The 142427-nt window shown below is 42.9% G+C and overlaps 6 protein-coding genes across 10 annotated transcripts; 4 read left to right on the forward strand and 2 right to left on the reverse strand.

Annotated features, from left to right (window-relative positions):
• Nucleotides 1-2361: 2361 nt before the first annotated feature.
• Nucleotides 2362-9688, forward strand: PCNP (PEST proteolytic signal containing nuclear protein). Its single transcript, XM_033146661.1, has 5 exons — nucleotides 2362-2525; nucleotides 5397-5617; nucleotides 7083-7157; nucleotides 8282-8337; nucleotides 9310-9688. The coding sequence occupies exons 1-5, from the start codon at nucleotides 2471-2473 to the stop codon at nucleotides 9434-9436; spliced, it is 534 nt and encodes a 177-aa protein (XP_033002552.1). The 5' UTR covers nucleotides 2362-2470; the 3' UTR covers nucleotides 9437-9688.
• An 8472-nt stretch (nucleotides 9689-18160) lies between these two features.
• ZBTB11 (zinc finger and BTB domain containing 11) lies at nucleotides 18161-33429 on the reverse strand. Of its 2 annotated transcripts, none has more exons than XM_033146662.1 (11): nucleotides 33065-33429; nucleotides 30698-30933; nucleotides 30317-30548; nucleotides 28000-28868; nucleotides 26372-26551; nucleotides 24928-25161; nucleotides 23531-23675; nucleotides 22144-22261; nucleotides 20533-20691; nucleotides 19774-19949; nucleotides 18161-18930 (listed from the first exon to the last, which is right to left on the reverse strand). In XM_033146662.1, exons 1-11 carry the CDS (start codon nucleotides 33372-33374, stop codon nucleotides 18422-18424), a joined length of 3168 nt encoding a protein of 1055 aa, XP_033002553.1. In that variant the 5' UTR covers nucleotides 33375-33429; the 3' UTR covers nucleotides 18161-18421. The 2 variants fall into 2 exon arrangements, with proteins under 2 accessions (XP_033002553.1, XP_033002554.1); XM_033146663.1 differs by lacking the exon at nucleotides 33065-33429 and adding an exon at nucleotides 32005-32079.
• Nucleotides 33430-35779: 2350 nt separating this feature from the next.
• Nucleotides 35780-42036, reverse strand: RPL24 (ribosomal protein L24). Its single transcript, XM_033146666.1, has 6 exons — nucleotides 41911-42036; nucleotides 41705-41780; nucleotides 40404-40514; nucleotides 39447-39583; nucleotides 36822-36885; nucleotides 35780-35911 (listed from the first exon to the last, which is right to left on the reverse strand). The coding sequence occupies exons 1-6, from the start codon at nucleotides 41913-41915 to the stop codon at nucleotides 35831-35833; spliced, it is 474 nt and encodes a 157-aa protein (XP_033002557.1). The 5' UTR covers nucleotides 41916-42036; the 3' UTR covers nucleotides 35780-35830.
• A 123-nt stretch (nucleotides 42037-42159) lies between these two features.
• On the forward strand, nucleotides 42160-54282 carry CEP97 (centrosomal protein 97). 2 transcript variants are annotated; one of them, XM_033146664.1, is made up of 11 exons: nucleotides 42160-42303; nucleotides 43949-44091; nucleotides 44802-44960; nucleotides 45941-46042; nucleotides 46589-46702; nucleotides 48163-48329; nucleotides 49473-49637; nucleotides 50151-50284; nucleotides 51325-52102; nucleotides 52560-52635; nucleotides 53190-54282. In XM_033146664.1, exons 1-11 carry the CDS (start codon nucleotides 42237-42239, stop codon nucleotides 53904-53906), a joined length of 2622 nt encoding a protein of 873 aa, XP_033002555.1. In that variant the 5' UTR covers nucleotides 42160-42236; the 3' UTR covers nucleotides 53907-54282. The 2 variants fall into 2 exon arrangements, with proteins under 2 accessions (XP_033002555.1, XP_033002556.1); XM_033146665.1 differs by lacking the exon at nucleotides 43949-44091.
• A 4436-nt stretch (nucleotides 54283-58718) lies between these two features.
• NXPE3 (neurexophilin and PC-esterase domain family member 3) lies at nucleotides 58719-74756 on the forward strand. Of its 2 annotated transcripts, XM_033146667.1 has the most exons (8): nucleotides 58719-58880; nucleotides 62996-63182; nucleotides 63586-63703; nucleotides 64805-65027; nucleotides 66874-67625; nucleotides 68812-68885; nucleotides 71845-72051; nucleotides 74042-74756. In XM_033146667.1, exons 4-8 carry the CDS (start codon nucleotides 64935-64937, stop codon nucleotides 74641-74643), a joined length of 1728 nt encoding a protein of 575 aa, XP_033002558.1. In that variant the 5' UTR covers nucleotides 58719-58880; nucleotides 62996-63182; nucleotides 63586-63703; nucleotides 64805-64934; the 3' UTR covers nucleotides 74644-74756. The 2 variants fall into 2 exon arrangements, with proteins under 2 accessions (XP_033002558.1, XP_033002559.1); XM_033146668.1 differs by lacking the exons at nucleotides 62996-63182; nucleotides 63586-63703.
• A 15230-nt stretch (nucleotides 74757-89986) lies between these two features.
• Nucleotides 89987-127942, forward strand: NFKBIZ (NFKB inhibitor zeta). Of its 2 annotated transcripts, none has more exons than XM_033146670.1 (12): nucleotides 89987-90119; nucleotides 117728-117867; nucleotides 119459-119495; nucleotides 119613-119716; nucleotides 119805-120556; nucleotides 120880-120985; nucleotides 121234-121380; nucleotides 122361-122424; nucleotides 123216-123385; nucleotides 124142-124252; nucleotides 124392-124559; nucleotides 126165-127942. In XM_033146670.1, the coding sequence occupies exons 2-12, from the start codon at nucleotides 117739-117741 to the stop codon at nucleotides 126216-126218; spliced, it is 1842 nt and encodes a 613-aa protein (XP_033002561.1). In that variant the 5' UTR covers nucleotides 89987-90119; nucleotides 117728-117738; the 3' UTR covers nucleotides 126219-127942. The 2 variants fall into 2 exon arrangements, with proteins under 2 accessions (XP_033002561.1, XP_033002560.1); XM_033146669.1 differs by lacking the exon at nucleotides 89987-90119 and adding an exon at nucleotides 114144-114438.
• Nucleotides 127943-142427: the final 14485 nt, after the last annotated feature.

Consider the following 142427-nt stretch of genomic DNA (forward strand, 5'->3'; position numbering starts at 1 on the left):
TAAATACATCAATACCAAGCCATACATAAAGAATAATATAAAGAAAAAGAAAAAATGCAAAGAAAAGTAGTAAAAGAATAAAGAAAAGTATATTTCAATACCATATTTACTATTTGTAAAATAGTGTTTATTGCATTAATAGCCTTATTCTCCATGAACTCCATCCAAATTGGTGGCCATTAATATATTGTTTGATGGCAAATTCCAGTTTATGTGCTGTATGAAGAAGTACTTTGTTTTGTTTTGCTGAATCTTCCCATATTCAGTTTCATCAGATTACTCCAGGTATTTTGACAGAGGGACAAAACCTTTCTGAAACTTGGATAATTTATACATCTTTTCAGTTTCTTTCCTAATGACCTTAATACAGAATTCACATTTTTTCACAGCTGCTATGCATGAATCAACATTTTCATTATGCTGTCCCCAAACCTTTTCTTACCAATTCACTCTTATGAGCAAGGATTTTTTTGTCCTGATGTGCATCACTTTAGCCTTGCATACATTGAATTGTTTTTCTTGATACCCATTCACCCAATTTGGAGAGATCATTTTTGGAACTCAAAATCCCGTTTTTGCTTTTATCATCCCGAACCATTTGATGTCACCAGCAGATGTGACTACAGTGGTACCTCTGGTTAAGAACTTAATTCGTTCCAGAGGTCCATTCTTAACCTGAAGCACCACTTTAGCTAATGGGGCCTCCTGTTGCCACTGCATGATTTCTGTTCTCATCCTGAAGCAAAGTTCTTAACCCGAGGTACTATTTCTGGGTTAGCGGAGTCTGTAACCTGAAACGTCTGTAACCCGAGGTACTACTGTACTTCACTTCTCACCCTGAATTCCAGATCATTATGAACCAGTTAAAAAGCATCAGTCACTTATAGATGCTTGAGGGGGCCATTTTTTTTTATTTGCTGCTTCTTAAACAATTACTGATCCAGAAGAACACATGGCCCATTATCCCATGACTGCTAAGCTTACTTGGGACTCTGGTGTAGGAGGATAAGTGAAGTTAACTCTTTACTCAGGGAAACAGTCGAGTCAGGAGGCCAGGCCTAGTGAGCACAGTAACTCCTGCTGGTATATCTTGCCCCTGTGATAAGTTTACCAGATATTTTTCAATGAATCTGGGAACACTTTAACTTCAAGGGATTTTGTATGGGGACTGATGTGTTAATCTGGGGGGATGTCTGGTAACGTTACCCTATGAGGCAGCTGTGGGGACTGAAAGTCTACAGCTGTCTAAATCTCCTGAGTCTGAGACTTCTTGCTGTGCCTGTCTTGGCTCCACCCTCTTCATACCTTTTCTGGTTCTGGGAGGGGAGTTGGTCACAGGAGTGGGAGATGCCCTGGCTTCTTCACCAGCTTGACTCATTACTGATCCTTGCCCACCCCCTCCTCTCCTCTCCCACTGCTAGACTTAATAAGCTAGGAGGGACAGGGTTTGAGGGGGCACATGGTTGGACACATTGCCACCAGCACCTGTTCCACATCTGATTGCATAAGGTGAAACTGATTCCACAAAACATCCTTGATGGGTACTTCAATCGGAGTTGCAACAAGTGCCGTATCAAGACCACTGAATTTGAGCAACTATCCTCAGTGTGTGTGGCCAGGTTCCCCCCCCCCAATGAAAATCTGGTTTCGAAAACAAGTTTCTAGAAATTCTACCTCTGTTGTAACTAGAACATGCATTTCTCTAGACCACAACCCGACAGCACACTCTTGCCTCCTAAGGTCCACTTAGTCCAGCAACTTGAGATAGGATGCCAGCAGGAAGGCAAGCAGCCCTCCCGGGGTTTTTATTCTGTCCTCCACCACACCCTCTCAGTTGTGAAGAGCCCCCCTTTAAAGCCACCTTCAGCTGACGGACATAACCATATTTTGGCAGCTCCTTCCCACGTATCACTAGTGCGCGGGCGAGTACTTTTATCCCTCCGGAATGCGCTGCCAATTTCACCCGATGGCCTCAAGCTCTTGAGTCAAGAAGACTCCCTCGCCCTGATTCAGCTCAGTCGGTTGAGCATGAGACTCTTTAACCTCAGGGCTTGAGCCCCGCAGCGGGCAAAAAAAGATTCCTGCATTGCAGGGGGTTGGACTAGATGACCCTCGTGATCCTTTGCAACGACGATTCTCCGAAAATGACAGCGGTCCTCAGACCTGAACGATCGAGGGTGTCTGGGTGCGGGGGGGGGGGAGAGCGAAGCGCGAGGGACGACGTCACGACCAATCAACAGGCGTTCGAGGAACACCAATCCCCTTGCGTCGACTGCTAGAAGAAGCGGCCGCTCCAAGCCGGAAGTTGCACCCACTTCCGCCCGGAAGCGGAGCGAGTCGAGAGAACGCTGGAGCTTCTCTAGCCGCCGCTTCTCTGCTCCCCCTGACGGCGCGAGGCGTGGGCGGGCTTGAGCGGCGCCGCTGCGCATAGTCTGTGGACGCATCCGCGGGGAGGAGGAGGTGGGGCAAAATGGCGGACGGCAAAGGAGGCGACGTGAAGCTGAAGCGGCCGCTTCTTGACGGAGGTAAACACGCTGCGTTGCTATGCGAAGCTTTGGTCGGGAGTGTGTGGGGGGGGGCGCTTGGGGCTGCGTTTGGGCGGGAGAGGGTCGAGGGCTGGTTTCGGAGGGGGGGGGGGCGGCGGCGGGCTCCAGGTACCACCAGGAGCCCTTGAGAGATTTGGCTGCTTACCGGCGGCGAGTTCGCTGCCTCAGACGGGAGCCAAGTCGCAGCCTCGTCTCCCGCGCGGCTTCTGACGCCCCGTGGCTTCCGTGGGTGAAGGTCGTTCTGCAAACTCACCAAAATCCCCTCCCCCCCCCCACCCGGGCTGCTGAATGCTGCATTTCCCGGTGCCTCGGCTTTCTAATCTGTATCTTTAACAATTCCGCTTCTTCCCCGTCCGTGTGGCTGGGCGGGAGGGAGAACCCCTCGTGGAAGACGTCGTAGTGCCTAATATATAAAGTATCTTGGCCTGAAACGTCGTAGTGCCTAATATATGCAGTATCTTGGCCTGAAACATTGCGCTGCTGAAGTGCAGCTGTTTCGTAAAGCAGATGGGCGCCCGTGTAAATAATCCCAGTCCCTTCAAAACTTCACGTAACATTGCCCCAAGGCTGCAATCCTCTGTAGACGTCATACTGGACTCCAGGGGCTTTCGTGTAGCTGGACATGTGCAGGGTTTGACTACAAACATACACTATTCCTTTACAGGGATAATGCTACAGTAGTTGCTTTCTTCTGAAACTTAGTCGTGGCAATTTTTAGGAATAAAAGCTAGTTTCCAACTAAACATGTTCAACCATATACCCATATTCTCAATTTGGCATTAGTTTTCTATACTTTTCTAGTAATAGGAGTGTATGTGTCCATTATATTTGAAAGGATGAATTCTGCTTACTACTGGTAGTTTGATAACTTAACAAATCGCTTGGATGCAACCTTTCTGTATTTTTAAGGATGTTTATTGACTTTCATATTTTTTTAAAAAATGTCAGAGCAGTGTACCATAAAATAAAAATGAAACCAGCAAAATTACACTATGAACAGAGGCATGTGTGCATACAGCTGATATCAATGTTATGAAAAATGCCTGGGGAGACAGAACAATGTTAAGCAGGTGTTAGAAACCATCTTCTCTATGTACCTACAACTTTTAATGTCTTAAACACATAAGAGCCCTGCTGGATCAGTCCAAAGGCCTATCTAGTCCAGTATCCTAGTCTCTCAATGACTATCCAGATGCTTATGAGAAGACTTTAAGCAGGACCTGAATGCAACACTGCTCTGACCACCTGCAATTCCCAGCAACTGATAGCCAGAGGAATATTGCTTCCAAGTGTTGTGAAAGAACATAGCCATTGTGACTAGTAGCCATTCATAACCTTCCATGAATTTGTTTAATCCTTTTATAAGAACGTAGGAAGGTGCCCTATTAATCTATAATCTATATAAAGTCAGCCAGTGCACATGAAGATTCAGTATTGGGGCTACCCACCTGCAGTATTACACAATTCCCACTGTAGACAAAGCCAGGTAACATTTTGGAATTAACTAAGTATAATGAATGAATTGAATTATAAGAGATGGACAGGCTTCCCTTTTTTGCTGGTTAAAACACCTTAACACAGTAGTATTCAAATATAATGCATGGTCAAAACCGTTAATTGAGTACAGGCAACTCCCGATTTGTGCAGGGGCTCAATTCCTGGATATTGCATGTGTTGGTGGAGTGCGCATAAGCCCGTTATGCCATCTTCCGGGTCTGAAAACTGCCCACACGTGTTTTAAAAGGTACAGGGCTGTTTGTACCTTTTGTTTTTTCTTTAAAAATTAGCTGTATGAGGCAGAACAGTGTCAGAGACACTGGTTGTAAAGTCAGCTCTGCTTTTTATCCTAAACAATTCTCTAATTTGAGTAACAATCCCTGTAATTTGAGTACAGTTGCACACTGATTGTGAATTTGTCAAGGACTGCAGCCATTTTCTCTTCTTTTTCTCTGCCCTCAGCATCAAAACTAAGTCATGTGTCAGTTTAGACTTTTTATGGTGGTCACATATTTTTAATCACGATTTCCTTCTTTGAACCCACAAAGTGCTGTATAAATACAAGTGCTATATTCTTAAAAGATGTCAAGCTTTTTTTCACTGAACTTCTTAAAGTCAAAGGATGGAATTCAGTTAGTGCCTTTGTACTTGCAGAAGGGCTTTTGTTCTAGCAGATGCCTATGCAAATTAAAGGAGGGGAGACATTTCTTGCTGATTTCCACCTGTACCACCTTCCTTGCTTTTCAGCAGGACTCCCAATTTTCTGTGTCCAGTTTTTCTGGGCACTGTTGTAGGGAGAAAAAAAGACAAATATCACCTCTGTTGTTCCTTAGCAGAGGCATCTATGATCTGCTAGATCAAAAACCGTTACATGAGTACAAATGCACCAATTGGATTCCACCTTAAGAACTTTATTGCGATGTAAGCATTTGTGGTTTAAAAATCAATGTTACAACTACAGTCTAAGATGGATACAGTAATCAGTATAAATTGGGGTTGTTCAAAGCAAGACCTCTAAAATTATTCAATCAAGATGTGTGCTTTAATAACTTGCTCTATCTTGATCTAAATTGCCCTTGGCAGTAGTAATAGTGGTGCCTTCCGGCTTTAAAGACTTGTTTTGATTTCTTTTTGTGTAACTGAAGAATCTTGTTCTGCGTTAGTCACGTGATTGGAGCTCCCTTCACTATATGTCTATGTTCTTACAGTGTGCTCTGTATAAACAGTTGTGGAGGTGCTGACACTGTAAGTGCAAAAGTCTCCTCTGCATAACAGTGCTTTATGAGGTTGCTGCTCCCATCAGTCCACTCAGTAAAAATAGCTCATCTTGGTAAGTTGTTTCGACTTCACCAGGACCTGAAGAAGAGGCAGAAAAACCTGTGAAAACTAAGACTGTTTCTTCCAGTAATGGAGGGGAAAGTTCGAGTCACAGTGTGGAGAAGCCAGCAACTGATGAAGAAACTGACGACCCCGACACAAAGCCTGCTCCTGCCAAAATGTCCAAGTTTGGGTTTGCCATTGGCACACAGGTTGCAAAGAAACCGCCTGCAATATCCATCAAGCTTGGAGCAAATGTAAGTTATTGGAATGTTTTATTGTGAATTATAAAGTTGTGGTGTCTTTTTTGAGGTAGCATGCTTGTTAAGTAGTAAAAACAAACAAACTTAAAGCTTTTTCTTTCAATATTCATTGATCCATAAATATTTAAAATATTGTAACTGTTAACAAACTATGTATCTGAACACACATGCGTTTCCAGCATGCACGTGTATTCACACACACACTGCCAAGAGTTTTAGGATCTTCTGCTAGAGTTATGTACGTCTGTTATGACTATGTGTTTACACTTAATCTTATGCCCAAAGGAAGTTCTTACACAAAAAGATTAAAGAAAGCTTGGCTTATTATATGAAATGAAGGTGTCAGAATAGATAAACAGGCAACAAATCCTACAATACCTACACACTTTAAAGAGTGAAAGAATCACTAACTAGTCTCAAAAATCTACAAAAAGTGAGCGTGGCAATTTTGCCACAGAACCCACATTACTGGCAGGTCAATAAATAGAAGCGGTGTAGATTATGCCTGTCCAGGTATACACAGTTGGAGCATGTGTTGGCTCTTTAAGAACGCCGAGTAAGTTCTTGTTTGGGGCTTCAAAAGCTAACTAACAATTGAAAATCTATGGATTTTGTATTAATTTTAGGCAATTAATTCTAATGGAGGAGAAAAGTGGGCTTTGAGATAAGCAATTCCTTTAATTCCAATCATTCTAATGTGCTAATAATTCATCCTAGTTTCCTGTCTATTTCCCATTTTGCTTATTTGCTTAATAATATTTTCATTAGATTTACATATGATGATCTTTACAAAAGGAATGAGGAGCTCAGGATGTCTCCTGATGCCTTCCAGGTCACATTTGAGATGAGGTTATGTTAACCTTCTTACGCATGCCATGCGCAACAGTAATAAACCATAGAAAAAGTTCAGATTGACATACACCTATTCACAATTTCTTGTGAATTATAAATTTGTAGTGTGCTTTTTGGGGTAGGATGCTAGTTAAGCATTAAAAAATAAAGCTAAAGCTATTTATTTCAATATTAATTTATCCATAAACATTTATAATAATGCACTGCTGCAAGGGGATTAAATTCTGGAACTATTGGTGGGTGTGGTGTTTGCTTGAAAAAAATCTTTTGAAGTTGCTGACTTTTGTTCTGACTTAGGTGTTATGCAGCACTGAGTACATAGCAAAATACTGCTGGGTTAGCTACACTGGTAAAAGATAGCTACACTAGTTAATATTTTATCAATAAATATACTCACAATACATGAGCCTTGGTTAAAGGTACAAATATCAATTGATAAGCATATAAAGAACTTAAGGGGCTTATTGTTGTTTTCTAAAATATTCCACCTTTCAGTGGCTAATGGGCATTTCCAGGTAGATTTGGGGAGAACCACAAATACGTATAACAAAACAAAAAACCTCACAACATAGGACAAAAAACAAATGCTGTCTTTGTTCTCTTTCAGAAACCTAAAGAGCCTACTCCAACCCTAGCTCCAAAAACACTTTCTGTAGCAGCAATCTTCAATGAAGATGAAGATGTAAGTAAATATATTTTCTTAGAATGGAGAAGTATACTGTGGTGCCCCGCTAGACGAAAATAATTCGTTCTACGAATTTTTTCGTCTAGCGGTTTTTTCGTCTTGCGAAGAAGCCCCATTGACTTTTTCGTCTAGCGGGGCAGCTTCCGCTAGACGAATGCCGTTCGTCTAGCGAGTTTTTCGTCTAGTGAGGCATTCGTCTAGCGGGGCACCACTGTAGTGTTCTCTGACCAGGACAAGTATGGGTGCAGGAAAGAGAAAATATCATATGCTACTAGTCCAATACAACAAACTGCCATGGGATTATGCTAAAATCTGAAATGTGTAAATGTCCTTTGAAATTTGAATTTCAAATAATTTAAACACTGGCATGAGGTCCAATATTGTGTCAGTGATTTCCCCTCCCCCTTCTTCCTGCAGCCCTTGCTCTGGAGGGGACACATTTTGGGACACAGCAGGGGGCTTGCAGAGAAGAGAAGAAGGGGTAGGCCCATTTGTGAGAGCAGAAAGCAGCTGTGCCAGCAGGCACCATAGTTAGGTATCAATCTTCGTTGCCAAGCTGTCCTTAAAATTTGACACTTTCCCTGTTTCTGATAATACTGTACAAATCTAAAGCCTTCGCCTTTTTTCAAACTTGGAGTGGTTTTTTTATTTATGTGTTTTACAAACACGTTACTACTGCCCCCTGGTGTGTGAAACCAATCGTCCCTCTGACTTGAATTTGAGTCTGTTATCTTTGCTTCTTAATAGAGCTGGCAGTAGGCAGATGAGAGAAATGTAAATGTTATTTGTTATTTGGGTGGGGAACTTGGATCTGTTTTGGTTTTTGTCTTTGGCAGTATTGGTGATAGAACCTTGAATTTTAATTTGAGAATTAAAAAAAGGCTCATGGAAGGGGGCATGTGTCAGAAAAACACGCATACTTCTCCCTGGCTCAGATCTCATCCCTCTAGATATACAGCTGCAACTGCCTGCTTTGTTCTGAATGTAAATATAAAGTTATTAAGTCTAAACATGAATTTAGAAGGCTTGTAACATGTTCATTATTTCATATGCCACAATTTTACTCCTACTGATTAGAATTTGTAAGTATTTTCTTATGTTCATGTTCTGTTTGAAAATAGAGTGAACCTGAAGAGATGCCACCAGAAGCTAAAATGCGCATGAAGAACATTGGAAGGTAGCGTTGCACTTGCTTGTTATTTTAGGAAAAGGTGGGGTGGCAGAAAGATGTTCTATATAGTAGCTTTTGTAGTTTTGCTTTCTGCAACATCATTTCAAAACCTTTCATGGTTTTTCTAGTTATGGCCAAAACTATATGGCAGGGGTGGCCAACTCCCAAGAGACTGCAATCTACTCAGAGTTAAAAACTGGCAGTGATCTATTCCCTTGGGAGGAGGTAAAATGTTGAGCTTTTTTAGGGGAGCCACAGTTGTTCAGCTTCTTTGGGGGGGAGCCAATGATGTACCAGTGATCTACCGCAGACGTCCAGTGATCTACCAGTAGATCACGATCTACCTGATGGACGTGCCTGCTATATGGGATCGTCTCATCCCATCCTGTCTTGTCTCTTCTGTCTCATACCAACTTTTCACCCCGCTCAGGTTATGTCTTTCAGTACAGTATTTTTAAAAGTTATGTAATATCTCTGGATCATAATGACCCAAAGCCTGAGAGTTTATAGAAGCTAATCTGGAAAAAGCATCTTAGCACACTGAACAGTCTGTGACTGTTCAATATGCAGATACAACTTTTATTATATACTGACTCTAAGGGTCATGGTCCATCTAGTTCTAGACTCACAAGCAATATTAATATATTGGGGTTTTAATATTCAACATATTCAAAGTGTGTGTGTGTGTGTGTCTACTGCATAGTATTCCCAGGTTCAACTGCTGCTTTGTAGCTGCATAGAAGACATTTCTGCACTACATTTCCTCCCATTGTGTGGGAGTAGTTCTAGAGAGGCATCTTTTGAATTTGTCTGTATGGTTTCCTCACAATGAAAGATATGGTGGTGTTAACTTTTCTGCACAGCAAACTTAAGAAGGTTCCTACTGCATGTTAACAGGTTAGCATGTGCACCTGGACTTCTAAACTATTAATATGAAACTTAAAAGTTGGCTACTTGCTTTTTGTTCTGTTGTCACAGGGATACTCCAACTTCAGCAGGACCAAATTCTTTCAACAAAGGAAAGCATGGGTTTTCTGACAACCAGAAGTTATGGGAACGGAACATGAAATCTCACCTTGGAAATGTCCGTGAACATGATGACTAGTTGTGTATTGAGAGCTGAGTGTTGGGAGAAATGGGAGGGTATGATATTAAAGGAACAGTTTCCTTTTTTAGAGTGGTGTATGGCTATTTTGGGTGCCACTTTTAAAAGTTTCTAAGTGGTGCACAAGAAAACTGAGTTTAAAAGTAGAGGTAATTTATGTTTTGTATACAGATTTCAAAGCATTTGCTAATTTTGTAGCTTCGTGCAATTAATTTCACAAGGTTATGGAAAATAAAGACATTGGAAGTGGTACCTTTTTAAGAATTTTCTTTTACAACTATTCTTATATGAAGACAGAAGAAAGGTTACTGTCTCTTTAATCCATTTAAATTAAATGCTGCTGTGCTCAAGACTTCCAGCTCCTACTTTGTCTCCTTAAGGCTACTTTTATAGAAGGGGAGTAACTTGCTATACATTGATATACTCTGGCTTTCTATTCAGCATAGAACCTGAAAAGACTACTGCAAAAAGTCATTTAGTATTTTAAACATCCATAAAGTCAGACTTCTGGCTGTGGTAGTTTAGCTCTATAGTCCTGTTTTGAAACTTTGTGTAATTTCCCTGTGGCCTGTTCCACTCCTAGACATTGGTCTTACATGTGTATAAATATTAGGAAAAAGGTAAATCAATATTTTGATTGTTGTCTTAATCATGAGTCTTGACCAGTGCTTGTTAATGTTTCTTTGTCAATTTGAGACCGATAAAGAATATCAGCAGAAAAAGGCATTACCAAAATGATGATTGTACTTTTATCCTGCTTTAGTTTTGGTTTCAATATTTCCCATAATCCCTTAAAAGGAAAAGAAAGCCACACACAAACCAACCAGTAGAAGCATGTATCCATATTTTGGTTTAAAGCTTTACTTTAAATGCTAGAAGATCTTCATGTTGTATTTTTAAGTAAGGGTCACTCTTAGATTTTAAGACAGCATTTTAATCCACTTTAGTTTTGTCATTAAAGCAATCTGTAGAACATAACTTTACACTTTTATCCCCAGCTGTTTTACATTCAGTATTGCTGGAACACTGTTGAGAGTTAATTTCTTTTAGCAATAGAATTTCCTGTCAGTTCTTATTTCCCTAATCTACCTGGACACATACCTAAAACACTTGAGGACTTTTCAGCAGGATTTAAGTTGTGTAAGTAGACTGGGGTTAGGTAATATCAGCAGTCACAACTGACCGGCATAGCTGAAATAGATACAACACTTCAGAAGCAGTATATGGGTCTAAATTACTAGTTTTCATATGTACTGGTAGTTTGAATATCATCATCATATTATAGATCACCTACTGTATGTTAGTCACTCTCACTTCAGCACAACGAGATTATCTGGTGGGGGAAATATGCATCCAAGTTTTTTTGTTTTTGTTTTTACAATTTAGAAGAGCTTTAACCCTGTAGACATCTGTGTGTAAGGTCTAAGCAGTTGTATTTGTATGTGAATTTTTGTTTGCAGTTAAAAATCTGTAACATATTTTCTTTAAAAGCTTTGTTATAAACATAAGAGATGTAAACAAGTTATTTCTCTAGAGCTGCAGTTGTTCAATTACTTGTGAAAGTTCAAAGATGACTTATTTTGGCTCCTTATTATTGAAGCCAATGGCACAATTAGCCCTTAACTAACCATTAATCAGGGACAAGGAAAGATGGCACTTTTAACCATTTATGTACCTAAACTCATCTCACACGCACGCACACACACACACACCTACACCTCCAATTTATTAATTCATTTATAGCCTTTAGATGACCAATGCCCTGGTCAGCTTTAGCCCCATTCTATATAATAATCTTAATGTGTGCTTGTTTTCAGTACCTTCCCCACCATCAGAGCAATGAAAAAGTAGACAAATCCTTTACCTTGGGCCTATGATATACTAACCTCTTGAAGTTTCACAAGAACTCTTTGAAGGTGGAAGGAAAAGTTTGGAGTATTTGTCATGATTTATTTCCAAGTTGGGGAAGAATTGTGGGAACCAAAAGCTGTAACTTATTCTTCTTTGAGCTTTGCTTATGCTGATGCTGTATAATCTTTAGCCATGGACTCTAGCTGCTGAGGCTAGTGTTTTTAAGTATAAAAACTTGTCAAGTAAAACAAAATTCCATGTCAATTTCATGTATTATAAACAAAGGAAGTGGTATATATGCTTAAATTTACCAAGGCAAGTGTGAACACAACTTTTTTTTTTTTTTTTTTTTTTACAAAACCCTTGGCTAACGTCACTGTCTTATTTGTGTGTACACCATTTTTCTTCCTGCTATATCTGCCTAGCCAAACTTCTCGAGAAGTGAAGAATTTAATTAAGATAAATAATATTTCCAGATTAAAGGAGCTTCTCAAGGCCACCATGAATTTCAACATATTTTGAATCTGATTTGGAAACTATTTTGAAGAGAGCAAGATACAGTATAAGATGTGCTCCAGTTAATAATTTGCCATCATTTAATGAAGCATCTGTAAGTAGTATGTTTAGCTTAAGCTATCAGCCTTTCATTTTTCTGATTTGGAATACTGACCACTGAAGTGACTGCATTACTTCTACAAAAGGCAGGAGTTGCTTTTTCAATTTGTTTTCTTATCACAGATTTCTTTTGGTGTAGAAAAGTATTTTTCAAAGTGAGTTCTAAGGATTCCTAGGATTTCCCAGTGAGATCAGTAATGACAAATGTACTTCGAAAAACTGCATGTTTTCTGTTGCTGATCTGGGGGCACTTTCATTTCTGGTGATGATGCCCAACAGGCATGGCTACTACCCTCCATAAACTCGGTGCAAACCTTTTCCAGTCTCCCTCTGCTGCGGGTTCCATGATGAGTCTGGACAGGGCTTTGTGAAGATATGAAAGCCACTACTTTAGAGGATTTGGTATGTTTGCATGCTAACCTCTCTTCAAGCAAAATATTTGTCATTACTTGTTGGTCAAATAGAGGTCAGGAATGGGTGTATAGAGCATTAACCCTGTTTTTCAGGATGCTTTTTTTTTAAAGCAGCTTACTGTCAACTGCCTTTTTCAGTTACAGGTAGGTAGCCGTGTTGGTCTGCCATAGTAAAAAAAAAAAAAAAATCCTTCCAGTAGCACCTTAGAGACCAACTAAGTTTGTTCTTGGTATGAGCTTTCGTGTGCATGCACACTTCTTCAGATACCAATTTTTATTTTGTTTTGCCTTTTTCAGGAATTTGTGTGTGCTATTCCTGCTCCTTTGCTTGATCTGCTTATCTCCAGATCTGAAATGAGGTACATGCTGCCAGCTCAGCAGCCCTCACCTTGATTTATTGTTAGCAGGCTGAATTTGGCAAAATTTCAAGTTATGGTAATAAAGCTGCACTCATGGAGGTTTCTGAATCTGCCCTAATAGTGAAATGGTATCTAGACAGAATTAATAATTGGAGAGAAGAATATGGAATATTTGTTTTAACAGCTAACAAGTTGCTATAAACATGCTGTTCAATTCCAGCAGTTGGAACTAAATTAAAACTGTTGTGTTGCCAAAATGTTGGTCTGCTTATAGCCAGGCATAGGCAAATTCTGGCCCTCCTGTTGTTGGGGACTACAGTTCCCATCACTCCTAGCTAACAGGACCAGTGGTCAGGGATGATGGGAATTGTAGTCCGAAACATCTGGAGGGCCGGAGTTTGCCTATGGCTGGCTAATACAGAAGTGAAATGTGAAATAAACAGCACAGGACCAGGGCCAGGCTGTTTCTCTATAAATCTAGCACTATCATACTGCAGTTGGTATTATACAGTAAGGCTGGTATTGCCCCCAAAGTCAATTATCAAAGTGAGGCAAGAACACAAATCTAACCAGCCTCTTTTTGCTGAACTAAATAGTAGCGAGTACTTCATCTTGGTGGTTTGCTGTTTTATTGCTTGTGCTACATTAACAAGAGTATTAAAATTGTACTTTTAAATGGGGGACAAGAGGTTACCAAGCTGAGAGGACTCCTGTATACCTGAAGGAGCGTCTCCACCCCCATCATTCAGCCCGGACACAGAGATCCAGCGCCGAGGACCTTCTGTCGGTTCCCTCACTGCGAGAAGCAAAACTACAGGGAACCAGGCAGAGGGCCTTCTCGGTAGTGGCGCCCGCCCTGTGGAACGCCCTCCCATCACAGGTCAGGGAAATAAACAACTACCTGACATTCAGAAAAAACCTGAAGGCAGCCCTTTTTAGGGAAGTTTTTAATGTTTGATATTTTTGTATTTGATTTCTGTTGGAAGCCGCCCAGAGTGGCTGGGGAAATCCAGCCAGATGGGCGGGGTACAAATAATAAATATTATTATTATTATTAAGAGCTGCTCAGAAATGATTTCACCCAAAGCTATCATTTCATGTACATGCAGTTGCAGTGACTAGAAATGCTATGCAGATGAAAATTTTGGTTTGAATGAACTTTAAAGGGATAGGAACATCGCTAAGAGCTGGACCTACCATCCCTACCAACAAAAAGAAAACACAGTTTTATGCTACCCATCCCATTTCTAGTTGTTTCATGAGATCACTTACAGTATTTAACTTAGCTCCACTGAAATTGAAGTACAAAACACAAATTCCTCACTACACGCAAATTGTGAGCATGTTCTACAATAGCCCCATCTCCTGGCACAATATTTTGATCTGGCTCAAGATATGTAAAATTCCTAAGTGCCAGCTGCTGGTTTCCAGGCATCAGAGCAGTTCCAGTTCATGCACCTGTCAAGCCAGTTAGAGGTACTTCAATTCTGTTGATTTTAATTAAAATGTGTCAACACAGGTGTAACAATTGGAGCTTAGCAACATATTTATTACACTATTTAATCAAATTACAGGTGGTAGTTCAAAATCAGGAACAAGCTTAAGTTCCCTAGAACACAAACTATCATACTTTTGTCACCTTTGCTTAATAGCTGGCTTGCAAGAGTTCTGGGAAACTCAAAAGCTTGGATACTATTTTGTGCCAGTACTATTGAGTCCTTAAAAAGGCTTTAAAATTGTTCAATCTTGTATACACATCTCAAGCTGTCAAAATGAATCAAATCAACTGCAGGCGCTGACTTCTAAGACATACCAGTGCATCTTTACTATTGTGGAGCTCCTTTTTCAGAGGACCCACATTGTGCTTTGGGGAAGAATGAAAATATATATTATATCATGGAATCTGTTGCTGTTTTAAGTTTTGTTGTGTTACGGTCATTTGTATATTTATGTGCCCCTAAGCTGGTTTGAGGCCTTTTGTTAGAATAGCAGTAAACCTATTTTAATGAATTACAGAAAAACATGAAACATGCAGCAATAAGTAAACCATTTTGAAAAGATAATGTAAAACAGGTACTAGGAAATTTGGAGTGCAGGGAAGGATATTTGGTTCAAGAGAATGTCTTGTAATTGGGTATTCCAGGGTGATGAGGTTTGCTTACAGAGTGGATTGTAAGGCATTGTATATTTTTCAGAGCTGCTAGGACTATGGGTAACAGATCCTAGTTTCTTGCCCCACCACTACCACGGGGTGCCAGTATTGGTGTCTGGGATGAGGTTTTTAACTCAGCAGAGGAAGACTACTGGCTGTAAGATTTCCGCTCTAGTTGAAACTCCCTATTAGCTTCTGTAGCTGTCAAAGCCTATGATGAACCTGGGTTTGTCCAGTGGAAGATACGGTAGCTGTCAGGCATGACACTGTTAGTGGTATAGTTAAGAGGGAGTACAGCTTTGGGACTATTAGAGCAATGGTGATGTCATCTGTAGCACCAGGGTAATGGATGGTTCCTCTTTGCTATGAGGAGTTAATATTTTGACAATACAGTGGTGCCCCGCTAGACGAAAATAATTCGTTCTACGAGTTTTTTCGTAGAGCGAATTTTTCGTCTAGCGAAGCGGCAATGGAGCACGGAGGTTTTCGCGCTAAAAAAATTAAAAATTTTTGTCTTGCGAAGCAGCCGCATTGACTTTTTCGTCTTGCGGGGCAACTTCCGCTAGACGAATGCCCTTCGTCTAGCAAGGCATTCGTCTAGTGGGGCACCACTGTACCTTAGCCTCCAATACTACACCGCAGCCTTCCCCAACCCTTCAGATGTTCTGGACTGCAGCTCTCATTATGGCCAATGCTTAGAGATTATGGGAGCTGTAGTCCAAAAATCTGAAGAGTACCTGCATGCAAGAAGTTGCATATTCTAGCCTATTTAGCCTTCCATTTCTCTCCCCTTCCACGTCGTTGGCATCTGTCTCGAGACAATGGAATACACCTCCAGGGGTGAAGTCAAATCACTGCTTTAGCAAAATTGAAGTGACCTCCTCGGGGCTCAAGTCTGGGCATGCTTATGGAGGTTCTGAGCTGCCTAGACATTACAAGACCCCTTGCTGATGTGGTTCAAAGGAAAGCCGAGCTTGGCTGCAGGAGTTGCTGGAAGGAGGCATACAGGGTGCCATACAACCATCTTAGGGACTCCACTCTGAGGGTTTACTTCTTAGCCTTTTCTTCTCCCACAGATATCCTACAGGGCAGCAGAAGTTTAGAATCAGTTTTCCTTCTCCTAGATAGCCTACCTTCCCAGGTTGATGAGCTCCATCTGCCCCTCACTTCTGTCTACAGCATGTGCAGAAACCACCTCCTTGACCATTGGACCCACTATTGGTCTTGTCCACTAAATCTGCCAGAGCCTGTATTCACATGCAGGGGAAGTCCCTACCTTACTGAGGGTTTGAGACCCATCACCAACCCTCACCTGGTTTAGCTGGCCAGTTGAAGCCATTTCCCAGGGTCTGGTCACTGTTTCAGGCTGACAGCTTTTAGCAGCCACTTGTGAGAGCTGAGTGCAGGGTGGGGACCAAAGGTGGACAAATTACTCCAGAAAGAGCATAATGCGCTCCCACCAGAGGTCCTACCCCTACCTACAATGTAACCACTTTGTGAAAGAACAGCCTCTCCTATCCTATGAACAGAGAAATTACACTCCAGCAGGTCTTGTGTCTTTTTCTAGCTTGCAAGTCCCTTGCTGTAGATACCTTCTTTGTATGGCACCATGTACATGCATACTAAATATGTACAGGGATGCTTTTCCAGTTTTAAACAAGCTCTGCTTTGTTTCTAATAAAATCTGTGTTTAGATTTAAGACTAAAATACCTGTACTGTACATTGATAGAAACCTGAGAATTTAAATTTCTGCTACAGCAGGGCTTCTTGCCGTCACTGGAGGAAGCAGTGTTTCAAATATATCACAATTGAACAACAAACAACTTCACATCTTTTCTCACACCAACTAGCAACATAACACAACAGTATTATTTAACTGGCTATCCTTTGTTTAATGAAGACAAAGTGAGACAGATGAAAGCTTGGACCCCTGTAAGTTAACTACTGTACTGTTGGCAGGTATCAGAATTTCAGCTGGAATTTCATGGTTCTTTTAAGATAGGTGAAAGCCTGAACTTGTTATGTGTACAGTAAACAATTTAGAATGTTTAGAAGCAGACATCACCACTGACACTATAATTAATATTTTAAACAACTTTTGAGATGAAGCCACGTTGCCACTGACACAGACTTTACCATATTGGATCCACATGGTTGTGCTTATACCCATTCAATCTCTGGCTTTACTGTATTTTTAAAGTAAGGGAGGGGGAGAACTAGAACCTGTAGCCAAGTCTGCTCCCATTACATGTCCCTTGCCCTCATGTTTCACATGTTTCACATGGTTACATTTTGTTTTTTAACAAGCATACTGAGTTCTATAGTCATTTTGAATAGTTTTCTTGAATATATGACTAATCAACGTATAAATAATTTACAGACACTAAACAATTTTGCTTTCTGCTTCAGTAAACTCTTACTGGAAGCTTTACAAGAGACAATCACCACTTACAATCCGCAGAAAACAAAGACTCAATAACCCCATAATGGGACATGCTGTTCTTCATATAAGGCATTGGTTCTGTTGGTCTGTTTTTACAGGTAACAGCTTAGCTCCTAATTGATTCAGAAATTAATTTCTTTACAAATACAAACTGCAAGCCTCTATAATACATAGTAATTGGCTTGATTAGAGTTTACCAACAATAGCTCAATATCGTTGCTATGGATATAGATTTCATCTGTTATGGTTTGATAAACAACTCAGTTGCTACCCTATGGTGCTCTTTTGCATCTTGCTCTAATAGGTCAAGTTTTTCTTTTTATAATTACTAATTTTGGCAACTATGTTTTAATTCCTTACCTCTCAAAACTGCATATACAAAAGTTTGGTTTCATGGAAGTTGAAATGTATGACAAAATAAAATAACCACTCTTGACTTTCATATACACAACACATTCCTTAGTTTTTCTTTGTTTACAGTGCTCTTAATGAAGCATAATTGCACCAGCGTATATATATATATAAAGTATACAAATATGTTTGGTAGTTGTAGGACATGCAATCATAAAAGTACTTTTACAGGTTATGCAAGAGACAAAACTGAAAAAGTGCAGGAATGTACAATGCAGCAGAGATTTGCCCCAACATACACATTGGAGTACAACTCACCGCCTCAGTCCTTCCCATGATCAGAGTATTCATCTATATCGATAACAGGTTCATAGGTAAACTTGCAGATCAAACTCCTATCCTGGTTTTCAGTGAACTTCAAATGTAGCTGAGTTTTTAAGTGACTGGCACAACTCTGTAGCATACCAAGCTGCCCAACAAAGCCAAAACAGCAGTATAAAAGCAAACTGCAGAGGGGAAAACAAAAACTACAACATACCTACCACGACCACACCAATGACTTTATTTTTGAGATTTTACTAAGTGATTACAACTGATCAGTAGTCTTAGTACATGTCCATGGCTTATACGGAAAGTCTTTGATTTTGCATTTTATTACAGAGGTTGGTATTACACATTCAAGAAACTGAGCAATGTTCTGGAGCTATTACTGTAAAAATCCAACCAGTACGACGGTTAATACTTTGATAACTGCATGCCGCTTCACCCAGGTCACCTTCCTTATTCGTGAACTTTTGTATTCAGTCTGGATCAGAAACATGTTCTACCTCCACTTCTACAGTTTGAATGGCTTCTGTGACCTCAGTCATTTTTTGTCCTTGTTGTGCCAACACATAATTGACGACCTGCATGATACTTTGGTCAGAAAGTGTGGAAACTGTTGTACAGTCTTCAGCAGTTGATGCTGTTTCCAGCGTTTCTTCAGTCACTACTACTGTTTCAATCTCTTCACTGCAAACCTCTGTTTCTTGTTCCGGCACATCAGATGTTAGAATGCTGATGGCATGTTCTACTTGGGTTCCCTGATTATGAAACTGAAGTGTGTCCTTTTCCAGCATAATTTTACAAGGTACATAATCCCGGTGGAACTTGGTCATGTGCTTCCTTAAGGTACGGGCATCTATGTAGGCTTCATTGCATACGGGACAAACATAAGGCCTCTCTCCAGTGTGTGACCGTACGTGGCGCTTTAAAGAACGTGCATCAGCCCAAGCCACTCCACAGGTCAGACATTCAAATGGTTTAACACCTATTTAACAAAATAAGAAAGAAAGGAGGTAACAACGTTTGAAAGGCTAAGCAAAACCTGGTTACCAAAAGGGTAATTAAGAAATACTCCTTTATCAATTAGTTCAGACCCCCAAATTACAATAGAGTACTCTTTTTTCATCTATCCATGTTACAATAGATTGCTACCAGTCACTTGGAGCGTTTTCTGCATTTGAACCTTTGTTGAAATGTGTTTTTTATTAACATTACAATACTTTCCTTAACGATTTACTGCATGGGTGGGTGATTGGATCTGGCCAGTGGGTCAAATGGTTACCCTCCCGTGTTGTGGGCAAACTTTGGCACATGACACCCAGTCACCTTTTGCCCGCATGTGTCTTCAGGAGCCCCTTTCAAAGTGCTCTTGCACAATGCTTTGAAAGGTGCTTCTGAAGAGTCAACAATCAGCTGACACCTTGCTCAGTGCTTTGCTTAAGGCTTTCCATGCAACACTGATCAGCTGCTTGATGGTGTCTGCAAATGCCCTTACAGCTGAGCCAGGTTTCTTCCTGCCCCACATCTGAAGACATTGGGCATGTCCAAAATGGCATTGCAGGCCCAATGGGGAGCCCTGGTGGGTCTAATCAGGTCCAGTCCGCTGCAAAGATGTAGAAAAATTATACAGTCTGGCTACTGCATGATAGTCTCATTTGTTCATTAATTTTTCGTCATTTCATAGATGTACCACTTATTTATACCCAGTCCATTATTTTTAGCTCATCTCAAAGCAGTGCAGACTGGAACCATTTCCCCCTTAAATTTAATGTTTTCCAAGTTTATTGAAACATGGCACTATTCTAAAAATTAAACTTGTCAGATTTACCCTCATGGTTGTTCATGTGTCTTCTGTACTCCCGAAGCTGGGTGAATTTTCTCCCACAGTGCTCACAAATACGTTCCAAATTTTGCTTTGCTCTCCCTTTTTTGCCATGAGTTGCTTTCTTGACATGCCTTCTGTACAAAGCTTTCTCATAGAATTCTTTGCCACACACATTGCACCTAAAAAAACAACAGGAGAAGACCATTAGGGCAGGATAGAAAAGTCCTAAAGGTATTTATAACTCTTACAATAATAAGTATTTGGGCTGGGAAGTTAGATTACTTGGTGAGTACAAAGTCCCTGCGTGACATGAGTTGCAAGTGCACTGTACTCTTTATTCCTCATGCTACAATTGCATTATACATCTTTTTCTGGAACCACAATAGGACACACACTGTAAAATGGATAACCACAGGCTAAATTCTATATGGGCTAATTGTTAAAACAACTTTTGAAAACCACCACCACCACCACCCTGTGTTGTGAAGGAGGCTGGAGTACCTCCAGGTCACAACAAATGTAGCAAGCTGCCTTTTAACATATTCAGAAACTTTAAGGAGCTGTAGGAAGTCTAGTGGCTAAGTTGAGGCGATAATCAAAATACTTTATATTAATCATTCCTGATGGCCATGACACAGAATTTTAAAATATGCATCCAAAAGGCATTCCATTATGCACAAGCAGAATTACAAAGTACACACTGACTTGGCTACAGGTCTTAATCATCTGAGTATTTATTCAAAGCTTAGACTAGTTATTTACCTGTAAGGCTCAGTAACAGAATGGGACTTCACATGAGAATACCAATCTTTTTTCCAACTATAGCACTTTCCACAAGATTGGCACTGGAATGGTTTCACCCCAAGATGCTTGTTCATGTGCTGTCGGAGATCTCTGGGTTCATAGAAACTTTTCTCACATCTGAAACAGAACACATTTGGTTAAAGGAAACAACTGGAAAAGGTATTTGAGGTACAGCTATAAGCTGCATGGCCAACAAGACTTATTTCATGTTAATGTAACTATGGGCTGGATCTAGAGAGTTGCTTCTTTTTATTTCTTTATTAGGTTTCTGTCCTGCTTTTCCTCCCAAAGGAGCCCAGGGTGGCAGTTTAGAATAGATACACTGAAATTAATGTTAGTCAAAAAATTTAAAACCTATAAAAATAATCCCCGTTAACAGGCGTCTAATACTTCACAAAAGTATGGCCCAATTTGCTATGCCACAAAAATGTGATGACTGGCTAATCCTCTACCCTTACAGAAAACAGCTTGATTTTTTTCCTCTTTTTTTCCTCCCTTTTTATTCACTTGCTTTTTTTCTTGACAAGCAAGCTTGTTTGATTTATAGTGGTCTTAGCTACAAAGTGTAATATAACATAAAACTTTTTATTAAAAAAGAGTGATTTTGAAGCCCAATTTTTCCACTGGAAAATTGTTCCCATGCCTTTTAAAGACAAATCAACTCTCCTTCCCTAAGAAACCCACAGCCACTCACTCACCCCTATGCTATCACAAGTTACATTGTACAAGCCATAAGAAATGAAGTGTGATAAGAGCAAAACTCTGTTTTCACATTAAAACCACATATAAGCTATACCAGGGGTGGGGAACAGTTTTGGCCTGGTGGGCCAGGTCTTCATCTCCCAACCACCACTATAGCCCACCTTTGACAGATGGGCAGGACCAACCACATGTCTGAAATCAAAGTGACTTTGAGCAACTGACACCTGTTAAAGCTGGTCCATGGGGGAGAAGCAGTTTGAAGCGCTTGCTCAGCCTTGTGTGCCACCCTTCCCAAACACCTGACAACCAGCTAATTGTCAGATGTTTGGAAAGAGCTGCCAGCGCACAGCGAGCAAGCTTTGGAAGCCCGGTGCTCAGTGCTTGGGAAGCGCCAAGCACAAGGTTTGCAAAGCACTCTGTGCAGCGCTTCCCAAATGCCTCACAATGAGCTGGTTGTTGGGCACTTGAGAAGTGATGTGCAGAAAGCACTTGCGAAGTGCTTTGTATGGCACTTCCGAAGCACCCAACAGCCAAGCTGGTTGCCATAGAATTGTTGAGTTGGAAAGGGACCACAAGGATTATATAGTCCAAACCCTCCTGCAATGCAGGACCCACAACCCTGAGATTAAGAGTCTCATGCTCTACCAACTGACATATCTCAATGTCAGGTGTCTGGGAAGCAGGGAACCAAGCCTCACCCTTATCTACCCCACACATGACATCATATATTGTGAAGCGGGCATGGCTTGCCTGAAACAGCCTGGCAGATTTCTGTAAAAGTAAAATGGGAATTCATTTCGATATCCAATGAAATTGGCAAAAATATACTTAAAACGTTTAAAGGCTTCCAATTCTATCCATACTTACTGAGTACACTGATATCCACGAATTTCAGGTTTTGGCTGGTGTTTCTTTAGATGCTTGCTAAGTCCTGAAGCTCTATGGAAAGACTTTCCACAGTGTGAACAAAAGTATTTTGATTCTCCTGACAAAATAATAGGGGCAATGGCTTTAATAGATGCTATTGTATTCAAGGCAAAAAAATAATAAATTATTTTTAACATTAAAAATGCTTTTGGAATGCATTTCCTTGCATGGTTTTGGCTAAAATATGAGAGAAGATAATGCGAGCAAATACAGCAAGAAGGAGGTTAGTTGAGGAAAATGGATACTTTGCTCTCAGAAGTAGCAGCAGCTAGAGACCATCAGTGGAAGAGGTGAGCTGTTCATCTGGCCCTCCTCTTGAGGAAGCCAGCCTTTTTTGCATCTTTGGTCCTCAAAAGGAATCCTTTCCCACTCCAGTGTCTGCTGACTGACTGAGAGCCCAACTAGGCTCCATCTACCGGTACCAGGGAGTGTAGGCTATAACAAGACCGGAGTTTTGGAGCACATTGTCAGCAAAATGCTATGTTTTTTTATTATGTATTTTTTGTTCTCGTTTTGTATTTTTACGTTGTGCACCACACTGTGATCTTCAGGTGAAAGGCAGTATGCAAGTTTAAAGAACAAGAAAAAGAATATTCACTGGGAAAGGGGTTAGAGGCAGCAAATGGGATGAAAGGAAGGTGACAGTAGGTAGATATGTTGTTGACAATTACGGCACGGGGACAGCTAAGGCATGTTGCACCACACTCCACTGTTATTACACATGTAGGAAAAATATTTAGGCATTGAATAATTGACTAATAATTCAACTGACCAATAATTCAAACATTCTTTAGAAGAGGCCAGCTAAGGCAGAAGAAAAGAATGAGTACAAGAAGGCATCAGAATTATGGAGAAATTTGTAGAGATATGGTTCTATGGAAATGGAAGAAGCTCACAGCAGATGACGAATAGTTAGGCAGTGGCTACAGAAAAGACTGCGGGAACAGGGACTACAAAGAAGACAGAGGGAAAAGCCTCACCCTGTACTACAGACAAATGGGAGATAGGTTGTGGTAAGGGATGCGGAGAAAATAATTTCATTCCCCTTTTTTAGCTGATTCAACTGCAAACACCATGAATCAGAAACAATATTCATAAAATAAGCAATTAATATAAAACAAAACTGAATTTAATATACTGATTCAAAGCTGCCAGTTGAAAATTGAAACAGAGCTCTAGTCTCTCAGCTCCCTCATCACATATGGCTGGAATAATGAATTTCACTGAACTGAAACCACTAACTATTTGTGCATTCAGTTTATACACCCATGAAAGTATAGTGCGGGTGTTACTTTTTCATTAATAAGAAAGGGTCTCTCTCATTTACCTGTGTGAATGCTTATATGCTCCTGAAGACTTCTTTTCGTGACAAAAGACTTATCACACAATTCACATTTAAACTGCTTCTGTGCCTCATGGAGCGCTAGGTGCATCTTTAAACCGTGTTTGTAAGTAAACGACTTTCCACAAATCTGCAAGAGACCAAATTGTCAGCAAATGTTACCATCCTTCCAGATAGACAGCAACTACCTATGATAAAGGAAGCATTAGATGGTAAAGTAAGACCTCCTCTTCCCAATACGAGTAGTTTTATGGGAAAACTAGGAGACAAGGAGGCAAAGGGATTTAGTATCCAACTAAACAGGTCCATTAGTGCAACTACCTTTGGCTGCTGAAGGGACTTCACCTCCCTCTCCTCACCTCTTCCTGTGCCCCCTTAAATCCGTTCTGGGGGGCTTCCCAACCCTCTAGAGCAGATTTGGGGAGTGGGCAAGTGGGAGAACAGAGGGTGACTAACTTCCCCTGTGAAAGCAGAAATCCTTGTGCTAGCAGATCTACTTAGTTGGATACAGCCCACAATTTGTACCTGCATAATTAGTATAGCATTTCAGTGATGAAGAAAATTGGAAATTGCAAAACAGAAAATAAATGTAGCAAGTCTACCTACTAAACTCACAACACCTATGGTACACCTGCAAATGTAATTAGATGTTTTTATAATCAATGAATTCAATCGCTACTGTTCTGCTTGCATAATAGCTTTTGATCCAGTGGAGGCATCAGCTAACTTAAGAAAAGACGATTTTCTCCCATGTCCATTCCCTCTGCAGCCCTCACAACCCTCCAGTGGGTTGTTGGGAGGTCTTGAAGAACAGGTCGCTCAGACTATTTCAGGAGTGCGCAGACACCACTGCTGGATCAAAAGCCGTTCTGCCAGTGGAATGGCAGCATTGGATTTCACCCAATACATATAAAAGCCAAACTGGCTGGGTGATATCAACATGAGTCGCACAGCAGACACAATGAAATCAATAGGCTTCAACTCTACTCTGTAGATGTCTACTCTGAGTATGACTTGGCTAAATATTATTTAGGTATCATTGGAACCAATGCGAGTTTAAACTGAAATCTAGGCCTTTGGGATTAAGTAAATGAAACGTGGTGGCCACAGCATCCATCTTTTTGAAGTAATGCAGAATCAAGATTTTAACTATGGTTTATAATTAATGAAAGGCTTCACAGTCCAATACTGAAGTTTTTCTAGGCTACCTTAAAACTTAACACAAAGTTCCCACCTACTTTCCCTTCATTTCAACAGTATTCATTGTTATAAATTGTGTTACTTTCAGATAGCGATTGCTCTTCATATAAGCTTTAAGCCACATGGCTAAAATATCGCAAGAAATACATAAAAAATGTGAGACCATAAAGCATTACTTTTACCTTACATGCATGTGGCTTTACACCTGTATGTTTCAACATATGGATTCTCAGAGAGTAGAGTTTAGGCAAACTTCTTCCACATATATCACAGATAAACTCCCGTTTAGTTCTGCCCTTCATAGCTGCACCACTCTCCTCTATACTGGCAGTTGCAACAGTCACTTCATTTTTTCGGGTATGGCGAACAAGATGAGCTCGCAGCGAGGCACCATACTGAAACTCTTTTTTGCACAGCTGAGAAACATAAAATTGTTTTGATATGTCATTTGAAATCTTAGCACTAAGAATCAGAGATCAACATTCATGTAACAGTTTTGTAGCTGGAAGAGTTCTGTCTGTCTACTAGATAAGGGACTTACTTCTAGGTTTTCATACCTTACAGATAAAAGTAATGTATAAATAGATAAATAGATCTGACTAAGAGATCTGTGACAACTCAAATTCTAAAAGTCTGTTCCACTTTATGCATATTACAAATTGCAGACAGGAATGGCGACAACATTTGCCTTGTAACACTCCAAGATCTAGAGACTATGAATCTAAGCTATCTGACTGGAGAGCTGAAACATATTTAAGAGCAGTGATGAGAGTTTAAGTTGGAATTGTTATCTTTTGAGAAACCACGCTGGGAGATTGTTGCAATGTTAAATGCCATTTGGATTATCGAAGGGAAGTGGTAGGCTGTACACAACTCAATTAATCTAGCATTTAAAGAATAGAGAGATGTTGGACATGAAACAGGAACTGATGAATGGAAATGATTATTCCCTAGCCAGGCTAGTTTCAGCAGATTTAAAGGCAAATTTTAAAATCTAATAGCAATGGAATTTAACAACATACACATTAAACTTGGTTTAAAGAAAAGGACAGGACAATTGCTGGAGCTATGGGATGACACAGGAAATTCCCAATATATGTGCAAAAAAAATATATCTGCCTATCTTTCAGAACTTTTGTAATATAATTAGTTACAAAAACACTAGGGTACCCTAACCCTTGGTATCCTAAAATACTACTGCGGTTATCTAAAAAACATAGTTCCAGATGTCAATCTGCTAGAAGCAACCAAACAATTTTAGCAAAAAACAACAGGGGAAAACAATGCTCCTCTAACAATATATTGGTTTGAGAAAATATGGTTTACTGTGGGACTGTTTAAATTAATATATTCTAGGAGAACACAGATTAACAAAACCAAAAGATTTATCGAAAGATTGTTTATATTTCTTACGTTATAGAATGACTAATCTTAGGTAACATTCAATTGCATAATGCTTTTAATTTATTGTTAACATTTACATAACATCTGAGCTGTTTTTAAGCTCTGTATTAAATGGTAATTTGTACAATTTAAAAAAAATAAAAAATAAAGTTAAGTAATAAATACATGAACAAGCATTGCTACAGAAGTGCCAGTTTAGAGTAATTTTAAGGGGAAACTTACTGGACATTTAAAATTCTTTGTCCTTTCATGCTTCAGTGTGTGCATTATAAGAGCATAACGCCTCTGAAAAACCATTCCACATTCACCACATTTGTGCTGAGTTTCTGTCTCACTGTGCTCTGTAGTGTCTCTCTTGGGCTGCTTCATCTTCTTGCCCCTTTGTACTAGCTTCATGGCAACCTAATTGAAAATGTTTGGTTACAATTAACATTACATGGGGGAGAAGGGACTGTAAAATCAACAACCCAAGTGGAATAGCAAAGGAAGTTTCCTTTTAAAATATCTCAGCTATTTTAGCAAAGGGACATGAAAAAGATTTATGTGATATTCCCCATAAAACCCACACGCTTGTATTAGCACAGAATTCCACAACACGTGAGCCCTCTTCAGACATTATAATGTCCATGTTGCTCTCCACAGGAACAGAAGCATGCCAGGTTATTCCAGCACCTGTTTTCTGTCTGTACAGCACCAATGTATGTTAACACCAAAGCGTTTGTGTGTACAGCTGGAATTCTACGTGATTGGGGTCCCAGGTCACACTGAAATCTTCACATGTACAGCTTGACATATCCTTTGCTACAGGTGCTCATGCTGTACATGCAGACTCCAAGGAGCAACACTATTTAGTGCATGTTCACCTCTATATAGAGCAACATAGGAGCTGCAATGACCAAAGCGGGCAATAATGGAGCACAAATCTAGTTTTGAATTAAGAAGTTTGTCATGGTGAAGCTGTGATTACAGTTTTCTGCTCACACATTACCAAACCACTCTACAAGTAGTTTACATATAGGCTGTGCTTACTCAAGACTTCTACACATTAATTCATAGGTTCTCAAATGTTGCAATAAGCCTCCTGAAAGGAAGAAACAAGTTAGGGCATATTCACAGTGCAATTATCATCATCATCATCACCATCAACATTTATTAAATTTGTCCGTCGCTTTATCTTGCCCAGGGCAAAGCAACTTACAACCAAACAAATAGACAATAAACCCCACACAGACGTATTTCAATGAAGAGGAAACAGACATATTAAAAACATCCCAACTACTTCTAAAAGGCCATAGAGAGCTGAAGGCAAATTCCTGGTTGTAAAGGAAAGGTTTTGTTTGCTTGGTACCTAAAGATATATAATGGCAACAAGTGAGCCTCTCTGGGGGGAGCATTCTATAAACAGGGAATCACCAGAAAAAAGCCTGTACTCAGGTTGCCACCCTTTGGACCTTAATATGGGGAAAGGCGGTCCTTGAATATCTCCTGCATATCTTTCTAGTGAATTCACATCCTCTGGCAAGGCCCTATTATGTCCGCCCTTGATGTTAGGGGTACAGCAAGAAGCAGTGAGATCTCAAACCGAAAGTGGAACTGGAATTGTTTTCTTGTACTGTTGAATTTACTTTTGTTGACTGTTTTAATCATTACATCTGATCATGTTACGATTTTGCATACATTACATCTTTAAAATTTATTTTTTATTGTAAACCACCTTGGAAGCCTTGCTGGGATTGAAATGCAAGAAAGGGAAGCAAAGATATATCCTTATTACTACAAACAAACAAACAAACAGCTCAGTGGACACAAATAAAGCTTTTTAACTTTGGACGGTACGATTTTGAGCATACCTGCTGAATGGCTGATTTGGCTGCCGGCTTTCTATTTTGTAGTTTTTTCTCAATGCCCTTGTGCAACTTGATATAGCCACCTTCACTCACAGAACGCTGACGTAGCTTGCTTTTGTAGGTGTCATCTTGACCGGGAACTGAGGTCTCTGACTGAGACTGAGGAGTGCTCTGCATTTTACATGGCCTGCCACGTTTTCGCTTAAGTCCTTCCCCATTATCTTCAGAGGCAGCACCTGCATTTGCTTCGCTGATCACGTTTTGTTCACTTCCATCATTCTGATCAGTATCGCTTTCTGCCTGAGTGCTGATAATGACCTGTTCTGCTGCTGGAGGCTCTGACTGCACTACAGAAACAGTCTGATTTGTGGTACACTCTACGATTTGGGTTTTTTCTTCAGTTTCAGTCATTTCTACACAAGTAGATTGCACCAGAGGCTCTGGAGGATTGTCCACAAGAGGCTCTGAAGCAGTTTGCGGTGCAGCCTCAGGCGTAGCCATTTCTTCCACATCAGTACTCGAACATGTTCCATTCACAGTTGCTACAGCATCTTCTGAAGGTAAAGGCTGCTCCACGCTGTCCGCTGGGTTCAATGGGCTTTCATTCTGCTCTGAAATATTCTCAGCTACTTCACTTTCGTTCTGCTCTAAAAGGGTTTGAGCTACCTCCACTATCTGAACGTCTCCTTTTTGGTACACTGTGATTTGTTTATCTTCCATTTGTTTGTGCACATTTTCACAGATTTCCAGGACTTCTGTCATGAGGAGATGTTGGGCCAGCTCAGCTACTGCTGCCATATTGCAGAAATCAAACGTCAGCTCTGAGGTGTAAGCAAATTCTAGCAAAGGGAGGAAGCTGGCCTTGCGAAAGCCTGCAACAAATAAGGAAGAAGGTGACAAAAGATCACTAATTTATTTAGAAATAAATTGCTGTTTTTGTTCATTACCAGCTAACTATAATAACAGCCTCAAACCATACAAACAAAGTCCTCAGGGATAATTTTTTATTTGTATGACCACATTCTTGGAGTTCTGAAGAGAAAATGAATACTGCCAGGACAAATTAGGCAACTTTGGGAGGAATACCTTAGAAGTGCAGCTGAAGGATTTTAGAAATCAGACACTGTGTAGCCTATCCATATGACAGTCCCGGAAGCCCACTCAAAGTAAAGGCTGCCTGCTCTGGTCTCTATTGAATAGGAACTCCTAAATTATTTTCTGGAGAAACTATACAAGCAGAAAGAGAGAGGTTCCATTTGTTTGAAACATGCTTAAGAGGCTTTTCTGCAGCAAAATGTAACACTCTCTAGTTTAAACAAAATCGAAAATTCTTTCTAGTAGCACCTTAGAGACCAACTGAGTTTGTTCCTGGTATGAGCTTTCGTGTGCATGCACACTTCTTCAGATACAAGTTTCTTTAAGTTCACTTTGTTTTAATGTCTTGTTTCTGGCTGCATGATTTCTAAATATGGCCAGTACAGCGGTGTATTATTCCCTGTATTTGTGATCTAATGCAACTTCTCCCATACACTCTGGACAGCAGAGACCTAACTTCCTTACTCACATATCAGCAGCAGTAGTTCTGTGTCCCTGGCATCTCCATCTTCTACTACCACACCCGGTTAGCTCCTCCTCTTTGTGCATATTAAATGCCAGCAGAAACAAATAAACTCTAGGACTTAGTTCTGGAGACAGCATATCATACTGAATGGTATGCATGTCTTGAAGGGCAGCCCTGCTGGATCAGGCCATGTATATAGCCCTGCATCCTGCTCACAAACAGCTTTCTGGCCTTCCATCAAGGTCGATCATTCATACATATAATTTCTATACCACCCTTCATCCAAATATCACAGGGCAGTTTATAATATGGCAAGCATCAAATGAGCTCTTTTCAGTGGTGACCCAACATCTTGTGGAATTTCCTCTGTAAGGAAGTATGTATGGCCTTGTTGCTATCTGCCTTTCAGCATATCTTTAAAAACTTCTGTTTTGTTCAGAGTTTTAATAATTTTTAATGTGTGTCACTGCTCTCTGCTGATTTTATCTGGTTATTTCAATATTTTTGATCTGTAATTAATATACTTAATAAAGAATTACTGTAAGCCTTGGGGGAGTTTCTTGTCCTGAAAGGGCAGGGTAAAGATCTATTAAAAAAAATAAACTAGCTGAGTTGGTGTTGGGCAGGGGGGACAGGACAAGATACCCTACAGGTTTTCAACGTCTTCTCTATTTGACCAAACAAAATCTGAATAGTTTTTTTAAAAAAAATTAAATATCTTATTTATTGGTTTTGTTGTTGTTGCTTAGATCAGTTTACCTGAAAGATCCACCACAGCTTCATGACTGGAAACAGCTCCTTTTTCGATGAAAAGTTCTCTGAAGTACTCACTGTTGGCTGCCAATATTGATTTGTGTGCTTTGTACACTTCACCTTCAATAAGCAAAGTAACATCACAAAACTGATTGGAAAGCCGCTGCTGATTCAGTTGGTTTAAGACTGACAGAGAATGCTTTGGAGAAGTTTGTTTCACAAGACCTTTACTATCAACCTGGGATTTTTTTAAAAAAGAAAAAGTAACAAGCAGTGTGTTTAAACTTTGTTTATTTGTAAATCCTAGCTTAATTTTTTTATTTACATCATTAAGTAATACAAATATAAAATAAACCTTGGTACCAGACTGTATAAAAAGTTACTTACAAAAACAAGCTCATGTTTGGCTATTGGCTTCTTTTTCACAGGTTTTGGCAAAGCTGCTGGAAGCGACGCTGAGTTACTTAATTCATCATCTGTTTCATTACTATCTTCATGAGATATTGTGTCTAAACCTAGTTCTTCCAGCATTTCAGAAGGATCAGACAAAGATCTGGAACGATCCAATTTTTCCTGGCATTTGCTACATTCCTTAATATAATCTTTAACTTGCTTCAGAATACCTAAAGAAAGGCATGCAAGAAAAAATCATTGTAAATATTCCTTCATTGATGCAAAAAAGGATGTATTCACCTTTGCCATTTCAAGTAATATTCAGCACATAATTCAAGAAAATAACAACATTTGTCTTTCATTTTGATGATAATTCCACTCAGACTGTATGGAAACAGAATAAACAAGAATCAACAATTCCACCTTCTACCAGACCTCCTTGTGTGACTTAGTGCAAATCACAGTTGCATGCATTGATTCAAGACACCAACTCCTTCAAGCTGCATCTCAATGTTGCTTACTTGACCCTTCCTCCTGATCCATGTAATGCATAGTAATGATGCACTTGCTGAAAGCTGCAAACATTTCTATGCAACATGGGCCTGCCCACCCCTTTGCAATTCCCACACCTTGGAACCAACAGCACAGAAAGTTCCTCAGCATATATATCTTTGTTAGACCGATTGCCAAGTCACATTCTTTGACCCTCTGAGAAATGCTCCTGGTTCACAAGCAAGCCTGTGCATAATGCTGCTAAAGGTTGGTTGTTTTTTGTTGTTGTTTTTTTTGTCCTTTGAAGGCAATGTTTCGGGTATACAATCCCTACCAAGTTGGTCCTCTGCCTACACAGCAGTGAGCTGCTATATTTATATGCTTGAAGTTGCTAGTCTTCTTTCTGTGTGGTCCTCCCATTGAAGGCTTTTAAAAATAAACCCCAAATAAGATACTGTCTTAGATATACAGGAAAACCTTATATTTTGAATTAAAATATTCTTAATAACACAATTGCTTTTAAACCATTAATGCCTCTGTAGGTCCACTGTAGCTGATCTTCTCTGAAACAGTTATATTATCTAATGAACACATTAGCACATTCCATACAGCTGAACTATCCACTTAACCATGTTAATGTCTGCTCTTATTTTTGCTCTTTATAGTTATGCAAAAAGAAAAAAGAAAAAACTTTGCAAAAAAAAAATGAGCTTCCAAGATTTAAAAAGCCACTTGCAGTCAACCCGTTTACTCAAAAATTAATCCCGTTAGTTGCAATAGATTTTTTTCATCTGGAAATAGGAACTTACTTGAAGATCTGCTGAAATCAGCAGAACTTGTTTCCTAATGAGCACAGTTGAAACTAGACTTCCCATCTAGGCATATGACTGACAACTTGACTATTATAATACCGGTACTTACTAAAAGAGTGCTTGCCACACTGAGCCAAATCTTGGTTTAGAGCGAACCTGAAGGCTCCTGGAGAGGAGACCCCAGCCATGGTTTAAGTCTCCTAGTCAAATCATGAGTTGTAAACAATAGGGTTATTGCTTGGTTACAGGTTAAAGTTAAACCTTGGAGAGAGCCAAACCATGAGCCAACATGCCAAGGCTTATGCTATGGCTTAGTTCTACACAGCACAGCAGGAAAACAAACAGGGAGGACAAGTGCCTGGGATGTCTTGGTTGGGAGTCTCCTTGTGAGAACCAGGTCAGGGTGAAGCCCTCTCAACATGAGTGATCTATGTAAAATGATAAACGTTAAAATAAAAATGAGACATCTACCTAAGTTTCAAAGTAGCGTATTTTGGAATTCTAAAGCATTTCCGGGGGGAGGGGCACTGAGCTGAAGACACCTGAAAACTACGTTAGTGACTGATTCACCTTTTTCATTGCAAGCCTCGGGGCCACAGCCAAAATCCACAAGGCAGCCCATCGCCCTTCTTGTCAACATCGCACTTTTTGCTGCACTGACTGCAAGAGATTCTGCATTGGGGCCAGGCAAACTACCTTAATCGTAGGCGAGCACATGCTCACCAAGGAACGAGACTCGGGTGCATTCGGGGTTTTTTTTGTGTGTGTGTGTGTGTGTGTGTGTGTGTGTGTGTGTGTGTTTAAGCGGAAACCCTCCTCCTCCGAGTTCGTCCTAGGACACAGCCAGTCCCTCGCTCCCCTCCGACCCGTCTTGCAGCAGCTCCGAGGAGGAGGAGGAGGAGAGCTCCGTCCGCCTAGACCAGGGGCGGCGCTCCTCGCTCCAAGCCCGAAGCAGGAGGTGTGGCGGGCGAGTGGCGCGTGGGTCCCTTCGCTCGCTCGTGCCCGGAGAGCCGTCGCTTCCCCCCCCCCATTTCCCCGCCCCGCGCACCCCGCTCACCTCGCCACCAGTAGCGCTTGGAGAGGCGCTGCCAGGTCTGCAGGCGCGTGCGGTGGGCGCCGTCGGGCTCCAGGTGCGCCGCTCGGATGAGACGGGCGCGGCGCTCGGCCTGCAGCACCACCTCGAGCTCGGCGAAGCGCTGCTGGTCCCGCTGCCGGCGCTGGTAGTAGAGAGTCCCGCCGCGCACCACATAGCAGGCGGCGGCCTTGCGGATCTTGCGCTTGGCGTTGCCCTCGGTGCCCGGCGCATAAGGCTCGCGCTCGTTGGTCAGGTAGCGCAGGATGGCCAGGTAGCTCTCCTCGCTGGACATGGCCGGGCGCGCGAGGGAGGGATGCCTGCCTGGACCTTTCCCTCCTCACTCGGTTTCTCTACCCCCCCACCCCCACCCCACCCTCCCGCGGCGGCGGCGGCGGCGGAGGAAGGATCGGGACAGCCAAGCCGTTTGAGGGAGGTGGGGTGCGCACTTGGGGTCCCTCGGAGGCGAAGGGGGACGGGGAGGCTGGGGTGGGGTGGGGGAAGCGTCTCCTGTCACAGGTTGCCACGAAGGAGACGGGACAAGGGTGGGTGGGTGGGTGGCTGGGAAAAGCAAGAACGGGGGGGGGGGGTTGGGGAGAATGGTCGGGGGGAAAGCAAGTTGCCTGGTGGGGTAAAAGCAAGCCGTCGGGTCTAGACTACAGTCAGGCCCCAGGGGGTGGAACTGGAGTTTCGCGGTCCGCGGCGACGGGTGGGAGGAAGAAGCTCGGGCAGCAGGATCAACGGAAAGACAAAATGGCTGCTGCACAAGCGGAAGTGAGGTCAGGGATAGATGTCGCCTAGCCATCAACGGAGATGAGGGAAAGGGTTTGTGGGCGGGGGAAATGCCGCCATGTTTGGAGCGGGCAAGTGATGCCTGGTTCAGCTCGGGTTAGAGGCTGCTTAAGCGCAGGCGAGACTAGGGCCGGTGTTTCGGCTGCCGCCGCCCTCTTCAAAGCAGGCAAAATATCCCATCCAAGCGTTGCACCATACTTACCGTGTTTGTTCTTTTATCTAAAATACTCGTATGGCAGCATAATAGATTGTGAACTCAATGTAAAGTACTTTATTGAAAGATCAATAGCTAATTTATTGAATTGTCTCGTTTGAAGATTGCTGAATCTTTGGTTTTAGATTTCTTGTTCTTCTATTGGATGAGACAACTCTGAAGTCATTACATAAGGGTAACTTTGGAGCGTCTAACTCAGTTTCGTCTATTAACAAATGACTCCAGTCCTAGGTTTAAAAAATTGTATGTAAGGCATGTGCTTTACTGCTGCTCTTCTGAACTCTCTCCACTCCTTAAAATAAGGTCAAACAATTGAGAATATGGAAAATGAAATTATCTTTATGTACTGTATATAATTGATACGACAGTTTAAGGTCTAGTGACATCCCCCACAAGTGCCCATCTCAGATTTCTGTGCAATCTGAAGAGTACTATTAAGGTTCTGCTCATATGCAGATAAGCAGAACAGCAAAATCCTATACATTTTTTATTCAGCAGCTCTCAAATTTTGATGGAACTTCCTTGTGTATGCATATAATTGTTTCTTATAAACCCATCTATTTCAACACAGTATCGTGTAGTGTGTAGGGTGCAGTGTGTCTGGAATATAGGCTTGCAGTAATGGACTGCAATCCTAAACACACTTCCCTGGGGATAAGTCCCTTTCAACTCAAGGAGTCCGATTTCTGAATAGTTGAGAAAAACACGTGTATGGGAATATAACACCAGTCCTGAAAGACCTCCATTGGTTCCCAGCACGTTTCCAAGCATAATTGTGTTGGTGCTGACCTTGAAAGCCTTAAACGGCCTTGGCCCTTTATACCTAAAGGAGGATCTCCAACCCACCATTCAGCACCTTCTGGCAGTTCCCTCACTGCAAGAAGTGAACCTTGCACACCCAGTCTTCAAGGCACCAGGGAGCTCAGAGATGGGGTTTCTCCAGGGGAGCCTGCTCTCTTGCTGTTTCTGGTCCAGGCTGCCTGTCACCATGCACTCCAGGCTCAAGGGTATCCTCCACCAGTACTCCCACCACTTGAGAGTTTTTTTTAGAATACTTGGTTTTGTGGTCAGATTTGCACCATTGTTTAGAAAACATATGAAGCAGTATGGACAGTTTAATTTATCCATCCTGCAGTAGATTTTAGATTCACACGAAACATTGAAAGAAGGCAGAGATAACAGGGAGAAAGTAAAGTGGAGTAGAATTTAAGGTGAATCAAGATGTTCCAGTTACAGGTAGGTAGCCGTGTTGGTCTGCCATAGTCGAAATAAAAAAAGCCTTCCAATAGCACCTTAAAAGACCAACTAAGTTTGTTCTTGGTATGAGCTTTCGTGTGCATGCTCATACCAAGAACAAACTTAGTTGGTCTTTAATGTGCTACTGGAAGGAATTTTATTTTTTATTTTGTTTCAATCAAGATGTGTTTGAATACAAGCGGGATGTTACTTGTTTTCTTTTTTGCTACCATCGGGTTTTACTCATCTTTTGAATGTTTTCTAAATACCAGTTATTAAATTGATAATTTAAACATTTTATTTTATTAAATGTATCTGAATAAGTTTGCATGCACATGAAAGGTCTTACCATAACAAACTTAGTTGGTCTCTAAGGTACTACTCGAAGGAATTTTTCTACTTTTAATATTTAAGGTAAGAAAACTACACAAAATCCCCAGAAGTGACCAAGAAACAAGACAGTTTACATGTCAAATATTTATTTCATGTAACCAAAGCAGTCAAAAAAGTTAGCGTTTCCCACCAACACGAGGAGCAGAAACTTTTACAGGCTTCATGATTTTTTGCTTTGGCGCAGCCTTTGTAGGTGCCTATGAACAGAAGAAAAAAGAACTAATGAGAATATGCTATTTGGTTATTTATCACTGTAAATTAGGCCAATAATTGTGAATACACAAAGGGAAATACTAGGTTTAAAGTAAAAAGACAAGTTCATGCCCGCTCTTCAATAGGGACAATAAAGGAAGACAACCCCACACTATTATCTTATTCCGAACCAATGGAAGTAACATAGGAGAATGTGAGCTATAACCCTTGAATAAACTGGCAGCCCTGAGGAACAATCAGACAACAGTCTAACTTTCACTTTAATTCTTTTAAAGCTTACTGTGGCTGTCCCCTGTATGGATAGGATCACTCAAGTGTTGACTTTGCATAGCTAGAGATAGGGATGAGATCCATGTACTACCAATACTTATGGCTATATGACACTTACCTGCTCCACAGCAATTAATGAACTACTATTTTTCGATTATGTTTGTGCCCTGATCAGATAGACATGATACAGGACAATTACAAATATGCTTAATAATTAATAATTAAATTTAGGTAAAAAGAAAGTCAAAAGGTTTCTTAATAGTCTACTCCTATGCATGTTTACTTGGAACAGAGCCCCAACACGATGTAATGGTTAAAATTCTAGGCTTAGAAGGTCTACTTGTGCCATCTTTTGCACCTTAACTAACAGGGCTTCTCAAAGCTTAACTGAAGGAACCCCAATGTACAAAATCCTGAAAGGCAGGAGATAATAAAAAATGGGATGGTGCAAGGGATTTAGTAAGTTAATTAGAACAGATATTTTCATGGGATTATTATGCAACGCAGAAAAATGCTAAATTTAAAGGACATATCTTGCTTTTGGAGTTTTAAAGAACTATTAGAAGGAAACTCAGAAAGCACACACAACTTCTCATCTTTAGCTGTTCTTTGGGTAAACATTACCTTTGTTGTGGAGGGTACAGTTTTCTTAGTAGCCTGCTTAGCCTTCTTTGCTTCCTTGGCAGCTCTGTAAATGATATTTACAGGAAGAGACTTAGTGTTAAGAATAAATGTGTATTCATTGCTTTCACATTCCAGAATGGATTAAGAAACAGCAGAATGAGGTGCTAGTATTTGCTAGACCAGTGGTTTTCAACCAATATGCCATGGCACCCTGGGGTGCCTTGAAGGATGGTCAGATATGGTGCGAGCAACACTGGCCTCTGTCCCTCTTCCTTCCCTTCCTCCTCTGATGCCCTCTTGTGTCTCTGCCTCCCCAAGGCTTGAATGGCTATTTGTTGCACCAGCCCTGGCTACAATCTCCCCAGTGTCATGCCAGTGACAAGTGTGACACCCCCCCTCGCTGGCCCGCCCCCGCCCAAAAAAGCGGTGGAAAGGGGAAAAAGAGAACCAGAGCAGGCGGGGGTGTGGTGGCCAGTGAGGAGGGGGTGACAAGCGTGACACCCCCCCGCTGGCCCGTCCCCCTGCCGAAAAAAGCCGCGGAAAGGGGAAAAAGAAGCAGAGCAGGCACTTCAACGCGCCTGCTCTGCTTCCTTTCCCCCCTCCCAGCGGTTTTTTCCGGCGGAGGGTGGACCAGCGAGGAGGGGGTGTCATGCCAGCGTGACACCCCTCCTCGCTGGCCCAGCCCCCGCCGAAAAATAGCCGCTGGGAGGGGGGAAAGGCGACAAGCCCCTGTTCGGGGCCGGCCAAAGTGTCACCCCCCATGGAACTAGGGGCAGCCCGCCCCCCTTGCGACGCCCCTGCCTCTGGGTCTGGCCAGGGGGTGCTGGTTGCTAGGAGCAAGCAGGGAGGCAAGGGAGACCAGCGAGCCCTTGCTGTTGGGAATGGACAAACAAGGGCGAGGCCAGGCAGGCTCCATGCCAGCCTTTCTTGTGCTTGCTGTGTGCAAGGCCTGCCTGGGAGCTGAGTGCCCAGTGCTGAAGGGGAGCATCTCCGCCATGCAGGTCTGGCAGCACCCGCTGCTGCCACCCAAGGTAAGGTGCTAGCCTCACATTCACCTGTGGCCAGTTTCTGTTGGGCCACAAAGGCTGGGGGCATCCTCTTCTCAGGCCCTTGTGGGGCAGTGTGAGGAGGCACCTCTCTCTGGGCGGTGTGTGTTGTGTTCAGAGACCAGGGGCAGGAGCAGCAGCTGCCCGGAGGACTCCCAAGGAGAGGAGGCTGAGGGAACACTCCACAAGGGAGGGTGTTTGAAAAAGGGTGAGAGGCTGCCAGCTATGCAGGCAAGGGGTGACATAACTGGGCTCCTGAGCCCCACAGGCGTGCTGCAGAAAGAATGTAGTTGGTCAAGGGAGCCGTGGACTCATAAAGGTTGAAAACCTCTGGGCTAGACTAGGCAATCCCATTTTTGAGCACTTCCCTGCAAACTGAGAATAGAAACTTTCCCAACTGTGTTTAGCTCTCTTTAAAGACTTTCTTTTAAGAAATCTGAAACTGCCTACCCCTTCTCCTATATGCAAAGACCAGGTTATAAAATGCATTACTTCTTATTGGACCATTTTACACAAAGCATAATAGCATCTTTGAATTGTTTTTCTTACCATCAGTAAGTATATTCATTTTTTAAAATACACAAAAATTAAAACAAGGCTAATTACTTCACTGCATTACTTTTGCATCGGACACTTGAAAATGGTTTATGAGCATATCAAGCATATTTTTTTTCAAGTTATTACATTTAACAAGTTCACAAAGGTGTTTGCAATTGCAGGCACCCCAACACCTCCTTTTCTTGAGCATTATGACCACAGCCAGGCAATCGTGTTGAACTTCTGAAGCGCTTGGAAGTGCCTATAGTATAGGCGGCTTTGGGGATTATCCCAGACCCTAAACTCGGGACGAGAACTAAAGATAGCCTGTGTTGCACTGTCCATTGTGAGGACTCCAAATGTTTTGAAACTGGTGTAGCATGAACCCCAGCCCTCCTCTTGAGGCTGGGGCAAGGAATTGGGAATGTCTGCATAGTTCAGCATGGTTTTGGAGACAAGTTCTCATCATTTTTTAATTCAGGCTAACCAGTATACAACCCAAATGTCAAAAATGTATATCCTACGAGGTGTCACCTGTTTACATTCAATCAATGATCACAATGAAAGCAGAAAATAAGTTTTCTGCCTGAATCAGTGGTACCCAGTGTTACGTACGCGATCCATTCCGGGTGACGCCACGTAACCTGGGCGTACTTAACATGAACAAAAAAAAACACAACAAAAAACCCCTGGAAGTTTGTGGGGTTTTGCGCTTCTGCGCATGCACAAAGTGCGCAGAACGCTTTGCGCATCCGCACGCGCTCCATGAAGGACTTCCAGGTTGCGGAGGTGCGTAACACGAACGTACGCAACACGGACGGTACGCAACATGACGTATGATTGTATTAGCGAACTTGTCTTTTAATATTGTGTAATTGCGTAATTGATTATTGCATGGCTTGCTTATTTTATCTTTTGCTTCCACCCCATCCCCACAAAATATCTATGCATTAACAGCATAATTATTAAGTAAAATAAACAAATTATAGAATAATTGTATTCTTGTAAAAATAGAAACCAAGAAAACTTTCTAATTACTCACCTAATGGCCTGTTCCCTTTGGGCTTTTCGCACTTCAGGCTTTTGATTTCTCTTGGCCATTATTTCAGCCAAAGAGGCACCTGTAATTGCCCTATGGCATTTGACAGCACGGCGGGTACGCTTCTTTTGTACCTCTTCCTAAGCAATTAAGAAAGAGAAATACAGTAAGAGCCTGCTACTTGTGCACATTCAGCTTTACACACTTGGCAAAAAAGAGGGGCGTCTTGTCTGGGAATTTTGGCAATCCCACCTACCATTACACCGAGTCAATGTCATGTTGGTTTTTTTCCCCTCTGACTTTTAAGATTGAATATACTTCAGAATATATATGTACAGGATTGTGCTACCAAGCAGTTTTCTGCCTTTTCAATGAACTAGCCACAAGAGTTAATTACAGTGGTGCCTCGCAAGACAAAACTAATTCGTTCCGCGAGTGTTGTCGTATAGCGGAAATTTCGTCTTGCGAAGCACGATCAGAGGAAGCGTGCGATCTTACGAGAAAAAAAATCACGGCCATAGGAAAATTCGTCTTGCGAGTCACCCTTTTTGTTAGCGAATGCCTTTCATCTAGCGCGGTATTCGTCTTGCGAGGTACCACTGTATTGATAACATTTGCTACAGGGGGCAAAACACTTAAAAAGAACCATTTCCAACCCTAGTCACCAACTTCAATTAATAGATCAGCCTCTTTCCTCTAAAGCAATGCCCTAATACTGTATTATTTTAACACCATCTATCTCAAAACAATATTGACTTTTCAGTGATCACAGAAGAGCTCTCTTATGAGAAAGCCAGACACTACTACAAAACACCATAGGCTAACTGAACAGATCTTGCTACATGCTAAGCTACTACATCACAAGTAAGCCAAATGGACAGCTTTGACTTTGTTGCTACATAAGCGTATTTAAGTATATATAATCACTTGTCCACTTCTGAGTCACAACATGTTACTTACAGACTGTCCTTTCTTGTGCTTCCGCCTGTACAAAACAGTCCAGTTGATCTGACGGGGGTTTCTCTTGGAAAGGAATGCAGACTCGCATTTTGCATTCAAAAACTGGAAAACCTGAAACATTGAGTTCATTTTAAGTGTTTACAGTACTTTACGTGCCACACATACAGTACTATTTACCAGATGTAGGCTCACAAACAGGTAAATCAAAGCTGTAGAGCAGAGCTTTCCAAACTTTTCATGTTGGCGACACACTTTTTAGACATGCATCATTTCGTGACAAAGTAATTCAGTTTTAATAGCAAATCAGAGGTTAAGCTAACCCCTTTCCAGCCCCAGGAAGGGTACAGGGAGCATTCATGCGACACGCCTACACACTGCACCTGACACAGTAAAAGGCATCAGGAGACAGAGTTTGGAAAGCTATGCTCTAGAGCAGGCATAGGCAACCTTCGGCTCTCCAGATGTTTTGGCCTACAACTCCCATGATCCCTAGCTAACAGGACCAGTGGTCAGGGATGATGGGAATTGTAGTCCGAAACATCTGGAGAGCCGAAGGTTGCCTATGCCTGCTCTAGAGCAGTGTTCCCCAACCTTGGGCCTCCAGCTGTTTTTGGACTACAGCTCCCATCATCCCTAGCTAGCAAGGCCAGTGGTCAGGGATGATGGGAATTGTAGGCCAAAAACATCTGGAGGCCCAAGGTTGGGGAACACTGCTCTAGAGCTCTAGCAGCACAGTGGATGATCCGTGATCTAGGCAGTCTGTAGTAGACCAACAGACTATCTTATGAGGAACAATTACCTTCTTAGCCCCACTGAGTGTAAAGAAATATATGATACTGCCATGTACTATTTATCCTATTCAAATGCTAAACCACCAACATTTTAACTACCATAAGGAGTAAAGAGTCACACACATACTGGCCAAATGGACTCAATTCTATTTACAACATCGCCAAATACTCTCACGCAAATATAATTAATCAGATTATTATTCGGACTTTAGTTGTTCTTTTTATTTATTTGTTTATTATCCGATTTCACTTCCGGAATAGAAAAAGGAGACCTACACCATTTAGAAACCATTATAATCCTCCCGTAACACGAAAATATCAGTCTCGTAGATTAAGACAGTTTTAGATCAGTTTACAAGTCCTCGAGTCAACAGCAGCTCCTCTCCCTTGAAATCTTACACATTATACCGTGAAGAATCTGGGACACCATTAGTTCCCACTTGGCTACTTCCAGGGTTTAGCCAAGCCCGCTACTACTCCCAATTCCTCTGCCCCTTATTTCCTATTTACCTTGCCGTCCGTACGCGCATAGCGGCGGCCGTGGCCTGGGTAGATCTTGTACCCGCTGAAGCTGCACAACTCGACCCTGCATTGCGAGAAAGAGAACGCGAAACGGGAAAAAAGTTTAGCGAGGCGAACATTCCCCGCCACCCAACCCTCTCCAGGTTCTCCAAGTGAAGGATGGCACCGGATTAGAGCCGGGCACCGGTCCTTACTTCATAATGGCGGCTGCAGGAGCTCCCTCACAGGCAACTCCGGCGGCGAAGAGAAAGAGAGGATCATGGGAAACCGGATTCTATACGCGCGCGGGGCACCCTGGGAGCTGCGCCGGTGCATGATGGGAAGCGTTGCGCTTTCTCCGGAGGCTCGTCTATTTCCTAAAATGCTGGAAAAAATCACTCTTCGCGACGCCGTGGCCCCTTCACAGCCTTCCATTGCCACCTGCTATTTCTGAAAATTGTTTTTCCCCTCAGTGGGTTTAACCATCCAATCAGCGTCCAGAGCCCGCCCGGTTGCCTAGCGTTGCGAGCAAGCGGGAAGTATGGCGGCGGCACCAGCGGCGGCGGCGAAAACGGAGGGGGCTAAGCCAGCCATGGGCGTCAGGGAAGGTATGGAGCGGATCGCGGTGCCTAAAGGCGTCCCCTGTCCCTCCCCCCTCATTGTGTGTGTTTTATCCAAGTTGGGGAGACTCGGCGAGAGATTTATTCAGGCTTGGACCGTTGCAGGGTTGCCGCGCGGTGCCTTGTGGGGGCCGTAGTTTTCCCCTCGTCGCGTATCCTTGTTAACGTCCCGAGTCTGTTTCGGCATTGGACTCTAAATCCCAGAGGGCCTTGCAGAACACAGTTCTCTTTTTCTCTATTGTGGGGAGTGGGTGCTTTTGAAACCTTGCAGGGCCGTTCAGAGGAGAGTCTAGAAGCTGTGCTGTCCCTTCGTAGGCACGAAAACCTGCAGAAGGGAAAGGACGCGCGTCCAAACCTATCTTCTTCTCCTATGCCCGATCATCAAGCAGGCGCCTAATGGGCAGGTGCAGCCTGCCATATAAAACGCACAGGACAATGGTTGGCATGCAGGGTGCTGTTGTCATGGAATAATCCCATGTTATCTGGCTAGCATTTTGAAGGGTGCTCTGGTATTAGTTGCCAGCATTGCTCAGAGTCAGGGAACAGTTCCACTGTGAAAGTTTGCTGAAACTCAGATTCCCAAGTTGCATTATAAGGCTTTCTCAGAAAAAGCAACAACTAGCTATAATAACATGACACATTTTTTTCACCCAAGAAAGAACAATACTACACAGCATTATTATTTTTTACATAAAGAAAGGGATTAACATACTATTATTTTAAGTTTGCAGAAGTACCCTGTAGTTAGAAGAAGGAGGATTATTTTGTGGATAAGACCTCACACCGTACACCAGAAACTAACACGTGTAGAATGTATCTTATTAGCAAGCTGATTCCTGGCACATTTTGAACATATAAGCCCTCCTTGGGAAGGGGGAGTTCAAATTTCAAAACAGCCCTTTAGTAGGATGTATTTTCTAGATTCCACCAAAGCAGATTGGCCTTATGGAAAAGCAGCCAGATGAATGAGGCAGGCCGCCCACATCCATTTAAGTCTTGGCTTTCCATAGCAGCCTCTGTATACTGATAAAACTTGATTTTTGGTGCTAATGCTCTGTTTGAAAAAATAATTGGATAAAGTTTCATGTTTTTTTCTTTTATCACCTTTTCATTTAAATGTAAATATACAGAATTAAGAGAGAATTCACAGTGGCTTCTAAGATTAGAGTATTTTGACATTACAGTATTGCTAAATATGTTGCTTATGGTGAAAGTTCTCTTAACCTTTTTCTAAATATATATAAAAAATTGAATTTACCAAGCTTTAGCTGGTTTGTGCATCACATCAAATCATACTTTAAACTATGGCTTAAAATGCAAACAAGCAGTGTGCTTATACAATGTGCTTGTTCATGAATCAATACTCTCCCGCTCTGGTTCCACATCACCTTGGCTTCTCAATCATTGAAGGAAATGAACCTGAAACACTGGTTTGCATGTAACATGAAGCCAGCCTCTGATGGGCTTCCTCTCTAGTTGCAGCATCAGGAATGGGGAGGAGTAAAGAAAGTGCTCACATGAAACTGCAGTTTAATTTTAAACACTTGTTTAAAATGAAATTCAAACCTGACTACTATGTACCTTTCCCCAGTTTTGCATTTTTTAAAACTTCAATTTTTTTCTTTTCTCTTAGGTTCATTAATTAATTGGTCAGGCCAGGGTTTACAGAAATTAGGTTCACCTTTGGCCTGTGATGCAGATACACATACTTTGATTTTGGATAAGAACCAGCTAATTAAATTGGAGCACTTGGAGAGCTGCAAGAACCTGATGCAGGTTAGTTCCTTATGTCTGTGATACAGTGCTGTGCTTGTTAGGTTATCTTTGCTTTATACTTAAAGAAAAAAGCATAGGAAAATAATTTTGGGTAAAGTTAAATATATATTAAAATCTATTCTCTTCTGTTTAGCTTCAGGGCACTATGCAACTTCTTCCCCAAACATGTACACTTGGTGCTACCTTTACTCTCTTAAGCAACAAAAGAGGTCTGTCCTCTCATGCCTGTCATGAACCACCTGAGCTTCCATGAACCTGGCTGCCAGCTAACATCTGCTTTAAACTAGGCCCTGTTCTGAGGACCTGGCTTTCTGACATTGGGTAGCTATCGGAGATGAGGTGCTGTGGAACACCCTCTCCAGACATTTAAACCTGATACTGCCTTTATTAAGGGGAGGTCCATCCTTTCATGCCTTAAATGACTTTTAACCCCTTCTCATTGCTTTTTATATTGTTTCTGTAAATTCTTCTGTGTTCTTTAATTGTTTTAATTTGAACTTTCTTAGACCTACATGCGAAAAGTATAGAAAAGGTTGTAATTAGACTGTGAAGTCAGAACCCATATCGTTACTGGCTTACATTCTGCTGACTGAATAGCTCAGTCCTATATGCAGAACTAAGCTGCTTTGAGTTTGATGGGCCTTCTTCCCAGGAAAGTATTTTAGGAGTCCTACCTCAGTGAGGCCTTTCTTTGCTCTGTTATTTTGCAGTTGTCAGTAGCCAACAATCGGTTGGTGCGGATGATGGGTGTAGCAAAGCTGACTCAGCTTCGAGTATTAAACTTGCCTCACAACAGTATTGGCTGTGTGGAGGGACTGAAGGATCTGGTGCATTTGGAATGGCTGAACCTGGCAGGAAATAACTTGAAGGTAAACTTAATTCCATAATTCTGAAGAACCACTTCCTCTTATGAGTTTCCCACCACACTAAGAGGTCCTCCTGTCAGTTCTGAACTCACATTTCAATGGAAAAAGGGAAAGGACCTTTTCTGCTGTCACACCCAGACTTCAGATTTTTTTTTTCATTTTCTCCCCCAATCCCACAGGTTCTCCTTCTCATTGACCTTCTGCTGCGATGTAAAAAGTTTTCACTTTAAAAAGACCTTTAAAGGCCTGACTATCACCAGGCATATATGCTGCTCTTGACAGGGGGAGGGATTTTATAGGGGGTTATATGAAATTTCATTGTTACTGTCTGAACTGTTTTTAATCTCTTGTCTTGGCTTGCTATTTTGTTTACTGTGTCTTTAATTTTTGTGATATCTTATGGTTCTTGTTGTGAATCACCTTGAACATTTATAGGGAAAAGCAAGGTGCAAATGTTTTTAATAGGTGTCATATTTTAAAACCAGGATATCTTGCTTCTGTTAAAAAGAAGTAAAATGTGTTGCCTTTCAGTGGTTTCGAAAATTAAATGTTGTCTTTCTGCTGTTTCCAGAGCAGTCTGCATCATATCCTCATCCTACCTATGTGTCCCTTTTACTTTATTTCTCTCTACTTCTCCTGCCCCCATAACCATCACATTTCTCCTCCTTCCTTTATTGCCCCAATCCTGCTTTTAAAAAAATCCTAATTCTTCAGTCTCTTAGATTGCATTCTGGTTGTGCTAATCTGTCCTCTACTAATTTGGTCACTCTAAATTTCATTTTTTTGATTGCAGCACTTTTCAGATTTCCAGTCTGTAATTCTAGACTACCCTAGTATATTAGTTCTGTGTTAGTTTAAGATAGTATTAAATCTGGGGAGGAAGTTGTGTGGCTGGTGCAATCTCTTTTTGTGGATGGTTTGTTCAGAAACATGCATAATTTATGATGTTTCATAATGCTACAAAATATTTTCTCTTCCTGTAGACTATAGATCAGATCAATACCTGCACATCTCTTCAACATCTTGATTTGTCGGACAACAATATATCCCAGATAGGAGATATTTCCAAGCTATTATTGTTAAAGGTGAATGCTGTTCAGTTGTTGGTTGGATTGAATTCTTTTCTTTGCTGAGAGGAGAGGGCTGTTTTTCATTAAGGCTGCAGTCCTATAACCAATTGTCTGGGATTAAGTTCCACTGAATTCAGTGGGATTTACTTCTGGGTAAACATGAACAGGATTGTGCTGTACAGCTCTTTAAAATGCAATGCTGAAGTTGTGAGCTATCAATCCCTTTAAAACTGAAGGAAGTTAGTCACATATTAGACCCCCTGAAATTAAGGGGAAGCCATAGCTAATTTGTCAATTAGTTTTGCTAGAATTAAAGCGTAACTAGCTTCCACTTAAACCAAAGAGGTTCTGCCTTTTTGTTAAAATATTTCCTTTAATATGTTTTTTTAAAAGCATATATTGCCAGCCATTTTAAATTTTGTGTTTGCACTATTTAACAAAGGCATTCTTTAGTAATGATGATATTGCACAGGCCTTTTTGAATGTTCGAAGGAATTCATATATTTTATTTAAACAAATGAGTACATATTGCATTTTTCTCCTATTCTGCTGTCTCTTAAGACTCTGTTACTGCATGGAAATATGATAACATCCTTGCGTACAGCACCAGCTTGCTTGCCTCAAAGTCTGGGTATTCTTTCATTGGCAGAAAATGAAATCAGAGACTTGAATGAGGTAAGAATACAATTTCTCAACAAAACTGAATAGTTATTTTGAGAATGCTTTACTTGCAACTTTGTCTTATATTCAGCTAAGTTTCCTTCACTACATTTTTAGTTCCCTACTTGTATGCATAACAATATGGAACTCCATACAAAGTAGTTGGTGGTAGTGCAATGTCAGCTACTAAAGCAAATAAACAATAATAATTAGCCATTATTAAACATTTACTCCAGAAAGGCAAAAGGCATTATGAGGAACAGATTCTCTTTTGGTAGTAATTCGCATTAAGTTTTTTTGTTGTACAGTGTCCCTGCCTGAATCTGTTGATAGCAACAACAACAACACTAGTGTTAAAGTACATAAAATGTATAACACACTGTACAAAGATTAAAAAGCTCCTGTCTGCAGGCTTAAAGCCAAATAGATCCAACCCAAAAGGAAATGAGGAGGTGAAATGGTAGAGGCCCCATTTCCTAACATTAGATAGCTCTGATAATTGGCAGCTTGAACGCAAATAGTTCACGTAGGAAAGGACCCAAATGGCAGGCAGTCTCACAGGTGAATAGATCAAGTGGACTTTTCTGTTCCACTTCTCCATGTGATTGCTGGCATCCCGTCTGTCTCGAGAGACAATGGAGAGCACCTCGTGGGGTGAAGTCAAACCGTGGAATAATCACAACGCCTGCTGTGGCTGCAGAGACCGGTAACTCATAACTGCCTCCTACAACTAAAAAGATGATTTGAGTGTCAAATAGCAGTTGGAGCCTGCTGTCCCTTATTAATTATTTCTCTCCTGCAGCAGCAACCAGGCGGAATGCTAACTTCCTGAATCTCCTAATTATCTGAAGCCATCAGATGTCCTTGTGAAAATATTTAAACCTTTCCCCCCCTCCAAATATTTAGCATGCCCTCTCCCCTTGACCAATGTCAATTTCAGGTCTAGACAAGGGTTGTTAGTGTCTGAACTCTAAAGTATTCTGAAGTTTGGATTCCTATATATCAAATTATTGTGAATGTTTTGTAATTAAGCACTGTCTACAATCATTTACGCTTTGGGACGTCAAGATGATTATGACCATGCATAGTCCAGTTCAATAGTTAAAAAGCTTTGATAGGTATCTATTGAGAAAATCTTAGGTATGTGCTATTCTGTTTGAGGACAGGGAATTGAACTAGATTAGGGCTGTAGGTTTCATATTGGTGAGTAGTAGCATTAATTTATGTATTGTTAAGCTAATCTTTGAAAAAATTCATTACAAACAATGTAGGTTTTGAGACACACACAGAACAAAAGGAAAAGAGCTGCTCTGAATGGAAGGAAGCAAGTCATTCCCTCCCCTTTCCTCCCTCAGATAGCTCATTGTGTATGAAAAATGTGGCTGAATCTGCCACACTGTTGTTTATCCCATGAAAGCAAATTGCTGAACACAGGAAAATTTCAATTAATCAACAAAGCTATTGTTTGCTTTCAGATTTCGTTCTTGGCTTCCTTTACTGAGCTGGAGCAACTGTCAATTATGAACAATCCCTGTGTGATGGCCACACCTTCCATCCCAGGATTTGATTATAGGCCATATATTGTCAGTTGGTGTCTTAATCTTAAAGTCCTTGATGGCTATGTGATATCTCAGAAAGAAAGGTAAGAAACTGAAGATCACTGGATTGAATCTGACTAAACGGAAGTAGCATACTATTCTGTGTTTGTATTTTATTAAATTTAATTGCATTACTGACTACTTTTGCTTACAGTGTATAAACATCTGCTATTGCTGTTATTGTATTCCATCACCATTGCATCTGCAGTGATCCAGCAGAGTTATTCTGAGTCTATTTTGAGTTGGATTACTCATCTGCCTGCTGTGAGAACTTTGTTAGACACTTAGAGAATAAAATCACTATCATCCATTCTGTCTTAGATGTCAGTGGAATAGCAGATCCTACTGATGTAGCTTTGGTATCTCCTGTTTTGATAAATTTATACAACCCCAGAATGTGGACAACATCTTTGTAGTATTCTGTGAATGCCCTGAGACCCCTGGGTATAGGGCAGTAAATAAATTCAATTAATAATAATAATAATAACAACAATAATAAATAGTAAGAAACTGTCCACTAGTGCACTGGATCTTTGCCCACCTTGATTGATTAAAGAAGCCAGATGACGTCTGGTTGGCAGCGTAAGAGTGGTAAATGACTTATTGGAGAACAGAGTGATTACCATCCAGACTTAGGATAGCTGTTGTGGGACCTTTGTCAGGGTAGGGGGACGCCCTCTGGATCCCACTGGATAATTTCCTCTAAGAATCCAATATGCCATTCTTGGGCAAGGTTCTTAAGTGTGTGGTGGCTTTTTAGCTCCAGGGGTCCTTGGAGGAAATTGATTACATACACTTCAATTTTACATAGGTTCAATCCAATTTTGGGCCTGGAGTTGAAACTGAGGCAGCTTGGGTTACTTTGGCAGGCAACTGCTGTGCAAGGAGACAGAAAGGGGGAGTAGTTCCTCCTTGGTTCTGCTAAACCTCTCTGTAGCGTTTGATACCATCATTCTGGGCTGCCAGACACTGTTTTGTGGTGGTTCCAGTCCTTTCACAAGGGTCAATTTCAGAAAGTGATGTTGTGAGAATCTTGTTTTGGCACCCTGATCATTTGGGCATGGTGTTTCTTATCAATTTTGGTTAAACTCTTTCTTTATTTTTATTGCACAGTGTTTTTGTGCAAAAGCATTTTATAAATGTTCACCAAGAATATTTCTTTTCAAGGTGATTGTTCTTCCTTCTAGCTTGAAAGCAGAATGGCTTTACAGTCAAGGAAAGGGAAGATCATTTCGGCCAGGCCAGCACATTCAGTTAGTACAGTATCTTGCCAGTGTTAGTCCTCTTACTAGTATGTTCGGGCTTCAAACTGCAGAGGATGCTAAACTGGAAAAAATACTACATAAGCAAAGGTAAGAGCATTATCTTTTGTCAACAGTTGGGAATTTTAACAAAGTAATTGTTATTTTGTGGCAGAAAGAATAGAAGGATAACCTGTTAATCTTGACGGATTCAGACCCGGCACTTACCAACCCTAATTATTGTTGTTTTGGAGCCAGTGTGGTGTAGTGGTTAAGAGTGGTAGATTCGTAATCTGGGGAACCGGGTTCGCGTCTCCGCTCCTCCACATGCAGCTGCTGGGTGACCTTGGGCTAGTCACACTTCTTTGAAGTCTCTCAGCCCCACTCACCTCACAGAGTGTTTGTTGTGGGGGAGGAAGGGAAAGGAGAATGTTAGCCGCTTTGAGACTCCTTTGGGTAGTGAAAAGCAGGATATCAAATCCAAACTCTTCTTCTCTTCTTCTCAAAGGAACTAGCTTGCAGAAAGAATTGTGCACCAGGCTCTTGGCTCATATTTTGCTGTTGGCTTAGAGCCACTTTGGCATTGGTGCTTTAACAAAACCAGTCTCTACTCCTTGTCTTTAGGTTGCACCAGAGGCAACTGATGTACCAAAGCCAAGCTGATGAGCCACCTGTGTCTTCAACTTTGCATAAAGGGCAGCCTGCTACCAGTGAGCCAAATAGCCCTGTTCACAGGCCACAAATAATGACTGAAAGTGGTAAGATTCATGGGTTTCTGTAATACTATTTGTGATAACGAACCCATTGTCTAATATACTGATATCCAGCAGGAGCATGGTGGAGAGAGAGGATGGCAGAACCTTATGACTTGAAATAATGAAACTAGGGAAGCAGAGATGGAGTTGAAATTGAAAGGAAAAAGGGTTCTAAAGACCGGGACTCTGAGTTAGACAGAGATAGTGTTTATGATACCACACCTTGACCAATGTGATCAGCGGAGCATGCACAGCTCCAACAGGGTAGTGCTGCAGAGCATCAGAGTCATCTTGCTCTCCCGTTGTCAGCCTTTCCAGAGTGTAGAGTGTTTATTGTATCAAAATACATGATAAGTCAAAGACACTATCTACAGACACTTAAGGGATCCTGGTGCATCATGAACTATTCTCTGATCTTAGAGGTTAAACTGTAGAGATCCAAATAGACAGAGATCCATTCACTTATTTCAACTCAATACTATACAGTTATGTTCTGCAGCTGTGCAGTAATAAGTAACTCCTAATTCCTGCTTCCTGCTTAATGCAGCCTTGGCTTTATACCCACCAATGCATGCAAACACATTCCTTGGAGAAAGTGAGGGTGGATGAACTTTACTTTCATTGGCAGCCATGCATTTATATGGATGAAAGCCTAAAGAGCGACATTCAAAGACACCTCTTGAGGTGAGAGTTTAGCCTATTCCTTGGTGACCCTAGCCATTTCACCAAGCCTGTTGAGCATATTAGTGTGTGGTGGCATGTTGGAAGAAGGCTTCCAAGATGCTCTGCTGCACAAGAGAAGACTCCCATCAGGCAGTATTAAGCTCTTTCCCCACCTCTACATCCCTGGTACTGACAATCCTACCTTTCATCCAGTTAATGGAATGGACAGACATGTTGTGTACTAAGGTGATGGCTAGCAGGAAGTGCGGGTGGGGGGAGTCACTCAGTAATGCTCTACAGGGGTTCCTCAGGTATACAGGGGAGACCTAAATGGTCATGTTGCTGCCTATTTAAGTGCTTGTCTTCTTACCCTTTTCCAGAACCTGTTATAAAAAAAAATACATGGGTTGCAACAAAATCAAATGATGATCATTCCTATGCAATTAAAAATGTTTTCCCCTCACCACCGCAAACTGAAATAAGTATTTCTAGAGATCTCTACCTGGATGACATACAAACTGATGAGGACAAGTTGAACAGTAGTCTTCTATCCTCAGAGTCTACTTTTATGCCTGTTGCATCCGGCCTCTCCCCAGTGTCTCCTACTACTGCAGAACTGAGACTTCACAGAATGAATATTGAGACAGAAGGTATGGAGGATGCTGACTTTGAATTTATAAAAGAGGTTAATAAACAAGGAATGCAGGAAACGACTTCTGTGATTCTTGGGGAATGTGCCATCAAATCAGCAAAGGCTGTGGAAACTCAAAAGGAAGATCAAGAGGAAGGAATATTGTCCACTTCTAGTTTATCAGTAGCCACCGCTACTCTTTCTGCTAGCATTAGCAGTTGTCAAGTATCCTCTGAACACCATGTTGAGCGCAATGACCTCAAGCGATCACATACTCCGGAAGAGGGTGTTATCAAAACTGTTTCCCCTGCCCAATATCCAGAAGAATTGCCTGCTAGCACAACTGCTACTTTAATCCAAAAGTCAGATATGCCTGAAGAAATGAACAGAGCAGCCACCAAGATTCAAGCCTGTTGGAGAGGATTTTACACAAGGAACTACCATCCCAGAGCCAAGGAAGTGCGTTATGAAATTCGACTTGGTAGAATGCAGGAACACATTATACATTTAACTGAAGAAGTAGACAAGTAAGTTGGCAGTCGTTTTCAAATTGGAAGTAATTACAATTTTGAGGCTAAATAGAAATATTGACTTATCTAACTGCTAGCGATGTAACAAGCACTGTATGAGTGTTTAGGAGGTGTTGCATCCATCCTCAGTTGATGGGGATTTTTCTTGTGTTACATTGTCTCTAATTCTGTGTTTGGAGCAAGGTGGGAGAAAATTGAATAACCCATCAGCTTCAGAAGGTCTTAGAAGTAATAGAAGGTGCAATCTGCTCTGAAGAATTACATTAATATAATTATATACAGAAAGAGTCATTCTCTTCGCAAATTATTAGTAAAAAATAAGATTGAAAAGTTCACCCGTACAGATCCAATGCAGAGTCCACCAAACTGCTGATAAAATGCATAACAAGTACTGCAGCAAATTGTTTAAATTTATTTATAAATTCATATATATTTATATCTTTACCTTATGTAGATTAAGAAAGGAAAAAGATGAGGAGAAACTTCAAAGACTTGTGCAAGAGGAAGCTGTAAAATTCCTTTGGGACCAGGTAAAAATATCATTTCTAAATAATTTTCTGACTTTGTGTTAATAAAAACCATGGCCCACTAAGCAAATAAGCTGAAGAGAAATATGTACCATGTTGGATAGTTTACATGATTTATAGTGCATATCTACTCAGAAGCAAGTTTTGTTTAGTGGGACTTACTCTCAAGGAAGTGTCAATAGGATTGTAGCTTAAGGCAGTGTTTTTCAACCACTGTTCCACGGCACACTAGTGTGCCGCGAGATGTTGCCTGGTGTGCCGTGGGAAAAAATTGTCTATTTGATTCTTATTCAAGAGAATTACTTTATATATAGTCAATATAGGCACAGAGTTAAATTTTTTAACATTTTCTAATGGTGGTGTGCCTCGTGATTTTTTTCATGAAACAAGTGTGCCTTTGCCCAAAAAAGGTTGAAAAACACTGGCTTAAGGATCACCTCACACAGCATGCAGTTCTTAATATTGCTCTTTCATACGAAACTATAAATATGGTGGCACATGATGTGCATATAAGTCTAATTGAAATGATAACATTTCCTTTTGTGTGTTATTTGCAGGTTAGATGCATCCAGGAGTGGCAACTTTCAGTGAACTCACATCTCACTGCTTTCTGGCAGCATAATACTCCTACATCAAGCATTTTGGGTCCCTTTAAGGTCCATATAGACTCGCCTGGACTAAATCAAGTACCTTCTCCTGTTGGCAGTTCAACCTGGTTCGTTTCAGCTACTGAGGCTTCTCATCAGAAATGCTTGCCAGAATTTCCTGACTCGGGGTTCCATTCCTGTGTGACTGACCAGAACTGCCTTCATGAATCTCAGTGCTGTGGAGAAAACGTGGCAAAAGTAAATGGTGACGGCTCTCTAGAGAATTCTTTGAAAACGGTCAAACCATGTGAAGATTCTCTTTCCGAGTGCCCTTCAGCGGCTGAGGAGATCGAACTGGACCACGAGGAATGTTGTAAAGAGAGTTTCAACAGTGAGCAAGACAGCAGTAGTCTTTTCCAGCAGTATTTAAAATCAGTTGAGCAGTTAGATGATGACAAGACAAGTTGCAGCAATGGAACAAGCAGTTGTAGGCCGAATACAGCTGTCTTATCAGAAGATCCGGATGAGTTTTGCAACACTACATCAGGCTCCCAAGAGGTGCTTGCATCGGGACAAGGTGGAATTGGTCAGCCAGAAATCTGCAATTTGAATGCAGAAAGGGCTGAAGGAAAACAGACAGACTGTGACTCTTCTTTCCCGGCATTTCCTGTTAGCATAACCGTGTAGCAGGTATTCCGTTAGAAAAGCCACATTAATATGTTTTTGGTATTGTTGTTTGTATGAGATTTTTATACATTTTTGGAGGCTTGTGCTCCTGTGCTGTTAAAGCATCTTAGATTGTGAATAGTTTTGCTAATAATCCAACCTCTGACTGACACTGTGTTAATCTGTAACAAGTATGTTTCACTACAATGGACATGATGCACTTAATTTTTTATGTGATCTGAACAGGTTTTTATGAAATATAATTTTGAAGACTCTAACAACTTTTCTTACTAACTTACTTTGTGAACTAAGCAGTTCTCTTTTCCCAAAATGCTAAGCATACATGTGTGTTGTTATTTTCATTTTAATAAACCAATGGGAGTAATTGAAATAGTTACATTGAGTACTTATAATTTGATGGATATACAAGGTCAAGACATTCACAGTCAATAATTTTTAAGTATTTTGACCAACAGTTTGAAAGTGTATGCTTAAACTCAGGTACTAAGCCATAGCTTGGATATCTTATTCGCCAGCCTTTTTTCATTTATAAGTCATCTTTTTTAAAAAAGAAAAAAGAAAAGATGAAATAGTTGAATATCGGGTTAGAAACATGGCTGCTTGAGTTCCATTTATCACAGAGTCCTTTATCATAGGGGTCTTTTATCTAAAAGGATTTGCCATGATGTAATTCTTTTGGATTTTAGCCTGGGGGGAAGTTTCTGTATGATACCACAGAGCTTGCTAGGTGCTTTCAAGGGCTACAGCATTCTTGGAAAGGAAGTTGCAATGCTTCTAGCACTGCATTCCAAGGGTCAAAAGAACAGAATTGTTCCTCTTACACCAGTGCAAATTCTGAGGAATTTCTGAAATAAAGGCGGCTGAGACATTTTTTTTAACATGAGGGTTATATGACCATGGTTTATAAGATACAGTACTACTTCAGCTATTTTAGCACAAGCTTGTCTTGGTGCTGCAACATCTGAAGTTTAGGGTGTAGTTTGCCACTTTATCTTAGGAGATGTCTTGGTTCAAATCATTATCTGCACCCTAGCTGGGACCTAAGACATTGGTGGGACGTAAGAAACCAGTGGTTGGAATTGTTCACTGCTGAAGGGGAATTGGCTTCATGGATCTAGGAGTTTCCTGCATTAATGGAGACTTGGAAGCTCTCCCTTTTCCAGTTGCAACTGTCAAGAGATTGACAGCTTTTCTCCCCACAGAGAGCTTACTGGTTTCTACAGGTGTAAACTCCTTGACAGGTTTTCAAAATTATTATGAATAGTTACTGCCACGAGTGGTAAATAGGTATTTTTATTCATAAGACTTGGAAGAATTCAGATAAGATAGTGATTTGTACCACTACTACCCAAGCAATATTGTTTAATTCCTAAACAAAGATTGTGCATAGTGGTGGGGAACCTCTGGTTTGTGAGCCTAAGGAGGCCTGGTATGGCCCCCTAATTTGGCCTATGAGGCTGTTCCCCTCCCACAAAACCACACCTACCTGATCCATATCTGAGAACATTCCCAATTGTTCCTTGGCAAGTGCCAGTGCTAATCAGGTGATGGGTGCCAACAGATAGTCCCACTTCATCTGTTTGTAGGCGTGGTTTGGATTCAAATTGATAATTTTGATGTTGTCACCTGATGTCGTCATGATGACTGGTGACTGACTGGTACACAGCTGTGCTGACCTGTCAGAGTGGCCCGTGGGGGAGGTCAGGATCCAGCATGCCACTCCTGTTATAGGCTGTCTGAAAAATGATGTGTCAACTTCAAAAATGGAGGAATTATTTTGCCACGTACATATGGATAGACATTTTATAAAAGTAAATGCCTATCACTTCAAGGTGAACCATCATGTATTTTAGAATGCAAGAATGGAGTGGTACAGAATGTAAGATCTAATAGATTTCATTTGAGCATTTGCTTAAGGGGTCTTGAACTGACATCACAGCAACATAACTGCTTTTCATTTTATAACTCCCCACCCTTAGGAATTTATATTGCCTGTTTTGATTATAGGTCATTAGATTAAATTAATTCCTGTAGACACAGGACCAATGCATCACTTAAGAAGGGCTGCAGGCAAGTAGTTAATTGGCTGTTCTGTGCCTGTTCTGTGCAAGAGAGAGAGAGAGGTCGGTCTAAAAACACTAGGACAATTCAGATAAGTTATGTATTTTAGGTCCCCTTAGTTTTAATGGGAGAACTTTAAGCATGCACTTGAACTTTGCCCTTTGAAATCAGTTAGCTTAATTTTGAACATTTTTTAACAGTACAACTATCTTTGTGAATTATAATATCTGCATATTATAATGAATAAAGGAATAAAGCACATCTGCCTTCCAGCTGGCTTAATGAAATCTGTCTTCCATTAGAAAGCTGCAAGTGTTGAATGACTCAACACTTTTGAAGCTTGGAGTGTTGCAACCTTGGCCCAGTTAAGTAAAAATTCTCACAGAACGTTGCAGTATACGTAGAATTTTAAAACCTAGTTTCTGCTATGTCCAAAAAAGGAGGGGATTTGGGGGGGGGGAGTGCAGAGGGTAAGAGAGAGAAAAGTAAGCCCCACCTCATAATGGGTTGAAGTCTGTTCTGCTTGCACTTGGACAGCACTGGTTGCTGCCCAAAGCTATTTTATCACTTACTAAAGTCAGGCCTGTGTCATGACATTTTGACAAGTGCCTCAATGGCTGCCCAATAGTTACACTGGAGTGCTTTCATGCTACAATGGAGTATTGTCTGGATGCAATCTAACAGTCTCATTGACAGTGAAATGGGTTGGCCGTGTCCAGCTTGAAACATGAGAACTGTTTCTCTGCTTTGTAATCTGGTGAAATGCCTAACCAACGAGCTGTTCAAAAGCATCCTGAGGAAGACAATACATTTTGTAGGTGCAAAATGTAAGGTACATTTTGTAAGAGAGCTGATGCCACAGAAAATCACATTTTCAGAGAATCCTCAGAATTTTGATACAGTTTATGGCAGTGGAGCTTGAAAAATCATGCACATTTTTCAGTTAACTGTATTAAATACATTTAGATTTAATTTTGCTTGTATGTTGATGTTGACATGTAACAATGAAAATGCTTTTAGCATGTAAAGACATTCACAGTATATACCAGTGTGTAAACTTTCTGAGCTTTGTCATACTGAACAGTTTATACCAGTATATTTTGCTTGCATAGAGCATAAAAGCTAATTATGAGCATTTGGGGCAGGGGGATTAGTCTGCAGGGTTATGTGTCATTTGGACTGTATATATATGCAGGAAAAGTGTGGCATTGTGTAGACTAAACAGGATCACAAAACTTCTTGTTTTGTCATGGGGAGGGAAGGAAGAGTGTTAAAAGTGCTCAAATTTACATAACAATCTGGTTCCTTTTCTATCACTGCATCCTTAAAAAATGTGTTACATTTATATGATCACCTGTCAAATATGTAAAAGCCCGAGTTAAACTTTAATAAAGTCAATTGCCATCTTTGCATTAGCTGGTTCACACTTAATTGTGAGGCTGGTTATGTCAGTGTGGTGTTTGTTGCAGGGTTTCAGACTGAGAACTGGGAGATGAAACAGGAAGAGCAACTTTTTTCTAGTTCTGCAACTGCTTCTGTTTAGTCTCCACTTTTTTGTAAAGGAGGAAAAGGGAACTGTGATGCACAGAAGCAGAAAAGAAAGCTAGTAGTACAACTGGTGAAGGAGAGAATTTGAGAATATGGCCTATTAGTAATCATAGGTCTGTCAGTAGTTCTAAACAAAGTAGGTTATATCCACCTCTGCTGTTCCACTCGTAGGACATCCTCCTCCCTGGAGTCCCTGCACACCCTCCAAAATCTATTCCATTGTGTTGGGGGACCCTTTGGAGATACTGGGGGCAAGCGAGGAGAGGAATGTTTAAGTCATGCTACGGAACTGCTTGTACAGTACAGCACTGGATATAAGCCTGCCATCTTGAGAGCACGTGGTCGAACACTGCTCTAAAATGAATAAAGGTTGTATCCAATCTGCTGTTCCACTCATGCAACAGATAGATGCTAAGACAATGGAACTTTCCACACCCTTGCAGCTCTCTGCAGTCTCAAAAATCTGCTCCAGATCCACTCCAATTTGGCTTCCAATTATTCAATGTGATTCTATGAATAACGTTTGCTCTCCTTTTTGTGCCTGGCTCCTCTAGCCCAACTCTGGGCAAATATAATTAGATTAAAATACAATTCAATTTTAACAGCGCCTTTAAATTATAGGAAGCAGCAGCCTTTTACATTTTATTTAATTATACCGGGGAGTGTGCTTAGTAGTGCACTTCACTTCGCTGCTCACAAATTGCGAGAGCTTTCCGCTCGTCACGTTGCTTCCTAGTGACCTGACGGCGTCGAAGGGACCCCGCCCGATTCTCCCATAAAACCAACCCAACCCCGAGCCCCAAGGCTTTGCCCTGGAGCAGCAAAGCAACGCAGCGAGCGGGGTGCGAAAAAACAGCAGAGGCAGCAGGAGACAGGCGCCGAGGCCAGACCGCAGTGCGGGTAGCGCACAGCCCCGCACAGCAAGGATGCAGCGAAAATAAGAGACGCTGCTGCTCGCCAGATGCGCGTCTCCCTGCGCGCGCGCAGGAGCAGAGGAAAGGCGGGCAGGTGCCCAACGCGCCAAGCCAGCAAAAGGAACCTCGCCGCCCGCCGCGGTCGGGGCTGGGCTGGGCTGGGGCGGACGACTTTGCTCCAGGGCGCGAGGAGGGGAGCGCGTCGCTATCTGAAAGCGACCCCCGCGAAGCAGCGGGCTGAGGCGGCGCCAGCGCTTCGTGAGGAATTCCCCTTTTCCGCGGTGGTCTCGCCCGCCGAAACCCTCCTCCGAGCGGAGGGCAGCCAATGGGCAGCTGCCGAGATCCCGAAAGATGAGGTGGGCGACGCGGGAGGGGAGGCTTCCCTCGCAGTCGCCTTCCGTCGCTCAGGAGGGTCGGAGGGGCTTGGTCGCTGCGAGGCACGAGGGCCCTGGTGAGTGGGGAGCCTAGTCGCCCCGGCGCGGAAGGCTTTTCCTATTTGGGGGGCGCAGCGCTTAAAAGGGCTGGGGGTCGTGAAAGGCTCTCGGACATGCTGTGACCCCGAAGCCCCTCTTGCTCGGGGATCTTTATTTCACGAGGGAAGAGCGCTCTGCGTATGCTCTCCGAGGAGTTCCTTCGCTTGCTAAGGAAGGGTAGGTTTCTGCTCGCTGACTGAGCTTGGAGGGGAAGGTAGAAGTCCCTGCATGGGAGAAGCTTGGGTCCAGCGTCGGTGTAACATGTTCGGCCCAGCTGCGCGGGGAAGGAAGGAGGCACTTTTATCACTTCGGGCGGGACCGTTAGTCGGGCTGCAGCTTTAGGTTTCTTGAAAGCTTTATAACCCTATCGCAAGGTGTCAGCTTTATATAGCATATAGACCTTCTTTTTTCTTTTCTTTTTTACCCTCACGTCATTCCTGCAAGATAGTGCTTTCCTCCCCTCCCTTGTTACTGTCTTACTGACATTTCCAGATAACATCTAAAATAGTAGGGACTTGCAATGCATTAAAATGAAGAAGGAAAGAAATGGATGCAATGACTTGGCTAAAGCTTCATGGCTGAGCTGGGATTTGAACCTGATAACTGAAGGTTCAGCGATATATGGCTGCAGGTTCTTTCTTTTCCCCTGAGTTTACCTTACTGTTTTAGATCTTGTTGACATGCAAAGCATTTTCTGTACAGCCTCTGGAATTTGATCTATTTTATTCCTTCACAAGTTCTTGAATGGTCTAGGGCACCTTCCATGGTAATGTCTTATTGGATCCACTCACGCCTTTTTGTTTTTTCCTTTAATGTAGGCCTTTGGGGGGCTCTGAACTTGATTAGAGCAGTGGTCCTGGGGTCTTTAGCTCTTCCTCTGTGCTACCCCCTCCTAGCAGCTGTAACCCATAAGGCTGTGTTGGGGGGGGATACAGAGAGTATGTATATCCTTGTTGCAAACCATGTTTTTCGAATGTCCCCAGGTGGATACACAAAGATTGTAAAGAGGATTCTAAAGGTTTGCGGGGGGGGGGGGCAGTGGTACTCTTCATTTTATTTCAGCTTCTGCAGCTAAATCCTGGCAAAGGAAGACCCTAAGAGAATCTTGCTGGATCTAGCCCAGCATCTCTTTCCCACAGCTGTCACTCTGATGCCTATGAGAGGCTCACCAAGCAGAGTATGAGGGCAATAGCTGTCCTTCCACAGTAATTGGTATTCAGAGGCATGGTGTCTGGTGCTGGAGGTAGTAAAAAAGAAGGTAAAGCACCCCTGGACGGTTAAGTCCAGTCAAAGGCGAGGATGGGGTGTGGCAGTCATCTCGCTTTCAGGCCGACGGAACCGGCGTTTGTCCACAGACAGCTTTCCGGGTCATGTGGCCAGCATGACTAAACCGCTTCTGGCACAACTGGACACCATGACAAGTGCCAGAGCTCACGGAAATGCCGTTTACCGCAGCGGTACCTATTTATCTACTTGCTCTGGTGTGCTTTCGAACTGCTAGGTTGGCAGAACCTGGGATAGAGTAACAGGAGCTCACTCAGTCACAGGGATTCAAACTACAATGAAACCTTGGGTTACAGACGCTTCAGGTTACAGACCCCGCTAACCCAGAAATAGTACCTCAGGTTAAGAACTTTGATTCAGGATGAGAACAGAAATCACGCAGTGATTATTTATTTCTACTCCAAATTAGGAACTGCATTTAGATAGAGCTCTTAGAATGCTATATCCCAAAAGCAGGTCTGAGGACCCCACTCCATACTCTTTATATGGGGCTTTTTCTAGCTTCAGCCTCGTTCTTCAGACTGCTAATTCAACTGGCGTTTTAGGCATGCAGATTTGTTATTGGACATGCAGAACTATCCCATTTGGATTCCCACAGAGTTTATTGTTGTTCAGTCGTTAAGTCGTGTCCGACTCTTTGTGACCCCATGGACCAGAGCACGCCAGGCACGCCTATCCTTCACTGCCTCTCACAGTTTGGCCAAACTCATGTTAGTAGCTTCGAGAACACTGTCCAACCATCTCATCCTCTGTTGTCCCCTTCTCCTTGTGCCCTCCATCTTTCCCAACATCAGGGTCTTTTCCAGGGAGTCTTCTCTTCTCATGAGGTGGCCAAAGTACTGGAGCCTCAACTTCAGGATCTGCCCTTCCAGTGAGCACTCAGGGCTGATTTCTTTAAGGATGGATAAGTTTGATCTTTTTGCAGTCCATGGGACTCTCAAGAGTCTCCTCCAGCACCATAATTCAAAAGCATCAATTCTTCGGCGATCAGTCTTCTTTATGGTCCAGCTCTCACTTCCATACGTTACTACTGGGAAAACCATAGCTTTAACTATACAGACCTTTGTCGGCAAGGTGATGTCTCTGCTTTTTAAGATGCTGTCTAGGTTTGTCATTGCTTTCCTCCCAAGAAGCAGGCGTCTTTTAATTTCGTGACTGCTGTCACCATCTGCAGTGATCATGGAACCCAAGAAAGTAAAATCTCTCACTGCCTCCATTTCTTCCCCTTCTATTTGCCAGGAGGTGATGGGACCAGTGGCCATGATCTTAGTTTTTTTTGATGTTGAGCTTCAGACCATATTTTGCACTCTGCTCTTTCACCCTCATTAAAAGGTTCTTTAATTCCTCCTCACTTTCTGCTATCAAGGTTGTGTCATCAGCATATCTGAGGTTGTTGATATTTCTTCCGGCAATCTTAAATCCGGCTTGGGATTCATCCAGTCCAGCCTTTCGCAATATGAACTCTGCATATAAGTTAAATAAGCAGGGAGACAATATACAGCCTTGTTGTACTCCTTTCCCAATTTTGAACCCATCAGTTGTTCCATATCCAGTTCTAACTGTAGCTTCTTGTCCCACATAGAGATTTCTCAGGAGACAAATGAGGTGATCCGGCACTCCCATTTCTTTAAGAACTTGCCATAGTTTGCTGTGGTCGACACAGTCAAATGCTTTTGCGTAGTCAATGAAGCAGAAGTAGATGTTTTTCTGGAACTCTCTAGCTTTCTCCATAATTCATCCAGCCCAGCCTTTCTGCATATAAGTTAAATAAGTAGGGAGACAATATGCAGCCTTGTTGTACTCCTTTTCCAATTTTGAACCAATCAGTTATTCCATATCCAGTTCTAACCCACAGAGTTAAAGGCGTCCAAAACTAGGCAATTCAGAAAAGAAACCAGCAGAAAAGATTGTTTTAAATTTCTCTCTGCTAGTTCTGTACTGATGGTAGTTTGCTGGTTGGAACTTAGAAAGTTACTAAGGGTTGTATCCATTGTTAACTCAGAGTAGAACCATGGAAATTTATGAGCCAAAGTAGTCAGTGGGATTACTCCATGTAGGAGTAGCCATAAGGCAGTATCTGTACATGATTGTTCAGTATTCACACACAACTAGATCAGAACCATGATGGAATATGAAAATCCACATACAGTTACTAGCCTAGTAACTTCAGAGTCCAAGGGGATGTAGCAAGTTGGAGGTTTCTGAATCCGCCTCCAAGGAAAAGTCTTAGCTTCTTCCCCACACCCCTCAAACAAGCACTTTGAGAATTGGAATTTTGCTTTGAGATTTGAGGCCTTTGAGGGTGGAGTGTTTAGTATCGCTTGCTAATTTGAAACCTGCCCATGGAAAAGTTAGGTTTACTGATTAGCTCCAAATCTGGGGTTCGCAAACTGTGGTTGGCAGTTAGATGCTCCTGGCTACTTGTGATCTGTAAAAATGCGATTTAAAAACAACAGAGCATCTAACACAGTGCATTACAATTGCTACAACAGGCAGAAGGGGGGGGGGGAATCAAGTGAGCCAACCTCATAAATGTTCATGTGGGATGCAGGGTGTTTGTATGTGGACACCACTGCTCTAAATAAACCAGACATGTTTTAAAGGGTGGGGGCAGAGGAGGGAGCATGTTCCAGTAAAAGGATTTTGCCACAGTGAAAACCCTATCCGCCTCTCGATGATAGTAGAAAGTAGGTCATGTTGTCTGAGTGCAGGAGGCCCCTGTGGAAAGATTCCACTAAGTGGTCTTTAATACAGACTGGCCTTGCACTATTTGACATAAATCTTAAGCAAGGCATTGTGTGTTTTGCAGGAGGGAAGAAGAAGAAAGCCAGCTGCAGATGGAACAAATAGCACCTGTAGTGGCATTCTGCTCCTGGCTACCTTTGTTTTTGTTCTTGCACAGCAGTTTGAACACATCTTTCTAACCAAGAGTGCCTGGATCTGAAATGACCACCCTTCTTGGACCTTTCAGCTTGTTTATTCATACAAATAAAACAGTAGGATTTTCCATTTTACTCTTATTAATCTATTCTCAAGCATGTGTCCCCCCTTATAATGTGGAGTCATCTTTCAGAATTTCATATGATCTCTGTAATCCCTTTATATAATCTGTGCAATGATTAACACGTGGTCTCTGCACTGCAGGAGCACAGATTATTTTTAAATATGTATCTGTGTGGCCATGTTCTTCTTCATAGCATTAATTTTGTAAGTGCTTACTGTATTATTAGGATTCGCTAGCTAATTAGAATTCATTCTCTTACATAATGGAATGAAGTGAAAGCACATTAACAGAAACCCATCCTTACTGGAATAGTTAACAAAATGCATCTTATTTCACAATGTGTCCCTGGAATAGTTTTCTGGGGCATAAACAGGAATAATTGAATCAATTTACAGACCCTGAAAGAACGCAAAGGTCAAAGGAAGCAGCAGCCTTCAGATGATCATTGTTAAATATTCAGTGCCGTATAATGCAAGCACCGACTGAGTCTTAAAACTGCAAAGTTTATTCAGAGTAAGTCTCTCTCTCTTTTAATTTGTTTATTTCAGTGTATTCTTAAATAGAATTTCACAACCATTTTCCGCTGAGTAGATTCTATATTGCCTAGCTAGCAATATATTGTTGGGCTGCATTACCAACTGTGGTGTTCAGAAAGAACCGAGAGAGGAAAAAGAATAATTCAGTTTATCATTAGGATGTTTCCTAAATTAAATCTAGGGTCTTTAAATTCATGTTGCTTTCTTAAAACAGGAGATTTCAAAGTGATGCTGAAAGGCTAAGAATTGCATGCTGTTTGCCATCCATTAGCTGAGCTGTGCTGACGTTCTAGAATTCTCACAGATATTCTAACTGCTCTGGCAAACTCGGCAATTAGTTTATTGCCTGTTTAGCTACAGAGAGGGGTGTGAAATGTTAGTTTGAGTCTTAACACATCTTCACATAGGGCTTAAGGACAACAGAAGCTATCAGCAGGGAGGTGGAAAAGAAGAAATGAGGGTGTCAGGCAGTTGGGAAGTGCAGGGAAGAAGGATGCGAAGAAGGCTGAGGTGTAGAGGGAGCTTGAAATAGTAGGCATTGGGCCGAGGGAAAACTATGTAAAGAGTGAAGAAAAGGAGGAAATAAAAAATAGGTCTTCTGGTATTATGTCCGTATACTGTAAACCACTTGTTGAATTAGCGGCTTTCTAAAGAAGAACTATCCCACCTCTGTCATGGACAAAGGCACCATAGGGTGGAATGGAGAAGCCCTTAATCTGGTAGTGTTCTCAGGACTTCTGTACTCTGAAAAAATCCATTCAGGTAAATGAATATATTTTACTGAGGATTGGTTACAGATAACAAATTCTGGTGCAAGTCTTATTATCTGTTTGTTTTACTATTGGTGTAGCCAAAAACAACATTGAAAAGGTATCTGTAATGCCAAACAGCCGTTCTGCCTCAGCTGAGATATAATGAGGATTTGTCATGTCATTATCTGTATTCTTTCCAGTTCCTTTTTTTTTATTTGCTTGATTTATGCTTCTAACGCTCCTGAATGTCATGTTGGAAACCCATTTTTTATTATTTTAGCTGTATTTTAAGATCTAACTGGAAGCTTTTAAAAATGCATTTGCAGGAAGAGGAAATGCAGAAGAAGCCTCCGGATGAGATTTCCTGTGTAACACTGAGTAACAATGACACTGGCTCCTGTGGGATATGGGCAACATGGCAGCATCTTACGTGGGTGAGAGAGAGATGAAGGGATCATGTGGCCCAATTTTTCCAAAATACAGATTTTGTGCCTCATTCTGGCAGTGTTGGCGATTCTGGCTTTACTACACAACTTTTACGAATTAGAGGTGAGTGACTCACTTCCCTCCGGGGCAGGGCAAGTAAGTTGGGCGGCATTCTTCCTGTTCACCAGAGCTTTCCCCATGCCAGATTATATACATGTGACTGTACCATATTTGCTTCTTAGGTACATCATGAAAAGGGCATACCAATAAAATAGCATGGAAGGGTGGGGATAGGGTGGGAGGAATGTGTATGACAGGAATGTGGCCCTCAACAGGAAAAAAAGGTTCCTCAGCCCTGTGTTAAAAGATGGAAGAAGGATTTAGATATATATATAACCTGGAATGTGTTCATTTTGGAATGTACTCTTTCATACCTTAATTTTACATCTATCTGTAGTAGAGAGCTACCCTTTAAACTCTGGTACACAGGCAGCAGCACAAACTGACTTGCTTGTGCAACCAACATGTGCAACATATCACTGGGAAATGCATGGCAGAGTGTGGTCATATTTATTGTTGCTGGGATTGCCCCAGGCATCAGTGATTTTTGAATATAGTATTAGTCCACTTCTTAAAAAACTACCTTGATCCAGCATTATCACCAGAGGCTCTGGTGGCTTCAGTGGCTTGGAGTTCCAGCTGTTTCGCCAGCCACAGCCATTCCTGCACAGTGATAGACAGCCATGTAATCTGTGTGCTAGTCACTCTCCATGGGAATTTTGCTTGGAGATGGTTCGGAAGCTGCAGCTTATGTGAAATCCTATTATGTTGATTCTGGAGAGTTTGCACTGGTCGCTTATATGCTACTTTGTCAATTCAATATCTTGCCCTTAACTTTAAAAGCCCTATATGAGTTGGGGCCTTCTTGTCTGAAGGAGGGCCCCTCCTGTTTTTTGTTTTTAAAATAGACTTACAAAAAGTTAAAACAAACATCTCATGCAGAGTTTTATTATCGTTAAAAAACCTATCCAGCTGAACTCCCAGTATTGCTTCCATTAGAAAATTCTACTGTACTAAAGCCTCATTTTGGGCAGAACTTTCTACACTATTTTTTATTTATTAAAATATTTATGAACTCCTGTGTTGATCAACCACAGGATAGTATACAACAATGAAGAAATTTTTGAACTCCAAAAGCCACAAAAACATAAGGGAAGTATCCCTAAATTTTACTTAGAGTAAACCTACTGAATTTTAACAAACCTAAGCAATTCACGTACAGTGGTACCTCCGGTTACGAACGGCATCTGATCCGGAGGCCCGGCATATCCCAAAAACTTCGTAACTGTAGGTGCCTTTCTGTATGCTGCAAAACCTGGAAGTATACACTTCCGGGTTTGCCATGGCGTAACCCGAAGATTCCGTAACCTGGAGGTTACGCAACACGAGGTACCACTGTACATTAATTGCAATGTGTCTTCTCTAAGTAGGGCTAACGCTGAATACAACCCATAATAACCGTGTTCGGCATAAAATCTTCAATACAGTAATGCCAACAAACAGGTTAGATACTGAACTACCCTCAACATGCCCGAATGCCTAAGTAAAAAGCCAGCTTTTAAATTGACACCATACTGTAGCCAACATGGCTGCCAGGCGCCTATGAGGGGGAGGACATTCCAGGGCATCACAAACAGAACACTTTCTCATGCACATCTGCATAATGCAACCCCATGTATTATTGCAGTTTAATGGGAACTCTCTGCATTCAGAAGGTCCCAAATTCAGTCCACAGCAGCTCCAGGTACTGCTGGGAAATACCTCCTGATCTGAAATACTGCAGCCCTGCTGTCAGTCATTGTACACCATGCTGAGCTTGACGGCTCAAGGGTCTGACTCTCTGTATGAGGAAGCTTGTTACATTTGTGCTGTGAATGGGCCTGCTTCTAATAGCTTCCTTCTTTCGCAGAATCTGAACGAAGCAGGTTTAAAGTGGTTGGTAGAAGATGATGACCAACAGCCATCATTACAGATGACTAAAATACCCAGAAAGCTGTACTGTGGATATGAGCGCCAAGTCTTGTCCAAGAGAGAACAAGGGGAAGAGGAGTCCTTATTTGCTGCTATACAGTGGCCCAAACCTCCGGAGGACAAAATCCCCTTTGTGAGGAGCACTGACCCCTCCCATAGCAACTTTGTGATACTGAACCCCCGTACACATTTCAAGGTTGGTGATCAGCTGGAGGTGGTGGTCCACATGAAAGACTATGAAGGCAAGCCAAAGCGTTACGGTGGGGACTACCTTCAGACAAGAATCCACTCTGCTCACCTGAAGGCTGGAGCCACAGGAAGAGTTGTAGATTACCAGAATGGATCTTACAGAGTTTTTTTCACTTTACTCTGGCCAGGGGAGGTCACAGTATCTGTGGCGCTGGTCCACCCCAGTGAAGGGATCCAAGTACTTCAACGTTTACGAGAAGAGAGACCAGACAGGGTCTATTTTAAAAGTCTATTCAAATCAGGGAGAATTTCAGAAACGACTGTGTGCAATGTCTGTTTGCCAGGAGATATGCCGGTGTGTAACTTTACGGATCTTTACACCGGTGAGCCATGGTTTTGCTACAAGCCAAGAAAGCTCTCTTGTGCCACGAGGATCAGCCATTACAAAGGGGGGTATCAAAAGGGCCTTCTGACCTCCGAAGAGAGTCGCCTTTTCCAAAGGTACATGCTCTCTTGTACCTCACTGTTGCTTCTGTTTGAGATTGTTTTATGTTGGTTCTCTGATATTTTCATTTCGTTTTAAATTACTTGTATTGTTGAAGAAAGGTCCATAGTTTGCAGGGACCCCTTACCTTGGGACTTATGTCCAATATGTATATTGGGACCAATATGTATATGTATGTCAATATGTACAGTCAAACCTCCGTTCCAGAAGACGGTTCAACTTCCAAAACGTTCCACAACAGAGGCAGGGCAGGGCTTCCGATTGGTTTGGTTGCAAGAGCTTCTTGCACTCAAGCGGAATCCACATCGGACGTTCGGGTTCCGAAAACCGGAGCATTTACTTCCGGGTTTTCGGCGTTCGGGAGCCGAAACATTTGAAAACGGAGCCGTTCAAGAACCGAGGTTTGACCGTGTATGTTCTGGCTATAACCCCTAGTAATATACATTTTGCAGAGAAGAGTTACCATTGGTATATTAATGGCACAGTTAAGCCCTCTTTTGACTGTGGATGTGCATCTCTATGTAGGGATTTCCTACGTATGTCGACTGTGATAATTTAATGTGCCAAAACTTGTTTTTTAAAAAAGCCAAGTTAGGATCAGGAATTTTAACTGTTTCATCCTCTTGCTGCAGTCCTCCCTTTTGCATCAGGAGGGAGGATTCCATTTATACCAGTTGGAGCTTCCCTGCAAATGTAAAAAGCAGCTTTGGGGTGAGGGATTTTTTGTCCAGACCACAGCAAGATGGGAAATGGTTAAACTCTCCCTCCTAGCCTTCCATGACCCCAATCCTGAATGCCTCCCTTTAAAAAAAAAAAAAAAAGCAAGTCACATTAAATTCAATAACACATTTCACAAACCTGTAATTCACCACCTGTGTTCCTCAAAGTGTAATAAGCTGAAGTTTGAGCAATAGGGGAAGAGGCTGAAGGGGGGGAGGGATCCCTGTATTGTGCTTTGTAGTCCACATACACCCACCCACTTGCAAATAAGAGACTTCTGGGGACACTGTGTGCCCGAACTAATAATAGCTGGGGAATCTACATTGACATGCAGAGCTAAAATCAAAAGAGGAGTGTTATAACCATGGGAGTGATGTACCAGTGTGGCCTTGGGTATTTGACCTTAGGCAAATGTGACTTTTTATCACTGAATTTTGTTTTGTTTTGTTTTTGTTTATTTAGTGATGTGAATATCAAAGTGCCAGTATCCTCCAGTGGCCCTGATAGTGTGCTCGTAAGGCCTTTAAGGCATGCAGGTAAAGTTAAACATTTGAAAGACTTGGTTTCAAACCACAAAAAAGCCTTTTTTATTTTTTTACACCACAACAGTCTTTTGCACGTGTTAGATTTAATCAGAGGAAACTGCAAATGCATCTGGCAAGTGACAGTTTGATTCAGTGTGGCAATGTATTGCTGATCAGAAGCTGTGGGAGAATTTTTATTAGTGGCAGTAAACATATCACTTTAGAGTGAAAAGTGCTTCGTGTGTTACCTTGGTGATTCTTCCAACAATCCTGCACTGTAGGTCAGTATTGTTTCCTTTACACTGCTGATGAGGAGGCTGAGTGAATTGGGACTTTGTGGCTGAAAGGAGTTTTGAACCAAGGACTGCCAGGCATACATTATTGACAACAATGTTAAACGCAAGCACTCAGTGCCTGCCAAATTAAATTAGATAAACACCAACTCAGCCAGTCATAGGGATTTGCTCAGACGTCAAGTTAAGTTCCCGTGCTTTTGCGGTGCACCTACGTAAATTTAAGAATCCGTTATTTTTGTAAAAAGTTACAAAATGGTACCGGTCATGAGGAAAGTATGTACAGTGGTACCTCGGTTTATGAACAGCCTAGTATATGACCAATTACAACCCAGAAATGAGTGCTCTGGGTTGTGTTTTCTTTTTTCTTTTTGGCTGCAGGAGGCCTTCGTATGCGCTGCTGGCGCTGCCAGATTGGGCCTCCGCTGCTGGGATCGAGCAGTGGGAGGCTGCCTCCCTAAACAGTGCCACGTTGCGGGGCTAGGCCCCGCCACCAGCGCTGCCCGGATCTGGCCTCTTCTGCTGGGCTGCGGCAGCTGGAGGCCTCCGTAAGCGCCACTGCTTTCCCCCCCACAATGCACGTCAGGCCCATGCTTGCTCGCCCTACTCCCTTGGTGTGCTCCGCTCTCCCTGCCTTGAAAGGTGCGCAGCTCGAGAGCGAGCGCGGAACTCAGCCCAGAGCAGTGCACAGCAAGCCCCGCGCTTCACTTACTGCAGGCAGCTGGAGCCAGGGAGCCCAAAGAGCCGTGTGTCTGCCATTCTGTTTGCCTGCATTCAGTGCTTCCACAGGAGAAGGTCTGAAGGCTCCCTGCCTCCCAATCCCTGGGAGAGCAAAGGAGAAGAGAGTGCTGGCGCGAGAAGCATGTGGGTGTTTGGCTACGGAGCTCTGCGTGCTCTTTCTGGTGAGTGATCACTCAGCAAGGCAGGGAGAAGGGGGTGACTGATGCTGCAGTTGCTGGAGCCATGGAGGCTGAGGGCTCTCTTTGGGTTCCATCACTCAGTTGAGCAGCTGCACTACAAGCCCCAGGGTGCCTTGCTGAGCAATCTCTTGCTGGGGAGAGCATGCAGAGCTCGGCAGCCCCCAGGGCCGCCCCCTGAGAGATCCTTGCCCCCTCCTGCTTGCACGCAAGTAGGAGTTGGGATCAGTGCTGCTCCAGTAGGCAGCGTGAAGCCTCCCTTCACAGCTGAGAGATCCCCGCCCCGCTCCTGCTTGCAGGCAGCCAGGCTGAATACTTGCCCAGAAGCTGCATCTTAAGAGCCGCTGCACCACCTGAAGGCAGCCAGGCTCTCCCAAGCAAACCAATTGGAAATGAATCAAAATCACAAGAAAACATAAAACAATTCTGACCCTGACCCTGACCCTAACCCTAACCCTAATTGTAATTCTAATCCTTAGCCCATAGGTAGGCAAACCAAGGCCAGACGGATACGGCCCAATCACTTTTTCAATCCGCCCCGCGGACAGTCCAGGAATCAGCGTGTTTTTACATGAGTAGAATGTGTGCCTTTATTTAAAATGCATCTCTGGGTTATTTGTGGGGCATAGGAATTTGTTCATTCCTATATATATATATATGTATTCGGCCCACCACATGGTCTGAGGGACGGTGGACTGGCCAATGGCTGAAAAAGGTTGCTGTCCCCTGCCTTAGCCTAAGCCTAAGCCTAACCCAGTCCTAAAATTAACCCTAACCCAGAAATGGTCTTGTTAGAAAGTAAAATTAGTGTTCAATTGCTGTTTTAGGGGTTGCTTTTCATCATCTGGATTAATCCATTTTCCATTACTTTCTATGGGAAAGCACGCCTTGGTTTAAATCTACTTTGGTTTAAGACCGGACTTCTGGAATGGATTAAGGTTGTAAACCAAGGTACCACTGTAGCTCATAACAAATGATCTTCATGGGCACGAGCCAGTACAGTGGTACCTCGGTTTAAGAACGATTAGGTTTACAAACTGCAAGACCGGAAATAGTGTCCTGGTTTGCAAACTTTACCTTGGTCTAAGAATGGATCTGAACAGTGGAAGGGCACCGGCGGTGGGAGGCCTCATTAGGGAAAGCGTTCCACGGTTTAAGAACGATTTTGGTTTAAGAACGGACTTCTGGAACTGATTAAGTTCGAAAACCAAGGTACCACTGTAGTTGCCTTTTCACTCCCCACAACCATGATTTGCATTAGGCATGCAGGTGGAAAGGAATACTGGATTATCCTAGCAACAAAATACTGATCACAATCCAACAAAAAGTGAGTACAGTATGCTTTAAGTTTCCATTTGACTGTGGCCATTGATTTTTGGGGAAATGCAATCTACCACGACAAAAATGCTTCCTTGAAGAAAGATATCTAGAGTCTCCATGATAGGCAAGTCATAACTGCTTATTCTCTCTCTTGCACACACACATGCCTGGAAAAGCCTTGGGTCTCTGAAATTTTGTTGGAGGATTCACCTGCAGATAAAAGGATTTGTCTACCAAAGTGAATGTTATTGATTGCTTTGCAAAATATGGGAACTTAGTACAGTGTGCTTATTAAATCTCAGTTATTAAATGTTTTCAAACTTAATGGACTTAATTACCAGCATTTTAGCAGGCTTGATGTTATGCTCCTATTTGATTTACTTATATAATTATAACACATGACTTTTCATTTCTAACTAGTAATTCAAAATTCTCTTTCAGAGATGGACAATCTGGAAAAATCTCAAAGCCCTGATGTATTTCCTTCTGGTTACTATTATGAAGATGAATGGCGAGCAAGAACACAGTGGATTCAGCATTTTAACAAGTCATCATATATTACCGAATGTTTACAAGGGAAAGTTATCCACTTGTTTGGAGACTCTACAATAAGGCAGTGGTTTGAATATCTGACAACATTTCTTCCAGGTCACTATTTTTGTCTTGCTTTTGCAGGTGTTTCAGATATATACACACACACATGAGAAAACATTAATGTAGAGATGTGGGATTTCAGTAATCTCATCACTTTGTAACTGATTTTAATTTTGCTGATTACTGTACTTTCCGGCGTATAAGATGACTGGGTGTATAAGACGACCCCCAACTTTTCCAGTTAAAATATAGAGTTTGAGATATGCTTGACCACAGATTCTCCACCCGGCGTATAAGACGACCCCTGACTTTTGAGAAGATTTTCCTGGATTAAAAAGTAGTCTTATACGCCAGAATACACAGTATTGTTTCTGGGATTTGGAAGAGCTAAAACTGCAAAGTTTCGGCATTTACTTTAAATCTCTCTTAATTCTGTGTCACCCTAAGAGTTGGTTAAGAATGGCCTTTTCATGTGCCTCAGGAGTACTCTTTCAAGCCTCACCCCTCCCTCACAAAAATGGTTCTTTCTAGGAAATAAAGTGCCCTTCTCTTTCTCACTTCTTGTGTAAATAGTGATGGGAGAGCTATTGTTTAAGAAAAGAAGAAAGTGGGAGAAGCAGTAATAATGAGATAGACATGGGCAAAAACACACATTTAGGCTTGCATTGGCAGTGAGGAATCCAGGATTGAGCCAAAAGCCTTATAGAAGAGATGGATTTTTGAGCAGCAATGGAAAAGAATTAGAGTTCTGTAACATTACCTGATGATCTAATAGGGAGTGTGTGTGTGTGTGTGTGTGTGTGTGTGATTTGCAAAGGAGAAGTTGAGAGGTGATGCAGGGGCATGGAAAGCTTTCTGAAGGAGTCGTTTGTTAAGGATGTAGAAAAGTGATGGGATAACAGCGTTGGATTTGGAAGAAGGGGAATTGGATGACCTGAGCAGGGCAACTCTACCATTAGGCAAAGTCAGGCACCTGCCACAGGCAGCAGTTGATAGGGTAGTTGCCGGCTATTCCTCCTGAGCCCCCAGCTGCTCCCCTCTGGGAGGACAGAACTGTGTAAGCCTGTCTTGGGGCCCCTAAAGTAACCTGCTGCTTCAGGTAGAATGGAGGATGCAATACTTTTGCCAGTTTTGAAGTAAGATTCATTTGCAAATCCAATCAGTTTTTTTTTTAAAATATATTGACTGGGTGGGGAGTGCTAGCATGTGCCATTTTGTCCTTTTCCTCGGGCAGCAAAACGTTGTGCTCCAGTTCTGGGTTCGATTGACAAGAAAAGAAGTCAAATTATCTTGGTTGCAGAGCTGTGGACAGAAATAGGATAGCTCAGGAGTAGCACAGGAAAGGCAGGAGGAAAGAGGCAGTAACAAAGGTGGGGGATGACAGGAAGTTATTTTGTGTTATAACGAAAGGAAGGGATGTTTAGAAACAATGTATAGCAAGAAAAGGTAATCATTTGGTGGCAGATTAAATAAGGGGAACAAACGAGGCACGAACCCTGAGTGTAGGGCAAAATGAGAGATACCTGTTTAGGTGGTTCAATTAATGTAACAGACTTTCCCTTCTGCAAAGAAGGCGTTTCTAGTTGAGTATATTTGTCAAACACTGTTTTAAGATACAGGCCCAGTTCATTACTGCAGGCTTCACGAAGCTGGGAGCAAGTCAGGCTGAACGCTGCTCCACTCGACCCTTTTCTCCTTCCTCACACCTTGCTTATTTCTTGCTTTTATTAGCTGACATTAGGGCAATTCTGACTCAATACAAGGCATTATCTTCTTGCCAAAGTGCACTGGGATGGGTAAGAGGAGAAGCATTTGACCCTGATGCTTCTTCCTGGCTTCATATTGATCTTCCAAGCTGTGCCAGTTAAAATGGTTGGAACTGATACTCATGAAAACTCTTGTGTGTTTGCTTCCCACCCCCACCCCCCGGTACCATGTGAATGTTATACAGAGGACCCTAACAATTATTATTTTCCTTTACAAAGAGTTGCAAGAGGCAGTCACTCAGTAATTCGTTTTTTGTTTGTTTGCTTGCTTGTTTCAGATCTCGTGGAATTAAACCTTGGCAGCCCTAAAAATGTTGGGCCCTTCATGGCTGTGGACTCGGTGCATAACATCCTACTAAACTTCCGCTGCCATGGGCCCCCTATTCGCTTCTCCACCGTGTTTAGCAGTGAGCTGCATTACATTGCCAACGAACTGAATCGCATTGTAGGCGGGAGGAACACTGTGATAGCCATAACTATTTGGTCTCACTTCAGCACTTTCCCTGTAGAAGTGTATATCAGGAGACTGAGGAACATTCGCAAGTCCATCGTTCGGCTTCTGGATCGGAGTCCCAAGACACGGATAGTCATCAAAACCGCCAACGTTCAGGAGCTCGGGCCAGAGGTTAGCCTTTTCAACAGCGACTGGTATTCGTATCAGCTTGACACAGTCATGAGGAAGATGTTCTCAGGAATTGGAGTGCACTTTGTGGATGCTTGGGAGATGTCACTGGCACACCATTTGCCACACAAATTGCACCCAGAAGATGTTATTGTCAAAAACCAGTTAGATGCTTTCTTGTCTTTTGTGTGTCCGGTGGAAACGCACTACAGCCTCGTAAAAGGAATCCATAATCAATTGTGGACTCTGTTTCTGTAGTTCACTTATGGACACGTTCTGCACTAGTTTTATTGTTTCTGATTTGGGGTGCCCCTAACCTGCATCTGATTCTCCAAGCCTGCACTGTAGCATACATAATTCATACTTGGAAAGTCTGGGGACTGGTTTGTTTGTTTGTTTGTTTGTTTGTTTGTTTAAAAAGTAAGGCTATATGTGTGGGTCCACAACTCCACTTGCCACTCTCACTACAATAAATGTTCTGCCACCATCTGGTAAGATAATGAAAGTATTCACAGCCTCCTCCTCCTTCAGCTTGGAGCTAGGGAGAGAGGCCACAGCACAATCCTAGAGCACATGTTTGAGATGCTGAAAATTCCAGGTTCAGTTGTCAACATTTTCAGTTAAAAGAATGCCGTGAATGTCTAGCTTGTGGGTCGTCGTCCCCCCGTATTATTATTGTTATAAATTTATTCATACCCCTGGTGGGACTCAAGACAACTTACAGGTGTATGTGTGAAAAACAGGGAAAACAACAAAACTGGTTGGCCACTGTAAGAACAGGGTGATGGACTAAATGGCCATTTGGCCAGCTCCAGCAGAGTTTTTCTCATGTAGCAGAGCTGGAAGAAAACCTTTCCCGAGACCTTAAGAGAGAACTGCTTCAAGTCACACAATACTGCCCTAGATAGTTTGATTTAGGCTATGTACACAGGTAGCCTCTGAAATGTGCAGGAGTTGTTTTTACAGCATTTTACACAAACTTTTCACAATAACAGCATCTAAACCAGCAGCTACTACGAGGGATGTCTGTACACACAGGGGGGCTTATCTTCAAACTAGTACACAATAGTGTTCTCCCTTCCCTTCTGTTAGTGGTTCCACAGAGTTTTTGGGAAACAATATATTTTGCAGTCTTTCCAATGAAGGTCTGGTGTGTGGCAGTATGGAGGCGGCTACGTTACTGTACTGCTTCCCATTTTGCCTATTTCATCCACAGCCAACTTCTATTATTTCATGAAATTTATATACCATTTGATAGGGTGTGTAAAAACAAAACGAAAAAAACCAACAACCCCCCCACAAGTGGTTTAAAAGTTAAATATGGTGAGTGGCACAGCCCTGCAACATCAGAAGGTCTACCCCAATTAGAGGTGATCTGAAAAACACTCTCTGTGTGCACATGTATGCACCAAGCACTTGAGAAGTGCATTTTTCGGCACAGAACAGATTGTAACTGTTCCAGCAGAATGCGCTTTAATTGCACAAATAGTGTGGAGCAGGGACAACATGGGGTGATGTCATTTGTCCAGCTCTCCCCAAAGGTGCTTACATCCTGCACTGAATGCACAACATACATAAGAAGAGCTTGCTGGGTCAGGCCAATGGTCCATCTAGTCTAGCATCTTGTGCTCACATAGGCTGAACACTTGCCTGTGGGAAACTAGCAAGCAGGATATGAGCACAAGAGCACTCTCCCCTCCTGTGGTTTGCAGCAGCTGACATTCAGAAGCTACTTGCCTCCAACTGTGAAGGCAGAGCATAGCAATTGCGACTAGTAGACATTGATAGCCTTACCCTCCGCGAATTTGTATACTCCCAAGTTGGTGGCCGTCACTGCCCCCTGCAGGATTGAGTTCCATAGTTTAACTGCGTGGCATGAAGAAGTGTGTGCATGCCCTTAGTGCACATTTACATCCATATTTGCTAGCTCTGCTGCTTGAATTCTTTAACTGGAGATGCTGGGGATGAACCCGGAGACAATTATTTCCAAATAATAATAATAATAGAAATATGAAAAAGGGAGGAACTAAATCCAAATTAACTGAATACTAATGGAAGTTTTACAAAAGAAAGAAATTACCAAAATATTTGTAAATCTAAAAGAAGAAAAGTAACAATTTTTCCCAGCGCACACCCCTACTCCCCATCCCTTTATCTCCCCCTGTTTGGTGCCCAAGACATCTGCATGCAGGACACCCACGTAACTATTAGTGGGAGTGTTTTAATAAATTATACATTTGTATGGCTTGGGGGCTACCTCCTGAGTATTTGATACTTTCCAAGGGAAAATCCAAGTGTCACCGACACTGGTATAAGTTTTAAGATCTTAAGACTGATTAGCTTTCTCTGAACTGCATGTTTTCAAGGGGTTTTTCGGTAGCTAACATCTGAAGTGCAGGTAGCTAAAATGATGCTTAAGATTGCAACAAACAAGTCTGAATGTCATTGATTCGTTATCCCCCCCCCTTTTAAATAAAAGTCTGTAAGAGCTGTTTTGAAGGCAATGCATTGCACAAACTGTTGCTATTTAACATTTGGTTCACTTCAGTAACATGCCTATCATTGGTACAGAATGCAGACTTGACATGTCCTCACCTAGAGGGGAGTTGTAGATTACAGTAGATGGAACAAGACATGGATTTGGATGAAGCCAAAGATGTATTGGCAGTAGGCCAGGGGAGAGATGGAGGGGCAGGAAAGCAAAATTGGTTGAGTAAGGGGTGGGGTGGTTCAAGGGAACCTGTATTGCAGGAGATAGAGGTTGTTCGATCAGAAGAAGGCACGGCATCAGGCATATGAGATGAGAAGGAGGCTAAAAGACACTTGGGAAACAAGCATGTCTATCAGTTGTCTAAGCACCTGCAAGCCCACAAAGAATGTACAGAAATTATCCAGTCCTTTAAAAACTGTTGCGTGTAAAGTAGGCCCAGAACATATTACCTGCTGAACCATAAAGAAACTGAATTTCAGTTGTTGTTTATTCTGATCCTGTTTCTGTTGATATTAAATAAATCTACACCAATACCTGTGATTAAATTATTTCTCTATCACAATCCTCGTTTGTATGTTTGGTGGTGTTACTGTGACACCTTTTTAAAATCGTCAAATCTGTCACCACTTCTTTCTTTTCATGGCCAGCTGAAAGGTTGGCAGTATATTTGACTATAAAGTAGGGAAGGACTTGACTGTTGGATTTGTCACCTTTGATGTTTCTGTTGTTTGTTCTTAGTCCTATCCTACTTCTGATATTTACAAGTGGCATCTATTTACAATTTTCCAGCATTCATATCACGCTGTGACTTAACAGTTTCAAGCATCATGTAGGCTGGTGTTTGGACCAAGACTTTATACTACAAGTAAAATAAACTGCATGGTCAGGCATCTAGGAAACTTGGGACATGATCAGCTGTTTACTATGACACCTTAGAAGGTTTTTGGCTTGGCTGATGGCAAATGTATTCAGGACCGAAATGCCAATTTTGGTGTTGTCTACTGACAACAGTAAGGACATTCCATTGCTAAAAATAGGCTCTTAACGTAGATTTATTGAGCTTACTCAGGAAGCTAGTAGTAATAACAAGGAACAAATTTATACATAAAATTTGGCAATTCCAACCAAATCATGCTTTACCCCACACCAGCCAGACTCTTGCATTGAGCACCACAGGTGCATTGTCAACCTTTTTAAAAAGAAAGAACGCCTGATTTATTATATGCAAAAATATGTACAGTATACTTATAAAAGAGTCAAGTCCCATGAGTCAATTTCTGCAGCGTAATTTTATAAATTAATATACAGGTATATTTTATACAACTTTATGCGTTTATGTATGTATCTGTTTATCTGTTGATCACTTTAGGAAACTTACATATAATATGTGTATATTATATTTATAAGATGCAGTAATGATTTATACTTTTAGCAGAACCAGTAAAAAATATCTGCGTTTTGTCAACAATAGCTTAAGGGTCATGGGCCCAAAAGAAGCCAGATTATCCTCCACAAGGGCCAGGGCTTTTTCAGTGTTGGATCCGACCTGGTAGAATACTCTGTCGCATGAGACTAGGGCCCTGCGGGACCTGATCTCCTTCCGCAGGGCCTCTAAGACAGAGTTATCTGCCTGGCCTTTAATCTAGCCTGATCCCCTATTCCTTTTTCCCCTTCCCTTTTTTCTGAAGAAACCCTTCTGGGTCCCCACATTAAAATTCTTCCCTGGTCTCCCTGCTGGCCTAGCACGGCTAACCTGGCCAGTTAGCCCTGGGGATCCCACCGATGTTTGTTTTTGTGCTGTTTTTAGCTGTTTTTAAGTTGTTTAATTCATTGTCTTATATTTGTTGTTAGCCGCCCTGAGCCCGGTTTTTGAATCAGGAAGGGCAGGATATAAATAATTTATTATTATTATTATAAGATCAAGATTTTCAGAAAATTCAATTCCTAAGTGGAAATTAGAAAAACCCAGAGTTGGCTCAAAGGAAATATAAATTTGAACATTTTAAATCACAGCAAGCATCCATGAAAACTATATACTCAGTAATAACTGAACTAGTAAGAATGAAAGGAATGTATAAATGAAATATAAAATGGCAGCATAAAAATAAATTGTAAAAAAGAATTTGAGATAACGTGTACTATATGGGTGGCTATGGAAATGTGGAAAAATATCCTGTAAATAAAGAAACAATTGAAAATTAATCTGAAGGACAATATAATACAATACAATAATATAATATAATTACAATATCTGAAGAAGTGTGCATGCACACGAAAGCTCATACCAAGAACAAACTTAGTTGGTCTCTAAGGTGCTACTGGAAGGAATTTTGTTTTTGTTTTGTTTTTTTTGAATATAATACAAAGGAGATACAAGACAGCAGAAATTCATACAAGAACAATTAGCTAAGAGAAACAGCCTGATAACTTTAAATTTTTTTTTCTAAATTGCATCATTTCCCTAAAATTCCCACTAGTCTAAACTCTTCTATTCTTTAAACGGGAGTTTCCCACCTATTCAGCAATTTAATTTAATCATTAAACAGGTGAGGGAAATAATATAGCTATCAATCGAAAGCTGGGATCCGAGGAACAGGTTTCTGTGGATTTAGGGTGGAAAGCAAGAGAGATGAATCCATGGGGAGCCAAATGGAAAATTAGTTCAGGTAGTAATAGAGAAAATATCTAAAATGGGAGAGTGGAGTCTGAGTCTCTCAAGGTGATAAAGGAAAAATAAAAAATCCATGAAGCATGGAAACAGCCCAAATGTTGATCCCACTTCTCCAAATAGTCTGTAAACAGTAATCTGGACAGCATCCATGAAAAATTTACTAGAAGATGCCATAGCATGATACCGTAAAATCTGGAGGTGGAGCTTCACTTTTTGTAAAATACAGTACTGTAATAACCAAATAGCGACCCAGAAATAAGTCTTCAGTACTTAAATAACTGGGAACCACTGCTTTATATCCCTTATATGAATTTTATTGCTATATTTATGTAGGCCACCTTAGTCTACAAAAGCAGAGCTTATAAATACTTTAAATATATTAAAAAACAAACTCTGTGGTCACCTCACTTCAGAAGTCTGAGTAGAGATTCTAGGCTCTTAATGAGAAAACAACTTGATTTCTTGCCCACTCATTAGTTCTCCAGCCAAACGCCTAGACACAGAAATCAAGATGTCCAAAACACATGACAATATCTTGAACTGGGGTCAATGTTAGCAGTCTGAATATTCTTTTGAAATGAGATAGAAGAACAATCTAGCAGTAAAAAAAATATGCACACAAATGAACATAAGTTATGCAAGCAAAGAATTAAAAAGTTGAAATCGGAAGGTTATTTTTTTTCTCTTAACATGTCGATTTACTTTACAAGGTTTGCTGCAAAAATAGAAACCCTTTTTTGAAAGAAAACTCAGTATTGCTTTGGGTATAGTTTAAGATCCAGATGCAATGAAGTTATATCAATCAATTACCTGCAATTCTACTACCTCTCTAGATTCACCATACCATAATTTTACAATGCTTAATATTGCAAGAGACACACCTTGTTCTCCTCTCGGTTGATTACCATCATACAGAACACCACAGTCCCTAGCAATTAACGTGCTTTGAAAGTTTGATCAATTGCTGAAAGTGATTCCCGTAATAGGAAAAGTGAGTGATGCAAATTTCAAAAGCAGCAGAGCAATCAAATCATTGCCTTCCAGTTTTGTAACCAAGGGTTTGGCCCTGAATACTCTTGGACGTTTTGGGGTCCATGACTCCCTTGACCAACTACATTCTGCAGCTCCCTTGTGGGGCTCAGGAGCCCAGTTTGTCGCCCCTTGCCTGCAGAGCTGGCAGCCTCTCACCCTTTTTCGAACACCCTCCCATGGGGAGAGTTCCCTCAGCCCCCTCTCCTCTCCATTCTCCTTGGGAGTCCTCCGGGCAGCCACTGCTGCCACCCCTGGTCTCTGAGCCGCCCCCCTCCACCCCAAAGAGAGGTCCCTCCTCACACTGCCCCACAGGGGCCTGGGATTTATCTGTCCATTCCCAACAGCAAGGGCTGGCGGGCTGGATGGCTGAGCTCCCTCACCCATTTGCTTGCTTATTCTGAAGCCACCTCAGCTCCTGGCAACCAGCACCCCCTGACCAGCCCCAAGGCGCCATTTGCCAGCTGAGCGTGTAGCCAGGGCTGCTGCAACAAACAGCTGTGCAAGCCTTTGGGAGGCAGACATGCAAAAAGGCATCAGAGGAGGGAGGGAAGGAAAGGATACAGGCCAGTGTTGCCTGTGGCATCCCTGACCATCATTCAAGGCAAACCCAGGGTGGCCCGGCACACTGATCGAAAACCACTAACTTAAACCATTACATTTATTCAAGTGCTGCTTGTCCTCAAATTCCCCATGTTTATGTTTGGTTTCGCCTTTGCCTCACTGCTTTTCTCCATCCTCCAGCACAATTATAATGCTCATACCCAGATATGCTTGTTTTCTACCTGGCTTGTGGTGATGGTGATAACAATGATTGCACTTTCTTCTTGGTTGCTGTGCATCTGTGCACCATGCAGCCTGTTGAGGCACAATTTTTTTTTAAAAAAAGAATTTATTGGTTTTTCCACGCAAAAAGAAAAACAACAAATAATAACAATCATTCTACATATAAAAACAAACACAACAAGCAACACATATAACAATCAAATAAAAACTAATACATACCTCATACACAGGAACACACCAATCTTTAAATTATGGTCTTATTTCAAATCTTATTTAGGGGGACTTCCCCCGTTCTCTCTTCTGCGTTCAATTCTAATTTACTTTAGTAACTTTGTAACTAGTATAACAAATCATTCACCATTATTCTTAATCTTCAAATAAACATTTTATATCATTCAACTTATGAATATCAAATAAAACATCATATTGCAAATCTTAACTTCTTATATCCTTTTTTCTCTTAACGCAATATAACTATTGCTCTTATTACTTCTAATTCCTACCTTAAAAATATTATAACCAACACATTATCATAAAAAACCTAAATATTTCTTCCCTTCTCCAAATCGGTTATTGTGTTGAGGCACAATTTTATGTGGCTTTAAGATAGTACAAAATAGATATGCATGAAAGAAAAATGATTAAAGGAATTGACAGGGAAAGCTTTCAGGAAATTCAATACAGGCTGCGCACACACTATATCTTTAAACCACATTCAGATTTATTTGGGTTTTTGTTTGTTTGTTTGTTTGTTTAATATACCGCCCTATACCAGAGGTCTCAAGGCAGTTCACAAAATAAAATCAAAATATAAAACCTGCAGAATACATAATCAAAATAAAAACGCCACCCCCCCCCCACAAAAGCACACATTTTAAATGGCCATAGGATGTAAATCAGGTCAACCAAAGGCCTATTTAAAAATGAGCATTTTTGCCTAGAGCCTAAAGGTGTATAATGAAGGCGCCAGGTGAACTTCCCTGGGGAGAGCATTCCTCAGACGGGGAGCCACTGCAGAGAAGGCCTGTTCTCGTGTTGCCACCCTCCAGACCTTTTGTGGAGGAGGCACACAAAGGAGGGCCTCAGAAGATGATCTGAAGGTCCGGGTAGGTTCATATGGAAAGAGGCAGTCCTTGAGGTATTGTGGTCCTTCAACGTATTTCCCTTGAAGAATTCTAGACATTATAGTTCCCCCTTCACAGAGTTACAATTCTGAGCAAGGAGAAAAGTGTCTCAAAAGTACCTGCAATACCTAACATTAGCCACTAGATGGTAGGGTATGGCAGTCTTTTTATTTCTTGGTGCTTTCTTGACAACATTTTTGTACTGCATAGATAAAATCAAACCTATATTCATTTAAGAGTCACCCAGCAATCGGTTGGTGATGAAAGGAAGTGCCCAAGGTTTGAAGGATATAGTGTTTCAAATTCACACCTCCCTGTCAATCCTGACATTTGCAAACAAAAGTTATACAGGCTGATCAATGAGGATAACACTGTATACGTTTGATGAAATGGACTCTAGCCCACGAAAGTTTATCCTATAACACATTTCTTAGTCTTTAGAGAGCTTCAAGGCTTGTTGTTGTTGTGCTGCTGCTGCTGCAGATTAATGCTGCTACCCCTCTAGAATATTATAAGAATCCTTCTTGGATCAGACTGAATCCAGACAATACTGATTTCAGCAGGAACTAACGTTTCACAAGGTGATTTATGTTCAACTGCCTTAGGTTGTAATGGTATACATGCATACTTGTAAGTCCCATTGAACATTGGGGCTTAATTCTAAGTAAAGATGTGTAGTTAGTCAAGTTCTAACCAATTTCATGTAGCTCTGATTCTTTTTGAAGACCACTTTTGTTTTACAAAATGAAGATACTGAACCTGAAATTTGTATGTGTGTATGGCGAGAGACACAGGTGGCACTGTGGGTTAAACCACAGAGCCTAGGGCTTGCCGATCACAAGGTCGGCAGTTCAAATCCCCGCGATGGGGTGAGCTCCCTTTGCTTGGTCCCTGCTCCTGCCAACCTAGCAGTTCAAAAGCACATCAAAGTGCAAGTAGATAAATAGGTACCGCTCCAGAGGGAAGGTAAATGGCGTTTTCGTGCGCTGCTCTGGTTCGCCAGAAGCGGCTTAGTCATGCTGGCCACATGGCCTAGAAGCTGTACGCCAGCTCCCTCGGCCAATAAAGCGAGGTGAGCGCTGCAACCCCAGAGTCGTCCACGATTGGACCTAATGGTCAGGGGTCCCTTTACCTATGGAGAGAGAGTGAGAAGGTTCTTAACTTTTTCCCATCAGGTGTGTCAGCAGAACTTCCAATGCTCAGTATGCAATATGTGGATTGGACCATCCACTCTATTAACAAAAGAGGATCCAATTTGCTATCTATCTATCTATCTATCTATCTATCTATCTATCTATCTATGCATACAGTATGTCTTATGCAGATGTGTATCCTCTTTTGCAGATGATATGGAGGGTCCAAAAATAAATCAGGGGCCACACACAAGTAATAAAAAGTCTGAGAGAGTATTATTAACAGGTGACACTTCCTTCATGATTTAGAAAATAGAAATGTAAGAAGACTGGTGGTTCAGGCCCAAAGCCCATCTAATCCAGTTTCCTGTTCTTTACAACAACTAACCAGATGCTCATGGGAAGCCCGCAAGCAGACTTGAGTGCAACAGCACCATCCCCACCTGTGAGAAAAGCTTTCATGAGTCATGAGTCTCATGAGTCACAAACCAGTTATGTTACTGTAGGTCTTTTTGATTGATCTTGGGCTGGCAGTACTACATTCAGTGCACTACCGAGAGTAGTATTTCTGCTTATGAGGTGTGGGTGGGTGGGGAGTGAGGGCTCCCAAGAGATTTAAGATTTACAGCAACCAAACCTGAGATGCCCATGACTGGATAATCCAAGATTAACCTTGTTAAAAAGAAGCAGTGTATTCCAGCAACATTTGTTGTGTGGTTCTTGTAATAACTGCAGCAATATTATCAGCACAGGTCAAACAACATTCCCTTTTCTCCTCCTGTTTTGGATTTCAACCATGACATGAATACACAGTATTATGCATTCATTTTAGGGCTCGTTCATATCTGGTTGAGCTTAAATCGGCTTAAAGTAGTTAGCGCCAAGGAGAAAGTTTTGCATGTCTGAACTAGGCAGAACATCGCCCTTGCACCCACTCATCTAATCCCAACTATCTCTGTCCTAACTTTCTTATCAGCGTGAATCATCCTTATCTTTTACATGCCCTTTATTTCTGCGTGGTTCAGCTTTAGGCAGGGAAATTAGCTGCTGGTCTTCTCCCCTACCCCAGTTTCTGTCATTTTTCCCTGGCTGGTGCTTTCCACACACAAGCTCTTGCGCTATTTTCATTATGTTTATCTTGGCATTGGAAGTGTGAAAGGAGAAAGTATAAGTAATTTTGAAGCAGCCGTTCACAGAAATGAAGAATGAAGGATTTTTAAAAGCATCAATTAGGAGGCATAAATGGGTACCGATAATTCTTATACACACACATTGACAGTCAAGAGAAATCCAGAAAGATTAGCAACGTTCCCACCACTCTTGCCAAATTTTGCAACTACGTATGAAAGGTGCTTTTGTCTTACAGGTCAGGTACTTTGTAATACTTAACAAATTCTTACCACTTGAAATAAGGAAGATTTTTCCACTGCTGCAAGCACTCAGGTCGAGTTGGAGTGAGGAGTTGCGGCTCTGCCACTGTGCTGCTTTCATGACTTTGAGTGTGCTCTTTCCTCTCAGGTCTTTCTCAAGATCTTTCCTTGCTCTGTAGAAAGCATCATTCCAAATAGTTCTACCGCCTTGTGCTGCGACTCTGCCTCCTGCTTAGCATAGAGTAGAGCGGTTAACATGGTGCCCTTCAGATGTGGGTGGACTACAAGTCCCAATCATCCTGGCCATTGGCCATGCTAGCTGGGACTGATGGGAGTTGGGAGTCCAGCAACATATGGAGGGCACCACATTGGCTACCCGTGGAGCAGAGTGAAGTTTTTTTTTTAAAGACTGCAATCCTATGGAACTTACCTTGGGTGTGAGTTGCACTGAAATTGGTGGGCCTTAGTACTCAGTAAAACATAACATGGAGTCACATCACCGGTCCATTGAGTGAACACAATACTATTGCCTACTATTCTTTAGACAGAGCCCTTCCCATCCCTGCTTCTAAAACTCCTTTGAATCAGAGATACCAGGGACTGAACCTGGGACCTTCTGCGTATAAAGTATCTGCAAGACCCCCTAAGCTATGTCATCTCCCTAGCATTTTAACTGCACAGAGCGTGAGGCAGGGACCTGAGTTTGGAGGCTGACAGCTAAAATGCCAATGAGAGCACCAAGGCTGAGCTTTGCAACCAGACAGCTGAGGCAAGGGCTGTATCATTTGACACTGTGGACTGTTGCTACTCCACCACAAATAAAGGCAGGCTGGGCAGCCTGTGCCTCCTCAGGTGTTGTTGAGATGTCAGCTCCCATTCCCATACTGGCTGGGGCTGATGGGAGGAGAAAAGGAGAACGCTACTTGCCTGTGTCATCTTTGAAATCCAATACGTACAAAAAGCTAACATGATAGATAGCCAGTTTTCTCAAAGCATTTAAAAGCAAGGTTCTGTTGTGCATTACTTTGGTGCATCCAGATGCCAGGGCAAATGCATACAACAAAATTACTGTTTTGATAGGTTTGGGAATTTTAGGGTATCTGCAGACAGTCAGTTTTTTTGCAGGAGGGATTCAAGTGCATACCAACATATTAGGTTTACACAATTAAAGTGGATTAAAGTGCCCTGTTGCTACTCAGTTTTTTTTTTTTTACTAGACTTTTTATGGTTTGGAAAGGAACAGCAAAGTGCATTCAAAGTGTGGAAACGAAAGATTAATGGGGAGATATATGAACAGCCCACAAGCAAGTCAGCATGATTGAGCATAGTAAATGCTCATTGTTATATAACTTCCCAGAAGACATCGAGAATGAATAGTCAATCAAGACCATATTCAATCAAACCTCTGCACAGGTTTTGTGCAAGCATATTGTGATGAATGCTCAATAAACAGATCGCCTAGAGCCCTTACTGGTTTGGAACTGCCCAAATGGGCACATTGTGTTCTGCTCTCAGATTTGATTCAGAGTCCCCCAACACATTCTTCCCAGTCACTGTATTGATCAATACTCAATGGGTAGTCATTTCAGATCCTTCCTGGCTCATAAGAATGTAAGAAGATCCTGCTGGATCAGGCCAATGGCCCATCTAGTCCAGCATCCTGTTCTCACAGCAGTCAACCAGAAGCCGATGGAAAGATCACATCAGGACATAAGCACAAGAGCCCTATCCTCCCTGTGGTTTCTAGCCGGTATTCAGAAGCATTGCTGCCTCTTACCAAGGAGGCAGAGCACAGTCATCATGGCAAACAGTCACGGATAGCTTATCCTCCTGAATTGGTCTAATCCCCCTTTAAGCCATTGGTGGCCATTGCAAATGCACTTATTTCAGGATCTGCCTTTAACATGTGTAATGTACTCTTGTAGTTTAATCCTTTGCGCATTTCCTTCCTGAACTTGAAGCTTACTCCCACAATAATGTGTGCAGGATTGCCTTGAACATTTTAATCCCGTGTAGGCATCCCTAAGGCAGTTAACTTCAATGGACAGGCACACCTAGCTGCATAGGATTGGACTGCAAATAATGAAATGTATCTGCCCCTTGGAACAAGTAGCTTAAAGCGATTAAGGCCAGCGATGTTGTGCACCTACCAATCCGATGATATAATTACATAGCGTCTCTCTAGAGAATGGGAAGGCTTCACCCACTCAACGTTTCCTGGCTTCGTGGAAAGTTTCAAAACGATCATCTTTACGAAGGGGTAGCAGCAATCTTGGGCATCTTTCCGCTTACTCAGACAGGAGAGGGCAGAGGTTCGTACATGCTTGCTTCATGCCCGCAGTATCTGCTGTAGGCAGTGCTGAGGCAGGAGGCGGAGGGTCCCGGGGAAAGGCTCCACAATGAATTCATGCATCTGCCTCTGGCACCTGGTGTTGGCGCTCGTTCTGCAAAAACAGGCTCAGGAGATGTAGATGCTAGTAGGCTGTAAAATTCTGCAGCTGCTTTCTCAAGCTGGTATGGTACACCCTGAGGTAAGTGTGATTATGCACAATGCTTTTGAATTATGGTGCTGGAGGAGACTCTTGAGAGTCCCGTGGACTGCAGGAAGATCAAACCTATCCATTCTGAAGGATATCAGCCCCGAGTGCTCACTGGAAGGACAGATCCTGAAGCTAAGGCTCCAATACTTTGGCCACCTCATGAGAAGAGAAGACTCCCTGGAAAAGACCCTGACGTTGGGAAAGACTGAGGGCACAAGGAGAAGGGGATGACAGAGGATGAGATGGTTGGACAGTATTCTTGAAGCTACCAACATGAGTTTGACCAAACTGCGGGAGGCAGTGGAAGACAGGAGTGCCTGACGTGCTCTGGTCCATTGGGTCACGAAGAGTCAGACACGACTAAACATACCCCAGTTGCCATGGGTATTTTATCCAGTATGCTTTTAAAACCATGTTGCTGGAAATCTTCATACTTTTAACTCTAGCTTTAAGGTAAACTGGTTGAAGATTTCAGTCACTGGCAAGTGCTTGGTTTAGCGAGTCTAATACACCAATCCTTTTCCCATCACTGACTACTGCTTAAACCTATCCTGAAACAAAATATGATGGATAAGGTGATATATAAATATACTTAATAAATAAAATTAAATGAGTGTATCCATTTCCCCAGCTCTCTAGCACACTCATCAGACATTTTCATCCATTCAAACCACTGGCTCCAATCCAGCGCTCATGAATATCTTCCCAGAGGTATAGAACTGCTAATGGAAATGTAGGCAGACCGGGCCTCCCTGGGGCAAACACCCTGCTTGGTAACTGCTCTGGAATCTAGAGAGCTAAGTTGGAGATGGATTTGTGATATCCACCAACTCAAAATGAGTCAGATCCCCTAAGCCATGCAGGTGTCTTCAACGGCTGAACTTTTAAGAAAGGGCTCGTGTTTCTTGCGCTGTTTATCTGTGACGTGAAATGCCTTTATGGTTGCCCACATGTCACTTTCCGGTTGAGAGAAGTGAGCAAAGCACCCCAGGACATGATTGCTGTCGTACTGTGGCTGGGGACCGTCAGTCCTCTCAGTCAGTGGATGAGTAGGGCTGGGCCTGAGTCTTGTGGTACAGGAACTGGGCCCATCCACACCTGTCCCTCTTCCTGTTTTGGTAGTAACTTCATAGTGCACTGGTCTTTCCAGCCATACTCTGAGGGAACTGGTTCCATTATTTCTCCTGCCACATCCTCATCCCCAGTCCTGGCTGGCTATCTGTCAGCTTCTGTACAAGGCTTCTCAGTGTTACAAACCCTTAAAGGAGAGAGGAGGAGTACTTAAATCAAAAGCCCAGGGTAGATGCACTGAATTTTACAAAGAAGTGTAAAGGTACGAATGAGAGAGCACCATATATCGCAGGTACGCAAAGCAATACTTGACCACAGTACATGTAGGTGGCTTTAGATCAGTGTTTCCCAACCTTGAGTCTCCAGCTGCTTTTGGACTACAGTTCTCATCATCCCTGACCACTGGTCTTGCTAGCTAGGGGTGATGGGAGTTGTAGTCCAAAAACAGCTGGAAACCCAAGGTTGTGAAACACTGCTTTAGATAGATATATAGAGGCAATTGCCCTGAAGAAATGATCACAACTTTATTTTATCTCTTGTTGGGCCAGGTTTTGTCACTGCCAAGGCCAGAGTTACTTTATTTTAGTTTCAAAAATCAATCAGAATATTTACAGGATACCACTCCTTGTTCTGGAAGCATATTCTCAAAACCAGTAAATGCACTCACTCCCCCCCCTTTTTTTGCTCAATCTGACCAGCCTATTGACCATGTTGACAACCTTGGCTGGAGAAGAGAGAGTAATCATTCCTAAAGACCCAGTGGATCCTACACACACACACACACACACACACACACACAGCCTAGGAAAGTAACAATTCCCGCAGAAAGCAAAAGTCCACCAAAAATGGTGAAAGCGAAAGGACTCCGGTTTTCATAAAGAACTTCGTGCAGGTTTCTAAAAACAAACAGATTTTTTTTTGCAAGCCCTTAACGAACGGTGTGCAGCTCTATTTGCATTGAGGACAACAACAAAAGCATCCCTGGAGCCTTGACTACTAGTCCTCTCCGTAGTAGCCGCACCGGTCCGGGTTTTCCGGCAACTCAGCGGGGTGGGGAACGTCCCGGTGACCGGCTCACCCAGCGAGGGAATTTCCTCCATGCCGAAAAAGTCCGAGCTGCAACTCTCGTCCCTCCACCCCGACTTCCTCTCGCACGTCACGACTTTCCCCTTCCACCCCTCCCCCTTTTAACCATTGCAACACCAACAAGGCACTCAGGACTGAATCACGGCGATAATGATATTGGGGGTGCGGGTGGGGGGGGAAGAGAGAGGAAAGAATCCCCAAAGACTTCGAGCTTCATTGTGAAACTTTCGCTTTTGGCTGGAGAGGCAGCGCGTGGCGGTGACGGGGTAGGGCGGGGGGGAGCTTCTGCCGGCAGAAATTTTAAGCCTCCGAGGGAAATGTTCGCTTTGCCATAGAGACGGAGCACATAAGCAGCTGAGGACCCGTTAAGCAGCCGGCAAAACCGTCTACTAGCTCGTTCCCTGAAACCTAGCTTCACTCCCGAGACATGAAGGTATATAAATATATATATATAGGCGAAACCGTGCGCTTTTCACCCACACAAGCCATTTCTATTGTGGTGTGGGAGAGAGAGGAAGAGGCTTCCTTACAGGTGCGTGGCAGACAGACTTGCCATGGAGGTTTTTCACCAGCTGAATTTCTATTAAAAACACTTTTATTGTCCATTCCGGGTCGCCCAACCACTACCACAGTGTCCTTTCTCTTGGCAGATCAAGATGAGCAGGTGACAGCAAAGGTTGCAAAGTTTTTGGCTGGGGTAATCAGAATAAGATCCACTATTTGTCCATTGATTCAAAACCCTAAAATGTATTTTATATTGACTTTTTATTTCTATTATTTGTATATCGTATTGTTTTATTGCTATGGCTGATGGCTGACACAAATAAAGATTCATTCATTCATTCATTCTATTAAAAACACAGAGGTTCTGTCAACAAACAAGCAGCAAGCCTGGTTTAAGCTTTGGAAGCTTATTTCATGTTGTTATTAGTCCTGTTGGACCAGATGACCCTTGGGGTCCCTTCCAACTCTGCAATTCCATTATTCTGTTTTTGTGTGGGAAATCTGAGGTTTGTGGGGCAGGGAGGGGAAAGGGGGTTTGTTGTCTCTCTGGTTATTGAAAGCCAACTTTTAAGGAAAGAGAGAGAGAGAGAGAGAGAGAGAGAGAGAAATGTGGCTGGCTGCGCATGCGCACCTGCTGGCTCCAAGTAGAATTAGTTGCACTTAACTGCCAGTAAAAATCATTAGACGAGTTGGTCCTGAAATACAAGTCGTCTTGAACTGACAGGAACTCAGTGTCAGTCAATGGAGCTGTATAGGGTCTCTAAGTATGAATGGGAATGATGGACAGTTGAGATGGCAAGGTAGTGTGGGCAAGCAGCTATTTCTGGCTTAGAGCAAACCCAACATGGAGTGTGTTACTTTTAAAGCAAACATGCTTATTGTGGCACAAGCTTTTGTATTAGAGTCCATATTATCAGATCAGACTCAGGAAGTGTTATCCTAAGATGGCAGGTGTGTGTTTGAAATAATCTCTGCTGTAAATAAATAAACGCAAACAAAACACACACACACACTTACATAGGCAAAGCGAGGTCAGGTGGAAATGAATGCAACAAACGCAGACTCTGATAATCATGTGGAAAACTTAAATGTATGTAAAATGTAAATGATTAAGCGACCACCCTAATCTACGTTGATAACACAAACATCCACGTAATAACCCATGAGCTAATTGGAGGGCTCAGAAGACACTTTCTGTATGAACTTGTTTGCTACCTTGGAGCCCTATTGTTTCAGAGAGTTCTGGGAACTGTTCTGCTACCTCTTGTCACACCAGTCTGCAAGAAGCTGATACCCTCCTGATGTTTTGTACTGCAGCTTCCATCAGCCCCAGGCTAGCAAAGGCTGTGCCACACCATAACTCTACTAGCACCCCCAGGATAGCAAAAGGGGGAGAAAAGTCTATCTACTGCACATGGGCAGGCACACAACTGCCAGTTAATGGGTTGAGGGCCCACTTCCATCTCTAGGTTCCCCTGAGCCATCCTTAACGGAGAGAGATACTGGAGCTTGGGGAAGTAGGTGCCATTTTCCTCCTGCATCCCAGTCCAGACAATGCTTAATGCTGAGAGGGTCCTGGAGAAAGATGACTTTGCTTCTGCTGACACCAACATAACCAGTTCCTTGCCATTCCTGTTCTGCTTGGAGAGAGACAAACCAGGAAGCCTGAGCTCATACTGTTTCCCTGTATGTTTCAGTATGGCATGGGGTGGAGTGGCAAAACCAGAGAGTTCTGAGTTTTGCTGCAGCTGCAGAGCTGGCCCGGTACCATGGGGTGAGTTATAGAGCTGATAGAAATTTGGACAGAATATAGATAGAAACTGATAGAAATTGGGTGGCCTCAGTTGCCATCAGTAAGTTGTCATGCTTTGCTGTCTCTCCAAAGAAAGGGTCTGTTTTTCTCTGTGCTTTCTTTTATATATATATTATGAATATGAATGAGAGGGTTACTCTGTGTCTTTCGCTTTCAATTTCTTTTTTGCTTCTACTTCTTTTACCAAACCAATAAACATATTCAGAACAGGAAAAATCCTCTTTACTGTACAAAGGGAGACAGCAGGCTTCCATTGAAATCAACTTAATATGTAAGAAGTTTTGAGAAATATTACAAAGTTAATTTTTCCTATTTTGAAAACTACTTTGTGTTTAATTTTAGTATCTCAGCAGAAAATAATTAACTGTTTATGGGCTTTTGTATTAACATTCTGACCAGCACTGTATTCAACAAAAGATTATTGAATGTTTGAATACGGGTAGAATGCCACTACATAGTTGATTTTATTCTCAGCTTATATTACTTCAGCAGAAACGATGTGCTCCATTTCCTGCTGAGATTCATTTCATTCCTCTGATCCTAAATTTTAAACTGAGTATTCCCATTGCATTTTGTGGTGTTTAAAAAGAGCAGTGCATTAACTACAGTGTAGTTTTATCCAGGAACAAAGTCAAATAATGCAATCCTATACCTGCTTAGAAAAAGCCCAATTGAATTCAATGGGACTTACTCCCAGGTAAATGTATACTGTATAGGATTGCTACCTTACTTATTTTCTGCTGTTTGATGAGTTCAGTTCAGTTTTAAGAAACGAATTCCTGATTACTTTTAATTCTCGTACTTCTTTGCCGCACGCTTTAGAATCAATAAGAGAAAAGTGAAAATCAGTATTGAAAATCATAATGTGCCTGCTTTATTTCATACACATTTTCTTGTCTTTTGCTAATTTTTTGAAATTGGAGATATTATAAGTCATGTCACCAGCTAGTCAACACTTTGTTTGGAGAAATGGCCAGCTAAATGCCCTTGGAACCTTACAAGTTGCGGACAAGTCAACAGTGTTTTTGTGTTGTTTTCCCCTCCATCATCTTACTGAGAGGAAGATTGCAGGGGAAAGGGTGTATGTTATGTGTGGTTTTGTTTGTTTAATATCCCACCTTTCCTCCAAGGAGCTCAAGGTCGTTGACATGGTGTCTCACTCCCACCACAGTACCACACGCTACTATACTGTATCACAATGGTTGTAGAAGGGAACTAGGGGGGAAAATGAGTGATTATCTGATCTATTGTTTGTGTTTGTGTGGGTTTTTTTGGTTGTATCAGCCCTATATTTGTGATTGACGATTGAGTTATTTGTTCTGCATGCTGGTTATGTCCTGCTTTTAGATTGTAGCAGAATTGTGGCCTTGGTTGTGTTGCGCTATGTGGGGATGTGCCTGATATCAAGCATATTGTTATGATGTTGTTGAGTATTTTGGAGGGGGGTCAGACTCCCCTAAATCTCTGGATTCAGTTAAACATTAGAATTTAAGCAAGCCTCTGAATTCTTGGTGTCGGAAATAACACAGACCAGCTTCTTCATGAGGTAATTACTTAGTAATGGCCAAGTTGCTGACCTAACAAATGGCAGGATGGTGGGCCATTAAGCTAGATGGCTCTTGGGAGCAGCCCCTGCCTGAGCTCAGAGGGAGATAGTTGGCAAGAGACAATGAGAGTTTTGTTTTAGGATTGAAGTTTGCCTGATGTGGGCTGGAGAAAATTGTTTTGGCCTGTTAAACACAGCAGGATGGAGAGCGGGGAGGGGTGGGGATGGTCACAACACAATGTGGGCTGACAGTTTGACTCCAACATGGCAGCCATGTGACAAACAGGACCAACACAGAGTGCAATGATAGGAGCCTCTCTATACTAGGCTCAGGTTATATATATATATATATATATATGTGTGTGTGTGTGTGTGTGTGTGTGTGTGTGTGTAAATAAACCCTGGTGCGGAATCGCATCATATCTTGTTTGCCAGTGGGATTCGACCCCTACCAGTTTGCGTATAAGGCAAAGAGATCCACGGAGGATGCTGTGGCAATGGCTCTACGTGCTGTCCTGACTCATTTGGAGAAACAAGGGAACTATGCTAGATTGTTATTTGTAGACTTTAGTTCTGCATTTAATACTATTCTTCCGCATAGATTGGTGCCCAAACTATTAGACCTGGGACTTCCACCGGGCTTATGCAGGTGGATATTAGATTTTCTATCAAACAGTTCCCAACGGTCAGGATGGGTTCCCACATCTCTGTGGATCTCATTATGAATATGGGAACGCTGCAGGGGTGCATGTTGAGCCCGCTTTTATATACGCTCTATACAGCTGATTGTGCCCCCAAATACCCCAGTAATAACATCATTAAGTTTGCAGATGATACAATGGTGGTTGGTTTAATCACGGCTGGAGAGGGGGAGGCGGCTGGCGGCCTATAGGAAGCAAGTTGAGCAGTTGGCGGAGTGGTTGCAGGGAAAACAACTTACTCCTCAACTTAAAGAAAACAAAAGAGATTATTGTGGACTTTATGAAATGTAAATTGAATATTCAGCCACTTATTATTGAGGGGAAGTGTGTGGAACAGGTATCGGTGTTTTGATTTCTGGGAACGGAGTTGAGAGATGACCTAACCTGGGGAGAAAACAGCAAAGACCTGATGAAGAGAGCACAGCAGAGGTTATATTTTCTGAGAATCCTCCGGAAAAAATAATCTCTCAAAGGACCTGTTGATGGCATTTTACCATTGTACTGTTGAGAGTGTATTAACTTATGGTCTGTGTGTGTGGTTTGGGAGTTGCACAGTCAGGGAAAGAACAATGCTGTCCAGGGTTGTAAAGGCTGAGGAGAGAATAATTGGTTGCACTCTTCCCACCTTGGATCAAATCTAGGGTATACCTCCAGGTGCCATAAGAAAGCTGCAGAGATAGTGCAGGATAGTGCGCACCCCAGAAATGATCTCTTTCAGCTTCTGCCTTCTGGAAGAAGGTACAGGGTTATAAAGACCAGGACTAGCCGCCTGAGAAACAGTTTCTATCCAAAAGCGATTTTGGTTTTAACGCAGTGTAAGGCAGTCTCTAAGGGAGTATCTGTATTAGTTGTGGGGTATCGAAGGTCCGTATAGTTAAAGCTATGGTTTTCCCAGTAGTAATGTACGGAAGTGAGAGCTGGACCATAAAGAAGGCTGATCGCCGAAGAATTGATGCTTTTGAATTATGGTGCTGGAGGAGACTCTTGAGAGTCCCATGGACTGCAAGAAGATCAAACCTATCCATTCTCAAAGAAATCGGCCCTGAGTGCTCACTAGAAGGACAGATCCTGAAGTTGAGGCTCCAGTACTTTGGCCACCTCATGAGAAGAGAAGACTCCCTAGAAAAGACCCTGATGTTGGGAAAGATGGAGGGCACAAGGAGAAGGGACGACAGAGGATGAGATGGTTGGACAGTGTTCTCGAAGCTACTAACATGAGTTTGGCCAAACTGCGAGAGGCAGTGAAGGATAGGCGTGCCTGGCGTGCTCTGGTCCATGGGGTCACGAAGAGTCGGACACGACTGAACGACTGAACACAACAACAACAACAGAGTTTTTAGGGGGTTAACCAGGTGTAGATTTTCAATTTCGTTGTTCTGTATGGGACAATGACAATAAAGATATCGTATCGTATCGTATATCATGAAGATACCACAGTCTCCACTGTGCCTCATTTCCAAGGGAAGCACAAATCCTGAGTAAGTGCCTGGACCCCTGAAATCTTGCACCGCTTGGAGATTTGGGTGGCATGTAACAATGCAATCCATGGATAGAATCATTTTCAAATGGAAATGAAGGGTTCCCATTAGTGTCTCAAAATGCAGCGAGGTGACCCCTCCCCCGGTGTTGCAGGTTGCATTTGCATGGAGTCATTTCACATCAGAGAGAGGACAGAGATTTCTCCACCTGATGCACAGGACATTTTTTGTTCCCCCACCTCTGCAACCCCACAAACTTCTATTCATTAAACTGTAGTCTGTGTCTGTGTGATGGCTGCTGGGTATGTTCACTCTGCTGCTTACGCTGCATCCAAGTTTTCTAATCGGAGTGAACCTGGTTTGAGGAAAAAAAATAGCAGTATTTGCCAAGAAACTGCAGGATCTGTATGGATTGTGGCTAACATTGTGTGAATGCGGCTTTAAGCATTAGCTGTAGGAGTGCACTGGATGTGGAGCCAGCCATAATTTGAAAGCCAATAATTTAAATTTGGGGGCAGGCAACCCAGATAACTGCCTAGGGTGCTGAGCAGACGGGGTGCCTGCAATGGGCTATCCCCTCAGTAGCTGAAATAATAATACAGACAGTTCATAACCTCTCTTATAAAGCTGGCAACACAAACCTGCATGGTCATAATTTCATTACAACTCTTTTTTCAATCCATGGGGAATGTACAACTATGCCTATTTAAAAAAACTGTGAGTGATCTGTGATCAGATCCTTTCCTGCAAATTTATTGTCAATAATCTGTTTCTTTCCCAGGGTAGCATTTACGTAGTTAGGACTGGCCCAGTCTGTGGATGGAATGGCTTGGTGGCAGTAAACTTGCAAAAACCACAAATACTAGCTGTTCCACCTGGCCTTTGGGTTGGTTTCTGTTTAATATTTATGCTTCATCTTTTATTGGTGGGTTATTTTGAAATTGAGACCTGCAGTTTTAATTGAATTTTTAAATTTGTATTTTAATCTGTTATTTTAAATTGATCGTTTTTATGTTTTTTTGCTGTGATTTTAATTGATGTTAGCCGCCCTGAGCCCGGTTTTCTGGATGGGAAGGGCGGGGTATAAATAAAATTATTATTATTATTATTATTAGCTCTACAGGGTGCAGAAAGCTTTTGCACTTAAGCAGAATGAGGTGGTAGTGTTCACTACATGTGTCCTTTGAGTCTCAGGGTCTGAGCTGCAGATGACCTGGCAATCCTAAGGCATGAATGTTTTTCCGAAGAACTTGTTCAACACTGTTGAACTTGTCTGTGAAGAACTCCCGATTAGCCTCCTTGGAGTGCAGTTTAACAGCCACTCATTTAAACTTCACTGTGTGATCTGCATGGGCATATTATTACAACTGAATTACATGGGGTACTTAGGGAGATTTTCCTCCCACCATCACCTTCATAGATAATTGTGCACTGAGAGGAGAAGAAAGAGGAGGAAGTTTTGTTTATGTAAATGCATGTAAATGCAAGGTTTCATTTCATTGCAGGAGATGAATGAGCTGTGAGGTAATGATGTTGCAGTGTATTGCACATAGACTAAAATAAACCCATAGTCTTAAAGGAAAACGTGGCATGGATTTTGAGAAGAGCTGGCATTTGACATGGCATACTTGAGCAGTCTTGTCTATTATGGCCCAGGAGATTAAATCAATGTCTTTTCCTGTTTTGTTTTGTTTTTTGCTTCTAATGAACATATGTTAGTTCATGCACATTAGGCTCTTGAATAATTCCATGCACATGAAATAATAAAGAGTAAAGCATTGATTTCTTGTTGAATAAAATGGTATTGAAGAGGATAAAATGGCCTGGCATTTTGATGGTTCTAAAAATGTGTGTCACGTGACCATGATAGCTCAAGATGGAGTTAAAAGATTTTAACTCAATTTGGTATGTAGGAGAAGGAAAATCAACTTCATTTTTGGCAGAAAAGACACAGTGGGAAAGGGTGGTGGTGGTGGTGTTTATTAAGATAATGTTGGGTTTTTTTTTGGGGGGGGGTAAATTTCTCTCATTGTCCCCATAGCTCAATGATGTGTCTCAAACACTTGGTGAGTTAGGGGCTTCCTCTGCATGCAAAGACAGGTTTCTGCATGTGCTATAGAGGGAAAATGAGGGCAGATGGGGTTCACCAACTTGGGAAAGTAGCCTGTCTAAGAGAAGGAAAACTCTGATCCTAAACCTCTGCTGCCTTGTGGGATATCTTCTGGAGAAGAAAAGGCTAAGGAGTAAATCCTACACAAATCTGGACGGTTAGATGGTGACTTGTTTGCCTCTGGCAATTCCTGCAGCCAAGCTGGTGCCAAACATATTGCTCTGCTGTCCTTTGGATCACATCAGGGAGTCGTAGAGGGGGGACTTGTTGTCTCGGCAGCCCAGGACTTCCATAGACACCACCCAGGCTTGCCCCCCAGGGAGGTCACTTTGGTGCTGCTAACGCAGCTGTTTGACTTCACCCCTGGAGGCACACTCCATTGTGTCTTGAGAAGATGGATACCAATAATGCTCTGATTGAGATGAAATGTCATACACAGTATGATGTGCCGTACAAAGCTCTGTAAAGATGAAATAAATCAGTTGTTCTGCTATGGCGTTGTACCGTTTGCATCAAAATGCTGTAATTGACAATGAAACTTTCTGATTTCCCAAAACCAAAAGGAGAAACAAAGATCCTGTCATTGCATTGCTTAGGGAAGTGTTGATGTTGTCATGGGGAAACTAGCTTTTTAACTGGGAAATTATTTTAATTTCTTAAACAGTAAGCCTGGAGTATCATAAAAAGTTTTCCAAGCAAATATACAATAGTTCAACACATCACAAAATCTCCATTATAAATGCAGTTTTATCAACATAAACAATGGAGACTTTTGTGGCACCTAGAAGACTGATGACTAATGTTGTATGGCATAAGTTTTTGTGGACTACAGTCCAATTTCTACAGTTGCACGAACCCCTGATGTTGCGGGTGATATTAGGTCCTGTAACAGTGCTGCCTGAATAGACATGGAGACAGAGTTGGCCTGCTCTTCCTGGTGAGTAGCCTTTTTAGTTTGGAGGGCCAAGGGGGCTATCTGTAAATGTGTGCCAGTGCAATCCTATGTTTTTTCAGAAGCAAGTCCCACTGAGTCCTGGGAGACCTAGTCCTTAGTGCATATTGTTATGCTCACTCTCTTTCACCAACAAGAAATTTCTGGGGTGCAGCACTCACCCAGGATTGGTTTTTTGGGGGGAGGAGATCACTGGAGGCTTATAGTGTTGTATAATATTTGAGTTTATTCTCAAATATACGTAGATTAAATATTCCAACAAACAGCCAAATCCACTGCCTCATATCAGATCTCTGGTGGAAGGTAGCCAGTACCCCAAAATGCTGCTGGCTTAAAGAGCCAGAAAAAAATCTGCTTTCTCTCTTAGTCTGTGTCACACTTGGAATCTGCAGAAAATTGGCTAGCTTTCCTCCTTGCCCTGGTTAAAGGGAACAAGGATGAGTCATCTTCTTCAATCTTCTCTTAGCCTTCATAGGCCATTTATCAGTATCAAGAAGTCAACAGTCAGCTCCCATAGAGACATACATCGCCTGTAGTTTCCCAAACAAAAAACATGCCTGACAACTTTAGCAGAACTTTGAAATTAACTCTATTCTGTACAAACTTCCAATCTTACAACAATTCAATATATTTGTGTGACACTCCTTGAGATCAACTCAGAACATTGGTAGATGGCACAAAGATGGGCCCACCATTCTGTCTAGAACAGCACAGTAGGTCATTTTTTTCCATATTCCACAATCTCTTTATGCCCCAGAGGATGTCTTCTTCCATGCAGGTTAGATACCAGAACTCAAAGTTGAAGCTATGTCATCAGGCCTAGACATTAGAGACTCGCCATGGTTAATTAATGGTAAGGGAAATTCATCATGTCCCTGCCCAAAGGTCTTCTGTGTTGGTGCTACTTCACATCTTGCAGAATAGAAAGTGGCACTGGAAAAAGCCCCAGAGCCTATCCATGGTTCAAATGAAACACTGCTGTAACAACAGAACAGTTCTTTCACAGTTACTGCCCCTCCCCATGGCACTTGTACAAAATCACAGCCAGCTTTATGATGTCCTAATACCATATGCCTCTAAATACCATAAGAAGAGCCCTGATGGATTAGGCTAAAAGCCATCTACTCCACCATTCTGTTCTCACAGTAGCTAGCCAAATGCCTATGGCAGGGGTGGCCAACTCCCAAGAGACTATGATCTACCCCCTTTTGGGGCCTTCAGGTCAAAGTTCAGCTTTTTTTTAGGAAAGAGGAAGGCCCATTTTTTAGGGGTTCAGGTCTAAATTGTGTAGCTTCTTTTAGGGAGGAGGAAAGCCAGTGATGCACCAGTGATCTACCACCAGATGTCCAGTGATCTTTTAGTAGATCATGAGCTACCTGTTGGACGTGCCTAGTCTATGGGAAACCCACAAGCCGTATTTAAGTCCAGCAGCACTCACCCCTCTTGCACTGGTATTTGGAGACATACTCCCTTAGTACTGGAGGTAATTCACAGCTATCATGGCTAGTAGCCATAGACAGACTTATACTCCATGAATGTCTAAACCTTTTAAAAACCATTTAGGTTTGTGGCATATAATTTCCTGGGTTCCTTTTTTTAAAAATTGGTTTTACATTAGCCCCTTTCTAATTCTCAGGCATGGAGGGCAACTGTAGGGATAAGTTCCATATCAGTCATTTCACATTAGAACACTTGGGTAGATGCCATGTAGACCCGGTAATGTCAGTTTATCATTGGAATGACATTACACATAGGTGAATGCCCTCAAAGCCACTCCATTCTTTTCCCAGACATGCTATGAATCATGTGGGTGTTGATTTGTTGCTTATCATTTACTGATTCGATTCTCCTTCCTAGAAGGAAGCCTGCTGTTGGCATGAATCTGTTCCGGTTGTTACAATAGTTTTGGCTGCCCTAGACAGGTGGCTTGAGGCAGATGTGAGCATTAACATGTATTACAGTGTTTGCTAGGGCAACTGGTGGCTTCCCTCAGACTGAACTGGAATTCGTTTTAGAAGCTGATCTTCTTCTTCTTCTTCTTCTTCTTCTTCTTCTTCTTCTTCTTCTTCTTCTTCTAATACAGCAATGGATTTGACGTGGGGTTACTTACTTGCTCCTACAGTAGGGATGAACTGAAGGAGATATGCCATGTCTCCTTGGAGCCTCTTGCTTGAAACTGTTGCTGTGCTCTTACCTTGGAAACCATCCTTAAACAACTGTCCTCTAGAAATGCCACCTACAAAACTGCAGTTTGATATATGGTGCCATCCTTGTAAAATCAAACCATACAGAAAAAGGATCACAGTCATATTCATATTTCAAAGTTCCACAGAGTAGTAGTATTGATGACAACAAAAACTCCAAAAGGCATCTTGGGACACTTTTAAAGTCTAATAGTTTTATCACCAACGCACCCGAGAAGACTTGAGACAATAAAGATGAGTAACAGATCATATTTATTAAAATATAACAACTAAATCTGCCAATCAGAACAATTAAACCAAATTAACCAAAACCGATGAGGTCTGGGTGGTTAGGTGGATTGATGGGATGATTTCAACTATCCCATCTCCTAAGCCAACTACCAGCCACACACTTGAGATTATGCAGCAAGGTTCAAAGAAACTCCTTCCTCCTCCTATGTGTGCTATTTGGGTATATGAACCTGACATGTACACCATGGTTCCGTTGGCCAATATTAACTTCAATGAAAAGAGGGGAGAGTGTGGGGTGGAGTGGGCTTAAATAGCCTGTTCTCCCTGATAGGGCAAATTGCCTCCATATTGTTGCCCATGTTACCCCTGTGGGAGAGTCCCATCACTTCTCTTCTTGCATGGGAGGTGGATGTTCCCCCATACAGGGAAGGAATGGAATTCTGGCATTGGGTTTTGTAGCTCAAGTCCATGAGGACTTGTGATAGAACAAAAATTAGTATTTGAGATGCAAAAAAAAGAGACTTTTTGCACTTCATACTGGCAATCTCACTAACCAATGAATGCTAATTCCAATAAAGAAAATATCCTCACTTTTTTGGAAGAGAGATGAAAAGAGCACTACCTTACTGATTGGTCTTTCATCTGTTGTGGCTTTAAAGACTACCAACCACAGTATCCTCCTGGAGATACTCTGTGGGTTGGGAAAAGGAGGTATGGTACTGCAGTTGTTCCACTCCTCTGGCTGTTACCAGAGAGAAGCATTAGGGGTCTTCTGCTTGGCCTTATAACAGTTCTACAAGGTTCTATCCTGTCTCCCATGTTATTTGATATCTACATGAAACCACTGGGAGGTGTCATCTGGTAATTTGAAGTGTGTCATTACCAGTATGTGTATTACGCTCAACTCTCTTGCTCCACACCATCCGATTCAGGAGAGCCTGCGCAAGTGCTGGGCTGCTGTCTGGAGGCAGTGATTGGCAGGATCAAGATCATTAAACAGAATCTGAATCCTAATAAAGGTAGCAGCTTTGTGGGTAGGTGATTCCCAGGTCTTAGAATTTGGTATATGACATATTAATAACAGGGAGGCACTTCCCCTTGGAGAGCAGGTGCATAGTCTAGGACTACTCCTAGATTTCAGATTTTCACAGGAGGCTCATATGGCCTCAGTGGCAAGAAGTCTATATCCAGCTTTTGCTAGAATCAGGGGTGGCCAACTCCCAAGAGGCCGCGATCTACTCACAGAGTTAAAAATTGGCAGTGATCTACCCCCTTTTTGGGGGTTCAGGTCAGAGTTGTTGAGCTTTTTTAGGGAGGAGGGGAGCCCCATTTTTGGGGTTCAGGTAAAAGTTGAAAGTTGTTAAGCTTCTTTGGGGGAGCCAGTGATCTACCCATGATCTACCACAGACGTTCAATGATTTACCGGTAGATCACGATCTACCTGTTGGACATGCCTGTGCTAGATCATCTGCTTAAACCAGTCTTGGACTTGGATAACTTGGTTGCAGTAGTGTATGCTCTGATAACTTCCTGATTGGATTATTGCAATGCACTCTACAGGGAACTTTCTTTGAATACTGTCTGGAAGTGGCAGCAGTACAGAATGCTGCTGCCCAATTTCTGAATAGGTCATCTAAATGGGATCTCAGAACACCAGTCCTGAAAGCAATGCACTGGCTGCCAGCAAGCTACCAGGCCCAATTCAAGATGTTGGTACTGATCTACAAAGTTGCAAATGGCTCAGGAGGACCCAATTTCCTGAAGGAATGCCTTCCCCAGTAGCAACCAACTTGGGTTTTAAGAAGTGTAGTTGACACCCGGTCAACAGGGCACGGGAGCTGCTATACAAGGCAAGGCCTTCATAATGGGGGCACCCTGGCTTTGGAAATCCCTCCCTGTTGAGATCAGGGACACCTTCCTCCACATTATTTTCACTCATGCAACACCTTAAGATCCATTTGTTCCAGCAAGCCTTTTGATCATAAAGGGAGAGTCAACATGCGTAATTAAAAGTTGGCTCTTATATTTTACCTTATATGGTGTTTTGTGCTGTGGTTTCATTTGTGTGTGTGGATTTTTCATGTTAGCCACCTTAAGTTCTCAAAGGAGGAAGGGCAAAGAACTGAAACAACATAATCAACAGCATCACTTTTATTATTAGTTGGCACTGAGGCTATTCTCTAGTGATAAGGATAGGGCAGCTGCTTTTGTGTAAATTAACCTGGACTTCTACTGTGTTACTTTATTCCTGTTCGTGGAACAGAGGAGAGCGGATTGACATCAGTGGCAATCACTTTAGTACAGCAAATATTTGTGTAGATAATGCAATGTTTGCTAATTATAAACTGTCTACTTTGAGAATGTTCTTGCAACCAGCTTCCTGTATGGTGTCAATAAAAGTGTCTTATCAGTTAATTTATTTAGCTCTTTTTCTGTTAGTTCAGTGATAGCCATCTTCAAATATCTAAAAGGCTGTCACATGGATGATGGAGCAAGTTTGTTTTCTCCTGCTTCAAAGGGTAGGACCCGAACCAATGTCTTCCAACCAACAAAGAAACCAAGGGGTATTCTGACTAAATATCTAGAAGAACTTTCCGACACTAAGAGCTTTTCAACAGTGAAACAGACTTCTTTAGAAGGCGATGGGTTCTTCTTCATTTGAATTTTTTAAGTAGAGGTTGAATGGCCATCTGTCATGGATGTTTTAGTTGAAATTATTGCACTGCAGCGGGTTGGACTGGATGGCCCTTGGGGTCTCTTTTAAATCAGCAGTTCTTTGATTTTATGACAACCTTCATTGAGGAGAGGAAATGCAGCACATGCTGTTCAAAGGGGCAGACTGAGTAAAGATAACTTTTATTATCCTTCTGCTGTGCCTCTTTGACACCAAGGTTGCAATCCTATGCAGCTACTTGTGTTGCAGCTAGATGTGACGTTAGTCACCTGGATGCAGTTAATGTACATATATTTTGGGGAGTCATATGAACAAAAACCTGAACAATCTCCATAGTGAGTGGTGAGGAGAGGCAGTGGTTCCTTTATTTTTCTTTCTGCCAGGTTCTTGAGAAAACCCCCCTCTTCAAGGATATCTGCATTTCAAATGAAGCATCCATTGGCACCAATAGGAGCTTCCCTTGAAATGAAAACAATAACTTCAAAGGGGTGATTTTACTGGGAACCTGGCAAAGAGAGAAATAGTTGAACTTCCCCTCTCCACCCACATTCTTGGGGATGCTGCCATATCAGCTTCTTCTTCTTCTTCTTCTTCTTCTGCTTCTTCTTCTTCTTCTTCTTCTTCTTCTTCTTCATCCATTCTATGTACATGACCAAGCCAGCATAATAATCACTGCCAACATGCTGGGAATGTGGGCTTGGAAGAGCACATCTTTGAGACTGTCTTGATGCAGCACATACGGAAGGCATGGAGGTGTTGTTCCTGGCAGGTGTAAATTGCCCCTGACTCACTTTCATAAAGCAGCATGCTCAACACGGAAGCCTGGTAGACCTTCATTTTGGTACTGTTAGCACCGTTCTCCCATACTCTTTTGTAGAGACGAGACATTGCTGTCGCTTCCTTACCAATATGCTTGTCTAGCTTAGAGCCAATGGAAAGGATGCTGGTTATGGTGGAGCCCAGGTAGAGAAAATCATCTACTACTTCAAGTGTGTGGTCATCAATGCTGATGCGTAGAGTGCTGGCAACATCCTTGACCCAAGATGCTGGTCTTTGTCAGGCTAATGGTGAGGCCAAACTCCCTGCAGTTGATGAATCTTTGTAGAGCTTCCTTTGAGTGCACTGTCAAGGCTGTGTCATCCACAAACAACATATTGCAAATTAGAACCTGCCACACTTTTGTCTTGGCATGGAGACATGCCAGGTTGAAGAGAACCCCCCCCCCATTGCTCCTTGGATGGAAGTGCAAACCATCTTCAGTTAGCTGGGCATCCTATCTGTTTGAGCAGTGTGAAGAATCTATTTCTGCTGACGAGGTCAAGGTCTATGAAAGGGCAGTTCTGCTCTCGACATTCCTTCTGCAGCAGGCACAGAGAGAAAATCCTGTTGACATCTGAGCTGTAAACAGTCCCCATGGAAACACAAGTTTGTAGTTTTCTGGAATGAACATTATCCTTGGCTGTTCAGCTAATGGCATCTTTGCCCAAATTAGCCGCATGTGCCAGTTACACCCATTCCTGAAAACTGCAGATTTGGATATGATGACATATGCTTTAATTACATCCTGTCTGGACGAATGTACTGTGCTGTGCATGGGGGTGTCTTTGAAAGGTGCTTGGAAACCTCAATTGGTCCAGAATGTGTCCATTAAGTAGAAATGCCTGCAGGAAGCTTGTGACTCCCTTGTTAAAACAATTGTGCTGGCTTCCGATCTATTTACAGTCACAATTCAGAGAGCTAGTGATGCCCTTTAAAGCTCTTGACAATTTGGGACCACAGTATCGGAAGAGCTGAGGGCTGCCTTCTTTCTTGTGAGCCCGCCTGTTTATTAAGATACCCAGCAAAGGAGAGAGCCTTTTCAGGAACACCCTCCCCAAGATTGCCTGCCTTGCTCCCTCTTTTGCTGTAGTATAAAGATTTCTGTATTAGAAATGCTCGCAGTTTCCATGGTTTCCAATTGGGTGCAGGAGCTTCCTGCAGCCTATCAGAAGCTGCGCCTTGGTTCCTAAATGTTTTGGAAGTCAAATGGACTTCCGGAACGGATTCCATTCGACTTCCGAGGTACGACTGTATTTTTCAAAATTAGTATTTGTTGCCTTTTATTGCTTTAATGGATCGTTTGCTGCCTTGAAGTCTTTTTCAGGAGAGACAGGATTAAAAATATTTTAAATAAAAACACATCTGATGAGGCTGCTCAGCTGCTTCTGCATGGACACTTTTCTAAGAACCTAAACCCTAGGGGCCACACAGCACTGGTGTTTCACATTTACTGGCCCCTTCTCCATTTACATATCAAGCAATGGTTAAGCATGAACAGCATCACCTGCTCAACTGTCTCAAGCTCTCTTTGTCTTCTGTGCTCTCCTTCACACCTGGCCGAGCACTGAAGTGTACAATGGTGATCATGGGAACCTCCTATGCTGTTCTGCTCACGAAATTGAAAAGGTACCATTTTTTTGTTGGGCAAATGTGTATTGCAAACATGGTCATTTTTGTGATGTTCCCATTTCAGTAAGACTTGAACTTTGCAGGCAAATGTCCTTTTAAGTTATGGCCTTGATTAATCATTAATGATTTCCACAAACAACTGTCACCTTTGATTCCTTGCTGCGTTATGTATGGTGATCCATTAATGCCAAGTTTTTCCGCTCTGGTAATTTTCTACTGGCCTTAGAGAATCTATAAAATGTTGCTGGTCAAAAAAAAAAGTTTAATTGGCACTTTTTAAAGTTATTTTGTAATACAAGAAATGAATAGTTAACTTGACAGGCACAGCTATAGTGATTTTAAGTTTCACTTTCTCTTGTACAGATGATTTCTTTTCTTAACAGTTTTTGTGGATATCTGCTTGTATCAATGGTGCTGTGGTCTAAACCACTGAGCCTCTTGGGTTTGCCGATCAGAAGGTTGGCAGTTCTACTTGCGCTGGGTGTGCTTTCGAACTGCTAGGTTGGCAGGAGCTGGGACAGAGCAACGGGAGCTCACCCCAGATTTGAACTGCCAACCTTCTGATCGGCAAGCCCAAGAGGCTCAGTGGTTTAGACCACAGCACCACCCATACACCTTGATGGCAGAATGAAGTGTTGAGGCTGGGAAACTGAACTTTGGCTAGACACCAATGAATGAGTACATGCTGTGATTTCAACTGGGGACTTCCAGCTCATGCTTCTAACTACTACATTTCCATTCCTCTGCATGACTCAGTGGGAACAACTACATGTTACACAGGGATGGGAAAAGCAGCAAAATTCCAGTTTATGATGGTATCCATAACTATTTTTTTTTGTATTTAACCACACAAGCATTCACACACAGTAGGAATATATTTGCTTATGTGCCATCCACAATGAAATAAAGCCAGTATTTGAGAATCCAGTACGTAACAATTTATTTGGTGCTAGTGGTGGCATTAGGAGAAAGACAGGAAAAAATCCCGGAGAGCTTTAAAATTTAGATGGTAGCTGAGATTTCTGGTAAAATAATCAGATAAAACAATCCTATTAGAGATCTGATGAAACACTGTAGGGCCATATTATTTTGGCAAACCACTTGGAGATGGGTCTCCACCTTTTCAATCTAAGGTTGAGTCACCTACTCTGAATTGCCCAGCCCTGTAATCCCTCCCACTCATCTCACATCATGTTAAGAACCTGATTAAAAAAGCAAATTCAGAAGTGCTTTGGAAACAATGTAATGGACTGGATGGCCCTTGTGGTCTCTTCCAACTCTATGATTCTATGTTCACTAGGCCCAACTGTTGAAGAGGAAATGGGTTTTGTCCAAGGAGCAGGTGGCAGGGGGAACAACCTAGCTTCTCATCTCCTTAAATTGGAAAAAAGAGTATTGGTTCATCCATTCCCAAGGGGTGTTAAGGTTACTAAACTAAAACATCAAAATGAAAGGGGGGGGGGAGTGTAAGGTTGGAATTATGATACTGATAGAATCACTTGGCTTGTATCCACAGATGTGCACTTTTGTCTTGGGAGTAGATCTCTATCCTCCCATTCCTCTGATGTTACCCTGTTTCTAAGTAGAGATTAATCACATTTTACGTGAGGGTTTGGTTGCAACAGTTATGCGTATAAGCAACAATCATGTACTCTGGGCAGTCACTCTGGTACCTTGGTTCTAAAACTTAATCTGTTCTGGAAGTCTGTTCCAAAACCAAGGTGCGCTTTCCCATAGAAAGTAATGCAAAATGGATTACCTTTAAAAACAACCCCTAAAACACCAGTTTAACGTGAATTTGACTATTTAACGAGACCATTGATCCATAAAATGAAAGCAATGAACAATGTACTGCAGTCACATAATCAGTCAATTGCTGAACTGGGTTCTACACAGTCACAAAAGAGCCGCAAAAACAAAACCACAAAATAAATAGCAAAAACAGACAGACCTCACCTCAGCGTAACACTCCAAACGGAAGTGTGGCACTCAAATCGGAAGCGTAACACTCAAATTATCAGTGTAACGCTCCAAACGGAAGTGTGGTACTCAAATCGAAAACGTAGCACTCAAAATGGAGCACGACTTCCGAAAAAAGTTTGCAAACCGGAACGCTTACTTCCGGGTTTGCAGTGTTTGGGTTCCAAGTTGTTTGAGTACCAAGGTGTTTGAGAACCAAGGCACCATTGTACAGCCAAAATGACACTTGGAGCTGCCCTGTGGCTAGCCAGCCCACCTTCTATAAGGAGCTGATCAGAGGTAGGAGGAAGCTGAAAACCCAAAGTGGACCTGGCAAGAAGAGAGCTTTAAACCTCTCTGCCTTTCCTCCAGGCAAGTGCTGTGTGCTATTTCTGGGAGTGGTGGGGAAGTCAGACCCCGCCCCCCCATCCACTGTGCAGTGTCAGAACATCATGCAATGGGACAGAGGGGAGATTGTTGCGTGGACAGGTGGAGTCCCCCAAACCCCAGGTGACCCCTGAGCAGAAGACAATGTGCTATGGGATTAAAATTGGCTACAATTTTATTAAGATTCAGATGTAGGGAGACCTTGGCTCAGGCATGGGGTGTTTATCCTTCCCAGCGCCCAGCCGGGGATCTGGGAAACTTCGGGGTTATCCAGAATGTGTGGGGATTGGGCTGGCTCTGGAGAACATATGTTCAAGCAGAGGGCCTGCCCCCCCCCCCCGTTCGCCGCCACTGGTGGGGGAGGGCACTGACAACCTCTCGGCGTATGGTCAATGCCTCCCCCCTAGACCCCTTTAATGGGGAACCCTGGTATCGCCGCCGCACTGGGGACGTGGGGTCACTGCCCATTTAGGAATATGACTAAAGGATCTCGCCCAAGGCCTGAAACCGCCAAAGTTGTGACGTTTTGCTACGGGAAAGGTGAAACCTGCCAATGCAGGGAAATTATTTTCTGGCCCTTCCACAGCGGCCTTGACATAGCAGTGCCTGTGTACCTGTGGAGAAGAGGTCAACCTGCAAAATTAAGAGTTAATTGAGGGAGTGGAGGGTGGGAGAAGCTCTGGAGCCCGATTGCCGTTTCCCAGGTAAGCTACGCCTTCTGTTATGTAGGCTGGTTGATCCCTCCACTTACCTGGCCAATCCCCCTGGCAACCTGGCAAAAGCTGCTCCCCATTTAATGTGGGGAACGGTCATTCTGTCTGGCAAGCTTGCACTGACAGATCAAATTACCAACACACTGTATTCTATTATCCACATTTATATATACCTCAAAGTTAATGAGATTTAAAAGTTCTTTTAACTCTACCTTGGAAATCACGGAACTTTAAAATTCCTTTCTTTGGCTGGACTATGCTGTCTGTGTCTCTTCATGACCAAATCACCAGTACTATTTAATTAAGCTGGTGTTCCTTGTCAAAATGGGACAGCTGGAGGATTTCCTTCAGAAAGCTGTCATTTTAGTTTGAAATTTTTTTTCATATAGAGGCCCATAGATCTGGAATGTCAATGACGATACAGTACCTAAAGTTTTGGTATGTGTGTGTGTGGAAGGGGGGGGGGAGATTCTCAGTTTAGTGCCATCAGTTTCAAAGCTCAAAGAGTTGTGCAATTAACTGACAAATCATGATGCAGATTAAAACGTTTAGAGAATGACTGTTTAGTTTCCTCACACTTGGAAAACACTTTCACTTTTTAAAACCCCTCCTCCATTTTGTGTTTCAAGTTTATGAATTCATGGAATAAAAGGAAACCAGAAAAAGAGCAATCTATTTGACACAGTAAGCTATGTGAACAGATACTATGTGTAATTTCAACTGATACTACTACTACTGATACTGATACCACTACTACTACAGTATTGCTTTTTATCCAGAGTATCTCACAAACTACCGGTCGATCGCGGGGTGTCCCTGGTCGATCGCAAGACCCCTATCTCCCCCCCAAAAAAACAACTCAACAACTTTGGCTGATGGTCCCCCCTAAAAGCTCAACAATTTTGGCTTATCCTCCCTGCAAAAAAGCTCAACAACAAAAGTTTGGCCTCAAAAGATTTGAATTGTGAAGTAAATGCTGAGCATACTGGTGGGTTTAAGTTGGAGGTATTTAGGACTGCAGGGAGGAAGAGCCTGTTTTTGTGATACACTGGTCTTCATTTGGTAGCACTTCAGTGGTATCTGAGTACTACTTGTAGTTCTGCTGAAGATGTCCATGCCACACAGAATTTCTGTAGGTATTCATTTCAGGATATTCACTCCTTCTCAATTTTTTAAGACTTCATTTACATCTTTTCTGTCCAGATGAACAGTTGTACATTTTGAAGGGGTTTCTGCATGTGACTGTAGGATATATTAATTAGGTGATCACTTTAGGCTCTCCTGGAGGAGGGACTATTTTGCCTCTTCATTCCCTTCAAATAAATTCTCAGTTGTAGGAGTCTGAGAGAGCAGTGCACAAATAAAAGAAATATTGGCTTGTGTAGACCTTCTGAAGGAATGTTAAATAATTTTTGTTCCTGGAAAGGCTACTAAAGGCCTTTCGATGACAGCAGCACATCAGAATGCACAAAGTGGAATCACTTATTCAGAAACACCATGTTTAAAAATCCCCACAGTGGAGTAAGATGATTCCAGTCTTGCTCTTTCTCCGGTTTCCAGAAGACCACCTATGCTGCAACAACAGCCTAGGATCAGCAATCATGTTGCGAAACCCCACAAATATTGCTTCCTTACAATCTTACCCCCCCCCCCATGCACCCACACTTTTCCTTGGTCTTTTAAGCCCAAATCCAGAACGGGGTGATATTTCCCCCTCTTCCAAATAAAAAAACTTGAACTCTCGTGCCATTTAGTCTTACTGCAAAAAGGTAAAGGTACCCCTGACCATTAGGTCCAGTCGCGGACAACTCTGGAGCTGCGGCACTCATCTCGCTCTATAGGCCGAGGGAGCCGACGTTTGTCCATGGACAGCTTCTGGGTCATGTGGCCAGCATGTACAGTCTACAGTCTTACTGTAGTGCCATACAAAAACCTTCACTGGATTCAGAGATTCTGGGTGTCAGTGTTTAGCTTCTCTTCACAGGTTCAGGATATAACACAAGCTCTGCTGTTGTTTTCAGAAACCCCAAACGGGAACAAGCACATAAAGATCTTATTGTATTCGTATTGGTTGTTGCTTGGGCAGAAATATCAGTACGTATAAGGATTGGTTTCCCAAGGTCTCGCAGCTCCTGTTACTCGAGAAACTTATGGAACACCACAGTTTTAGCAGAGGACCTAGAGTGAAGGACAAATTCAGAGATTCTTGGATGCTTTTCATAAAGTACATAAAGTACTCCAGCATCAATCCTGCTTTTGGTTGCATGGGGAGACATACAGCTGTAGATTTGGCAATGTTTTAACATCTTGCAATGGAAGTGCGAAATCAGAGAGGAAATTGGGTAATGCGGTAAGAATACTAGTACTCCAGTGTTTCTTAAAGCTGTCAGTTTATTATCGTTGTAATGGAAAATATAACATTTCTTTAAAAAACTGTGGTGAGCCAGCATAACGATGATTAAAAGTGCTAGAAGAGGGACCTGTCTGTCAGCCACTGATGGAAACAACAAACATACATGGGCCAGCTCACAGAAGGATTCATGTAATAATATAGTAATGCTCAGATGCTTCATAAGGAGAGAAGAGGACCAGGACAATGCAAGGAATATTTGATGGTCTCAGACACTATATTCCCCATATGGAAAAGGTGTTGCTCACAGTATCCACTAGGTTGTCCCTTCCGCAAACATTCATGCAGTGGCAAAATACTTGCTTCAAAATTTAAACTGCATGAACACAGTTTTATTTTAGTTGCTAAAATAAATATTTTGCAGCTGTGAAGCAGGAAGACCTTGGTAACCTTTAAAATGCTGCCCAAAACTTTAGCAAACCAATGAAAATGTGCCTTCCTCAACAACCTTGAATAATATATGTATCCAGTTTTACAAAATTTAGGAAAATACATGCCCGTATAAACGGGATAATGTATTGATTTTCAGCATTTTAAATTTTGGTGTACTTTTGGCAATTTCTATTGTATCAGTTTGGAACATTTATAACCCTCATTAGGTAGATCATGTATATCATGTCTCAATTTATTAGCTTAATAGGTGTTACAAGATTTTTTTATAAGGTATAGCGTTTTGAAGCTTGTAGTGGTGAAGGCTTTGTTACCTTCGCTAAAGGGGCAATCCTGTACCCTTTTACATATGGCATGTCAGGGATGGGGAGCCTGTGGCCCTCAAGACATTCCTGGACTTCAACTCACATCACCCATGACCTTTGGCCTTGCTGGTTGGGATTGATGGGAGTTGTAGGCCAACAATACCTGGAGGCCACCAAGTTGGAGAAGCCTGGTTTATGCCATAATATATTTGGTAACAGGGTGATAAGGGATGAGAGTGAGATCTGCGGTGGAGTTTCATCTGAATGGGCTTGCTCGGGTTAATAGTGCTAATTTATTATTACAGTATTATTAACAACTAGTGCTTTAAACCCGTTAAATTAACAGGCGTTAGAACATTCCTTCCGGCATCTCTTCCGTCGCTCTCTCTCCTCCGCCGCTTCGCTTCCGCCCGTGCTCCCTCGGCTACCTTCCGGTCTTCCGTCCAGCCGCGCTCCCTCCCTCCATGGGTCCCCCCCCGGCTCCCTCACCGCGCGGCCTTTCTGTTCCGCCCGCCGGCTCCCTCTCTGCCTCGCCCGCCATGCTTCATGGCTGGGCCGCCCCCAGGAAAGAGCCGCCTGGGGGTTTCTGCTCGATCCCTCGGAGATCCCGGGGCCCCTGCGCTCCCTTGCTCCCACCTGGTAGGCGCCGTAGTTGTTCTCGGGGTCACTGAGCGGCACGCGGCGCCCAAAGTCTCTGCGTTCCAAGTCCCAACGGCTGTCCGTGGGGCACATGCACAGTAGCGCAATCCCACGGACACAGGGACTGGATGCAGAGACACTTGCACTTTATTATATGTGATAAATGCAGGTAGGAATTGCAGACAAGTGGGAGTAGTCCCGCCTTCTATGAAGACAGATTAATTCCCAGCTCAGACCATACCAATGCAAATGGGATGGCTAATCTTACTGCCATCCATCTTGCTGAAATAAATTCCATAATCCGACTAGAGAAGTACATTCTTTGTCCTAAATTTCCCACTGTTCAGCTTCATAAGAACACTCCCAAATGTTAGCATTGATCTAGAGGGAGAAGCAGCCACGCTTAATTTTTATACACCTCGGTCATATCTCTTGGTCGCCTTTTTCAGTTTAGGAAAATGTTAACTGGAGCAACTGGGACCCAGGTATCACCACCAACTTCATCGGACAGAGTTGCGTCTGCCTAGCCGCCTGGTCACACACAGGGTATATGTGAAGAGTGACCACCCTAGCTGCCGAGGTCTTCCCCCGTGGCCCATCTCCTCAGCCGGACACGGTTACGATGAACAGGACGCGGCGGCGGGCCACCTCTCTGAGCGCCGGGTAAATTCTCCAAATCGTTCACTTTCGATGCTCCCGCTGCAGCCGCCGCCAGGTGCCCAATGGCGCGCCACGGCGGGCGAGGCTCCTTCGGGTTGCTGGAGACAACTCCTGAGCCCACCCCTCCTGCCATGCAGTCAGGCGGCGAGTCACGAGAGAGCCGGGAGGGCTGTTGACAGAGGCCGGCGACCTACTTACTGGAAGTGCCGCTTGCAGAGACGCAGCCGCGCCCCGCCCCGCCTCCTCCCCCCCGCCTCGTCGCCAGGGCGTGGAGGCGCTATAAGAACCATTGCATCCGCCTCCGCCTCCCGAGCCCTTTCCCGTCCCCGTCAGCGCACCGGCTGAGCCCAAGCAGCCGCCTGCCTCTTCCTCGCGACACCAGCCATCATGATCGTGGACAGCAGCCGCGACGAGCTGCCGGACGGCGGCGGCGACGGCTCCATGAGCAGCCCTTTTAACCTGGCCTTTTTTTACGGAGCTTCTCCCCACTCCAGCGAGGGGAGCTGCTCGCCCACGCACTCCTCGCCGGGGTCCCCGGGGTCCGACTCGGGCCATAGTAGCGGCGGCGGCGGCGGCGACTTCGGCACGAGGCGCTGTTCCCGGCGCGGCGCGCGCTCAGCCGAGGAAGGTATACAGATTTCATACATCCGTCGCGCGCGCAGCCCCAAAAAACAAACCTCGGGGCGGAGGGATTTCTACGAAGCGGTCTTCCTGCAGTTGAGGCGAGGGGGCCGTTCAGAGGGTGGTGTCGCCGGCCCGTCGCGTTTAGTATTCCGCCGCTTTTCCTTTCTTTTTTGTGTGGTGTATACAGTCTCCTTTGCGCCTTGGCAAGCCACTCTGGGCGTTGAGAGAGCGCTCACGCGCCGCGGCACTTCGGTTGGCTGGATAGGTTTTGGGCAAGCAGAGAATAAGGGGGCTGCTGCTGTCAGTGCAAGACGGCAGCGGGGGAGTCCCGGCGGCACTTAAAATCCCAGAAGGGTCGTTCAGGTACCACCCACGGGACTCTGGCAACAGCATGTTCTTTTAAAGGTTGACAATTTTTTCTTGGAAAGGGTGAACCCGGATTAATGACAGGCGAGAGAGCGCGCGCGCGCGCGAGAGAGAGTTTGTGTGTATACGTATGCATATGCATGCATATCTCACCAGGTCCCAATAAAACAAAGACTCTTACAAAAACAAATAATACCATTCCACCCTCAAAACCGTATAGATGTTCCAAAGCGTTGAGTTTCCAGCACTGCAGGGAGTTGGACTTGATGACCCTCGGGGGCCTTCCAACAGTTCTATGATTCTGAGTTCGGATCCTGCAATGCACACCTGTCTGGAAACCCAGGATCATAGTCTCCTTCAGGGGGCTAGTTTCTGAGTTCCTTTGTCTGCCACCGTGTAGCTTTACTTTCAGCGTTGTTGAAAAGGATGGCTTCTTTGGTTAGGCACTAATTAGCCCTTCCGAACTGCAAGGGTTCCTGTTTGTATGTTGGTGCAACATATGCAGCCGTGCAGCTCAAAGTGCCTCGTTCCGATTTGCGAGTTAGTGCAGAGTTGCTTGTTATTGGTAGGCAAGGGGAGCACTTTGCACATGAGTGTGCGCACGGACACACACACTCTCAAAGAGAAAGCACTTCAGTGGCTGAAAAGGTAAAATACACACATGTATTTCAGTATGCCCAAGCATAACGTGGGAAGTGACCATTACTGTAAACCAGTCAAATGCATTGAATGTGTTCTCGGCTCCATAATGAAAACGTCTATGGATTTTTAGTGTGGTAAACATAGACTCTAAAGTCACCTTGAGTTTCGCACCTGCACACACCCCAGTGCTGCTCTGTTGGTGAAAAGGTTTTATGAAGGTTGCGGAAGTTGCTTTGGGTGCTTATTGTGAGATCAGTCCCACTCATTCTTGAGTTCTGTGCCCACACGTCATGGGCATCAAAATGCAATCCTTCCCCCCAAATTGGTCTAGATTCACCCTTTGCATGGAATATTCAATAAATGAAAGAAACTTGTTGCCATCAACCCGTTTGCAATATCTGAGCGATGCAGTTGTAAAAGCCGCCTCAAGAAGCAATCTTTCCCTCTTTTCCCCAAGTGCACAATATGGCAGGCTGCTGAAGTGCCAGCAGTTTGTATCCATTTCGTGAAGAAACTGAAAAATTGTAGTTAAGGCGTCTTATATCAGTTAGTTTGCAATTCACCAGCATTTTGAGGTATGAAATGTCCTTAAGCTTTTAGGTAGAAAGCAGCATGTAAGCAGGATACTACAGCCATGCCAATTAATGTGGGTCTGAGGGGAGTTTATCCTATTGAGCATTTCCAGTGAGTTAGAATATTCTGTCAATTATTTATCATGTGTGTGTGCGCGTATAGGAAGTGCAAATTTGCAAAATTCTGGCTTGTATTGACTTTTCGTTATGGTTGTTTAAATCTCAATAATATTTGCTGTATTACTGAGGGAGAAATCAAATAATTTGATAAGCACATTACTGTGATTTGCAAATAAAGATCAATTAAAATTGCAGGTACTGGAAGATAAAATAGATTAGTGTGGTTGCCCCAATTTAACTGGAAAAGAAAATGGCTAAGTCTGGCAACTTTTCTGAAATGACTCACATTCAGGCTTTTGAATCCTATATCACTTCATGAAAGTTGAAAGTTTTGTATTGATTTGCCAACACAATTCATTATGTAGAAAGATTTCACTTTTATTTTTTGTGCAACATGTTGTGTGGCGTGAACAAGGACAAAGCTATCTATACCAAATATAAATAGACAGAGAGGCACAATTTATTTAAACAATGCAATATTTTTTATTTCCAAATAGTGCTTCTTATAGCTGAAATTGCTTTTATTTCTTATGCATCTGCTGCAGTTGGAATGGTACACAATTAAGAACCTCAGTTGACTTTATATATATTTTCATGGTGTTTTTAGTGCTGAAGTTGCTTCCACAAATTTTCTTTCATTCAGAAATTATATTAAACGGTAGCATAACAATATCTGTTGTGTGTACCTTCATAATATTAAAATAGTGTGATGATTTTATTTCTCTAGCCAGTTCAATCTTTTTCCATAAGAAAACTATTGTCGTACTATATTTTTTTATTTTGCATTGGTTTGTACTTTCTACAAATATTAATCTGAAGTAGTTTATTAATTGAAATGTTTTGTTTTGTTTTGATAGCTTTAACAATATTTTCTCAAGTAGACACAAATTCTGTCTTGAAGGATACAATATAAGGCAATTTAATGAGGAACAATTAATTGCTTTAACTTAACTAGGCATACCTGTAAAGAGGAAATCATTTGCCCATAAATTGGGGTGGTTTTTTTTTTCCTAGACAGAAATTCCAGTTCTCCAGCAATTGGCTTTTCAGATTATTTAAATGCAGTACTTCTATATATAAACTTGGAAGGGTTTGTACTTTTTAAAATGAAGTCACAACTTCTCTCTTGGATAGTATTACGTTGTTTCCTTTTTTCACTTCTGTTTTTTCACCTTCAAAGTAGACTATGTTAAAAGGAATGATGACATAAGAGAATGAATGTAATATTTGCAGTTCAACTCTTTGGTTGCACATTTTCTTGGACAAGCGGTTTCATTATGGAGGTGACAGGCGCAAGTAATTCTGAAAATTCATTCACGTAAAGCCATGTTAATGCTAACATATCCTTTATATGGGGACTGGTGTCTCCCCGCTTCTAACCTTCCTTTCAAATTTGGGGGGGGGGGAGAGAAGTTTCTTGTGTTTGTGACAACAAAGTGTGCATACCTTTAAGGTTTTGTGTAATTAATTTAGGATTAGCTATGTTTCTTGGCTAAAATTATGAACAAATCCACCTTCTCTCAAAAAACTCAATATTATGTTTAATTGTTATCAGTGTTTTTATTTTATTTCTCATTGTTTGTGTCTCAACAGTTGAGCAACGTATGGGGGGAGGAAAGCAACAAAGAGGACCTTTTCAAGGTGTTCGTGTGAAAAACTCGGTGAAAGAGCTGTTGTTGCACCTCAGAAACAGCAAGCAGATGTCCTCAGACCATGGTGCAGATGAGTTAAAGGTGCGGAACATTACTTTTCTTTTAAAATAATTTTATTCAGAATCATAAATGGCACAGTCTCTCATATTTTAAAATATCAGTAGCATACAACTGTATACAGGGCATTCCTGTTAGGTAGGGTAATGGCAGCTAGCTTGCCTGCCTTTGAAAAAAGGAAATTTGTTGTGCCTTGATTTGTCAGTGAATATGAGATTTGATAGCTAAAAATGGAATGTTCATAATTTCAAAGAAGTATGGCAGATGCTGGAATCATAAAACTAGCACTTTCTGCAGATGTATAGTCTGTTGGTGAGCAAACGTTCTGCTAGGTAGAGCTTTGGTCTGATCTAAAATGGCAATTCTTATTTTCATAACCAGCGATTCTGTGTTTTCCCTGAGAACTTTACCCCTCCCCCTTCTGCATGGTTAAACTTTACATTTTATATAATTTGTTTCAGTCCTTTAAAATTGTGAATCAGCCTTGGCAGAAAGCATATAAATGCTTCCAGTTGTTGTTGTTGTTGTTGTTGTTGTTGTTGTTGTTGTTGTTGTTGTGGCTTGTGCTGTTTTAGCTACATAAGGGCCAGCAGTTGCACAGTAAATTCATTATTGATATATAGGGGGGAAAGCTTTAGAAAACAGCAATATAAAAATTTCATTATTTAGGGTCCTCTTGATACAACAGTTCTGTTTCCCAGTTTAAGCATGTATGTGCAGGTGCTACAGATTTTAGAATTAGCAAGTTCTTCGTATCTGAAGAAGTGTGCATGCACACAAAAGCTCATACTAATAACAAACTTAGTTGGTCTCTAAGGTGCTACTGGAAGGAATTTTTAAAAATTTTGTTTCAAGTTCTACAAACTTATTCATACATTCCTTGAATTGTCTTGCAATTATATAACTGTATGATTAAGCTATAACGACAAAACAACATCACCTGGAAATATTTAAGATTCTGAAAATGCATATACTTTTGTGATATTACTGGCTCGTTCACAGAGGTAATGCTTTCCAAACAAAGTAAGAATCAGAGATCAGTATGAATAACAATGTTTTCAGAAATTACCTGCACACATGCAAATTTTTCAGTCAGCTACTCTTCACATTTATGAGTAAAATGTTGAAATGCTTGGAAGATTAACTGTAAAAGCTATTATCCCACCACATTTTGTTTTGTTAAAATTATCCTGTACCATACTGGAGTAGTAGATAACATAGCAGGTTGAAACTCCTAGTGAGTTTGCTTGGCTTTGTTCGGATGAAGCAGAATACATTGTAAAAGCTGTAACTAATAATGGAATTTTAGGACAGTACAGTCCTTCCTATGCATATCTGCTCAGAAGTAAAGCTCATTGAGTTCCATGGGTCTTACTTCCAGGTAAAGTTGTAAAGGATTGCAGTCTGAATCTGATGGGTTTCTTCTCAAAACGTTCCTGAAAATATCTAGAGTGTACTAATTTTTCAGAACATTTTAATGTGATTTTAGAACTTAATAATTAATATAACATTATAAAAAAGTTAGCATGGTTCCTCATTAGAGCTGCCTTAAGACTTGGAGAGAATGTTTTCACTATATTATAAATAATTCCATTTTTTTAATTTAAAAAATCAGGTACAAGGAGGATTACCAAATTATGACCCATACACAGGTACCGTGTTTTTACTTATATCCTTTAAGTACTTTAGATGTGTTAGTATTTAGAAAAGCATCATTGAAAAGCAGGGTACAAACTGAAACTTGCCATTTTTTTCCTTTTTTTCATTAGAGTTGAAGAACATTTTAACTAATGGTCGAAAAAGAAAAGCTCATGACTCATTTTCAGATGTATCCTGTTATAAAAGAACAACTCCTTTCCAACCTCACCTCCTGGTATGTATTTTTATAGTCATTGCTCACACTGAAACACATTTCTCACCTGCGCAGAATCATTCAAAATCTGCATGCCCTTATTTTACAGACACCTCCACAGACACCAACATCAATGGATAGCAACATGGAGGACGCCCATATGAATGACCCCAAACAAGACAGCAGCTGTGATATGCTGCAGAACATTATGAATATTAAGAATGAATCCTGCCCAGTTTCTTTGAACACAGTGCAAGTGAGCTGGCTTCACACCATGACTAATCCTAACTCTCCAGGGGAACAGTATCAAGAGATGGTTGGAGCACAAGCTTTATCACCTCCTCAAAGGTACCAAGCATTTCAAGCAAGCAGCCCCTCACAGATGATGGAGCTACCCCAGAATTATCAGTTTTCTTCCACACAGACCCAGAACTTGTCTCAGCATTACAATCCCCTTATGGATTGCAGACCTCACTCCACTAGCAGCCAGTCCTCTGACTATCAGCACGTTTTTGAAAGCCAAGAACTGCAGTACTGTCCTACTCAAAGCTTTGCTTCTCTCTTAAGTGATTCAGAAGGGTCGGACATCTCTGCCCCCCTCCCTCAACCACTTCCTCAGCAAACTGATGTCAGCAGCCACCCTCAGAATTTCAGTCAGCTACCCAGTAATTTCTGTGGTGCTCTTGAAGAACATGGCTTATCATTGGCTACTTCAAATATGTCTGTGCAACATCAGGGTATTGCCAGGAACACAGCACAGCTGGGCAAATCGTTCTTCCAGTGGCAAGTGGAACAGGAGGAAAGCAAACTGGCCAATATCTCTCAAGATCAAATTCTTGCCAAAGACGCTGATGGTGACACGTGAGTATTGTTCATGTTGTTAACCAGTACTGAAATGGAGATGATATGCTAGCAATAAGACACCTTTCTCATTAATTGTCAATTACTCTATTGTGCATTAAAAATAATATGTCACACAGACTTCTATGGCTGCCCTTCAAAATGTGATTAAATGGAGGTGTGCATTCAACAGTGTAATGATATATGGTATCCCTTGCAGTCTGCAAGTTCCATAAGTTATTTGGGGTTTAGGATATTTTTAAGGGAAGGGATTTTCATAACACCTTAAACACGTGCTTTTTCAATATTAAAAAGGAAACAAACGCAGTATTTATTCCCCACAGGTTTCTCCACATTGCAGTTGCCCAGGGGCGCCGAGCAGTTTCCTATGTGTTGGCAAGAAAGATGGTAGCCCTACACATGCTGGATATTAAAGAACACAATGGCCAGGTGAGACTCTCAGTGTAACTGGCTCCCACTGCACACTTCCAAGACTTAATGCAAAACACCTTTGAACGCCTGTTAATATTAACTTCAAAGGTTAACATGCAGGCTGATTTATAATGGTGGCCTTATAATGGTGGTTCATTGGGCAAGCCGCACTCTGAAATGGTTGTAGCTTATTGGGAATATTTGATTATACTGATTGCTATTTTCTGGTAGGATTTTGGTGAACATCTTGTTTTTCATTCTTATAGAGTGCCCTGCAGGTGGCTGTGGCTGCAAACCAGCACCTCATTGTACAGGACTTGGTTAGCCTTGGGGCGCAAGTGAATACAACAGATTGCTGGGGTAGGACGCCTTTGCATGTGTGTGCTGAAAAGGGGCATGCACAAGTCCTTCAGGTAAGCGGCCAGAGCTGAATCTTCCAACTATCTCCCTTTCTCCTGACATGTAGCATGTACAGTAAAAATCCAAAAAATATATATGCCTTTCCTTTGGTGCCTCTAGAACTTGGGGGTTATACGAATACCCTGTTTCTCCTAAAATAAGACATAGCCATAAAATAAGCCATAGCAGGATTTCTATGCATTTGTGAAATATAAGCCGTTCCCCAAAAATAAGCCATACCCCGAAAATAAGCCATAGTGATGTGGTACCTCCCATTAAAACAGCCTGGAGAGGCGTGGCTATGCAGCGTACCGATGCGACACGGTTAAAATAAGACATCCCCTGAAAATAAGCCATACTGTGTTTTTTTGACCAAAAAAATGTATAAGACGGTGTCTTATTTTAGGAGAAACACGGTACTAATACTTTGGAATCTTGTAAATGACTGCTAAGGAGCTAGTATTCCATTACATGTTATGTCCTGTGGAACATGCCACTCCCCAACTCACACGGCAGCTAAATTCTCACCACATCCTGTTCTCCCCACAATACGGTAGGAGGAGTATAGCTGAACACGGAAAGGTAGTTTGTACCCCTAGAAGTGACTGTGCATGGTAATACTATTTGGATCCTGTAGCACAGTTCTGTCCACACCCCAAAAGTAAGGAAGTTGAGCAGAGAAAGAGCATTAAATAAATTTAATTGGAGGAAGCTGTTTCTGCAGAATGCTAAGAAAGACTTAGGCTTCACTATAACTAATTCCGTTTACAAAAAGCAGTTTACAAAAAGACTGATTTTTTATAATAAAAAAAAAATATCTGTGAGCCTTAGTTCTAATATTCTGCATGACTGTGGAACGCCATCTCAGTACATTTACTGAGTGAATAATAGTGGTTAAAACAATCTAAAAAATCTAAAATAATATGTGGAGGTTTCAGTTACCATTGTGCGTAGTTGTACAGGGTTAACGTATGCTCTAATTTCACACCTACAGGCAATTGAGAAAGGAGCCATTGTAAGCAACCAATATGTAGACTGGGAGGCAACAAATTATGATGGTGAGTAGCCAAGAGTTCCCTTTTCTGTGTTGTGTTAGGCAAAAAGCCTAATAAAAACATGCTGAATTTGGTGTTGCTGCTTCTTAGGCCCTTGGATTTCGTATGGAATATTTTACAGGAATATCTTATTATTGACATCCATTTCAAAATAGAAAAATGCAAAGCAACATTTGGAGCAGGGGAAGGCGGTCAGGGCCTCTACTAAATACTTTAAGCTTGTGAAATACTTGTTCATATTTGATCCTACACTTGATGCTCTCCAGTTCATCAATATACAAATCAGAGCCTGCTGCATCAGAGAGTTGGGAATGCAAGGCAGCTGGACATGATGGTAGCAGGATGACTGCCCAATGTAACTTAAGTCCAAAAGTTGGTGTGCCACTGTCAGGAGACAAATCAAAAATCATAACTACCCATTGAAACCTGTGGATATCTTTTATTCTTTTCTTATTTGGGACAGCAGTATCTGGTAAAACTGAACTATATTTTTGTTAAGGGTATCTACACGTGGAAAGGCTTTCAAAAATACTTAATTTTACATCTTCCAGTTGCCAAGCAACTTTACCGTAGTTCTTTCTCTAAAGCGATGTTGGAAACAGGTTAAAAATCCGTTAAGGGTTTGCATTGCAAACAAACAGACAGACAGAAAGACAAACAAACAGCAGTTGAAACCTGGCTTACTAGTATTTGGGTTGACTAAAGTTTCTGAGTCAGTCATTGGAGAAGGGAGTCATTCAAAACAGTGTTGTTGTTTTTTTTTAAATTGCTCACTTCTTGTGTTTCATTTTTAGGTTTGACAGCATTGCACTGTGCAGTGGTGGCCCATAATGCTGTGGTACATGACATAGAGAGCCAGCAGTCACCTCACACTCCTGAGGTCCAGGAATTAAGGTTGAAAGGCAAGAGGTTGGCAGACACCATCAAATTCCTCATTGAGATGCGGGCCTCTGTTGAAGCCAGAGTAAGTACAGCAAGAAAATCATGATAACAAGTCCAGATTTGTGTCAGTGAGTTGAGTCACATACTATTTTTTAGCGCCTGTTTCTGTGTCACATTTAACAGTTGATCTGCAGCAGCTTCAGACAGTCTTCCTCAGCCTCCAGATGTTTTGGACTATTACCAGCCCTTGTCAGTAGACGTGTGTAGGCTAGGGGTATACATTCCATTAAATTTAATGGAACTAACATTGAACTGAGGCTGCAGTTCTAAGCATACTTGGAAGTAAACCACATTGAATCACTGGGGCTTATTTCTGAGTAAACATGCTTGAATTGGTTTACGTCTCATTAATTTAATTGGGATTTCATCATGGGTGACTCTTGCTGGGTTGTGCAAACACTGATAAATCAAGCAGTAGACTGAAAGCTAGGTTCTCTTGGGAGTCGAAGCTTGAATTACTTGGTCTTAATTATTCTAGAGTCATTGTGTCCCAATAGATACCACTGTTAGACTTGGACAAGAGGAGATAAAGGTTCCAAACTTCAAATCCCACCCCCGTCTTGAATCATTAGGTGCCCCTGTTGTCCCCTAGATTCATCTTCTGTCTGTAAAATGGAAATATTAGTGGCGACCTCTGAAATTGTGGGGACAAATAAAAGAAACTATGTAGAGCAGTTCATGTTTTCATGTATTTTTTTTTATTTTTTTTTGCATTTTGTAAGTGGTTCAGTGCTTATTGTGCAAAATTAACCGGGTTTCTCCCCATCCCCTTGGACAGGATCGTAAAAGTGGCCGTTCTGCCCTTCACTTAGCAGCGGAAGAAGCAAATGTGGAACTCCTTCGTTTGTTTTTGGAGCTGCCTACTTGCCTTTCTTTTATCAATGCCAAGGTACGTTACTGTTGAGCCAGCAGTAGAGATTAGCATAAAGCACTATGTCTCATTCAGCATGTAGCTGCTTGAAGGAACAAAGCACCCTGCATATACATTTTTTTAAAGAATAATGGTCTTTCTTTCATACCTCATCCAGGCGTATAATGGCAATACCGCGCTCCATGTAGCTGCCAGCTTGCAGCATCGGGTGAGTCAGCTGGATGCAGTTCGCTTGTTGATGCGGAAGGGAGCTGATCCAAGTGCCAGGAACTTGGAAAATGAGCAGCCGGTTCACCTCGTACCTGATGGCCCTGTAGGAGTTGAGGTAAGAGATCCAGCTAGCTGGAGCTCTTTTGAAGTGTAGTGGGTGGTAATCAGGATGGACAGCTCTGTCAGTTTTGGCATCTTTCAGTTTCTCTCTTTTTTTTTCAGTCTTAAATTCAGCCTTCACATTTCCATATCTGTTTGCCTTAAAAAAGAAAAAAAAATCCGCATCAAACCTCACCACCATTTTAGTACAAATTTCTCCTAATATGAACATTTGTGCAATGAACCTTTCCTGGTATAATATATTTTTATATAATTTTTTCACTAATTTCAAAGGGCAACTGTGTTTCAATTTGCACACTGCAAATGAGGTGGGTTCACATTAAAATCCAAACTGAGCTGAATTCCTCCCCTATTCCTAGATAGTAACATTACGGTGGTAGCCTATGTGGTCTGCATAGTCAAAACAAAATCGAAAATTCTTTCTAAGTAGCACCTTAGAGACCACTGAGTTTTTTTCCTGTATGAGCTTTTGTTGTGCATGCACACGAAAGCTCAAACCAGGACAAACTCAGTTGTCTCTAAGGTGCTACTAGAAAGAATTTCGATTTGCTAGATAGTAATTTCTGCTTATTTTAGAAGAATGCTTGCTTGAATGTAATGTTCGGTTCTTTCTAATTATTGAGTTCTGTTGCTTATTTCCCTAAATGCCAAATACAGTCACACCTTGGGTTGTGAATGCTGTGGGTTGCACGTTTTTGGGTTGTGGACCGCACTGAACCCGGAAGTACCGGAATGGGTTACTTCCAGGTTTCGGCGCATGCGCAGAAGTGCAAAATGACGTCATGCGCAGAAGCGCTGAATCATGTGATGCAGGTGCACAGACGCGGTGCTGTGGCTTGCAAACGCTGCAGCTTGCAAACGTACCTCCCGCACGGATCACGTTCGCAACCCGAGGTATGACTGTATGCAACTTTCGAAAGTGAACATTTTTTTCTTTCAAGTTACAGAGCATGGGTAAATTTAGCGGACTGCAAAAATCAAGATGTTGAGCAACTAAAAATAAAAATTTGTGTGGTATCAACATAATTATGCACATAGAATCATAGAATTGTATAGTTGGAAGGGAGTATGAGGGCAATCTAGTCCAACCCCCTGTAGTGCAGGAATCTTTTGTCCAATGTGGAGCTCGAACCCATGACCTTTAGATTAAGAGGCTCATGCCCTACTGACTGAGCTATTCCAGTCTGTAAAGCTACTGATGTAAACATCAGTCTTTTGAGCTTGGGTTGATTATTTACCTTAATAATCCTTTCAAGGAGTTTGATGCCCTGTACGTTTCTTAGAAACTGCGTCATGGGCAGGTCAGTAAACAGCTAAACTATCGTAATCCTGTTGACTTGACTGACTGTACTGCTGTGGTGATGAAACCTGGCTTTCATACTATCAGAATTTATCTGGAAACCTAGTTGTATAGATAGCTTTGTTAATTTCAGTTGATGTGTAACTGTCAACCTGGTACTAGGCATGTTTCCTTGGAAGTTAAGTCTCACGTTCAATGAGAGTTAGGTATTAGTAGATGTATTTGGAACTGTAGTGTATTTTTTCGTAATGTCAGAATTGGTGAACATTGATAACCCGTTGCTTCTCTTTCATTCTCCAGATTAGACGGGTCTTGAAAGGAAAAACGACTCAGCAGAGATCACCAGTCTATTAAGCTCCATGAGTGAACGATGACCTATGCTCGCTGTCAGTTAGGCAGCCGATGTTACTGTAAATAGACCATTTGTCCAGTGGAGGCAAATGTTAGTTGTTTCTATGAAACAAAAATATCTTGTTTACTATTATATAGTGGGTTAATGGCAACACTTTTGAACCAGATGGGAATGTTTCATACCCAGGTAGTTTGGATCAGTCTGAGCTGGTCCATTTAACTGACTTTACAACAGTAGTGTAACAAATACCAGGCCAAGAATAGTTGTTACTTCTCAAAAAGAAACTTAAACACTCTAGAGCAGTTGTTCATTACATGAAACATAAGCTTTTTAAGAATACTAACATAACATTTTGCAAGTAAACATTTATATCATACGTGATTTATTTTATGCAGTACCATGTATAGGATGCTTTGTGATTTGTAATAGTTGGTTGCAGTTTGATACAGGACAAAACCATTTTTTAATTTTGAGAATTCTATGTAGAATTCAGTAAAGTTTTTATAAGCATTTAATGGCTTTTATAGGTATGTTTTTGTTGAGGGACCTGTGGAGTCACCTTGCAGACTAATTTATGTAGGGAACATTTATCATCTCCAGTTTTCCAGCAACAGGTTATAAAAACTAAAATAAGAAAATAACATTTTGGCCTGGTTTTTTTATTTTACATTTTTAAGTTATTCTCTTTACATTTAATTGGAATAACATTTGATTTTCACACCATTATATATTTTCCACTTCTTATTTCAGAGTAATTTCAGAGTTTCTAACTTAATAAGAAGCATTTATAGAGAGGTTAAAATTGGTTCTTCATCTGTGCTTTTCAGATAAAGGATTAAGCATGTTCTTGAGTATATTAGTAACTGAGTTTGCAAATGACACCCAATTAGTTTGAATAAAGAGCTCTAAACGGGCAAGAAAATGACATATGAGATTCAGTGTAATTGTCAAATGATTTACACTTGGGCAAAAAGATCCCATTTCACATGTACGCTGATGGGATCTAAACTAACTGACCTCAGAATAAATTCTAAGTAAGTCTTGGCATTGTGATGGATAGCTCAATAAAAATGTCCCATCAGCCTTTGCAGACAGCATGCCCAGTGGTTAGGAGGTGGAAACTTCATCTTCAGAATGTCAGTTGCCTGGAAAGAAACAGGGATGTGGGTATCATTGCTTCATGCCCTGCATATGACCTTCCCAGAGGCTTATGTCTGACGATGGTTAGAAATAGGTTGCTGGACTACATGAACCCTTGGGAAGATCATATATATGTTCATATGCTGAATTTGTCTCTCTGTTTTTGAATTGAGAAAAGTATTTCTCAGGGCTTTGCAGAAATTTAATTCTATTGTATTGTTTTTACCTCATAGGTATCGTAGGCAGTCAAGTATTAATGTTATAAGAATGGTAGTGACTGTTTTTTGTTGTTGACAATTTTCAGATTAGTACTTCAGATAATGTAGATAAAACATATTAAATACCTTTATATAGTTATTTGCTTATAAAATTATGCAGCATGCTTTTAAGTCTACTCCTTCTGTACATTTACTGTTTCCCGAGTGACTATTCTGCATTGCATATCTTTTCCATAGTTATTCTGATCATATTGTTTGACAAAGTATGTCTTGTAGACAAATAATTGGAGAAATGTTATCTCCAAAGCAGAGCTTATTCTTGTAATATCTGATACACATTTTTGAATAAAGTTGTTTAATCAATAGCATTGGCGTCTCATGATTTGGCTGACTGTTCTGCTGATATCCAGGCCTTCTTAAGGGTACAGTTTCAATAATCTGGGCTTTTTGACATAACATTGAACAAATAACTTCTCCTTTTCCAAGTGATAACAAAGGTTGTCTATAATCTGCTAGATGAACAGAGCATTTAGGAATTGGTACAGAAAAGCACCTTGAGAGTCTCAGTGTCCCTCCACTTTCCCTTAAATTCCAAAATTGTAGTCCTTGAGGGTGTATCTTGAAAATATGTAGTCAATGCTTCACAAAATCTTAAAAACCAACAGTTGCCAAGCATGATTCCTGATGGCTACTTGACAGAGTTATTGTATACAGTGGTACCTTGACTTACGAATTACTCGACATACGAATTTTTTGACTTACGAATGGACATCCATTGGTGGTTTTAGATGGGGTTTACTCGACTTATGAATTTTAGATGCAGTTTACTTGACTTACGAATTTTTTACGAATTTTTCGTTTCCAATGCATTCCTGTGGGAAAATCGCTTTTTTCGACTTACAAATTTTTCGGCACGGATGTGCATTCGGAACGGATTAAATTCGTAAGTCGAGGTACCACTGTATATGCAGACATTTGTCTCTTTCCATGATTAACAGGATAAGTTATGCAAAATCAGTGAGTACATACACAGTTGTTCAGTTTGATGAACGTATTTCAATCATAGCAATTTACAACAGCTTTGCACTGTTTCAACAACTAGAGAAGCTCCTTTAGTGCCAGTGTGACAACTGTTTTATACTAGTGCCAGGTCCATTGTTTTGATCTCAGGCTGGAGACTTCGGTCCCTCTTCCACCAAAGAGGCCCCTTCCTACCAACTGGCTATTTTTCTCAACATACACAGGAAGTTAATCTTAAGCATCGTCAGATCCAATCCCTTGCCCTGAAAAAATATTTACCACACCAATACTGGAATATGTATCCAGCTGACCTTTCTGGGAAAACCTTCCCATGAATAAAATGCTACAATGTCCCTGTGCTATTTATTCCATTGTCTAAGGATAAAATAGGATTTAAAAGTTTCCCTAATGTCTAACATAAACATACTTTCCTATAATAAAAACCTCTTACCCTATTCTTCGTGGCAACAGCGCAAAACATTTCATCTGGAAAGCAACTGTTTAAATATTTACACGCTTATCGTGCCTCCCTTTAAACTATTTCTGTAGGCTTAATTCACTTCTGACCTATGTCCCAGTTAAACTAAAATACTTGAACAAAAAAAACTAAGAAGAGCCTTCTGGATCAGGCCAATGAGTTTAGTGTTCTATTTTCACAGTGGCCAACCAGATGTCCGTGGGAAACCTGCAAGCAGTTCCCCTTGAAGAACTACAATTCCCAGCATTCTTAACAAACTAGAGTTCCCAGGATTCCATGCCTGGGGGGCAGGATAAGTGCTTTAAATGTATGATGTGGACATGAAAGCACAATTTGAATAGTTTTTCACAGTGGAGCCTTGTTAGAGCTGTCTATCTACCTGTTATAGTTCCATACCTTGTTCATAATATTAGTCGGGTAAATTACTTGTTTCAGATTCTGATGTCTTCAGGTGTGGCAGAGCAGGCTGAGCCCTATAAGGAAACAGCAGCTTTTAATCTTATTATTTACTGGATTTCTTGCCTGTCCTCATGGGTGGGTAAGAAATGTAATAAATAATGAGATGACATGCCTTTTGCTTTCCCAAGTTATGAGCATCAGGACATGGCCTGAAGGAAAATTGTGCAGGTTGGATGTCAGTGAGCAAATGGCAGGCCACCTGGGAATTCCACATGCACTGCTGTGTATTCCATTGTGTAGTAATAGATGTGAACATATATATGTCTTTTGCAAAATAAAGCATCTCTCCCTTTTTTTTTACACACACAGTTCCATTTAATGTTGTATAAAATCCATATCTGCAATCCCGTGCCCTCTTTCCTCACTTGCACATGCATAACTTGAACTAACATTCCAGGGAAGGTCGCCAAATCATAAATGTAAAGAAAAAAACCTTGTACAGTATAGAGAAACAGTAGGCTCCCCGCCCCGTCTTTTACACCAAATGAAGTCTCTCAAGTTCAAAACTTAACGACCTTGCAGTTGGAGCCATTCCGCAGTTTGTGATCTCATCTTTTCTAGCACATGCCTGTACATTAGTCCAAATTAAGCTCTAATTAACAGGAGTACCTCTGCTTCTTCGTGGCAGCATATAGTGCCGTAGGAAGGGTGGGGCGTAGGGGGCGCTCCCCGGCCCCTACCCCGCTGCCCGGCCCCCTGTCCATGCTTCTTTACGGACGGGGCTGCCCAACCCGCTGCTCGCTCACCAGCTCACAGCAGCGCCGGCCGGATGCATCCGGCCAGCGCTTCTGGTCCTGCGGCGAGCCGGTGAGCGAGCAGCAGATTGTGGGGCTGCCCAAAGCACTGCTCGTTTGTCGGCTCGCAGCAGCGCTGACCGGATCCACTACGCATGCCCGGAAATTCCGGGCATGCGCAGTGCCTCCGACGTGTCATGGTGTCACAACGCATGCGCCGTGACGTCACAACACACGCACTGTGACACTCCGCCCTAGGGGGGTGCCTCCGCGCCGCTGCCCTGGGCGGTGAAGAGTCTTCCTCTGCCGCTGGCGGCATAGGAGGGTTATCGGCAGGTAAAGTGCTTTTGCACTCAGCGCCTCCCTGACTCTCACATTCCATGCTGGAGCGAAAGCCAGGTATAGGGATGAACTGTGAGTGAAACCCATTTTCCCCTGCCCCGGGGGGGGGGGACTAGCAAGGACAATGACCCTCAATCATCCTTGTTTTTCCTTCGCCAATGATCTGCTGTCGTGGGAGCTGCCTCCATTAAGGCAGACTGGAACCAGAAAGCCGAAGGCAGGCCTGTTTTAATCAGTGGTAGAAAATATTGTCAGGATTGAATTCCCCAAACTGAAAACAATAGCGTTTTGGAGGACCAGAAGGCAGGGTGAAGAATGGGCCCGGAGCAGATGCCAGCAGAGGCAGAACTATTATGTGTTCCTAAGCTCATGGCAGGGGGAAAAACATGGGTGGACCCAATGCTTATGTTTCCTCATAGAGGGCAAAAGAGCTCCACAGAGACATGGGTGTTCCGGCAATTCTCACAGGTATTCCCACCGCCATCATCACAGAATTTCCACATCACCCACCTTGCCCAACGAAGCTTGTCTGGGACAAGTATGGAGGAAGCACTTTTCTGCACACACACCATATCTAAAGCACTCTTATATGAGTTTGAACAGTCAAGGCTCCCCCCAAAGAATCCTGGGAACAATAGTTAAGGGTGCTTACAATTCTTAGGAGACCCCTATACCCCTCACAGAGCTATGGTTCTCAGAATTCCCTGGGAAGAGGGATTGGTTGTTCAGCTCAGTGCTTTTTTTCCTTTAAAAAAAAATGTTTAGGGGTACTCTCATTTTCCTACTCGTATTGAAATTCTGCCCCTCAATGAGGCCAAACTTAAATTCATAAAATGTTTAGGGGTATGTGTACCCCTGTTGTTCGCCCCCCCCCCCCGAAAAAAGGACTGGTTAAACTACTCAGAACTGTAGCTGTATGTGGGGAACAGGGGTCTCCTAACAACTCTCAGCACCCTTAACAAGCTACAGTCCCCAAGATTCTTTGCGGGAAGCAATGAATGTTTAAAGTGGTATAAGAGTGCTTTAACTGTATGGTGTAAATGTGGCCTCTGTCCCCAATGCATCAGCACATGAAACGACACACTGAGGCAAAATTTGGGAACTTGTAAGTGTGCACTTTGAGTTAAAATGCTACTGGCACAAGTTAAAATTCTGTAAACCAGTCCCACATTCTGTCTCATACTCAAAGCATTCTGGGAACTGACTGAAAAGTCAGAAAGTTTACAGTTCTTTTCTGGTAATTGGCATACCTAGAGGAACTAGAAATAAGCATAGGCCTACTATATGGTTTTGGTTCTAGGGGGCTACTGTAATAGGAAGCTTAGAAAGGAAGTATTAAGGATGACATTTCCTTCTAACAACGAGTCAGAATATTTTAAATAAAATTTGTAAGTTAATTTTATTTGTCTTGCAATTATTATTTTAACCACTTCAACATTAATTGGCTAAAATGGAAATGATTGATCAAAATTCCTTTTAATAGGTTGATAGCTCTAAAATTCACACAATTGTTTTGATTTTGAATCATGACATCACTTTTGCACTATAATTTTACAATCTGGAAATATTACTTCAAGTCCTTCCCATATTTTTTATTAATTTTTATTAAGGATTTTCTTGATTTACAAAGGTGTGTGCAATGTCTCTCTCGTATTTTTTTCCCATGTAACATTTTTACAAATCAATTTTGGTTGTTGAGACATTAGGGAGAGAAGGGGGAAAGAGGTGGGTGATGGGGGAGATGGGTGAGGTGGGTTGACAATGTTTCTATTTTACTTAATATATGTAGGGTTTGGCGTCAGCGTTGTTTGTGTAGGTTCTCTGTTGTTCACTTGTGCTTCTTTGGCAGTGAGAGAGGTCGGGATTGGCAGAGGGTGTGATTGTTCATTTGTGGTTGGCTGTGGTGATCTTTTGGTTTCCTGCGTGAGTGGGGTGGGTGGGTGTTTTGGATCAGGTTAGCCATATTGATTTGTATGCTGTCGGTAGATTTTTGTCATTGTCTTGTTGGGCTGTGTGTGTGATGAAGGGGAACCATACCGGGGTGAAGGTGTCTTCTTCTGTTTGTCCGCATGTCAGTTTCAGGTTACTGGTTAGTTTTTCTAGTAGGGCTGTTTCCCATACTACTTGGTACCATTGGTCCATGCTTACTCCTGACAGGTCTTTCCAGTGTCTGGTTATGATGTTTCTGGCTGCTGAGAGTAGATGGGTTATGAGTTCTATGTGGTGTAAGTGGGCATTATTGTCTTGGAAGATGTTTAGTAAGACCAATTCTGAGGTGGTTTCTAACACTTGCTTGGTTTTTTTTTACATATTTCTTGTATTGTTGTTGTCCAGAATGTCCACCACATGTGGAAGTATGTGCCTGTGGAGTTGCACATTAGCGCTAATTTTCATGGTGTTAGATGCCACCTGTAGGTTAGTTTTAGGGTGAGTTCTTTTCTTTTCGCTGATATGGATTTAAAGTGGGGTTTAGACCACATTCTGGTCCATTGGGTGGGGTTGATTTCATATCCTATGTCATTCTCCCATTGTTTTTTGATTATGTCTAGGGAGCTCGTGGGATTCTTGAGTAGTATTTTGTATATTGCGGATACCATCCCTCTGCCGTGTCCCTTTGTCATTAGGATGAGGTTTTTGAAGGTTGTCAGGGGTCTAGTTGTAAGACCATAATGGGCTCTTGAGCTCTTGAGTGATGGATTCATGAACACGAAGAGGCAAAAAACCATGCAGGATACAACAGGATTTATTTTGGGTTGCATATGCAAAGCAAAAGGCACAGGGCAAAAAAAGCCAGTCTGCGCACCAAGAGACTGGCGCGCATTCTTCTTATAGATACAGCAGGAATTCGAAACTTAATTCATTACAAGCCCACATGTTTTCGGGGAAATCAGGTGTTTTCTGGGAATCCGAAACTTGGCTCAGTGTTCACGTGTTTTCTGGGAGTTCGGCCTTCAAGCCTCCCAGAGCTCGCCCTCCTGTCTTGAGAATGCAAAAGGGAGTTTGTTCTTGGCAAGCCTCCTACAAGGTAGCAACATAGAACCTAGCGCGTGAGTACACAGATCGCTATTGTTTCAGTCTATCTATTTGTACCTGCAGTTGCCAATCAACAAGAAAGCATAACTTCAGTTAATTAGCAAGAAACTTAGAGAATACAGAAGCCTTAAAACAATATAACAATAATAGCAAAGGTTCATAAAATACCCTAACAAACTTCAATGGACTATCTAGCTGAATACTTAGAGTATGAAGCTTAATATTGGGAATACACTCTAGAGAGAAAGCTCTCCCCCTTTCTGGTATTGCAGACTGGGTGTTCAAGCTATTCTTAGCTCCTAAGACTTAAGCCATATTGTTCTTTGTCTAGCCCCAGACAGTGTGCATTTGGTCTTATCTTCAACCTTGAGGCAGGCACTGGGCAGACTGCCCAGAGAGGCCCCTCTCTGTTCATCTCTTTACAGAGGCTTGTACAGAAATATATGAATATAGATATACACAATGCTGCAATAATACACAAATAAATATAGGCTAAAGAATATTTTTAAACAGGCTAAAGAAAAGCATTAAAAGGCATTTCACAACAGGGACTTGTCCCCTTCATTGTTGCTGCTGATTTTACTGCTGGATTGTTTAAGAGGGCATGTAATTGGTGTTGTGTTAACCAGGGCATTTGGGTGTCTTCTAATTTGTCCTGTATTTCTTGTGTTGACAGAGGTTTGTTATTTTTATAAAAGTCTATTAGGTGATATAGGCCTTTGGATTGCCAGGTTTTTATTTGGAGGTTTTGTGCTGCATGGTGGAATAGTGGATGGTAGGCCAGGGGAATTAGTGGGGATGGGGTTTGGGATAGTTTGCCTGTTTCTGTTTTCCATGCTTTGAGCATGGTTTGTTAATTGTTGTGGGGAATTTTCTTAGTTTGTTTGGGAGGAGTGGGTATGCTATGGTGCAGATATTTTCAATTGTGTCCCTCTCTAGATGTATCCATTGTTTTGTCTCGTCTTCTAGTATATATGGGATTATATGACGTATTTGGTTGGCACTGTAGTATGCTTCTATGTTGGGGATTCCCCAACCTCCTTCTGAGGTGGGGAGGTGCAGGTATTTGGTGCTTATTCTTGTTTTTTTGTGTGAGAAGATAGAAGAGTGTAGTTTTCTCTACCATTTGCGGAGCTGGGTTGGGGGAATCCAGATTGGGAGGGTTTGGAACAGGTAGGTTAGTTTTGGAAGGGTGATTGTTTTGATCATGGCTATTTTGTCTGAGAGAGTGGAATTCATGTTGTTCCATCTCTTTAAGTCTTTGTTTATTTGTTGCCACAGGGGTTTGTAGTTTTGGAGGTATAATTTATTGAGGTTTTTGGTTGTTGTTGTTGTTCTTCAGTCGTTCAGTCGTGTCCGACTCTTCGTGACCCCATGGACCAGAGCACGCCAGGCACGCCTATCCTTCACTGCCTCTCGCAGTTTGGCCAAACTCATGTTAGTAGCTTCGAGAACACTGTCCAACCATCTCATCCTCTGTCGTCCCCTTCTCCTTGTGCCCTCCATCTTTCCCAACATCAGGGTCTTTTCCAGGGAGTCTTCCCTTCTCATGAGGTGGCCAGAGTACTGGAGCCTCAACTTCAGGATCTGCCTGTGCTGGCCCCAAGGGTTTGTCCATGAAGCGAGGTCCAAGTCCAGTCCTGGGTCTAGGGGTCCAAAGGAGGTCAGTCCGGCGGGGAGCGAGGCAGGGAGCAGGTCAAGGTCCAAGGCAGGTTCAGGCACAAGGTTGCAGGTTGAGCACACGCTTGCAACTAAGTTGCTCACGCAACTTGGGCTGGGTCTGGCTGGCTTTTATCTGGCCCTATGCTTAGGGCCGCCTCGATCCTCTGGAGACTCGCCTCTCCTCCGGGCCTGGAGGCGAGCACTCCTCCTGCAGACACTTAACTCCCTTCGCCTCTCTGCCCTGAGCCTCTGTAGCTCAGGAGAGGCTGGTGGGTTACTGGACCCAGGGGGTGCCTCAGCTTCCTCTGAAGAGGCTGGGAGTGGAGCACCTGCAGGCAATGGGTCCTCCCTCCCATCAGGAGCCAGAGCAGACTCTGCTGATGCCTGCACCTGGGGATCCAGCACAGGTGGGGATCCTTCAGGCTCAAGCCCTGGCCCCGGCTCAGCTGGTTCTGGAGGCGGGGAATCCTGTGCAGGCTGGGATCCCTCAGGTTCAGCATCAGAGTCTGACTCCCAGGCCATCACACCATCCCCCCTCCCAGGCCTCCCCCTCAACCGAGGGGCCGGACCAGGCTTGCTGGGGTAAGCTGCATGGAAATCACGGAGGCAGGCAGGTGCGTGGACGTTTTCCGCTGGTTCCCATGAACGATCCTCAGGCCCATACCCCTTCCAGTCGATGAGGTATTGGAGCTTCCCCCTGCGGTATCGTGAGTCGAGAATGCGCTCCACCTCGTACTCAGGCTCCCCCTCGACCAAAACTGGCTGCGGTCGTGGATTGTCTGGGTGGAACTCGTCGGGCGGGGCGACTGGACTAAGTAGGGACCGGTGGAATACTGGGTGAACCTTGAGTGATGGAGGTAACTGGAGGCGAAACGCCACCGGTGACACCTGCGCAGTGATGGTGAATGGACCGGCAAACCGTGCATCCAGCTTTCGTGAGGGCCGAGAAGGATGCAGGTGACGGGTAGAGAGCCACACCCGATCGCCAACATGGAGTTCTGGCCCCTCCTGACGATGTCGGTCAGCCTGGGCCTTGTATGCGTCCTTGGCCTGGCGCAGTTGCTCCATCAATAATTGTTGCTGGGACTGAAGCTCCTGAAGCCAGTCTGTCACTGCGGGGACTGCGGAAGCTGGCAGCACGTCCGGGAACAAACGTGGATGGTAGCCGTAGGAGGCCTGGAACGGGGTCTGCTGGGTGGAGGCGTTCACTGCATTGTTGTAGGCGAACTCCGCCAATGGCAAGTGATCGACCCAGTCATCCTGCTGGAAGCTGCAGTAACACCGGAGGTACTGCTCCAGCACCGCATTTGCCCGTTCCGTCTGGCCATCGGTCTGCGGGTGGTGGGCCGAAGATAGACAGACCTCCGTCCCAAGGGTCTGGTGCAGGGCTCGCCAGAAGTGGGATGTGAACTGGACGCCGCGGTCAGAAACCACACGCTCGGGAAGGCCATGCAGGCGGAAGATGTGCTGCAAGTACAGTTGAGCCGTCTCCTTAGCTGTGGGTATGGACGGGCAGGGGGCACAGTGCACCATCTTAGTGAAATGGTCCGTGAAAACCAGGAGGCAGGTACAGTGACGAGATGGGGGCAAGTCTACCACAAAGTCCAGCGAGACCGTGTGCCAGGGACGTGGTGGGACTGGTAATGGCTGGAGCAGACCGGGGGGTCGCCCAGTAGGACCCTTGGCCCGCCGGCAGACATCGCAACCAGCAACATAGCGTGCCACATCAGCCTTCAGGCGGGGCCACCAGAACTCCCGGCTTACCAGATGAGTGGTCCGGTACCGCCCAAAGTGCCCTGCTGCTGGGGCATCGTGGGACATCTGGAGAACCTCAGCCCGCAATGGTCCTGGTGGGATGTATAGACGACCCTGGTGCAGCAGTAGGCCCTGGTGCAGGGCCAGCCCCGGATATCGAGGGCATGACCCGTCAGACAGTTCCCGGAGCCGTTCCTGAGCCCAAGCGTCGACCCGTTGCTGTTCTCGCACCCGAGCCTGCAGTGGCTTGGCCTCCTGAGTGGCCAGGAATGTGGCTGGTGGTAAGATAGTCGTCGGTACTGCTTGCTGTACAGTGTCTGCGATGTCCTCGGGTTTCCGGGACAGGGCATCTGCTTTCCGGTTTTGGGAGCTAGGGATGTAGCGGATCCGGAACTGGAACCGGGAGAAAAACAGCGCCCACCGGATCTGCCTTTGGTTCAACTTGCGGGTGGTCTGGAGGTACTCCAGATTCCGGTGGTCCGTTCTCACTTCCACCGGGTGTCGTGCCCCCTCAAGATGATGGCGCCAGACCTCAAAGGCCACCTTGATGGCCAGTAGTTCCCGCTCCCACACGGTATAGTTACGCTCCGCCGGAAGGAGCTGCCGGGAGTAGTAGGCGCAGGGTAACAGCGGCGCATCGGGTCCGTGTTGCTGAGACAGGATGGCACCGAGAGCCGTACTGGAGGCATCAGTCTCCACCACAAAGGGACGAGAGGGATCAGGATGCTGTAAAATTGGCGCCCTCTGGAAACAGGCTTTCAACCCCTGAAATGCCACTTCAGCCTCCTCATCCCAGGAGAAGGGCGTCTTGGGGCGCAGCAGTCGGGTTAATGGGGTGGTGCGATGAGCATAATCTGCAATGAAGGTCCGGTAATAGTTGGCGAACCCTAGGAACCGCTGTAAGTCCTTGCGGTTCCGGGGCGCTGCCCACTCTCGAACCGCAGCCACCTTCCCAGGGTCCATCTGCACCCCGTCAGGGGAGAGTCGGTGTCCAAGGAAGTCCACTGACCGCTGGTGGAACTCGCACTTGCTGAGCTTGGCATACAGGCGGTGCTCCCGCAAGCGCTGCAACACGGACCGAACATGACTCTCGTGACGGGCTGGGTCACGGGAATAAATCAGAATATCATCTAGGTACACCACCACGTATTTGTCTAGCAAGTCCTGGAACACGTGGTTGATGTACCGTTGAAACACGGCGGGCGCGTTGCATAATCCGAACGGCATAACCAGGTATTCAAACTGCCCATACCGGGTCCCGAATGCAGTCTTCCACTCGTCCCCGGCACGGATCCGAATCAAGTTGTAGGCCCCTCGGAGGTCCAGTTTGGTGAACATCTGCGCCCCCTGCACCCGCTCCAGCAATTCTGCAATAAGGGGCAAGGGGTACCGGTCTGGGATGGTGATCTTATTCAGGGCCCGGTAGTCATGGCAGAGGCGAAGCTCCCCACACTTCTTCTTAACGAAGAGTACAGGAGCGGCAGTGGGTGAGGTAGAGGGCCTAATGAACCCGCGTTCCAGGTTCTTGCGAAGGAAGTCCTGCAAGGCTTCACGCTCTGGCTCCGAAAGAGAATATAGGCGGCTCACAGGCAGGGGCGCCCCAGGCTGGAGGTCTATGCCGCAGTCGAAGGACCGATGAGGCGGCAGCTGGTCTGCTCCCTGTTCCTCGAACACGTCTAAATAGTCCTGGTACACGGCAGGGAGCGTTGACACGGCCTGCCCCATGGGGGCAGCTGCTACTAACTCGGACTGAGCATGGGAACCCGGGTCTGGGAAGCGTACAGTCCGATTGACCCAGTCGATCTGAACATTGTGCGACTCCAGCCAGTCCATCCCAAGCACCAGGGGAAACCGGGGCATGGTGGCAATGTCCAGGGTTCGCACCTCCCGGTGCTGCTGGTAGCACAGGACCAAGGGCTGGGTCTCCCGAGTAACCGCGCCCGAGCGTAGGAGCCGTCCGTCAATTGCCTCCACCTGTACTGGTTCCGGCTTGTTCTGAAGCGGCACCTGATGCTGAGTGGCGAAGGCAGAGTCCATATAGGAGCGGGTTGCCCCCGAATCCACCAGAGCGTGGGTGAGAATCCAGGGCCCACCGGGGGGGTATAGACGCACCGGTATCATGAGGTGTTGCAATTCCACTGGTGAGGGCCCATCATGTGATGCTTGGGGCCCCAGGTAGCCTGGGCCATCGGCTACTGGGGTTGGCCGTTTCACCTGCGGCTGGCGTTTCTCAGGGCAGGTTCGGGCGTAGTGTCCACTCCCACCGCAGTAGAGACACAGGTTCCCCTCCCGGCGCCGAGTCTTTTCCGAGGGGGAGAGGCGAGGCCGCGCTGCCCCGAGCTGCATCGGCTCCTCCAATGACTCAGCTCTGGCCACAGAACTGCAGGGAAGCACCGGCGCTGGGAGCCCGGAGTGCCGGCGGCCCCGGGCCTGGCGACGGTCCTCCAACCGATCATCTATCTGCAGACTCCGTTGGATGAGGGCATCCAGTGTGGCAGGGCGATCCAACGTGGCCAGCTGATCCAGTATCTCGTCTGAAAGTCCCTCGAGATACTGGTCCCGCAGTGCAGAGTCGTTCCAGGTCAAGTCCTGCGCCAGCAGCCGAAATTCTGTGGCGTAGGTGGCCACTGTGGACTTGCCCTGTTTCAACCGTCGAATTGCCCGATTGGCTTGACTCCCCTTCTGAGGGTTGGCGAACGTGGTTTCCAGATGATTGCAAAACCCCATATAGTCTGTCAGCAAGGGGGAGTCTTGCCGGAGCAGCGGCAACGCCCACTTGGCCGCCTGGTCCTTTAGCAAGCTGATCAGGAAGTGCACCTTGGTGCGGTCGTCGGGGAAATCCCGAGCTCGCCCCTGAATATACAGCTTGGCCTGGGCGAGAAACATGGGAAAGCTGGCTGGGGACCCATCAAATTTCTCTGGCAGGGCCACTGGGTACTTGCCAGGAGCTGGGGCGGCGGCCCCAGGAGCCGGTAAGGCATCCAAACGCTGCTGAAGCGCCGTAACCGCATTGCTTAGCTGCTGCACGGTGTGGGTCAAGGCCTGGTTCTCCTGGGCCAATGCCACCAGCGCAGCCGCCTGGTCAGCCATGGCTACTAGTTCCTCCCGAACGCACCCCAGCGAAGGGGGAGTGCGGGTGGGGCGTGAGCAAACTGTGCTGGCCCCAAGGGTTTGTCCATGAAGCGAGGTCCAAGTCCAGTCCTGGGTCTAGGGGTCCAAAGGAGGTCAGTCCGGCGGGGAGCGAGGCAGGGAGCAGGTCAAGGTCCAAGGCAGGTTCAGGCACAAGGTTGCAGGTTGAGCACACGCTTGCAACTAAGTTGCTCACGCAACTTGGGCTGGGTCTGGCTGGCTTTTATCTGGCCCTATGCTTAGGGCCGCCTCGATCCTCTGGAGACTCGCCTCTCCTCCGGGCCTGGAGGCGAGCACTCCTCCTGCAGACACTTAACTCCCTTCGCCTCTCTGCCCTGAGCCTCTGTAGCTCAGGAGAGGCTGGTGGGTTACTGGACCCAGGGGGTGCCTCAGCTTCCTCTGAAGAGGCTGGGAGTGGAGCACCTGCAGGCAATGGGTCCTCCCTCCCATCAGGAGCCAGAGCAGACTCTGCTGATGCCTGCACCTGGGGATCCAGCACAGGTGGGGATCCTTCAGGCTCAAGCCCTGGCCCCGGCTCAGCTGGTTCTGGAGGCGGGGAATCCTGTGCAGGCTGGGATCCCTCAGGTTCAGCATCAGAGTCTGACTCCCAGGCCATCACACCGCCCTTCCAGTGAGCACTCAGAGCCGATTTCCTTGAGAATGGATAGGTTTGATCTTCTTGCAGTCCATGGGACTCTCAAGAGTCTCCTCCAGCACCATAATTCAAAAGCATCAATTCTTCGGCGATCAGCCTTCTTTATGGTCCAGCTCTCACTTCCGTACATTACTACTGGGAAAACCATAGCTTTAACTATACGGACCTTTGTCGGCAAGGTGATGTCTTTGCTTTTTAAGATGCTGTCTAGGTTTGACATTGCTTTTCTCCCAAGAAGCAGGCGTCTTCTAATTTCGTGACTGCTGTCACCATCTGCAGTGATCATGGAACCCAAGAAAGTGAAATCTCTCACTGCCTCCATTTCTTCCCCTTCTATTTGCCAGGAGGTGATGGGACCAGTGGCCATGATCTTAGTTTTTTTGATGTTGAGCTTCAGACCATATTTTGCACTCTCCTCTTTCACCCTTATTAAAAGGTTCTTTAATTCCTCCTCACTTTCTGCCATCAAGGTTGTATCATCAGCGTATCTGAGGTTGTTGATATTTTTTTTGACAATCTTAATTCCGGTTTGGGATTCATCCAGTCCAGCCTTTCGCATGATGAATTCTGCATGTAAGTTAAATAAGCAGGGAGACAATATACAGCCTTGTCGTACTCCTTTCCCAATTTTGAACCAATCAGTTATTCCATATCCAGTTCTAACTGTAGCTTCTTGTCCCACATAGAGATTTCTCAGGAGACGGATGAGGTGATCAGGCACTCCCATTTTGGTTACCCTTCCCATATTTTTTACACCTCACATGGAAAAGATTAATGTGAGAGCTGCAGGCTTTAATTGGATGTTCAATCACCCCCAAAGCTTAAACTAAAGTTTTAGGAGTGATATCCAAATGGTAGTCATATTCGTGGTAAACCCACCTGTCCTCATGGACTTAAGTATGGTAACTTATCTACTGATTTCAAAACGTCCACTTGGATACCACCCTAGTTTGAGCCTATTCGATTTGCGAGAGCCAACATATTTGGTAAAGCATAAAGGAAAATACATTTATGTATATGCCAAGAGTACTTTAAGTGTGGTTATCTACTCTAATGGGAAATAAATTCTCATTAGAAATCAATTCCTATGTCTAAAGCACCTCAGGAAAATAATTACTGGTAATGTCCATTGCTAAAGATGTGGCTATGCTAAAGATCCATGAACACGTAAAATTGATGGCATCTGTTTTGGTTGATTCAATGTTCTTGTTGATGTCATATTTCATTTATAGGGCCCCCAGGCTCTTTGCTAGTTATGGCCTAGTTTGCTGCCTTGAAATTACCTCTCCCCTTCTTGTCATCCTTAATTATAGCCACTTACAGCTCTTTAATTAACTGGTAGTTTTCCTAGCTCTTGCCATCCCAGTCAATTTCTTCTCCCACTCTTCTCTTTAGATTTGTCAATTCCTCTGTTGGAACAGTCATTATCTGCTCTTATCTGCTCTCATGATTATTCTTTATATGGCCCATCAGAGTATGGTACAGCTGATTTTATCCAAGTCTTTGTAGTTAGCATCTATAACACTCAATAAATCCCTAAGTGTGTTACACCCTATCACTTAATAAGGTTACTCTGAAGTCCCATT

This window comes from Lacerta agilis, chromosome 4 (assembly GCF_009819535.1).
Source record: "Lacerta agilis isolate rLacAgi1 chromosome 4, rLacAgi1.pri, whole genome shotgun sequence".
NCBI classification, from domain to species: domain Eukaryota; kingdom Metazoa; phylum Chordata; class Lepidosauria; order Squamata; family Lacertidae; genus Lacerta; species Lacerta agilis.

What these genes read in the sequence shown, in the direction of transcription:
- PCNP (XM_033146661.1), top strand. Translation starts at nt 2,471, where the DNA reads ATGGCGGACGGCAAAGGAGGCGACGTGAAGCTGAAGCGGCCGCTTCTT. An exon ending in GCGGCCGCTTCTTGACGGAG is followed by an intron (nt 2,526 to 5,396) that starts GTAAACACGCTG and finishes CGACTTCACCAG; the next exon opens with GACCTGAAGAAGAGGCAGAA. An exon ending in TCTTCAATGAAGATGAAGAT is followed by an intron (nt 7,158 to 8,281) that starts GTAAGTAAATAT and finishes GTTTGAAAATAG; the next exon opens with AGTGAACCTGAAGAGATGCC.
- ZBTB11 (XM_033146662.1), bottom strand. Translation starts at nt 33,374, where the DNA reads ATGTCCAGCGAGGAGAGCTACCTGGCCATCCTGCGCTACCTGACCAAC. An exon ending in CCAAATCAGCCATTCAGCAG is followed by an intron (nt 26,552 to 27,999) that starts GTATGCTCAAAA and finishes ATTTTCAATTAG; the next exon opens with GTTGCCATGAAGCTAGTACA. An exon ending in GCATATAAGCATTCACACAG is followed by an intron (nt 22,262 to 23,530) that starts GTAAATGAGAGA and finishes TTATTTTGTCAG; the next exon opens with GAGAATCAAAATACTTTTGT.
- RPL24 (XM_033146666.1), bottom strand. An exon ending in AGCACAAGAAAGGACAGTCT is followed by an intron (nt 39,584 to 40,403) that starts GTAAGTAACATG and finishes TTAATTGCTTAG; the next exon opens with GAAGAGGTACAAAAGAAGCG. An exon ending in CAAAGGGAACAGGCCATTAG is followed by an intron (nt 36,886 to 39,446) that starts GTGAGTAATTAG and finishes TATCATTTACAG; the next exon opens with AGCTGCCAAGGAAGCAAAGA.
- CEP97 (XM_033146664.1), top strand. Translation starts at nt 42,237, where the DNA reads ATGGCGGCGGCACCAGCGGCGGCGGCGAAAACGGAGGGGGCTAAGCCA. An exon ending in AAATCAGAGACTTGAATGAG is followed by an intron (nt 46,703 to 48,162) that starts GTAAGAATACAA and finishes GTTTGCTTTCAG; the next exon opens with ATTTCGTTCTTGGCTTCCTT. An exon ending in ACAAATAATGACTGAAAGTG is followed by an intron (nt 50,285 to 51,324) that starts GTAAGATTCATG and finishes ACCCTTTTCCAG; the next exon opens with AACCTGTTATAAAAAAAAAT.
- NXPE3 (XM_033146667.1), top strand. Translation starts at nt 64,935, where the DNA reads ATGTGGCCCAATTTTTCCAAAATACAGATTTTGTGCCTCATTCTGGCA. An exon ending in ACAACTTTTACGAATTAGAG is followed by an intron (nt 65,028 to 66,873) that starts GTGAGTGACTCA and finishes CTTCTTTCGCAG; the next exon opens with AATCTGAACGAAGCAGGTTT. An exon ending in TCTGACAACATTTCTTCCAG is followed by an intron (nt 72,052 to 74,041) that starts GTCACTATTTTT and finishes TGCTTGTTTCAG; the next exon opens with ATCTCGTGGAATTAAACCTT.
- NFKBIZ (XM_033146669.1), top strand. Translation starts at nt 114,198, where the DNA reads ATGATCGTGGACAGCAGCCGCGACGAGCTGCCGGACGGCGGCGGCGAC. An exon ending in GGGCCTCTGTTGAAGCCAGA is followed by an intron (nt 123,386 to 124,141) that starts GTAAGTACAGCA and finishes CCCCTTGGACAG; the next exon opens with GATCGTAAAAGTGGCCGTTC. An exon ending in ATGGCCCTGTAGGAGTTGAG is followed by an intron (nt 124,560 to 126,164) that starts GTAAGAGATCCA and finishes TTCATTCTCCAG; the next exon opens with ATTAGACGGGTCTTGAAAGG.